This window comes from Gymnoscopelus braueri (genome assembly GCF_963280865.1).
Source record: "Gymnoscopelus braueri genome assembly, chromosome: 14".
In the NCBI taxonomy this organism is placed as follows: Eukaryota; Metazoa; Chordata; class Actinopteri; order Myctophiformes; family Myctophidae; genus Gymnoscopelus; species Gymnoscopelus braueri.
In genome coordinates, this window is record NC_137619.1 from 38,213,599 (window position 1) to 38,357,777 (window position 144,179).

The 144,179-nt window shown below is 40.6% G+C and overlaps 2 protein-coding genes across 2 annotated transcripts; both read right to left on the reverse strand.

The window, feature by feature from the left end:
• Positions 1-21,020: 21,020 nt before the first annotated feature.
• Positions 21,021-80,183, reverse strand: LOC308100635 (uncharacterized protein; the record flags this gene model as incomplete). The annotated part of the gene is made up of 7 exons (XM_080449700.1): positions 79,900-80,183; positions 48,715-48,819; positions 48,243-48,413; positions 46,078-46,220; positions 45,751-45,848; positions 45,533-45,654; positions 21,021-21,058 (listed from the first exon to the last, which is right to left on the reverse strand). The coding sequence occupies exons 1-7, from the start codon at positions 80,129-80,131 to the stop codon at positions 21,021-21,023; spliced, it is 909 nt and encodes a 302-aa protein (XP_080305826.1). The 5' UTR covers positions 80,132-80,183.
• LOC308099767 (uncharacterized protein) lies at positions 60,449-70,449 on the reverse strand. Its single transcript, XM_080448523.1, has 7 exons — positions 70,323-70,449; positions 69,992-70,199; positions 66,829-66,933; positions 66,357-66,527; positions 61,192-61,334; positions 60,876-60,976; positions 60,449-60,776 (listed from the first exon to the last, which is right to left on the reverse strand). The coding sequence occupies exons 2-7, from the start codon at positions 70,197-70,199 to the stop codon at positions 60,626-60,628; spliced, it is 879 nt and encodes a 292-aa protein (XP_080304649.1). The 5' UTR covers positions 70,323-70,449; the 3' UTR covers positions 60,449-60,625.
• Positions 80,184-144,179: the final 63,996 nt, after the last annotated feature.

The following is a 144,179-nucleotide window of genomic DNA, read 5'->3' on the forward strand; positions in this document are numbered from 1 at the left end:
GATTCATATTATAAACCAGAATGTTTAATAAAAACAAACGATTATAAATCTAAACTCAAAATAAAATCTAGCTAGCAGTATTTTTTTATTTCATATTTGAAACAACCAATCAGTTTGATAACAGATTTATGATCCTGAAATAGAAGTAGGTAAAATATTGTTGCCGGCAGGTGGAAACCTCTTATTTTCAGAATTCTAATTCAAATAGTAGCAAAAATAGCAGATCAAAAGCTTGTAAATCTGCTATTTTGTATAAATTAGGGCATTAATGTAAATAAAAAACAAAAAAAGTTAAAATATGGAGATACAAGGTTTCTGCCCGACACCAACGATGTGTAAAGAAAAAAAATAAACAGTGAGAATCACGTAGATCTCAGGATTCACATGGGAACCAATGATGATCTCTGACTCCATGTGATCACATGGATTAAACTCCATCGTGGCGACGGATTTCAATCAATTGGATTCCATAACTGTGTGTGTGTGTGTGTGTGTGTGTGTGTGGGGGTGTGTGTGTGTGTGTGTGTGTGGGGGTGTGTGTGTGTGTGTGTGACAGAAATGATCACAGCAATATGGGATGAGGACTTAAACCCAGTCATCAAAACAGAGCATACTGGTTGGTCTATTGACCTGCAAGCAATGATCAAACACTGTGTCATACCTGCAGTGTGTAGCTTGATGTTGTGTTTGTAACACACATACCTGCAGTGTGTAGTTTGATGTTATGTGTGTAACAGATATACTTGCAGTGTGTAGTTTTATGTTGTGTGTGTAATAGACATACCTGCAGTGTGTACAGTAGTTTGATGTTGTGTGTGTAACAGACATACCTGCAGTGTGTAGATCGATGTCCATATCAAAATCAATGTCCAGCAGTTTGTTTTGTTTCTCCAGCAGAGTTTCTAGTGTCTCTATCTCTCTCTGTAAGAGGTTGCACATGAACTCTGCAGCCGCACTGAGGCGCTCCAACACAAACACTCTGACAAGCTTCACACAACAAACATCAGCACCACGCTGCTGTTTGTCCAAAACACACAATATCTCCTCTCCCACCGACGTCATGTGTTCATTTATCTTCAGCCGTACAGACTCCATTTGACACGTTTTTACCTCCTTTATGACAAGTTTTTCACATAAAGTTATCACCAAGATCACAACACGCACTTACTTCCTGGTCAACGTGTTTCACACATGCATTGAAGTATCCAGCCACTGTTGCCCGCTTAAAGTCTTTCGCGCCCTGGTGGAAGAGGTGTGTAAGTGACGATAGAGCCTCCTGTAGCTGTGGGAAGACAGTCTGTCCTCCCTCACTGTGAGTTGTGTGTTTGATCTGAACTGAGGTAAGGGGGCGGAGCTTGACACACACACACACACACACACACACACACACACACACACACACACACACACACACACACACACACACACACACACACACACACACTATACCTTATTGTGGTCTTATTTGCATTTTAAGTGTGCCTGGCCGGCCCACTTGGCACAGCACAGACTGTAGGTGTGTCATTGTCTCCAAGTATCGCCCAATTTACACATTCTAGTATCTAGGTTGTCGTTGATCTACACACTGTGATTCTCAAACTCAAAAACCGCAAATTAGATTTGCATTAGACCACATAACTCCATTTGACAAGATGTTTATCTCTGGAACCCAAATCTCAGGATATTTTTGTTATTAGGAATGATTCAGTCCAATATTGTCGGTCCATAATACCGTTACTGTCTATGTAGGCTACTGTAGGTATGGAGATCACAGTGACATTCTTTATAAGCCACGTAATACTCCTGTATAAAACTGAACCAAACTAAATTGATTCACATTATGAACCAGAATGTTTTTGTTTTGTTTTTCATCAAAATAGTTCTCTTGTTGTATTTACTTGAATATATTGGAATGATGAATATTAACTATCAATCACTCTGCTGGGCACCACCTGGAACCCTGTCAAGGACCCCTGGAGGTCCCCAAAATCCTACATTGAGATCCAATGATTGATATATTGATATCTGTTTGGTGCATCCCATGTGTTTGGTAGTAGAAACTCAACATTTAAAAGTACTGAAACAATGTCATTCATTAGTAAACACTCCCCCACTCTGTGTGCAGTGCAAAGTGCCTTGATCAGCCAAATCCTGAAAATAGACAGGATTGGAGATTATATTATATTAATGCTTTAAAAAAATTATTAAGCATTATCGCCTCAATACCCTAAAGAGTCTCCAAATCCCTGTCTGCATATTTTCACTCTAATTTATATTTTAAAAATAATATAAAAAAAAAACAGGGGTCCTTTGGTTTAGGCCAGGGATTGTCATAACTCTCTCCTGCAATATAGTAAGGCGGGAATATGCCGTTTTCAATACACGATAGTGCACTTGGTGATACAAGCGTGAAATTTGGCACAGATGTCCTTCATATGACCCTAATTGATAATCAACCTCTGGCCACGCAAAAATCCTAAGATTTCAAGATGGCCACCACCAGTTTTCAAAATGGCTGCAACTGGGCCAATGTTTTGGACTATATCACTTTGCTGGGGATTATTTTAATATATGAGAATATGTTCTGGAGGTATTTCTACCAAGTACGATAAAAAATAACATTAGGTTCCAATATGGCGGCATATTTTCCAATATGGCTGCCGATAAATTGCAGAAATGTGCATCTGCTTATGGTTTATCCACATGAGCTTTGTAGTACATGTATTTGTATTAATTACCATACACAGAATCCATTTATGGAACATTTGAAAGTGATTTATTAGCTTGGTAAAGCTTAGTGCTTACTTTTTGTTTTGTTATAAGTCATTATAAACACATTCTCATTTACAATGGTGGCTGGGCAAGTGACAGGCCAGTGTACTAGCAACTGCAACCACAGAGGGGTGTGCAGATAAGTCCAAACTTAAAGCATTTGCATAGTCCAGAACATGCTTTTTTACATCCACATTGTGTCAGCTTCTGGCATAATTTGGCAAACAGGACTGCACAAGAGTGACTGGCCCCATATATGTCCTGCTTGGAATGCACTTCACTTGCATTCACTTCCTTGTAGGAACTACTTCTATGAAGTTCTATCGTACATGAGTACTATGAACTCCTCAATGACTTGCATATGTTTATCATTTATTGCAACAGGTGTTGAACCTAATTTGGAGAAGTTGTCTGCCATGCTGACCTTTTTCCCTTTCCATGGAAGGACGAAACTGTGTGGCATCCCCTGAATGCATGAAAGAAGCAAAGACCTGATGACTTTGATTCAATAGCTGATGCAATTTCATGAACGGGGATCCATCTGAGATCCTTCCCTCCTTCCAAAGGCAATCCACAACTAATTCAAGCCTTTGAACAAGTGAAACTGTTATGTCAACAATGTCAGTATCTGAGGCAGAGCTGCAGAGGATAGCATCTGACACATCATGATTTGCAGCTCAGATACTGACGTTGTTGTCATAGCAGTTGCACTTGTTCATATTAAGTAAGTCTGAGACTTATTGTCAGTATCAGCTGAGAACGCAGGGGTCTAATAGACCCCCTGGTATTGTTGAGGTGGAGCGCCACACTCACCGTACCTACTCATACACTGATCCTGACGAACCCATGACCATGTGATCCGAAGGTGAAAGCTCTACCGACTGAGCTACCCAGACACAAAGACTTGGCTTGAAAAAGCTGTCGAAGAACCTCAGATGGATCCCCCTTCATGAAAATGCATCAGCTATTGGATCAAAGTCATCAGGTCTTTGCTTCTTTCATGCGTTCAGCAGATGCCATACAGTTTTGTCCTTCCACGGAAAGAGAAAAAGGTCAGCACCTGTTTATTGGTGAACATATTGAAACGTCTGTTGCCCTAGGTCATTAAAAAGCTACCAAATCACTTTAAAATGTGCTATAAATTGATTCTGTGCATGGTAATTCATACAAATACATGTGCTACAAGCTCATGTGAATGTACATTTATGCAATTTATCGGCAGCCATATTGGAAAATATGCCGCCATATTGGAACCTAATTTTTTTTTTACTTGGTAGAAATACCTTCAGAACATATTCTCCGATATTAAAATAAGGGGGAAATCAAAGATTTACAGCCCCAGCAAAGTGATATAGTCCAAAATGTTGGCCCAGTTGCAGCCATTTTTAAAACTGGTGGTGGCCATCTTGAAATCTTAGGATGTTTGCGTGGCCAGAGGTTGATTATCAATTAGGGTCATATGAAGGACATCTGTGCCAAATTTCGCGCTTGTATCACCAAGTGCACTATGGTATCAAATTCCCGCCTTACTAATAGCTCTGGGCAAAGCTACGTGGCTCATCTATCACTCAATGTCATAAACCCATAATGTTGTAATAAATGTGGGTTTTCTATGATAACTATAAAGTGTAGGTATAATGTGAGAACCTGAAAGCGCCACAGACAAAGGATATAAAAATATAATAGAGTGATTGGATGAGGATGAGGATGAGGCAAAACAGTGTACAGTGTCAACGTGTCATTTCATACAGTATATAAAGGCATTTAACTACAGATAAACATTCCCCATAATCAAAACCATTCCTATTAAAATACAGGCTTATGTGCACACAACAATATACAACAGTGTTTATATTACATGTACTTAACTTGCCCTGGCGGCGCAACCCACCGGGATCTGAGCTGGTGGCTGGCCGGCGTGCTGTGCTGACAACATTAATTGATCAGAGTCTGGTCAGCTATCAACGGAGGTCGGCGGAGCAGGCGGACAATACACTCTGCTACTCCCCAGCCCTACCTACAGGAGACCATAGGTGTAGGCTCCCCTCCTGCTAACATCTAGCTAGCTCCCCCTGACATGCGAACTGCCCCTCCCGTCCCCAGAGTGCCGTACCGCAAGACGTAGGCCCAGCTCTACAAATACTTTTGTTGGTTGGTAACCGAATTGCGAAGTGATTGACTGAGTGATCAAGTTACAGTATTGGTCTACTAGTTGGCCTAGCAATGGACTTGCCAATTGCAAAGCAGTCGTCCCTCCAAGCTGTGGGATTTAAGGCAATGGGAGTATGGTGATTCTCAAACAGTGTTGCCATGTTCGCTTATTATAAGCAGCATTGAGCTTGTTGCCGGACCCAGGGGGTCTGGCTTACATGAGGCTTTGTACCTGTTTTCTCCATACATGGGCATGGTCACTTTGTCCTTAGGCCCCAGCCATAAAAGTCTGTCCCCCTTTCGTCCATACATGGGCATGTTTTGTACCTGTTTTCTCCATACATGGGCAAAAAACAGGTTTTGGTCACTTTGTCCTTAGGCCCCAGCCATAAAAGTCTGTCCCCCTTTCGTCCATACATGGGCATGTTTCGTACCTGTTTTCTCCATACATGGGCAAAAAACAGGTTTTGGTCACTTTGTCCTTAGGCCCCAACCATAAAAGTCTGTCCCCCTTTCGTCCATACATGGGCATATTTTGTACCAGGTACCCCATACAAGATTTGTGTTAAATAATTCACACAACATAGCACAACATTATGCTGAGCTGAGCTCCCTACCTCTACAACTCAGATAGACACAAACAGAGACAGGGCGATCCGAGTAATTTAAAACGGTTTCAAAAGAGTATATAAAAACATTTGAAATATAACAGAGTGAGAGCGTCTCTCTCTCATGCACCAGCTCCCTGATCTGTTACTGACATACAGCGAGTAAGAAAAGGTGATTAGGCATTTGTTTCAATCAGACCATCTTGACCTGCCGCGAGCGACAGCGAGCTGAGTGCAATGTCATTCACCTCTCTAATGTTAATTTGCTGTGTCTCTAGTTGAGTGAGTTTTATTAGCTGTGTCCTGACCCTAAACATTTTTTTATGGACGAGTAGCGGATTTCAGAAGTAGAGAGAGGAAGGAAATTGGATTTTTAAATGGCAGTGTGGACAACACATCAGTAGCTTCTCTACCTGTGCCCTCACTTTGCTCCCGACGTGCTTCATATTTATATTTAAGGGTTTTATATCAAGCGGAGACATTCCTTTCCTCTCATTAGTTATTCATTAGTTAATTTGGTTGGTTCTGGCAATGTCGCAATGCCATGGCCGACGCTCCATATCAGGACAGTTTCTCTCGCGATATTCCTCTCTTCTCCTCGCCTGAGGAGTTGTTTATGCCCCTAGTTAATTTTATGACAGGCAACGCTACATATTTATTGTTTGTAAAATGCCTTGATTTCATAATCAATGGTAAACGCAAGAATCACAAGAACTAGGATCAACTTTTTTGCCTAGGCATGTAACGATTTATCGTAAATCGAATAAAATCGATTCAAACTGGTGACAATTTAATAAATAATGTAATCGCAATGCAAACAGCAGAGTGCGCTTTAAAAAAAAAAAGAGAAGCAAATACAGGGTCTTTGTAAGAGGATTGATAAAAAAAGATTTTTCAGTCATTTGCTACTGTATTGAAAAGAGGATAAAAACATACTGGCTTTGTGTAAGAGAAATAATAAAAATAAACATATTTTTTGTCATTTGTCTGGAAAATTATTTTGTGAAAAATGGTATCGTGAACCTAGTAGCGTGATTCCAATCGCATTGTGAGTTGAGTGAGTCGTTACATGCCTATTATTGTCACAGGTTTACAGGTGTAAAGAAGTTTTTGCACCAGCTCCATCTTTTCAGAAAGGGAAGAAAAGGGAGTGGGAGCAGGGAGAGGGAGAGCAGGGAGAAAAATCACATTTGAAAGAGAACAAAATAAATCTAATACAAAAGAGAATCTATGAATTGTCAGGGCCACATAGACTGGAACAGATCCACATGAAGGGAGGAAAACAGTCAGTTTCAAGTGAAGTGTTCCAGTTAGTTGACATTTTGACAAGCCAGCCTGGTGACAGGTGGTGATCACAGACCTTGTTCAACAGTCTGATGGTAGCCCGGTGGAAGCTGTTCAGAAGTCTGGTGGTCTTGTCCTTGACACTACGGTAGGCCTCCTTGCCTGACCGCGGTCATTATAGGGTTGTGAACGGTTTGTGGCTGGGGTGGTGCATGTCCTTGATGATACGGTGAGCTTTGACTACACACTGCTTCTCGTACAGCTCCTGGAGGGAGGGACTGTATAAATAGCAATCAGCTACCCAAACATTTCTATACTGTATTATAACTAGCTATTATTTTTATTTGAGGAAGACATTTTTAATTTTGAAAAAAAATGTTGACTGTTGATTAGTCTTTAGTGATCACATGGCGATCTTGCTACCAGGCCAGGGTTCATGACCAGGGTGTCAGTTCCAAGAACAGGACCACAATGGAAACGAGTCCCCTGGCCTTTTTTGTGTCATCCTTTTCAGCCCAAATGTCTGACTGTACCGCGTGCTGTTGACATTTATGTCTAATAAAGTATTCAATCAATCAATCAATCAATCAATCAATCAGTCAAAACAGAAGTTCAAGTTATCAATACAAATGCCTCAAATGTAGCTCCACCATGTCATGTGATATGCCACTTCAGTACACTAACACACAAATATTACTGGGAACAAAATTGCAGATAAACATTTCATATCCAGGGATTCCCATGGCCCTGCATGTCTCTAACATATTGCCCACAATTCCACACATAAAGGCCAGCATTATACTGGGGTTTTGACCCAGTCTTGTCAGGAGGAGTAACTAGTATCTTAGCTAGTTACATTTTAGAAATAGCTTGACCAACACGGCTAATATGATCTGTACCTTCAAGGGCCTGCGTTTGGCCTAATGACTTTTTTTGCACTTTTTATTAACCCATTCAAACCGGGAACGCATCTGTCATTTTTAGATTTCGTACTCTGTGCCGCGCTATGAGCTGTACTGTATATCTGCTATTTTTGAATACCCAAAGGAAATCTTAAAATGACTCAAATGATGCTTTCCCGGTCTTAAAGGGTTAAAGGATTTAATTAAGGTTTCATTCATTATATAAGTGCATGACTTAGGCTATGCCCCTTTGATCTGAATTTTTTTTTCACAACATTAAAGATGCTTTGTGAACATCTAAAGTCTCACTTTCTAGTTTTAATGAGCTGTGTACTCAAAAGTGTTTTAAATTAAAGCTTTAATTGGCTCTGGCTCATTAATAGCTCAGTCTAATCACTAATCAGCACTGTTGTGTTGGATAGCGCCTTCCAGGGCGGGGTACCACAAAAGAAGTGATAAGACAGGAAACACAACCAGTCAAGTAGTCTATGTCCCATGACCCCCCCCCCCCCCCCCAATATACAGCACCCCCTCCCAGAAAATACCAACAAATGTTCCTGCAAAGCATTACCGTAATTATCTCCTCTAAATCAGTGGTTCTTGAACTTTTTTATGTCAAGGACACCCAGATAAATATGCATGGCCGCGGACCCTCATCTGAAAATATTTTGTGCCAGGGACCCCGATTAAGGATTTGTGTTGTTAAAATATTCACATTTTCACATATTTCACATATTTAGAATTCACATTTTCTCTCTTTAAATTTTTTTTCTCGATCTAACAAGCCCACACAACGTGCCGCAAGCTTGTACAGTAGATCGGCTATTTCAAATAGCCAATATATTTAGGGTTAAAGTGGTTATACTGATTTTGATGCAATATTAACACATTTTTGCTGGGGACCCTCTGGAAACCCCTCAGCACTACTCCAAATGACCGGAATGGGGGTGCTCCTTCCATTCCGACATCTCACCACTCCGACTAGTGGCTTCCGCGTGCGGTTATGGTTAGGGTTAGGGTTAGGTATAGGGTTCGTCAACGTCGGAAAGGCGACATGTCGGAAAGGAGAAATGCACCCACCGGAATGTGATGTTTTTGACTACGGTCGGATCTTTGTCTGAATCTTTATCTGAGTTAACTTGTTAATGAGCAATCTGTTAAACAAAAATCAATTGTTAAGCAAATTCCTGCTCTTTTCTGTTTCTAATTTTTACTCTAACGAATTTGTCAAAAATAGTAAACGAAGAGATAATGACAGCCTTTTTGCTTCGTGTCGACGCACATCTCACCCCGTGGATCAATGGAGAGATGGTTTGTAATTTCCCACTTAGCCCGAGAACAGAATTGTGAAACAGAGTGAGAGAGCATTCTAAATTGCCCAAGCTAAGCCCCTCTGGCATCGCCCCCAGCTGCTGATGTGCCTCTAATTAATTTCCATGGTATTCCTGGGTGAGTGTGTGCATGAGAGGAGAAGAGCAAGGCTCTATATGCACTCTGTGTTCTGTGTACAGACAGGTTCAGGCTACAGCCAATGTAGAGTATTAGGGAATTAGAGGAGAGCTGTATTTAAAATGCCCTCCATCCTCGTGTGATCTCATCGCTGTCCAGTGGAAACCTTGCATGTCCAAAATGCAGCAGTGGAAAAAGTACTTTTTTTTTTTACTCAAGTAAAAGTATCAATACTGCAATGCTCTGTTACAAGTAATACAAAATTTACTTGAGTAAAATACAAAAGTATTGGCATCAAAATGTATTTGTACCAAAAGTAAAAGTACTCATTGTGCAGAATGTCCCATTTCACATGTTTTCAAATGTATAAAAATCTTAGCAGATCTACAAGCTCACAATGCGTCACATCGCGACGCATTGTGAGCTTGCAGATCTGCTTTTTTCAAATGGCCGAAATGTATTAGGGTTGAACTGGTTAGTGTGTGTTTTGTGATAATGATCAAACTCTACAAAGTAACTAGTAATTAAAGTTTTCAAATAATTGTGGTGGAGTAAAAGTACAATATTTCCCTCTGAGATGTAGTGGAGTAGAAGTAAAAGTACTGAAATTTGGAAATACTCCAGTAAAGTAAAAGTACCTCAAAATTGTACTTAAGTACAGTACTTGAGTAAATGTACTTAGTTACTTTACACCACTGCAAAATGGTTATTTTCAGGAAATTGATCCAATAGATCCAATGTAGTTTTTATTTAGTCACAAGCTCTCGTTAATACTTTTTTCATTGTAAAAAAAATGCAGATCTACAAGCTCACAAGCGTGACACGCTGTGAGGAAAGAATCGGCTATTTTTGCGTCTTTTTTTGTGACGCTGTAATATGAAGAAGTATGCTCCATTTTTCAACCAAAAGTTGAAAGGAGATAGATACGAGGTTTCTGCGTGACAGCAGCGACATTATCTCTGCCGCAGCATACCAATGAAGTCAAGTAATATCCACCTCAATCGATTAACCCATTAAGACCGGGATTTTTAGATTTGAGCTAAAAAGCATTATTTCACACTTTTGGCTATTTTTGTAAAATTGTGAAAATGTGTGCAAATCTTTGATCCGCGGCCAAATATCATTTTGGGTGGTCCTTGACATGAAACACGTATGAGAGTCACTGATATTATATAGCAACATACAGTAAGTGTTTCAGAAAACTGTTAGGAACTATTTAGAAGACATTTGTAGAGCAAAGATTTGAGTTACAAATGTTTGCTCTACAAAAAAAAATATATATATATTCAAAGACACATATTTTCAAGATTTTTCGAAAATAGCAGATCTACAAGCTCATAGCACGGCACTATGAGCTTGTATATCTGCTATTTTTGAATAGCCAAAGAAATCTAAAAATGACACATTCTTTCCCGGTCTGAATGGGTTAATGATAGTGTGATAGCTACATCTATAGAGTGTCTTCCCATCGACAAGCATGAAGAGGGGCAAATTGAGCTTCAATGGATTTTCAGATGAATAATAATAGGAAGTGTTATGCGTGTAATTTGCATGTCTTTCAGGTTTTAAAAATATGCAAAGGTGTTTGATGAGGGGGTTTGATCTCTGCTACATGTGACATTTCGTCGGGTGAGTCATATAATGGTCTCATCGCCGCCAATAATATGAGTTGAAGCAACTCAAAACTGAAATCAAAGGACAGTTTATTTAAGGATAGTGTCCCAGAAAGGAGGCAAAAGAGCTCTCACAATTTAATCTCTTGACAAAACTTTGTGGCATTTTTCAGCCTAATTTGACAGGGCGCTTAGCCACCGAGGTCTATTCTGTGGCTGGGGGGATATGAAACCAGAAACTCTGGGTTGGATCTTACTCGCATTTTCCTCCTTAACTCTCAACAGTGCGTTGCACGCACACACACACACACACACACACACACTTGTTGTTTTCACAATACGATTGTCGTCATAATACCGATATCGAGATATTTGGTCAAAATATAACACACATACACACGTGTTATTTTCACAATACGATTGTCGTCATAATACCGATATCGAGGTATTTGGTCAAAATATAACGCGCACGCACACACACACACACACACACACACACACACACACACACTCAAAATATAACACACACACACATACACACGTGTTATTTTCACAATACGATTGTCGTCATAATACCGATATCGAGGTATTTGGTCAAAATATAACGCACGCACACACACAGACACACACACACAGACACACACACACACACACACACACACACACACACACACACACACACACACACACACACACACACACACACATACACACGTGTTATTTTCACAATACGATTGTCGTCATAATACCGATATCGAGGTATTTGGTCAAAATATAACGCACACACACACACACACACACACACACACACACACACACACACACACACACACACACACACACACACACACACACACACACACACACACACACACACACACACACACACAGCATTTGTCTTCACAGAGTCAACTGGACTGCAGTGGATTTAGGGGGAAGAGTTACTTCCAGGCCTTCATGGTGCCAGAAGCTCTTTGTGAATATTAAAGAGACTCATCTCCCTGATGAAATAAGCTTGGGTTTTGAAGTATTGCCAACATGAAGACGTGGGAGATATAATGTCATATCACTGGTGTACCCATAAATACCAATGTCAAGTACGTACGGAATAACACAAAAATAAAAGCATGATTAACCACTTAAGCCCTACTGTATATTATACTGTACAGTGACAGTCTATATATATTTTTAATCTACAAGCTTACAATGCGTCGCTCTGCAATGCGTCATGATCGGCTATTTTTGAAACTTTTTAGAAAATGTTCGCCTACTGCATGACCAGTGGTGGAAAAAGTACTCAAATGTTTTACTTAAGTAAAAGTATGAATACTGCAATGTAGAAGTACTCTGTTACAAGCAAAAGTCTGGAATTCAAAATGTACTTCAGTAAAAGTACAAAAGTATTGGCATCAACATGTACTTAAAGTACCAAAAGTAAAAGTACTAAAATGTTTGAAAATAGCAGACGCGTTGTGAACTTGTAGATCGGCTATTTTCAAATAGCCTAGGTATAAAATAGGGCTTAAGTGGTTAATGTATGTTTTATAATTTTAGTAACTAAAAGTTACTAGTAACTAGTAACTAAAGTTTTCAAATAATTGTAGTGGAGTAAAAGTACAATATTTGCCTCTGAGATGTAGTGGAGTAGAAGTAAAAGTATAGACAATTGGAAATACTCCAGTAAAGTAAAAGTACCTAAACATTTTATTTAAGTACAGTACTTGAGTAAATATACTTAGTTACTTTACACCACTGGAGAAAGAGGTAGAGATACACATGCATGCATACTGTCCGTAATCTTCTCCCTGATCCGAGGGAAGCACAGATTGATCATTGACAGGTATTTTATCATCTGCTTATACCTAATCTTCATGCGTGCTTTAACACGTCAATAAACACATTAGGACGTCGTTTCCGATCGATGTGAGACAGACAAACCTGTCGGCCAAGGCCAGGGTATTAACAGCAGCCTGGGGGCGGGCGGGGGGAGGGTCGGCGGGGGGGGCGGGCAATGGGGGGTCACTGCAAATTAAACCCCTGAACTTTTCACCCCGAATGCTGCACCGAAGCGACATTAATACATTTATTACACACGTAGCTGCTAAATGATTTGCATTCCCACGAGGCCTAGAATCTATTCTGCTCTTCATTCATATAAGAATAGCCATACAATTATGTCCTGATTTCCCTTTTCCAAATCCCTGAGTGTGCCACATGTTTGTGACTCATCTTAATATAGTATTTCTATGGCCATACATTATGGTAAAGACGTCTCTGTCTTAACCACTTGAGCTCCATATATTCATCGTATGACAAATAGCGAAAATCTGCCAGTTTATGTATTTATTTTGCCCATTAATTACATGCCCAAAATAGGGACACCAGATTGAACGCGGCTATTTTAATATTTCAATTTGGTCCTCTTGGACTAAGTGGCATTGCAGTCAATGATGTATTCATTCCTGGAAATCAACTTAACTTATGAAACAATTGCCATATATTTCCTCCGTGCACCGTATTAAGCTGTCAAATGAGCAGTATAATTGTCATGAAGCCGCACGTGTTTATTATGTACCTGCGTTTAAACGCTGCAGGCTTTGAAGAGGATACGCATAATATGCATTCTTCTGTTTCTTTTACATGGTCTTTGAGACTAACTTTGTTCTCCGTGCTCTGCCAGACGCAGCTCAAGGTGTTCTCCTCCACCAACAACAACAACTAAACAACAAGCTGCACAGTGCTGATACACACATGCAACAGGACGGCTCATAATTCATGCTGCGTAGCTCCTCTGACTTCTATAACGAGGAGTGACTGTGTTGGTTTTATTGTGTATGGATGTTTCACGGACGTATGCTTCAACAACATTAACACACACACACACACACACACACACACGCACACACACACACACACATACGCATACGCACACAACAAACGACTCCACACCCTTTGCTCTCCCTGTCATCACGTTCATTATGATTAGAGAGAGACTGGCTGTTTCCATGACGCTGGCTGCTGCAGATGTTGTAACCAGGGAACTGGATGTTTTTCGTGAAAACACTCCATTCTCACAGCATAGATGTGCTCATTGCGTCTGCGCTTAGTCCTTTCATTAGTGGTTTAACCCGTTAAGACCGGGAACGCATCTGTGTGTCATTTTTTTTATTTCTTTGGGCTATTCAAAAATAGCAGATATACAAGCTCATAGCGTGGCACTCTGCTATTTTTGAAAAATCGTGGCATATTAGTGCAAATCTTTGAATATATACATTTTAACTCGAATCTTTACTTCTGGGGGTCCCTGGAATAAAATATTTTGAGATGGGGCGGGGGGGGGTCCGTGGACAATACATACCATTTTGGGGGGTTGACATGTATAGCAACATAAGTAAAAAAAAAAAAAAAAAGAGCTGTTAGGATTTAGAAGACATTTGTAGAATCCCCCAGAAGCAAAGATTTGAGTTAAAATGGTTGCTTTGAAAAATATATATATTCAAAGATTTCCACGCATTTTTCACGATTCTTCAAAAAATAGCAGATCTACAAGCTCATAGCGCGGCACTCGGTGCCGCGCTATGAGCTTGTATATCTGCTATTTTTTGAATAGCCCAAACAAATCTAAAAAGTGACACACGGATGCGTTTCCCGGTCTTAATGGGTTAATGAAGGGTGACCACAGGGGTAATCATTCAATAGAGCTGAAGAATAACCATGGTTCAGATGAGGCTGCCCCAGCCCAAAGTGGTTCTTCTCATAAGGATACACATTACTCTTTACACGGCACTTGGATTCACGGGACCCTCCTCCTCCTTCTCCCCTGAAGCCTCAATAAACAACTTCCAAAAGTTGGCCACTGGCTTTAAGCTGTAAAATTACTACTATAAATGAGAGTCATTGAAGAAAAAAATTGCAATTGATGTAATTTAGTTCTCCGGCTACACAGTCAAACGTGGAGCGTTAATGCGAGTGTGTGTACACGCTCGGATTGGCTAAACGTTTTGATAGCGTTCTGAAACATTTAGCCCGGCGAGTGAACAAGTGGAATCAATTGCGACGCAATGAGACGACATGCATGCGCCGACCTGCAACGGGGTGATTCAGACCACGCTGCGACTGTTCTCTGCAATGTTTTCTGCAACGATTGTCGTTGCATCGCTTTGCAAGGTCTGGACTGGACCTTAAGAATGGTTCCGTGTTGGTTAATTTAACCTATTGAGACCGGGAAAGGTATCTGTGCCATTTTTAGATTTCTTTGGCTATTCAAAAATAGCAGATACACAAGCTCAGATCTGAGTGCCGAGTTGTAGATCTGCTATTTTAGAAAAATCTTGAAACTGTGTGCACATCTTTGAATATATATATATTTAAAGCGAACATTTGTAAAATATGTTGTTCCAGGGACCCCCAGAAGCAAAGATTTGAGTTACAAATGTTTGCTTTAAAAAAATATATATTCAAAGATTTGCACACATTTTCACGATAAAAAGAAAAATTGCAGATCTACAAGCTCATAGGGCGGCACTCGGTGCCGCGCTATGAGCTTGTATATCTGCTATTTTTGAATAGCCAAAGAAATCATAAAAAATGACACAGATGCGTCCCCGGATTGAATGGGTTAACAAAATGAACCCTTGCATTCTCAGAGTTAGGTTAACCGGGTCCATTTTTTACACTTTCTCGTTAACTTAAGCCTCCGGATTTTTTTTTACGAGTCCCTGTTTTATATAGGCTCAGAGTTAAATTAATACTCTGGAGTTTGCTGTGTAAGTTTTACTGAGCAAATAAGGCTGAGCCACCACATTATTCTTCTGTGAGAAACCAGATCTAAGGCCTAGAGAAAATATTTACTGGAAAACAAGTGTGTGCCAAACCACTATTATACAGCGTGTGCTAATGAACTTCCCTCACTCCACTGGGTTAGTAGGGCAACAACTTTCATGCGGTACCAGTTCACACAGCCTATTTATACAGTCTCCTCCTTTATAAAAAATGGATCTGGGAGGATTGAACTGGATCCAGGGGACAGGTCGGTACGCTCGATTCAAAAAGCAAACGCGTCAGGTCAGCAATACAACGGAAGCAGCACAGAAACACAGGGGAGGTTAAACAAACAATTGGCTCACCCTCTTCGGTTTAGTTGGCTTTGAACACGGGCTGTAAAGACAGAACCTCCAATAAAATACTAATTGGGAGTCTTAGGAGCGGTAATGAAATTCTGATTTTGGAATAGGATTTATTGCGGTTGGATGGAGGTGAAATACTCCACACCGTGGCCCTGTGTCTTTGTTTTCTTTCCAAAGGGGTTCTTAGTCAAATGAAATTACATCTCTGCTCTGCGCTCCTTCCCCTCTCTCTCTACGGTGTGAAGAAAGCAAACATGCCTTTCATAAAGAAAAATCACTACAAAAACAACACAATATTCTTTTGAGACAAACTTTTAACCCATTAAGACCGGGAACGCATCTGTGTCACTATATATTTTTTTGGCTAATCAAAAATAGCAGATATACAAGCTCATAGCGCGGCACCGAGTGCCGCACTATGAACTTGTATATCTGCTATTTAAAAAAAAATCATGAACATTTGTGCAAATCATTGAATATAATATATATTTTTAAGCGAACATCTTTAACTCAAATCTTTGCTTCTGGGGGATTCTACAAATGTCTTCTAAAACCTAACAGTTTTTTGAAAAAACGTACGTTGCTATAATCAGTGGTTCTGAAACTTTTTCATGTCAAGGACCCCCAAAATGCTATGTATTTGGCCGCGGACCCCCATCCCCCCAGAAGCAAAGATTTGAGTGAAAAATGTAAAAATATATATATTCAATGATTTGCACAAAATAATCACGATTTAAAAAAAATAACAGATCTACTAGCTCATAGCGTGGCACCTATGAGCTTGTAGATCTGCTATTTTTTGAATAGCCAAAGAAATCTAAAAATTACACACAGATGCGTTCCCGGTCTTCATGGGTTAATTAGTTGAGAGGGACACTTCAGCCTGTAAGACTAAATCCACACTGCGAGTCCCTCAACCAAGGCTGCATCATTATCCTTTGAGAAGTTCATACTCTACCTTTTTCTGCTGACGTGCTGCCAGCAGAGACGGAGCCGATAATACACTTTTTTTTCCAAGCTACGTCGTACGTACTGTACCCCCACAGACTCCTACTATTTAGAGGCAATAAGTAACGAGCTCAGCGGGGGAGTCTCCGGAGATTTCGTGGCGTACGTGTGCCTACAATGCAAATTTGCAATTGTTGCATTTTCATGTTGTTTGAGCCGCAGTATGATTTTGAGGGAATTGTCTGTGTGTACAGTATGCATGTCTATGTACAAGTGTGTTAATGATGGGCTGTTGTGATGTGTGTGTGTGTGTGTGTGTGTGTGTGGGAAAAGAGAGGGATTTAAATGAAAGGAGGTGAAGGAGTACACAAATAGGGGAAGTGTTACAGAAAGATGCAGTGGTGTAAAGTAACAGGGGCGGCCTTAGTGATCTGGGGGCCCGTTTCAAGAGCTAATATGAGGCCCCCATATGCACCCCCCCCCATTAAACAAAATAGATTAAAAAAAATATATATATGTTTTAAATAAAAACTGCCCATGTGCGTTTCATTTTGCTTTCATCAGTAGTCTCACTGTTTGACACCAAAACCGTTTAAATACGGTTTTGGCACTCCACGTCACTTTTTGCACCTTTTGCAAAACCGTATACGGTTTTGGCAAAATTGGCACCCCATGTGTTAAGGACATTTTGATACCAATACTTTTGTACTTTTACTCAAGTCAATTTTGAATTCTGGACTTTAACTTGTAACAAAGCACTTCTACATTGCAGTATTGATACTTTTACTTAAGTACAACATTTGATATCTTTTCCCACCACTGGAAAGATGTGTGTGTGAGGGATGCAAGTGAACTGGAGGGAGCCAGGTGCGAAGTCGGCTAGCGGTGGAATTGGCCCAGCGTGAAGCGAGCCTCGGCCTAATTAACTAAGTAATTAAGTATCCTTTTCTCTGTCGATGTAACCAGGTGAGTCCCATCACATGTAATTCCAGAAGACACTTTCTTTGACACACGGCCCTGCCCAGCAGTTTTCACACACTGACCCAGTTGTTCTCCCAATCAAACAGTTCTCTCCAAGTTCTCTTGATACCTGTCTAAGTCCTCATCTTCACCTTTGCAGCACTAGTGCACACACTCCTGAGCCACGGTGCTGGATTATAATTTTACGCTATACCTGTATTTGAGAAGCCCTATAACCCATTCAAACCGGGAACGCCTCTGTGTAACCACTTTATCCATTATTTTATACTTTGGGCAATTCAAAAATAGCAGATCTACAAGCTCATAGCGCGGCACCGAGTGCCGCGCTATGAACTTGTAGATCTGCTATTTTTGAAACATCTTGAACATTTGTGCTAATATTTGAGTATATGTATTTTCTCAAAGGGAATATTTTTTTGACTCAAATCTTTGCTTCTGGGGAACAGAATATTTTGAGATGGGGGGGTCCTCGGCCAAATACATGTAATTTTTGGGGGGTCCTTGACATGTAAAAAGTTTTAAGCACCACCGATATATAGCAACAGTATGTTTTTTCAGAAAACAGTTAGAATTTAAAAGACATTAGTAGAATCTCCCAGAAGCGAAGATTTTTGAGTTACAAATGTTAGCTTTAAAAAATATCTATATATTAAAAGATTTGCACACATTTTCCCCAAAAAAAAAAATGCAGATAGCTTGTAGATCTGCTAATTTTGAAGAATAGCCCAAAGAAATCAAAAAAATAAATGACACAGATGCGTTCCCGGTCGTAATGGGATAAATATGCAGAGCAGCCCCGATGATAAAACTCCCATCAGGGAGGGAATTGCAAGGTAAGAGGAACTACTGGAATGACCCCAGATGAAGACAAATCCTGATGGCTTTCCCTAATTGACCATTGGCAGGCAGGCAGGAATCACCTCCAAGGATGTTTAGTCCCTGCCAGCAAGAAGACACTGCAGAGCTCTTAGCTTAACGGTGTTAGTGTTATAGTAGATGGCATGGTGTACCCCAAGACCGGCCCTAACACACCCATCCATCCCATTACTCGTTTGAAAATGTATGAGATGGGCAGGCTCTGCGTGTTCTGAAAAATGTTCTCCCTTCCCTTTTCATTTTTCAGCGCATGACAAGGCTTTGCAAAGCTATAGCGAGAGAATTCTGCATAATGTAGCTTGGATAAATGTATGTATGGCATTCTCTTGTAGGGAGATTCTCATTGCATACGCTGAGGAATGTACCAATTTGTGTGTGTGTGTGTGTGTGTGTGTGTGTGTGTGTGTGTGTGTGTGTGTGTGTGTGTGTGTGTGTGTGTGTGTGTGTGTGTGTGTGTGTGTGTGTGTGTGTGTGTGTGTGTGTGTGTGTGTGTGTGTGTGTGTGTGTGTGTGTGTGTGTGTGTGTGTGTGTGTGTGTGTGTGTGTGTGTGTCGAGCAAAGCAACTGCTGTTAAAATGCAGAAATGGGGGTTTCCCCCTCAAAAATTAATTGAGAATTGTGTTTTCTCAAAACATTGGAGTTTCGTGTTCTCGTCTGTGGAAATATTTGTGTGAAACCTTACTTTACTTACCCAATATTATTTAGACTTTGTTAGCAAAGAAACACCTTTGTTAGAAAAACAAAATGTGCACTCATTCCAAATGTGTACTCATTTGGAATATAGAGGCAGCCTGAGTTGTTATTGTTATAAGAAAATGTACATTTTGACATCGTATTCTTTGTATTTTTGTACTTGTTTATTTTGTATTTACGTCTGTTTGTTTTTGGGGGAAAAAGGAAGCAATCCACATACTTGAAGGAAAATGTATATTTGTATCCTGTGCTTCTCAATGAAAATATTTGAAACAGAAAAACAAACACCATTCCTGAGCTAGATGTGACCTCTTATATCGCAGACAGGATACCATTTATTGTTGGTGAATTTATTTAAAACTAAGAGCCACTAACAGCCTCTTCCCATGTGGCCACTTAAGATTATAGACCTGGTGGGTGGAATTGCGTTGTTAGGGAATAGCAGCTTATAGGTCCAAGTTTATTTCCTGTCATCTACCGGTATTCACACACACTGCACCAGAAGATAATAAACTTGGACCCATTTAACCCATTAAGACCGGGGACGCATCTGTGTCATATTTATGATTTATTTGGCTAATTTTAGAAAAATCGTGAACATTTGTGCAAATCTTTAAAAATATATATTTTTAAAGCGAATATTTGTAACTCAAATCTTTGCTTCTTGGGGTCCCTGGAACAACATGTTTTACACATGTTTGCTTTAAAAATACATACATTTAAATATTTGCACACATTTTCACGATTAAAAAAAAACCAAACAGATCTACAAGCTCATAGCGTGGCACTGAGCTTGTATATCTGCTATTTTTGAATTGCCAAATAAATCTTAAAATGACACATACATATGCGTTCCCGGTCTAAAAGGGTTAAAATGTTTTTTGTTGTCAAGTGTGAAGAGGTCTAATCTTCAGGCTGTGTTTTAGGTCTCTGTTGTAGCCTGTGTATAAATTAATTAATACTGACACTAATTCTAGCACCGAAGCAGAGAATATTCCTAAGGCACTGTTTCTTTCCGTCTAGTCAGCGGAACGTGCCTCAGTTGCTTCCCACAGTGAACTTCACATAGGACATCATACACCCACACATTCAGCACAGCACTTATACCTTAGTGGACCGGATTCCCAAGGGCTCTCTATACTAGTCTCCAGTGGTGTAAAGTACATTTAATCAACTACTGTACTTAAGTACTATTTTGAGGTACTTTCACTTTACCGGAGTACTTCCAATTGTCTATACTTTTTCTTCTACTCCACTACATCTCAGAGGCAAATATTGTACTTTACTCCACTACAATTATTTGAAAACTTTAGTTACTAGTTACAATGCAGATATAAATTATTACATTATAAAACATACATTAACCACTTCAGCCCTATTTTATACCTAGGCTATTTGAAAATAGCCGATCTACAAGCTCACAACGCGTCACATCACGACGCGTTGTGAGCTTGTAGATCTGCTATTTTCAATCATTTTAGTACTTTTACTTTGATACCAATACTGTTGTACTTTTACTCAAGTAAATTCTGAATTCCGGACTTTTACTTGTAGCACTTCTACATTGCAGTTTTGATACTTACTTAAGTAAAACATTTGAGTACTTTTCCCACCACTGCTAGTCTCCCTCCTGTACACTACTGTAAATGTCTTTGCCTAAAGTACACAAACACAGTACACAATACGTTGCATTAGGACGAACGTTAGCCCCAAAATAGGGACGCTCTAGAGTTCCAAGTGGTTAAGCCTGCCTAGGCTCTCTGAGAGAAGCGATTGTTGCAGGAAAATAATTATGACAAAAGGCTGATCTATATAAAAGTCCCTAACAGACTGTTCAGGTTTATTTTAGTCTCCAGTCTCCTGTATGCCTGTGTGAGTCATCGCGGTTATTGTTGTGGATTACTCTTCAGTTGGTTGTGTAACACATCTGCAGTCGCTATACTTGAAAACGCACACAAAACTGTTTACAGTAGCACAGGGGACCCCCTAGCTGAGAGAGAGATGAAGCAGGGACCGCCTCTTGTATAAAATTGTGTTTCCGATTAAACTTTTTTTTTTTTTTACTTAGTCTGCTCTTTTAGCCAAAAAATAGCCGATCTACAAGCTCACAACGCGAGGCGTTGTGAGCTTGCAGATCTGCTATTTTCGGCTAATGTTCCCCTCAGAAAAGGAATTCTAGGGTTCAAGTGGTTTATGTAAAAAAAAAAAAAAATCCAATCACACAAAGATTTGGCGGACCCCCTATAGTAGCTCTGAGGACCCCTTGGGGGTCCCGGACCCCCTGTTGAAGACCCCCGCATTAGCATGTTTGTCTTCTACTTTCTCTTTTATTATGTACATTTAGGTGTTGATTTCCCTAGGTTTGGGACGTCCTTTTATCTGAAACGTGCTTTGTTTGACGATCTGCTTTGATGAATCGTCGAATCGATCAATTTCAATTTGATGCAATACTACGAATTCACTGATGGATATATATATACAGTAATAGCCTTCTTCGGCGTGATCAATTATATGGATTTAGATCTCAGTGATTCTTCCAGTCTTCCCCCTCAATGCTCCAGTTACACGATTCAGAACAATACAGTAGAACATGGTGAAACTTTTCACTGAATGCAAAGCAAGGTTTTCTCTCTTTTTTTGCTGAAATCACAGAGACGAGAATGTAACCCGGGAAGGAAAAAAAAAAGCTGCCTTCTCCTGCCTGTTAGGAATTTGCTGTGCTTTTGTTTTTAAATTGTACCATCTCATGCACAGTGCATAAATGTGAGCATCCATTAAATATTGAAATCATGGAACATTTAATGCACTGTGTTCCCAATAATGCAAATCAAATACATTTCTTTAGTAGCGCAAGGTACAGTATTGTTGCTGTGGGGCAGAAAACTTGCATCTCCATATTTCATATTTTGTATGTTTTTTTCATAAGTGAATGCCCTATTTTATGCCGCACAGAAGTAGCGAAAATAGCCGATCTGCAAGCTCACAACGGAACACAAGCTTGTACTGTACTGTAGTTGTGCTATTTTGTTTTGTTGCTGTTTTTAAATATTTTGACATTGCGAAACTTTGCAACTCTTTGCCTGTAACATGGCAAAAATAGGGACTGCAGGTTGAAAGTGGTTAAGTCTGTCTGTGGGTTTTATAAAGATTTAAAGGTAGGGTAAGTGATATGTTTAGGTTAAAAGCACTATATTCTGATAGTACTCATTGCTATAGAGTGTTTGTTCAGTAACATGGGTCTCTCTGTCTCTCCAGCTCTTTGATAGACAGAAAATAAATTTCCAGGTAGGTGACACCATTTCAGTCAATCAGGAGAGAGTACCCATTTATCAGCTTCATTTTTATTGCGTTCCACTTCCTGAAAATTCATTTTCTGTTTAATAAAGCGCTGGAGAGACATGGAGACTCTGTTACTGAACAAACACTCTAGAGCAATGATTGATATCAGAATAGAAAGCTATTTAACACTCATTTTAACAAAAGACAATCACTTAAGGCAGGTACACACATACATTTGTGTTTATTTACACACACACACACACACACACACACACACACACACACACACACACACACACACACACACACACACACACACACACACACAGATCGCTCGCTCGCTCTCTGTGTGTCTCTCTCTCTCTCTCTCTCTCTCTATCTCTGTGCCATAGTCTCAAATAAACAGCCCCCCTTCGAGCACGCTCGCTCACTCTCATTCTGTTTTATAATAATGTTTAACTTAATACAGGACTGGACGGTAACTATGCAGGGGATCTGTTTGTTGTGGTCAGGTCCACCGACCTTCCATAGCCGCGGTGGCTGTAATACGTGCTCTCATTGGCTGTAGCGTTCATCTCCTCGCAAGGTGGTCGCAGCTCCTTTCGTACTGTATGATATTGTCTGCTGTCCTGTCTGGGACAGAGCTGAATATCTAACAGGGTAGTTATCTGAAAACGGTCGGAAAGCCATCGCAGAGCGGATGATCGTGGCCAGATCGTCTCGCGGAGCCTTTCACACACAGCGAGCATTAGCTCGCCGATCAAAGGCCGATCTGCGTCAGATCGGGAGGTTTTGTCGGCGAGCGCCAAAAAAAGTCGGCGACAGCAAAATCGGACCTAATGTCCTGTAGTGTGTACCTGCCCTTACCCTACCTTTAACTAATGTAAAGACTGTATTAAGAGCTTGTGCCTAAATGATAACTACATTGGATCCACTATAACACTGGTTATTTTTTCTATTTCCTGGTAAGTAACGGTTTTGGACGTGCAGTACAGTTTCTGTCCAGCAGGGACGATGTGACACCATAGTGGATTCATAGCACAGATGAAGCTTAGCTACCTGTAACAGAGAGTACCAAAAATTGAGCCAAGTTAGTATTGCAATTGCATTTTGCACTAGGAGAGGTATTACTGATAATGAAATGTACTTACAGCAGGAACTCTTTGTTCCATCTTGAGGTGAGTTGATATGCAAAGGAGGATGTGTGTTCAATGCCCCTGTGCTTTCAAATGGATGCCATCACATTGAATTAGATTGAGGTCAAAAACCCAAACAAGGAATTATCCTCTAAAGACAAGTGCACTTTATCTTTACGTGATGTCAATGGGATGCAGGGAAAATTTCATTCTGAGCTTCCAATGTTTTTTTTTTCTCCTTCATGAATAAAGTTGAATTGTAGTTGCACTTATCCAAATTTTGCTCGATTCGGCTTCTCAACTTTTGACCTTCGTTTGATCGCTCGTCACTTCATACTGCTGGCAATTTGGCAAAGTCATCGGTCAGAAATGAGAGGCTGTCTGGGTAATTCAACAGCTATCTTCAAAAGACCCCAATGGAAACAAGCCAATGGCTTTCTTGGGTTTTTTAATTCCTATTAGCTGACCTTATATTGAACTGTACTTTCATGTGCAAACTTCTAATAAAGTATTCAATCAATCAATCAATCAATCTTCACCTCCTCCTGGAGAAGGAGAAGTCTATCTCCAGGCAGAAGTAGAAGTGACAGCTTCATGGATTTTAATTGTAAACAACTAGAGGTTCGGGGCGCTTACGCGGCCCTCCCGTCTAGTATCCTGGCGCGCACATCGGAGACAGAGACAGTAGAGCGTGTAGACGCTCATTGCAACGCCGGTGCTTGTTTCTCGCACATGATTTGGCAACACCAGAGCCCATGATGGTCCGCTTGTTTTTCATGGATGTGGCAACACCCGGAGGTGAAACCTAAACTTAACTTTTTGAAGACCCAGACAAACAGACAAACACACAACCGCACTTGCCACTTGCCAATTGTATATATAGATGACTACTCCAGTATATTAAGCCAAACCCATGTACATCGAGATTACATCTTGGTTGAATTATTGAGGGTGATCCTATCCGCTGTCATGTTACATTCACCATGTAGTGTACTTAAATAAAGGTTGATTTATACTTGTGAGGTTGAGTTACACCTTTAAACGCGTCGTACTCACTGAGACACATTGTGAGCTCTGTAGATTGGCTATTTTTGGTGCGCGACACAGCGCACACAACCAAGTATAAATCAGGCTTAATGTGTGAGAGGAGATAGAGTTCTGGAGTGGCTTATTAGTGTAAAGGTGGACACAACCAATTACCAATGTTTGAGTTGTTAATTTTTTTTAATTATTCCTGGTCATTTTGTCTCACTGTCGGCCGGGGACGAGGGATGTTGAAATGTACTTGCAGCAGCTGCATGGAATTAATTTGCTGTGCAGTAGATGAACCCGTCTGATTTTGGTGACCCCACGACCTTTCCTCCAAGGACACCTTTTCTCATTCAGTGCCATTAAAAAACATTGTCTTGTTGCCACAGTGCCAGCTAGAGTGTTTTCACTCACCTTTGAAAAATCATAGAATATTTTTTCGACGCAGCGGGGTCTGCCGAAGTAAGCTACCAAAATGCTCAGTGCATTGCAAAGCTTTGAACCACATGAACCCCAGCGTTCCTATTACAGGGGCGATCATTCAGCAAAAATAGCAGATCTACAAGCTCACAACGTGACACCTTGTGAGCTTGTATTTTGGCTATTTTGGAGGGGGCCTAGTGTAGATAGTAGTCCCTATTGTATAGGGACCCCCGTGAACTAAGTACTGCATATAGGGTGGTTAACTCAGGGTGATGATTACTGTGTAAAGGAGGCCTTCCTCTGTACACAGTGGTATTGTTTGATGACCTACCAAACAGAAATACAATCAAATCAAGAATAAAGATATCCCATTGTCAGCCATGCATGTTGGATGACACATTAAGGAAATGGCCGAAAATGTCACCAAGCAGCAAACAGCTGGACCGTCTGTATGTGCTCTTTCTTGAACAAGACAGAAAGCTGTGATGACCAAAAATGTGATTAATCTGACAGACGGTCTGAAAACACAGGACTCAGTAATGCAGCTGATTAACCTCTTAAAGGAGAATTTTGGACTAAGTTTTTCTTACCTTTTCTATGATGTTATGATATCTTAGGATGAATGGGTACAGTAGAAAAATGTCATAACTCCATCCCGGGTCTGCCACAGCTTAAAACGTGCGCGGTTAGGCCTTGCGTTAGATCGCATATTTTAATAGCTTTTTTTTTAGATCTCGCTAGACGAGATTTCAATCTCGAGATTTCAATCTCGTCTAGCACGACTTCTGTTTTTTTTTTGACAGTGTTCTGATATCATAACATCATAGAAAAGGTAAGAAAACCAAAATTCTCCTTTAAGCCCTTAATCGTACGTGATCAATAATGAAAATCACAATGCGGCACGATGCTTTATGACCTTGTAGATCTGCTATTTTTGCTACCTTTTTAAGTTAGTTTGAAACATTTTCCTTTTCTTTACTTTCATTTGCCCAAAATAGGGATGCCAGGGTTAATGTACAGTAGTTAAGAGTTCAACATTGTGGCTGACCTAGTTTGCAGAGCTGCAAAAAAGTGGAAGCTGAAAACTACTGCACTGAAAGATCACAGAACTTGAATTTTCACCTGCTGGACATCATTACCAGAGATATTCAGCTGTCTCAGTGCATTGGCTTTGCTGACGGATCAACTTATATCTCTGTGAGCAGATATTCTCACACATGAAGAATGTGCTCTGAGTTTGCCCCTCCCGGAGTGATTTGACAACCTTGTGCTTATGATGAAAGAACAATGGCAGCTTGTCTGGAATCAATCACTATTTCACCTTCAGTATACAGTCAAACAACAAAAAAAACAATTTATGATTTAATTTAAGGCAAGAAACAGACCATGCAGGAAATTAATACTCTCAAATGACCATTTTACGTTGTCTTTAACAGTGCTGAAGTTGTTCTTACAGCCTTTTATTGATGACATTCTCTCCAATTCTCCGAGTCTTTGCACACGGCACAACACCTGCCCTTATTTTTAGGGGACATGTCCTATGCTAATAACAATTGGCCATGCACCTCAGATTTCCGATCAGGTGTCGGCACACCACCTGGGTAAGAGTAGATTTGGATGCTTTAAGAATGCTTTGGTGCTTCTGGAGTTGACTTCTTTTTTTCTTTCTTAACATGAAATTAAGATGAAAATATGAGAGAAGAGAGTGTTGCTTTGAGCATAGCAAAAATAAATAACAGTGCATTCCAAATACTAGACTGGCGCACCAGTCTACTCGGGAACGATGCAAGTTGGAAATGCATGCCCCACTTGGTTATGCAATAAAACATGTTTTTTTTCTTAAAACTATATACATTGGATTGTTACAAGCTGATAATACAATTGGGGGCATGAGCTCGGTCCTGGGCTCCCTTGGCTGGTGGGGGGAGTGTAGCGCCCAGGATCACTTAGAAAATTGGCACCGGGTGAAAAAAAAATCGTGGGATAAAAAAATTAAATAAAGAAAAATATATACATGATTGATAACTCACAGACATCTTATGATTTCAGGGTAGAAAGTGAAGCCTGATTTGCTATTTGTTGGCTTAACTGTGTCACTAGTAGTCTATCACCACAACTTTGCTATACATTCGAAAGAAAAATTGTACTGCTGTGGTGTATTTGGTATTACTGCAGGCCCAAGTGTACAGGATGTCACTGTTGAAGTACAACTGTCACCCGCTTGCTAGAACAGCATGTTTTTCTATCTATTCCTATTCCTGTCCTGTGTTGTCCTACTTCTATATCAGTCCTGACTCGCGTCTTCCGGTCACGTACTCAAATGTATATCTCTGTGTGTGCTTAATAAACTGCAGAACATGTCGTGTGACACTCACTGCCTTCGTGTCGTCTTGTTCTTCGAGCTTGTGCCTGTTTGCTGAAAGGTAATTCAATTGAATGACCAGTCAGTCACCACCTCTGAGGAGAGCGAGAGAACACAATCAGTCAACAGTCGAAGTTTCCACTTTCTCACATTTTACTTCCAAACTGTCTCAAACTACTGACTGGATTGCCATAGACTTTGCTGACTTTACTTTATGCTCCTCAGACGATTGTCCTCACTGATTTTGGCGACCCCACGAAGCTACCCTTTTGCAAACATTCCACTTTCACACAATTTATCGCAAATTATAACGGGTATATTGCCATGAAACTTCCTGAGTGCGTTCCTGCATCTCTGGAAGATAAATTCCAACTAGTTGAGTGACCCCGTGACCTGTCTCTAGCGCCAACCTCAGGCCAAAATATCAACCTTTTATGCAAGGTATCGCATTATACCTAATATTGTAATATCATGTAGATTCCAGCCTGAATCCTGCTAGACTTTCCCTTTAGCCTTTTGCTAATTTCTACTTTACCTAAAGACCACCATTTGTCACTGTATGATTTAACATATTGAAACGAATAGAACATTATATCACTTTTAGCTACTGTGCTAAGTATAAAATACATTGCTGTATTGCTTTACTGTACTTTTTTCCAAGATTATGCAAACGGTGTCTTTAGGAAAACAAAATAAGTCCAAGGCACGTGGATGTTCCCTTTATAATCTTCCAGTGAGCACTGAAACACACTCACTACTGCAGACACATTATTCACCTCTTGTATGAAATGCGTTTACCATTGTGACCAGGTTATTTCCGAAACACTTGGATTCCATAATGAAATGGAGTCACAGACTGCTCTGCCAAAAATACAATTTATTTTTAAATACAATAAATAGGCAAGTGGAGCCCAATGTACTTCTAACACTAAAGAACAAGGGAAAAAAAGGAAAACAAAGAAAACTTAATTAACAGAGATGTGGAGGGGGTCTTGATTTGTTATTATTTGTCGTAAAACAATTTATCCAGCAAACCAATGATTTTCCTGTAACACGGACAAGGAGTCACTAATGTCACTGCACATAATTTGCTTTTGATTTACATAATTGTGTTACACCATTCAAAACGTTGTATGAGCAGCACAATATAATTGGGTGAATTAAACAACATTAGGGAATAACACCATGCAGTCAAAGGTCGTCTACAGAATGGCTCCGTCATACGAAATCCCAAAGTAACCAGCAGGAAAAAAATATATAACCTGGTGCATATAGTGAGAAATAACTCCAGTGTGTGAACAAACTATACTAATTGTTGGATTCTACAACACAGCATACTTGTCATCATCACTGCAAATATAGAGGAGAGGAATTTATGCATTCCTAAAGTAAAACTGACAGTGTTTTAAAGTACTTTGTGACATTTATACTGTTCGAGACTCAGGAATCTGATATCACCGTCACAATTCACTAAATACAATACAGGCGTATTAAAGTTGCAATCCATAACTTTTCTGTCCTACCCGAGATTCAAACCCCGGTCTCCCGCATGAGAGCAAACTTCTCAAAGTTCAAGGTTGTACTTTATATTGTTACATCTTGTGTACAGGTACATAAGAGTGAAACTTATTTTGGTTTGGCTTCCTTCAGACAACGCAGCAGCATAGGTAATAAGAACAATAGAATAATTGTACTACTTCTACTGCTCATCCGAGAGGCAATCCCCGCTTTGCCAGGAAAGATACAGGCGCTATACTATACTCTACCATACAGATTGGTTCAAATGTTTTATTCATTCAAATAAGAAAATAAGTATTTCCTTTACTTTCCTTAAACATCCTTACGAATCCAATCCAGTATGTTTACAGAAGGTTATCTTTCATCAGTGTGGATATTCACATCTTTATTGTTAGTGTGGTTGCCCGAATGGGCAACCAGACTATTGTTATAGATAAACTTTATTCTTTCTAGATAAACAATATTTCTAATCGCATCTCCTCCCACAGTTTATTTTTCCCAATTTAGTGCCATATGTCGAAATGACCGGCCTCACCGGGAATCGTGTGCTTGTATTTTGCTAAGAGATTGGTTGCATAGTTTTATTGATATTGTGGAAAAGTGAAAAAACTCAAATTCAAGTATTTTTTTCTCAGAAACCGTAAGAGCTAGAGTTACCAGATTTGGAGGGGAGGTTTATAATTTAGTCCGAAATTATTTAAATAAATAATCACACCATTCGGCCTCATGGTGGCGCTATAACAGCCCACTTTACGTTTTTGGCCTATAACTTTTGAACCGTAGGTCGTAGAATACAAATCTTTTTTCCCCTAGATTCCTTGGGTCATGACGCAACTCCCCATATAGGCCACGCCCATTTGCGTCAGGATAGATTTTCCGCCATTTAGAATTTTCTTCAAAACACACTTTTAGCTCCTCCTCCCATATATTTTCTCCAAATTTCACAAAAATCAGTACACATTATCTCTGGACCCATGCGATAATCTGGAGCGAAACAGAATTTTGATAGTCCATACCGTTCGTCCGTAAATGGCTTCCAAAGTTAGCGGTATGGGCCCGTTTTACAAAAAAGGCCACAAATCACTAACGAAACGTCCAGTCAATCCCAAATTTGAGTTACATGTCGAGGGTGGTTTACTCAACGAATCCCCAAAAGTATTTCCACTTTGATCCATAGGGGGCGCCACAAATGCACAAAACGTAACCGTTTGATGCAAAAATATGATTTTTGGGGGGATCAATCCTCTCAAAATGAAATAAAAGTGATATCAGGAGTGACGTGACAATATGATTGGCCCGTTACATTTGTGGGAGGGGCCTATTTCCTAAAATCAAAACGGCATGTATCACGAAGGCAGGATCCGATCGACACCCGATTCGAATGGCACGTCACGCGGCCTCCGACGGTATTCCTCCCAGCGTATTCCCCGAGTCCCGGCGGCAGCGACCCGCGACTCGCGTCGGCGCAACCACACTTTGCAATTGCCCTGAATTGCGACGCGTCTAGTTATAGTTATCTTTACGATGATCATTTTTGGTGTGGATGGCCCTATGCCATCGATATATATGATGCGGTGTTACTCCAAGGCCTATATCACCAAACACACTCGGTAACCTAAAGTTTCAAACAGGCTACACTTTCGCAGTTAAAGGGATAGTGCACCCAACAAATTACGTATTTTCTATCAATTACTCACCCCATGAAGCCTTGAATGCATGGAGATTCTTTGAGTCTCCTATACCGGAGAGTCCACCGGTTATGAAATTTAAAAAAAAGAATCTCCATGAACTCAAGGCTTCATGGGGTGAGTAATCGATAGAAAAAATTATAATTTTGGGGGTGAACTATCCCTTTAAGTTTAGTGCATTTAAAAGACAAATCAACACAGGAGCAAACACTAAACAATGCCTGCCATTCAGTTACTGTACTAAGTGGTGAGTAGAAGAATGTACAGCAGCTAGTGTTGGCCCTATGGTACAGTATAGGCTACATGATGTGCTGTAATGGTGCAGTAATTTAACCCATTAAGACCCGGGAAAGAATCTGTGTCATTTTTAGATTTCTTTGGCTATTCAAAAATAGCAGATCTACAAGCTCATAGCGCGGCACCAAGTGCCACGCTATGAGCTTGTAGATCTGCTATTTTTGAAATATCATGAAAATTGGAATATTTATTGAATATATATATATATATATATATATATATATATATATATATATATATATATATATATTTTATGCGAACATTTGTAACTCAAATCTTCGCTTCTGGGGGTCCCTGGAACAAAATATTTTGAGATGGGGGTCCGCGGCCAAATACATATCATTTTGGGGGTCCTTGACATGAAAAAAGTTTGAGAACCACTGATATTATAGCAACCTAAAGTGTTTCAGAAAACTGTTAGGATTTAGAAGATCATTTGTAGAAAAAATGTATATATTCAAAGATTTGCACAAATGTTCACGATTTTTCAAAATTAGCAGATCTACAGGCTCGTAGCGCGGCACTCGGTGCCGCGCTACGAGCATGTAAATCTGCTATTTTTGAATAGCCAAAGACATCTAAAATGACAGAGATGCGTTCCCGGTCTTAATAGATTAAAATATGAGTACAATCAAAGGCAAAGTTGCAAAGCTTCGGTAAAGTTGAAGCCCAAGTACTTGTGAGTTGGATTGTAGCTCTGCAACATTTCTCACCTGTCAAGAGGCTGTCTGGGATTATTGGAAGCTGTTTGAATATGATAGGTCTTGTCACTCATAGCAGCTTGCCTGGTTCCTAAATAACTCAATCTGACTGACAAAATAACAATCATTTCAAACCCTGTCTGTCTATCCAGCTGAGTTGTGAATCAATTTGCTTTTTATTGGCATGTTTTTCTCCAGATAAATGTTGAAATTATGGCTAATTTATATACGTCGTACGATGGTGTTGTAGCTCTTCGAATATAGCCGATCTACAAGCTCTCAACGCGTCGCATCGCGATGCTTTGTGAGCTTGTAGACCGGCTATTTTCAGAGTGTCATACGAAGGTTACGACAAAGTATAAGCCAGGGATTTGGTCTGTTGACTGTAACCTGACTGCAGACTTTTTTTTATTTTTATGCAAAAACAGTCTGGCTCGACAGCCTGTCTGGCTCATTAAGAAGAACACACTAACTGAGGGGGTTTGGCCTGAGCAGAAATCCCTCTCTTGGCTCCCTGGTTTGTTTGCTTGTATGAATTCATTGATTTAATCCTTGGTTTAGATGGCAAAACCACCCCAATGAATGCAGTTTCATGGCCTGGATTGTCTTCCTGACTTGAACGAATCTAATGCTACATTATTTGTTGTGTTGTGTAGTGTTGTGTAGTTGAGTTTGTGATGTAATGTGCTCCTTCCTGTCTGTGACAATTTCTGGCTCCTGTCTTGGCTTGTTCACACTTGAAAAATAAATTGTTTACCTGGTTAAATTAGCGTTAAAGAAAAATAAAATCAGACCAACACTGATAAAAACATTTTGATAGTTATAATCTTATATAAAGTTATCATTTCTGAGGGCGCGGTCCCACGGCACTTTTATTTTACCTCTGGGGCGGAATCTGCCATTGCTTTGTCAATGCAAATGTGTGGATTCTCCAGAAAAATGCGTAAGACCATGACTCCATCAGCATTTACATTGACAAAGCATTGGCCATGCCAGGCTACCCTACAGGCTCACCTGCCAATTAACCCATTCAATCCGGGAACACATCTGTGTCATTTTAGATGTCTTTGGCTATTCAAAATTAGCAGATACACAAGCTCATAGATTGTAGATCTGCTATTGTTGAAAAGAAATCGTGAAAATGTGTGCAAATCTTTGAATATTTATATACATTTTTAACTAAAATCTTTGCTTTTGGGGGTCCCTGGAACAAAATATTTTGAGATGGGGGGGGAAGGGGGGGGGGGGGGTCCGCGGACAAATACATATAATTTTTGGGGTCCTTGACGTGAAAAAGGTTTGAGAACCACTGATATTATAGCAACATACGTTCGAATTTGGAAGACATTTGTAGAATCCCCCAGAAGCAAAAATTTGAGTTAAAAATGTTTGCTTTTAAAAAGCATTATATATTGAAAGATTTGCACGAATTTTCAAAAAATCGACAAGCTCGTGTACATGCTATTTTTTAACAGCCCAAAGTATAAAATAATGGTTGGGCCTGGACTGGACTGGGCAGGTATATTTTACCCATCTGTGCCACCCAAGCGCCTCAGGCATTATGTTTTGATCTTTTCTGATTGCATTATTCAATAACAAAATGTTTATAGAATACCTGTGGTGAAAAACGGCTAACCACTGACACCTGCAGTTTGCAATGCAGGCATCATTTGTCAGTGTTTTCAGATAGGATCACATGCTGTCTGTTTTTAACAGCATCCCTGGCTAATAAGACAAATATGCCTTAATACATTATAATTATATTTATTTTAGAAACGGTTCATCTTTCACTCAATGGGGCAATGCCCGTCGCAAGTTTATGATGTCGTTTGTCCATGTGTGTCCATATGAGCATCAAATCAATATTTTAAATGTTTATTTTGCACATGCATTCCATAAATTCCTTAGGGCTAGACCACACATGGACAAATGACATCATCAACTTGCGACGGGCATTGCCCCTATTGAGTAAAAGATTTTGAGAAGTTTCTAAAATAAATAAAATATTTAAGGTGTTTCAAAAACAATATTTTAGTTATAGAGGGCAATTATAATGTATTAAGCCTTTTAACAGCACTGTAAGTAGTAAAGCATCAACAAAGCATTTTTGAAAAAGGAACGCCTTTGTTTCTATTTGCTAGTTTTGAATCTTAGACCTATAAGACCTCTTTGAATCATTGCCCAATAGTCTCCCATGGCCCTTTTCATTCAGCCTTAATGCACTGCAGCGCTAAGTTGATTTTGGTGCATTGGTGGATATAATTGATACTCTATTGAGACAACATGATACAAAATGTGTCAGTAGTGGATCACTTAAACTAATTCATGTTTTCTAATTGAATGCCGCAACCTTTTTTTTTCCTGGCACTAAGCCATCGCACTCACAAAGCAAAGCAAAGAAAGCTGTGCATGTAAAGGAATTAGATATTTGATTAAATGCCATCCTTTGGAGATTCCAATCAGTAATTGTGGAAGTCAGAGTTTATATAGAAGACCCGTGCGGGAATCTTGAGTGGACCACACTGCTATGGCTATTACAGGGAAAGAGTAGGACATGAAACGGACATGAAAAAAAACACAGTAAGTACATTGGGAGAAATGTCATGTTGGTAATTTTAGTACCAATTTTAATAGGATCCTCTGTCACAGTTCAAATGATAAATGACACGGAGCCAGGCTTTTTTATCGACTAGTTGACATTTAAACCACGGGATGATTCGCCTGCTTATCAAGTCATCCCCTCTACAAACAAATGTCGCAATGCGATTCTCTAAACAGACTGTTGTGTAACGCCCCCCCCCCCCCCCCCACCCATCTCCTCATGCCCCACCTTAAGTCACCCACTGAAACAATCAGCCCAGTAGAGCATAAAGACTTATTGACACACACTTTCTCAATAGGCAGGGGGGTGAAAATCGGATTAACCCTGTTAAGACTGGGAACGCATCCAACGTGTCCATTTTTAGATTTCTTTGGCTGTTTCAAAAATAGCAGATATACAAGCTCATAGCGAGTGCCGTGCGCTATGAGCTTGTAGATCTGCAATTTATTGAAAAATCATGAACATTTTTGCAAATCTTTGAATATATATATTCATTTGTAACTCAAATCTTTGCTTCTGGGGGATTCTGCAAATGTCTTCTAACAGTTTTTGGAAAAAACTTATGTTGCTATAATCAATGGCTCTCAAACCTTTTTCATGTCAAGGACCCCCAAAATGATTATGTATTTGGCCGCAGAGCCCCATCCCGAAATTCACTTTCACAGTTATTTTCGTTTCAGACAGTGACGGCTCTGACCAAGCTGACAAATCTGTCAGCTTCCATGTTTTGAAGCCGTTCCTTTTGACAGTGAAGCTAAGCCTGCCTTTGAGGAGCTGATGACAGTGACATTCAAAGTTGTTTTTCCAGAACCATTCAATATCAACCATCAACCATATGTTTAGACGTGGTCGTTTATAGCACCGCTCTAAGGATGCTGATGTTGATCCGTCCGTCCGTCCGTCCGTCCGTCCACCCATCCATCCATCCATCCATCCATCCATCCATCCATCCATTCATCCATCCATCCATCCATCCATTCATCCATTCATCCATTCATCCATCCATCCATCCATCCATCCATCCATCCATCCAACCGCCACTTTGGTCTCAGACAACATATGATAAACTACTGTCTGGATTTCCATGACATTTGCTTTGCACCTTCATGCTCCCCAGAAGATGACCCTATACTGATTTGAGTGACCCCATGGCTTTTCCTCTAGCGCCACCCTGTAATTTTCAACTTTCAAACAAGATGCCTCAGAATGTAATTGGCGGATGAACCCTACTGGATGGCAGGATGGCAATGTCGGTCGGTTCAAACCACATTTGTCTAGTTCAGGGGTCTTCAACGTTTTTCAGGCCAAGGACCCCCTAGCTGAGAGAGAAATGTGGCAGGGACCCCCTCTATATTGGATAAAAATTGTGTTTCAGATAAAAACTATTTTTTAAAAACTTGGTCTGCTCTTTTTTCCCTCTACACCAAACCTCTTTTCCGAAAATAGCCGATCTACAAGCTCACGACGCCTTGCAGCGCGTTGTGAGCTTGTAGATCACAAATAGGGATGCTAGGGCTAAGTGGTTAATGTAAAAAAAATGATCCTCCTATTACACAAAGATTTGGCGGACCACCTGTAGTAACTCGAAGGACCCCCTAGAGGTCCCGGACCCCATGTTGAAGACCCATGGTCTAGTTGGTTCTAAGGAGCAGCACAGCCTCAGCTAGCGGGGCTAGCGGGGCCTTTTGACTCTTCAGTCTTGTTCTTAAGTCGTGCCCACATGCTTTATATGGGGATTCCTTATGTCTTACGTTGCTACATATTTTTCATTTCATCTGATTAATCTTTAAAACCTTCCTATAATTAGGAAATGATATACAACTTCATTCCATTTATATTGTCAGTATGATACAGTGTTATAAATTGTTTTTAATCAGTGATTGCGTTGGAAAAATATAATGGTACTGCATACTGCATAGAATAACTCGACGCTATTTGCCTTCTTTCATGTGATAATTCAGTTTTCCCCGTTTAGTTCATGCTTAAAGGTCAAGTCCTTAATATTAACATTTAACGTGACATAATTCAAGGCTGTGAAGACCTTTGGATATGAGAACCGACTACATGACATGAACTTTAGCTCTCTTTGGAATCAGTAAAGCATTTCCATATCATTTATTTGTAAACGTGTTCCTTCTGGCAAACATTTCAATTGACATTATTTCAATTGAATGTAATCACACTGAAAATGTTAGCAGACAATAGAGCCGTGTTTTCAATAATCACCGAATCCATTTTTATTCACATGCATAAAAATGACATCTTTTGTGTGTATCAGCACACACAAGATTTTAAGGTCACATTGTTTTTATGAAACGTGACATTTTTGAGCAAATAATGTCAGAGTGGATAATAAGGCCAACATTGCAGGTGACTTTTTCTTTCGAGTTTTATTTTTAGAGCAACCTTTAAAGACACCATTACAGTAATTAACCCATTAAGACCTAAGGCCGAAATTCTAAATTCTAACATAAAAAATAAAAATAAATGATAAAGATATTTAGTTCCAGGGACCCCCCCAGAAGCAAAGATTTGAGTTACAAATGTTCGCTTCGAAAATATATATATTCAAAGATTTGCACACATTTTCACGATTTTTCAAAAATAGCAGATCTACAAGCTCATAGCGCGGCACTCGGTGCCGCGCTATGAGCTTGTATATCTGCTATTTTTGAATAGCCCAAAGAAATCTTAAAATGACACAGATGCGACCTCGGTCTTAATGGGTTAAAGTGAATTAAACTCAAAATCTAAGTTTTTCGAAATCCTGCTTAGTGGGTAGAGAGGCCATCAGAAAGTCACCGGTTCGCCTCCCTCCCAGTCGAAGTTTCCCTGAGCAAGGGACACTTAACCCCTATCAGCTCCCCCCAAGCGCTCATCATCAAGCTGAAAGGGAATTTCCCCCACAGGATTAATAAAGGTCTACCTTTTAGGCTGTCTTTGTCTTAATGTGGCTGTTTGAAATGCAGGTCTGAGACCACGACCAGATGTCTGGCTTGGTTTGTGCTTTCTACTGTAACATTACCGACTGAAGCCGAGCGCTGAATTTTAATCATTCTTGGCTCCAAAAACAATTACTTCAGTTTTTATTTGTTTAATTTAATACAATTCTGGCACATCAACCTCCTCAGCAATCCGTCTCCCCGGGGCCCAGCGTCTAGCGCATTGTAAAGGGGATAGACGCCCCCTCTTTGCATGGCCGATACCGACAATAAGACAGTCCAACCTACTATACTACTAATCGTTGATTTGTTCAGTGCATTTGCTCAGTGCTTGTATTGGACCATTGTCCCCTGGTGATATGGTAATGTAATGGTTGTTTGTCTGTATAATTATGGTAACGTGCTTTGTTGTTTTCCATTATCTGAGGCAGTGGGAGCTTGTAGATGTTGAACAGAAGAGGCAGTATATGGAAACTTGGGTAACCCTGTCGTCTTTTTGTCCATTTCAAATTGACAAAGTAGTTACCGTCCTTAAGTAGGATTCAAACCAATTTAGTACTATGCAGTGGTGGAAAAAGTACTCACGTTTCTTACTTAAGTAAAAGTATCAATACTGCAATTTAGAAATACTCTGTTACAAGTAAAAGTCTGGAATTCAAAATTTACTTGAGTAAAAAAGTACAAAAGTATTGGCATCAAAATGTACTTAAAGTACCAAAAGTAGAAAGTAGTCATTACGCAGAATGTTCCATTTCACAAGTTTTCAAATCTTTTGAAAATAGCAGATCGCATTGCGACGCATTGTGAGCTTGTAGATCGGCTATTTTCAAATGGCCAAAATGTATATAGGGCTGAAGTGGTTAATATATGTTTTGTAATAATAATCAAAATCTACAAAGTAACTAGTAACTAAAGTTTTCAAATAATTGTAGTGGAGTAAAAGCACAATATTTACCTCTGAAATGTAGTGGAGTAGAAGTAAAAGTACTGAAAATTGGAAATACTCCAGTAATGTAAAAATACCTCAAAACTGTACTTAACTACAGTACTTGAGTAAATGTACTTAGTTACTTTACACCACTGGTACTATGTAATTCATTATTTGTCACTGTATATTTGAGCATACATTTTACCCATCCTATAATCATTAGGAGATGTGAGCAGCCATTGTGCGTTTAGACGCTCGGGGAGCAATTAGGGGTTAAGAGTCTTGCTCAGGGACACACATCGACACATGCCAGAACGTCCCACCCAGTTTTCCAGTTGGTCTTGTATTGCTGTATGTTGTGGTTGACTGTCTAATGCAGCACTGAGACCCAGTAATACTAAGACTGTTTGTGTTTATGTGGATGTCAATACCTTAAGAGGATCCCTGGCTACTAAGCCAAATATGCCTTAATACATTATAATTGCCCTCTATAACTAAAATATATAGTTTTAAAACACCTTGAATATTTTATTTATTTTAGAAACGGTTCATCTTTCACTCAATAGGGGCAATGCCCGTCGCAAGTTGATGATGTCATTTGCCCATGTGTGGTCTAAGCCCTATGGAATTATTTTGGAATCGTGTGCAAAAAAACATATTTAAAATATCGATTTGATGCTCATATTAACCTCAGGAAGTATTAAGTTGGTTTTTATTTTCACATCCATTTAATAAATTCCTTAGGGAATGAACCACACATGGGTGGGCAAATGACATCATCAACCTGCGACAGGCATTGTCCCTATTGACTGAAAGATGAACTATTTCTAAAATAAATAAAACATTCAAGGTGTTTCTTTACATTAATTTTTGTTATAGAGGACAACTATAATGTATTAAGGCATGTTTGGCTTATTAGCCAGGGATCCTTTTAACAAACAAATAACACTTGTACAAGATCTGTAATACTGTAGCTAAACAAACTGCCGTGTAGTAGATCTATGGCCTGCTTCCATATAAACTCTGATGATTGCCATATAATGCAGGCTTGGTGCATTTGAGATGGCATTGTAAACACTTGTTCTGGTGCCAGGTGTTGGGTGCTGTCCCTTCCTCATACTCTGTGTCTTAACCCTTTCTATCCCGGAACGCATAGCTGTGTCATTTTAGATTGTTCAGCTATAACCATTATTTTATACTTTCGGCTATTCAAAAATAGCAGATCTACAAGCTCATAGGTGCCGCACTACGAACTTGTAGGTGTGCTATTTGTTTTGAAAAATCTTGAAAATGTGTGCATATCTTTGAATATATATATTTTTTAAAGCGAACATTTGTATTCACAAATCTTTGCTTCTGGGGATTCTACACATGTCTTCTAAATAAAAACGCATGTTTTTTTTGTTTTTTTTTTATACAATTTTTATTTATTTTTCAAGTAAAACAAACAGGTGAGATCACCAAAGCACACAAGAGGCCATATACAGGGAAGACCAAGACAAAAAAGGGAAAGGAAAAATAAACTGATAATAATACACATACACACATGTAGACATACAAAATAAAATAAATAAATAAATACAAAACCCGGTCAGACAAACAAACTCACAAAAAGCTAAATAAATGAGAGCAGTCAAACAATAAACATGCATACATGCATTAGATGGAGACATGCATACATGCATTAAACAAAAACAAAAACATATGTTGTTATAATATCAGTGGTTCTCAAACTTTTTATGTCAAGGACCACCCAAAATTATATGTATTTGTCCGCGGACCCCCCCATCTCAAAATATTTTGTTCCAGGGACCCCCAGAAGCAAAGATTTGAGTTAAAAATATATATACTGTATATATTCAAAGATTTGCAAAAACATCACGATTTTTCAAAAATTGCAGATCTACAAGCTCATAGCTATGAGCTTGTAGATCTGCTATTTTTGATTATCCCATGGAAATCTTAAAATGACACAGATGCGTTCCCGGTCTTAATGGCTTAAGAAAGCCTATTACCGTACAGTACTTGGCATCTTTACTGCAGTGAATTAAGTGCTAACATTTGTTACCAAACTGAAACGAGGGACGTAGAGTGGCCGTCTTTGAATGGAAAGGTTCCCCGTTCGATCCCTGGCTCCTCCTGGGTCTGGCTGCATGTCTAAGTGACCTTGAGCTAGGCAGTGAACCCCTAAGTCAGGGGTGTCGAACTCATTTTGGGGTCGGGCCAAATTGGTCAAATGGTGACTTGATGTGGGCCGAAACCAGTTGCGGACGCGCATGCGCGCCCACACGCATTCAGTCAGCATCTGTTGTCTCAGACACTGCCACTAACTACGTAGATCACTTTTTTTAATTTAGAATAATTCAATTTGAAGTTAAACAATACCTGGTAATGTGTGTGGGTGGTTAGGTAATGATTACCATGTTTTAAGCCACGTTTTCACTACAGTGCCAGAATTTTCCCAGCAAAATAATTAGATCTAAGAACAACAGTGGTGTAAAGTAACTAATTATATTTACTCAAGTACTGTACTTCAGTAAAGAATTGAGGTATTTTTACTTTACGAAAGTATTTCCAGTACTTTAACTTCTACTCCACTACATCTCAGTCACTGCTATAACTACAGTATATCAAATTCTTTGCCGAAACCGAATACCGAATATAGGAAACACTTGGCCGAATGGCTGAAAATTATTATTAAAAAAATATATATATACCTTGTTTTAAATATTATTTTGTACCATGCTGTCATGGCTATGCCTCTGTTGTAGAGCTACATGATTATGGCAAAACGTATAACTATTATCCATATTTAGATCAGTTATTTAAAACATATTTATTTATTGTGTAGAATTATGTATTTACTATTGTGTAGTACTAGTAATATAATACAATATGTCTCAAAACATTAGCATGCCATACAGTTGAATTATTGCAAATTAGATAAATATGATTTCAAGAAATTAAAGCTAAAATTGAATAGCCTAACAAAAGAAAATATAATCTCTGCAGTTGCATTATTGCACACAGCCAAAATGCATCAATAATAGGCCTGCCATTCCTTCCTTTTGGAGAAGTTACTTTCAGTTTAATTTCAGAAAGACACACACACACACACACACACACGCACACGCACACACAATCAAAGTCAAGCGTTCACAGCTGGTGTTAATTATTTTGCCCTGCGCAGGCTCTTAACTATCGCTGGTTATCCTACTAATGTGTCACCCTCTGACAAGTGGATTCTACTTTTCAAGATGAGAACAGCAACACTGGTTACAAAGTGGGGGGAGGTGGGGGGGCGGGGTGCGGGGAGGAATGCAGCCACTCTCTACTCCTTCAGATGAGAGACGCAACTGATATACTTCTCCATACAACGGTGTTTTACCGGATTTGTGACGCTGTTGAAAAAGCGCTCTCTCCAGTACAGGTAGAGTTGAATGGTGATGGTCCTCTGTATGTTAAAGGTAGGGTAAGTGATTTGCTTTGGTTAAAATAAGTGTTAAAATAGCTCTATATTCTGATAGCACTCATTGCTATAGAGTGTTTGTTCAGTAACAGAAGTCTCCTTGTTTCTCCACCTCTTTATTAAACAGAAAATGCATTTTCGTTTCAGTTTCAGTTTCATTTCCAATTTTATCCAACCAGGACAGAGAACTCAATCAGGATATAGATTAAACAAGTGCAATTGGAAGTGATGACGCTAAGAAATGAGCAGGCAACATTGGAACTGGAACACTTCAAATTAAGCACAAATTAAGCTTAAAAATGGGTACTTTCTCCTGATTGGCTGAGATTTTGACACCTACCGGAAAATGTATTTTCTGTTTATTAAAGAGCTGGAGAGACATGGAGACTCCTGTTACTGAAAAAACATTCTATAGCAATGATTACTATCAGAATATAGTTTTTTAACCTTTTAGCAAAATACTTTTTGTTTTAACCAAAAATATCACTTACCCTACCTTTAAGTACAATACTTTAGTACATGTACTTAGTTACTTTAAACCAGTGCAAAGCAGCCTGGGTACTGTAGGTCAGTGTTTCTCATAGAGGTCTTTTTTGATTGATCAAACACTTTATTAACAGTTTGCATTAAGTACAGAGGTACAGTTATACAATGATGCTAAAAGGATAACACAAAACATCCTGAGAGCTTGTTTCCATTGTGGTCTTATGTATTCAATTCAAAAAGACATATAAAGACATACAATACAACCGTATACAATAAATCATCAATACTAGGAGCACAAATTGTAATATTTACAGAAAAACAGTGGGGGGTCATTTATTTTGTCAAGCTAGAAGACTTTTCTAGATCCAGTTGTAAATTGCAGACAGGTTCTCTTTTATGGTGGTTTTGAAGGCCCAGAGACCCCCAGGGTCCTAGTAAGTAAGTAAGTAAGTAAGTAATTTTTATTTGTATAGCACATTTCACAGAGAGGACTCACAAAGTGCTTTACATAAACAGAAATAAATACAGCAAAAAACAATCAAATGAAAAGGAAACAGAACAAAAACACAATGCATCTCAGAAAAAACAAAGACAAAAAGCAGACATATTTCAGCATTGGAGGAGAACCTCAGTGACATTACCCAAAAGCTTGTTGAAACAACAGAGTTTTTAGCTGATTCTTAAAAATAGTCACAGAAGCTGCAGCTCTCAGGCCACGCGGGAGGGCATTCCAGAGTCTAGGCGCTACAGACTGAAAAGCTCTGTCACCTTTGGTGATTAACCTGGTACGAGGAATGACCAATAGACCCTGGTCTGCTGACCTCAGGGACTTGCTGGGCACATATGGTTCCAGCAAGTCAGTTACATATGCAGGTGCCTGGCCATGCAGAGCCCTAAAAGTGAGTACCAGGACCTTGAACTGAACTCTGAAAATTACCGGAAGCCAGTGCAGAGATGCCAAAACTGGAGTAATGTGACACCTTCTGCTTGATCTAGTTAACAGTCTTGCAGCAGTGTTTTGAATAAATTGGAGGCGGTCTATGGATGTCTTATTGAGGCAGGTGAGAATTGAATTGCAATAATCAAGGCGAGAGGAAACGATGGCATGTATAATCATTTCAAGATCAGAATGGGAAACAATCGACCTTAACTTTGCAATGTTCCTGAGATGGAAAAAACAAGTGCGGGTCACCGATTTAATGTGCGTGTCCAGGTGCATGGCCTGATCAAAAATTACCCCAAGATTCCTGAGATTGGGGCTCACATTATTTTTGAGGGACCCAAAGCCACCTTGCATGCAACACCATCAGAGGCCACAATGAGCACCTCGGTTTTGGCCTCATTCAACTGGAGGACGTTACTTGCTAACCAGCAAGGTTAGCCATAAAAAAACTTTAAACAGCAAGGTTAGAATTAAAATCGTCAGGGCAGTCAGGGTTAAAAGAGCAATACAGCTGGATGTCACCCGCGTAAAGGTGGTAGGAGATGCCTTTAAAATAATTTAAAATGTGTCCTAGCGGGAGCAAATACAGTGCGAATAAAATTGGACCAAGTACCGAGCCTTGGGGGACCCCACAGGAAAGGGGGACAGACTTAGACACATGAGGGCCTATTGCAACTGAGAAATATCTACCTGAGAGATAGGATTCAAACCATTTAAGGGCACTCCCTGTGACACCCACCCAATTTCTGAGCCTGTCTGTAATGATGTTGTAACAATCGGCCTTTACCTAGAAAGGACAGTTATTAACTAAAAGGAAAAACAACGGGATCGGCAGGTTTTGAACTTAAATTACTTTATATAATTAGCCACAAATGAAACAATTGTCAAAACAAATGGTAAATAAATAATACAATTCTGGCTTTAAATCAACCTCTATCCCTATACTCTTTCCCTAATAAACGAAATAAATAAACAAACAGATCAACAAAACAATATTTCTTTCACAAGCCCCTTCCCACCCAAATCACAACTTCCCCCATAAACAATAAACAAAGTCCCCACGTCAGTTACAACATTCAGAGAGCGATGCTCGGACGAACGCCCACTCGCTTGACAAACATCAACAAACAATCCCTCTGTGAAGTCCGAACGGCCTCTTGTAACCGCGGTCTCGCGAAAGTCTATTGTGTCCTTATTATATCCAAACGTAAAGTGAGCGGTCGTCCGCACTGACGACTCAAAAGATAACTAACGTTCGGGGTACCCCTGTTACTTGTAATCCACAGAACAGAAAGCTTGGGTTTATCTCACCCGCGGCGGCTCCGTCAGAATTCCTCCGCTCCACGGCGTTTCATCCATACACCCAGCACTCGATTCCCCACGGCGACGCAACGAGTCTGTCCGTTGTCCGCAGGGCTCGTCCGTTCTTAACTCTTGGCTGCAGCTAACGAGTTTAAACTTTATAACTTAAACAGTAATGCTGGCGCCTAGGAGATCTCCTCTCTCTTCCCCTGTCGCTTCTGCTACACCGGTTGTTTGTTCGATTTCCTCCCCCCTGAACCGCACCCTCTATTAGTAACGTCGGGTGGCACAAATCATTCAATCACCCCCCAATCAGACCCATTACCCCTCACGTGAATAGGAAATGTTCATATTGCTCATTGTGTCCAACATGTTACATATCACTCGTATATAATAACATGCATAAGTCGGGCAGATGTTACATATCACACGTATAAAATAACACCCATAGATCAAGCAGATAAATATAATAAATATAATGTGCATTTTGTCACAATGTTGTGATCCACAGTGTCGAACGTAACACTGAGGTCCAATAAAACTAAAATGGAGCATTTACCAGAGTCGGCAGACATCAGTAAATCATTTGACACTTTTAAGAGTGCAGTCTCCGTGGAGTGTTTTTGGCAAAAGCCGGACTGGAATTGATCAAAAATGTGGTGTTCATTTAAAAAAGCTGATTGGCACCAATTTTTTCAAAAATTTGGGACATAAAAGTTAACTTGGAGATGGGCCGATAGTTACTTGGTAACGAGGCGTCTAGGCTTGGCTTTTTTAAGAGCGGCTGAACGATTGCCTGTTGAAAATAGGCGGTCCTAGAGGGGTTCTCTTCAGAGCGCATATCTCCACCAGGTTGATATGCCAACTTCCTCCAGAGGACACGCACGCACGCACGCACGCACGCACGCACGCACGCACGCACGCACGCACACACACACACACACACACACACACACACTAAGCTGCACTTTCATCAAAGACGTTAAGTCAAAGTCAAACGAAAAAAGTCAAAGACATTTTCTCACAGATCCAGTTGAATTTTGTATTGGAACATAACATATTTCTCCATCCTTCTCCATACAAGTTTGAATAAAATACACAGTTCCGTTCTATTTTATAGTTAGCAGGATATCCACTGGCCCAGTACCTGTAGAGTAAACAACATGTTAACCTCATCCACTCAATCATTCACATACAGAGACTTTGATAGAATTATAATAGAACAACTAATAAAATGTCTCACTGTGTTGTCAGAGGTGTTCCATCCACCCAAGTCCATTTCTCCTCAGTCTTTTTCAGACCAATCCAATAATCTGCACCGCCCAATCCTCTGATGAATTCCTGATCATATGACAATGATTGAACATAATTTATTTTCTCTAATAGATATAATCATGGAATCACAAAATAAGCATTTTTGTGGATGATGGACACCTGGGCACCACATGCATGTACGCAGTTTACGCACGCGCACACACACACACACACACACACACACACACACACACACACACACACACACACACACACACACACACACACACACACACACACACACAGATCCACTAACCTGTTCTTCTTCACTGTCAATGACCACCAGATCTGCTCCTGCATTCAGACATTGATCTCTACTTTCATTCCAGGTTTTCGCTTCAGCAGATCTGTAATAACAGCTGCATCCAAACTTCTTCCATCCAATGGGACACCACTTGTCTAAATATTAAACACAAGTTTTATTGATTCAATGCACTTATAATCATTCTAATACGTACTGCAATTGTGAAATACTGAAATACTAAACCAGAGTCATAAATTATCTGATTAATGTTAGCATAATGATGAGGTTTTACTACTAACCAAAATATGGTGATGGTGATAAACCAACAATGATAATGTTTTAAAGGCCACATCCACACGGAGACGATTTTAGGTGAAACCGCATACGTTTTTAATCGTTTACACGTTTGGTCCACACGGAGCCGGCGTTTTGGGTGCCCGAAAACGCACATTTTAGAAACCGGATCCCAGAGTGAATAAATCTGAAAACTCCACCCTTGCGTCTCCGTGTGTACAACCAAATACGCATCTTTCCTGAACCGATGACACTAGCTCCACCTCTCGCTTAACCCGCATGGGCCGAGCACCCCCCCCCCTGCATGCACCGCTCCCCCCACCGCGCCCCCCCCCCCCCCCACAACAAACACCCCGACCCCGTCAGCGTTGCGTTCGTACTACTTAACGCGATGGGGCTTTTACAGCGCTGCTCCTACACTACCACCGTCAGCAACAAGTGGACATGGAGTAAATGTACTTAGTTACTTTCCGCTTAGTTACTTTTTAATGTATTTTCACGTGCATACAAATGAGCCATGCGGTCTTATAAGAATGAAAACAAACGCCTTGCTGTTGGCCATGGATCACATGACGGTCGTCTGTTACGACGGTCATGGATGAACTTCACCCTGGTGTTTGTACTTTCTCCATTTATAACCCGTACATCTACATAAACATTCATATTTCTAATATAAAGTGCTGACCCCATGGCCACGGATGTTACAATTATGTATGGGCCCGCATAAGTACACCTATCTTCCGTATTGTTCAATAAAAATCATTTTAATCGGATTGGTGGCTATTGTCTTCGAATTGTCTCCATTGGCTTTCATTTACGCGACCCTATCGGTTGGGAGGAGTATTGCACGCTGATACATTATAACTCTATGAGAAATTGGCCGCCGATCGGATTAAAATGCTTTTTATTGAACAATACGGAAGATACGGGTACTTACACCCACTCGAAGTGAATTGTAACATCCATGGCCATGAGTTAAGCACTTTATATATGAAATCTGAACGTTTATGTAGTTGTATGGGTTGTAAATAGAGAAAGTACAAACACCCGGTTGAATTCAGCCACGGTAGTGACGACGTTCGCAACCTAGCTGATGCGCAGCATCTCGACTATAGTTGACCAGTGGGTCAAATTCATTTGGGTGGAAGAAGTACTCGGATATTTTACTTAAGTAAAAGTAGCAATACCACAATATAAAAATACTCTGTTACAAGTAAAAGGCCTGTGCTCAAAATGTTACTTGAGTTCAATCAAAGTAAAAGTACAAAAGTATTGGCATCAAAATATACTTAAAGTACTGAAATGTTTGAAAATAGCTGATCTACAAGCTCACAATGCGTTGCGATGCGCGTTGTGAGCTTGTAGATCGGCTATTTTCAAATAGACTATTTAAAATAGGGCAAATAATGTATGTTTTATAATGTAATGATTTATATCTGCAAAGTAACTAGTAACTAAAGTGTTCAAATAATTGTAGTGGAGTAAAAGTACAATATTTTCCTCTGAGATGTAGTGGAGTAGAAGTAAAAGTATTGAAAATTGGAAATACCCGAGGAAAGTAAAAAAATACCTAAAAATTGTACTTAAACTTAGTTACTTTCCACCACAGCACCACCCACATGCCGACCATATGTACTTAAGCGTTTTCAGTTTGTGGTGTTTTTAGTGGTTTCGTGTGGACACACACATTTCTTGAGACGATTCCGTGTGTACGGTAAACTTTTTGAAAACGACTCTGTGAAATTTTTTAAAACGTCTCCGTGTGGATGTGGCCTTAATCTATGTTTACCACTACATCTCTGGCTGACAATAATTAAAATGTCAATAATAATCATACTCTAATTAAATTCCTTCCAAAATGTTTGATGATCTCTCTGTCTCACCTGCACATTTAAGCTGCTTTACTTCTCTTTGTAGTTGCTTTCTCTCAATGGTCAGGTTGTGGTTGTTGATCTCCAACAGGTTTTTCTCCACAGTCAAGTTGATATATTTGGTCAGAAGCAGGTTTTTCTCCATTGTCAGGTTGTTCAGTAACTGGTCATTGGCTGGGTTACCTGTAAAGGAGAAAACAGTGATGATAAACTACTGCTATACTGTTTATGATGAGGGGAAGCATCTGTGTGTAAAATTAACTTTGTGAAGAACAAAACTCAACGTTACTATTCTCTTTTACATGCATATGTTACGGTCTAATCTGTGATTAGATCCATAACCATATTAATGAAAAATGTGGGTAAAAAGACTAATCACATCAAGGTTTAGGGTAATGCTGCAGTGGTCTTCAGTTGCCAGAGCAAGAAAATATCAGTGACAAACTCCCTGAGTGAGTGATGTGGTAGTTTTAGATCTACTCACGTTGTACAGCCTGGCCGATGATGACAGCCATCAGGATCAGACACAACATCCCCAGACATACAGAAACCACTCTGAGAGGGTTTCTCCACGTGTTAGAGCTCTGTCCTGTAATGGAATGAACAACTATAGGTGTGCAGAGACTAAAGATCAAGACATGAGTTTAAAAGCCCTGCTAGCTACTTCCAACCTGATAGTGATTTAAACCGTCTAAAATACACGCTAAAGGTACAAAGAGGGATACACTTTTAATTATTTTTTTTGTCACTTAGTTTTTTATTAGATTTTTCACACACACACACACACACACACACACATACAACATATACAAAATAAAATAAAAACAGTGGGAGACAGACTACGCATACGTAAAACAAAAGATCAACAGGGAAACATATCATTTCAATTCAGTCATGACTGTAATATCACAAGGGCTTGAATTATTTGTTATTATTTTTGTTTATATTATTTTTCCTCACTCTCTGGGGGAGCCTAGGTATATCGTCTGGTTCTTTATCTAGTCATCCTCTCATTATACTTTACATCCCCTCTTTATCATTAATTTGCTTCTCAAAATCCCCCTCTTTATCTGAATTATACTGTGACTTCAAAGAAATGTTCAGTTCTTTTGTACTGTCTCCACATATAAAAAAAACAAGACAAAAATGTGACTTCCAAACACGGGGTAAAAAACTCCGTGACCCCTAAACCCTCCTAACAGGGTGTGGGGGCAAACCCCATCCTAAATGGGGGCCCCACCCTAGGCAACTAGTTCTAATCCCATCCTTGGGTTTCCCCAGCACCTAGCCATCCTCCTCTTAACATAAAAACCTCTCTGTTGGTACATTTCCCCCCCAAACAGGAAAACAAATATTATATCTATGTGTTTATGATATCTATAATATATATATATAACAGTTGTGCAACGAGGCAACAGTGGGCCCGGGGTGGTCACCGTGGGCCCTCAACACCATACATACACCTACAAATCAGTCAGTCTCTCCACGTTCAACCTCTCTTCATTCTCATTCGCTACAAGTTAGCTCACTCACGCCCTCATACGCATCCCAGGCGGTTCATTTAAAGGAGAATTTTGGACTACGTTTTTCTTACCTTTTCTATGATGTTATGATATCTTAGGATGAATGGTACAGTAGAACAATTTCATAACTCCATCCCGGGTCCGCCACAGCTTAAAACGTGCGCGGATAGGCCTTGCGCTAGATCGCATATTTTAATAGCTTTTTTTAAATTTATTTTTTTGTGAGATCTGATGTTCATAGTGACAGAACACTATGCAACCAAAAAAAAATAAAAAAATAATCTAAGTCTCGCTAGACGAGATTGAAATCTCCAGATTTCAATCTCGTCTAGCGAGACTTCTGTCAGTGTTCTATCACTATGAACGTCAGATCTCAAAAAAAAAAAAAAAAAAAAAAAAAGCTATTAAAATATGTGATCTAACGCAAGGCCTATCCACCCACGTTTTAAGCTGTGGCGGACCCAGGATGGAGTTATGAAAATTTTCTACTGTACCATTCATCCTAAGATATCATAACATCATAGAAAATGTAAGAAAAACGTAGTCCAAAATTCTCCTTTAAGACAGTCTTTGTTCATTCTACGTGCTTCGCTGTCTCAGCCGGTCGTACAGATGTCGGGTTTCAAATTCCCACTGTGTCACGCTCCACTCCTCAGCCCTTGGACCTTGACTGCCCTAATAAGGTTTTGGACTTAGGACTGTTCTGTAGTTCATTGTCTCCGCCAGGCCGAAAGGCATGGCGAGAGAGTATGTTTTGCCCCCTGTTCGTCCGTCCGTGTGTCCGTCCGTGTGTCCGTCATTCTGTCATTTTGTGTACAGCTAATCTCCGGCACCGTTGGCTTGATCGCAGCGAAACTGTGCACACACACTCCCTGGATGCCAGAGCAGAACCTCTGCCCCAAATTTTTGACAGTACTCCGACAGTACTCCTACAGATTTTATCCAAATCACGCAAATCAGTACACAGTATCTCTATAGTCATGTGATCAACACAGATCTGTCCAATTTTCCATATTTCATCCTGATTGGCTAAGGTTGGCTTCCAAAGTTTGCAGGATTGCTCCGTTTGCCACTTGAAAATGTTCAAATCAGCCTCATGGTGGTGCTATAAATGGACGATTTGTGTTTTTAACTATAACTGCACCGATCTGCATGAAACTTTGCACGCACACTCCCTAGAGGCCAAGGAAAAACAACTGCCCTGCATTTTTCACATTTGCCTTTCATAGCGCCACCAGGAGGCCGACTTATGTAAAACACATTTTTTGATATTAAGCCTTCAGAATTTATCCAAATTTCACGGCACACTTTTCTTTTTTATATTACTCCTACAAATTCAAACATCATGCAAATCGGTACACATATAGTCAAGTGATCAAGATGGTTCCGTCCAATTTTTCACATTCCATCCTGATTGGCTAATTCCGAACATTGCTGCCCCACAATAACCTACCTGACCTGGCGGAGACCTGTGCTCCGAGGAGCACTTTTTCTAGTTTGTTCTGTATTTGTCTTGTATTCCTGTTCTGTTTGGTTTTCTGTTACTCTGTTGTTGCCTTGGTATTGTGTATCTTATTTTGTAGTATTGTTTCCTGTCTGCCTAGTTACTGTTACCTGCCTGGTCTTACCAGTCCTTGTGATTTGTGTTTCCACCTGTGTCCTCTTAGTCCTCCAGCCTATCAGTGTCCTCTTGGTCTCCCAGCCTATCCCAGTGTTGATTGTCAGTTGAGTTCACCTGTGTCTTGTTACCCCTGTGTCTATATATATGCCCCTGTTAATTCAGTTCCTTGTCAGGTCGTCGTTTGATGTTAGTGAATGTGAGTGTTCTTTTTTTTTCTTCCTTTTTTTAATGCATTTGATATATTATGATGTATTATCTTGTGTCCTTGCTTACTGTAAGTCGCTCTGGATTAAGAGCGTCTGCTAAATGCCTAAACTGTAAACTGAATGTATGTGCTGCACTCAGTTTGGTTAATAAACCATTGAACCTTTGAACCTTGATCCTTGCCTTTTGGTCGTACTGCTTTTGGGTCATTCCTGACCCTCTGCCTCCCCGGCCTCCTCCCTGTGGCATTTAGTTCATATTCATTTGACTAGACATTTACAGCAGACAGAGAACTGAGAAAAATCAATAAACTAAGGAACTGAAATTTCAACCATTACCATATAAAAATATCAAGTCAAGTGCAATCATCAGTATGTTAATCATAAATAATGTTTTTATTATCGTTTGATGTGCATTAAAAAAAAATGTAAAATTATACATATTAAACTATTGGCGTATTCTCTTTGCATTATTTGAATTAGGGATCTGTAATAAGATGAAAAGGCAGTGGCTAAATAGATCTCATGCCCACAATGAAACTGTTGGGGCCCAGAGGGGGCCCTTCTGTTCTAACCTTCTTCAATTCGCACTATATATATATATATATATATATATATAGTGGCTCAGTATTTCATTGTTTGGGGGGGGGGGGGGTGCTCCGTGGCCCAAAATATTTTCAGATGGGGGGTTTGTGGACAAATACATATTCATCTGGGGGTTAAACCTTGCCATGAAAATGTTTGAGAACCACTAGTTAAAACAAAATTAGGAAACAAGCCCAGATAAGCAACTGCACTCACCCAAGCAACTTTACAGAAAAAGAAGCCCAAAGTGGCTTATAATCAGCGGACATGGCAACACGTTATATGCTCAGTACAGTCGGGGGAGCCCACGGTATCCTCGCCTCTTCTGACTTCCTCCTCGTTATTAGCCTAGGGTAGGTGGAGGGTACACTGCCTACCCTGCCTACCCTCTCCACTGGAGCTGTAGCGGGAGGGGGGGGGGCAGCAGCCACCGGGCTCCGCCAAACTTCGGTCAACTCAACTGTCATTGCATCTCTGTATTGTATGTGTTTATTATTTTATTTTACAGACGGCACGGGGTGGGCGGCCATGGGCCCCAAATGACTCTGGGCCCCAAATGACTCTGGGCCCGGACGCAACTGTGTCGTCTGCATCACGGTAGTTACGCCCCCAATATATGATGTCTGTGTACCTGTGTAACATCCACTGTCCTTATTATATATATGTGTTTATAATATATAATATATGTATATAATATCTGTGTACCTGTGTAACATCCACTGCAACAGTATGAGTAAATATACTGTAGTTTTTTTTTACTTTGCTGCATGCCACTCCCTGTCTCTCTCTCCCTGTTTCCTGTTCTCTACTATATGCTATCATGCAGAAAAGCCCAAACATGGACTTTAAAGCCCTGAAATAAAATAAAATAAATATATAATTACCTTGGTCTGTCTCTATGTTGACGTACACACTTTCCTCCTCCTGTATCTCCTCCTCTTCTCTCTCCTCCTGTATCTCCTCCTCTTCTGTCTCCTCCTGCATCTCAACCCTGCTCCTGACTCCTCTGTTGTACCGAACACGCTGTGATGGACCTGGTTGACCAGAAACATCTGGATGACCAGAAACATCTGCAGACATCTTAAGGAACAGCACAAAAACATCAATTAAGTATTAATAATGTACATATCAATATTAGCCTTTTAGTTTATTACAATACAATGCCCTACATTTCTAAATATATTTAAATGTAATGTTACTCACTTTGTCCAATATCTGTGTTTGTCCTACATTGGGCTTCACTGATGTAGAACGGACTGATCTGCTGTCTGACTTTAACACCGTCCAACCAAAGCACGTACTTTTAGAGACACATGAACGTGCATTCACATGCATGTGGACGTGCATGTGGACGTGCACACCAACACACAACGGTGCAGAATAACCAATAGACTCTTTACCACAGAAAGTATTCCTAGACGTGGTCACGTGGTGCTGACGTGACAAACAGAGTTGTGGTTTCAGATGTATGAACTGTGCTGTAGATGAGCTGGCCAATAAAGTCATTATCACACATATTATATAATATAGATATATTTTTAAAGTTGTACATTTAGTTGTGTTCATGATAGTGGTGACACTGTATTGTATAAAGAATAATCGCCTCACTGATTTCCCCATCAGTTATCCAGCAAGTTAAACACGTCCACAAATAATTCTCAGGACCACGACATGCTGTTTAGATCCTTTACTCATGGAGCAGTGTGAAACTGTAAAATACACAGTACAATAACAGTGGTAAATATAAATGCACAAACATAACGCATTACAATGATGATAAAAGCTTGTATCCTTGCAGTACATGGCAACATAGGCAGGAGCCATCACACATGTTAGCTAACTGGCTGCTCATCTATCAAACATCATGAACATAAATCTGGTCAAAAATAATGTGCTCATATGAAAGATACATCCCTCCACAATGTATAAACTTACAAGCAATGCCTTCTGAAGGGCTATGAATGTAGGATGGCAAGGATTGAAAACATCTGCTTCTCTGGAACACACATCATATTCTGAGCTTCAAAAGAATCACTTCCTGTGACACAGGAACTAGAAAGTCAATGTAGAAAGAATATAGTGTCCAGCAGGGGGCTCCAAAACACTTCACATTAACTGGCAGGCCAGAACACTCCCCGCCATGGTATCTCTAAGATACCACTACTAAATACAACTACGTGGTTTGATCTGACGATAGGAGGTACTGTCCCACTCGCGCTCTCGGCTGTCCCTTTGGCGGTCAGTTCCTTCTGCCCCTGCCAGAGAGGGCGGCATGCCAGGAGGAAGCTCTCTGTGTCCTCCTTTTAAGTTATTGAGCCTGTATCTTCCACAACAAGGCTCTGAGTCCTCTTGAGTGGAGCTGCTCCTTCCCATGTGAGGAGATTGCTGGCAGCAGTGCTCCTCCCTGTGTAGGTCTGGACTGTGGCCTGTCGTGCGACAAGGCGGAATCCGTATGGGGTTGTCCGGAGGAGTTGCCGGTAGAGACCTCCTGCGACGGACAGGTCTGCCGTCATAATTCCTTTTGAGGCGGTACCTGTCTGGCTCACTGAAGTGTCGAGGTGGGTGCCTTCTCCCTAGACCGTGGTTGAGGGTTTGATGCGGTTTGACTTTGTGGCTCTCACACAGGCTGAAGTGGCTTGGCCTGCCACTCTCTGAGATGGAGGTTTTCATACTGGTCACCTCCTTTGGCCTGTGTGTGCTGCCCAGGCACACATCACCAATTATTACCCAGCCCAGGTCCAGCTTCTGGGCATATGGGGCATTGTGGGGGCCATTGGATTGCCTGCGGACTTTGTGCACTCTCAATATGTCTCTCCCCAATAACAACAGGATTTCAGCACCAGAGTTTAGTGGTGGAATTTCGTGAGCTATGGCATTGAGATGGCGGTGGTTGCGGGCAGCTGCAGGGGTAGGTATCTCTTCTCTATTGTTTGGAAGCATGTTGCACTCTATTAAAGTAGGCAGTGGAATGCTTGTCTTACCATCTAAAGGTTCTATAATGAAGCCAGTTGCTCTCCTGCCTGTTGTTTCTGCAACTCCAGAGCATGTTTTTAATGTGTATGGAGTTGTGGTACCTTTTATGCCAAATGTGTCAAAAAACTCAGACCTCGCCAATGACCTGTTACTTTGGTCATCTACTATGGCGTACATCATTCTGCTCTTGCTTCGGCTGCCGGTCGGGTACACGTTCACAAGGCATATTTTGGAGCATGATTTCCCACTGAAACCCTTTCCACATACCTCAGTGCATTTTGATGTAACGCGTGTGTCATACATGTCTTCGTCCTCCCCGCCGTGCTGTGATGGGGGAGGAGATGAATTGGAGAGCCATGGAGCTGGGCCTGGATGGAGAGCAGCGGGATGTCTGTCGCTATCACACTCAGTGCATTTAATGTCCGCCTCGCAGTTCCTTGCTATATGCTTGGTGGATGCACAGCACTTATAGCAGATATAATACTGTTTCAGGATCTCCTTCCTGTTTTCCAGGGGCATTTCTCTGAAACCTCTACATTTCTTTAGCGGATGGGGTTTGTGATGTATTGGGCATTGTCTGTCTGGGTCTTCTGTATGGTTGACAGGAGGAGGACTGGAAGAGGAGGATATGTCTGTTTTATGAACAGACACTGGTCTATGGGCATAACTGTGACCCTCAAACCTGTCTTTCCTATTTGGGGCTGTGGAGGGTGAAGTGAGAATGAAGCTGGGGTCGTTACGTGCCTGGGCTTCTGTGCGCACAAACTCTGCAAAAAAGGAGAAAGGGGGAAAAGGGACCCTATATTCTCTTTTAAAGGTAGACCCTCGCATCGTCCACTTTTCCTGGAGTCCATACGGCAACTTATCTACAATTGGGTTAACACCTCTTGATGTATCAAGATATGAGAGGCCCTGAAGGTAGCCATCTTGTTTTGCAGCCTCTAACTCGGTCAGTAGGTCCCCTAATTCACGAAGCTTTTGGTGGTCTCTAGCTGTTATTTTGGGAAAGTTTTCGATCTTTGTGAAAAGAGCACTTTCTATAGCTTCCGGTGACCCATACGTGTCATCTAACCTCTCCCATATGAGGTTCAGTCCAGCAGGCAGAACACAGTCAAACTTTATTATTCACTCTAGACTCTGACAAGTGACTTTTCTTCTGTGAATGACATTCTCTAGCTCCCAAAGCCCCATAGTCCACAGCGCCCCCATGAGGCACATATTTACCATCACTCTTGAATGAAATGGTCTCGAGTGCGGAAGAATCTTGGCCAATGTGAATACTGGCCAGCTGCGAGAGGCCAATCGTACTCGGGAACGGTTTGAATCAATCGGACCCAGTCTGAATCCGCCCTTAATGTGCAGTACTAGCACTAGCAGTACTTGCAAAATTTAAAACAGGAACATTTTACATCTGAATATTGTCTAAAGTTACATTGTTTGCATCATTTAATGTACTTCTTTTGGATAGAAATCAGACACAGAATATCCATTCAAAACCAAACCCATATACATATATCTACAAAAATACTATTTTCACAAAAGAATGATCACATCTCACTATTTAGAAGCAGCTTGTAGTTCTGCTGAAGCAGCTCTTTAAGGAGCAGGCAGGCAGGCTCTATTAGCTCAATGTCACTTTTAACCCATTTTGGGTGGGAACCCCTATTTGTAAATATACCTTTCAGGATGGGAACCCCTTTTGGGGTGCTTTGTTTATAGCAACATACAATACATTTGTTGACATTTTTTAATACATTTTTGAAGTTTTTCAGAAAACCTAGGTCAGGATTTAGAAGGCGTTTTTTAGAATCGACCTCAGGTCTAAATGGGTTAAGGAGGACTTAAACGTGACATATGGCCTCAGCATTACTGATCTGTGACACTGAGGGTAGTTTTTTTCACCCCCACAAGCAGCAGTGATAATGTTATATTGGTCGGTCCACTAGTTTGGTCCTAAATAAGACTCATAAACTAGCTGGCTTGCTGTGGAATTTAAAGGTTCTATGACATTCATTTTCACTTTTTTTTTTAAAATGTTTTTTTGGGGGGTTTTATGACCTCAATTACACCCAAAAAATCTGAACTTTGAACATTCAGTGGATTTTCTGTGGTCTGGGGTTTTCTGAATAATTAGGCTGAAAAGTAATCTGAGCTTGGCCCTTAGGCAGTGAGGTCACAGCCGATTAATCCCGCCCACTCTCCTCCTCGCCCCTCCCCTCCCCTATCCTTTCCTTTGGGGGGGCGGAGCAGAGGCGATGATTGACAGGCAAAATCCCTCACCAGCGACACCCGCAGGCAAAGATTTATTTTTTCATTGCAGTTGAAAAGGCTTTAGAAATGTGAGAGAAAAACACCTGCCATGGATCAATGGAGTGGAATTTTTTGTTAAAACTTTCTATACACGTTTGAAGGACCATGACATTAAAAGACTTTTAATGTGTGGTAAAACTGAACGTCATGAAACCTTTAATGTGTACCTTCATGCTCTCTGGAGGATGAACTATAGTGAATATGGAGATCCCATGACCTTTCCTCTGGTGTCACCATTAGGCCACATTTTCCAGTTGCACATCAGATCTAAAGGTTGGGCTGTCTGAGAGCATTCATGATCCTCAGAGGATGAACCATACTGAATACGACCTTTAGGCCCAGGAGTCATAATGTTCACTTGCACACAATGCTGTACTTATACTCTAAAAGCAGGACTGGGTTTTACCAGCTGCTCATAAATACATTGCTATAAGCTTGAGTGTAAAAAGTCCTTGCTAATTTCTTAACTACTTTAAAACTAGTGATTTAACAACATTGGGTCAAACCACTCAAACTTAAGGAAAGTCTTAAATGTATTAAACTGTTAGTGATGTTTAGACGTTACTAAGACATTAATAGTCAGACACTGGTCTGGTGGTGGTGTGGTGAATCACTCACAGCAGCTTTAAAAGGATCAGATCTTAATACATTATAATTGCCCTCTATAACTAAAATAGCTATAATAACTTTAAATGAAAAACACCTTAAATATTTTAATTCTTTTATAATTAGTTAATCTTTTACTCAAGGGGGACAACGCCCGTCGCAAGTTGATGATGTCATGTGTCCATGTGTGGTCCAGCCCTATGGAATGTTATTAGCATGTCTTAATAAAAAACAACTTAAGACTTTCTAAGGTTAATATGAACATCAAAACAATATTTTAAACACATTTTATCAGCACATGCATTCCATACAGTCCACAGGGCTGGACCACACACGGACAAATGACATCGTCAATTTGCGACGGGCATTGAGTAAAAGATTAACTATTTATGAAATACATTTTATATTTTAGTTATAGAGGGCAATTATAATGTATTAAGTTATGAAGTTATTTAGTTATGAATTATTTTGCTTATTAGCCAGGGATCCTTTTAAGAGAGGGACAGGAAACAAGAAAGCATACTACACTACAGCCATAACCACAAAGAACAGGGGATCACTTGATATATAGCCTCGATCTCCAGGCTTTTATTGTTTAGTTTTGCTAAAAAATAAAAGCCTGGCCCAGCGAGTCGGTGTACTCGGTATGAGGAAGTGTTTCATTTCCCAACCAACCAGAGTGCAGTGGGCGTCCCTCGTAAAGTTGTGTTAACGGGGCGGGGGTTGACGGACAGATCGGTGAACCAATGGGATCGGGCGCAATCTCTCACCGGCTCTATACACCCGCCCCTCTATACACGAAATCAGGAGCGTTGGGGCAGTCTACTTGATATATGAATCAAACATGCACTATAGTGATGCTCATAAATCAACATCAGATGTCTACATTCTTACTGAAACAACACTCACAAAAGACAGGCTTGCGCCCTAACCACTCTGCTATGAGGTCGCCTTATGTTTGGGCATCATGCTTTCACCAGATCAGAACCCAAGTAGTTTGGTGCTGATTGGTCCAAGCAGTTTGTGAGATTAACTCCAGACACACAGATACACACACAGGACCCTCTTCTAGACAGCTAGACTACTGTTCCCTGTACACACAATCTCTTTAGTGAAAATATCCTATCTACAAGCTTGTAGATGGGATATGTTCGACTATTTTCACAGAATGTTCACCTGTTATGAAATGTCCAGAATAGGGACGTTAGGGTTGAAGTGGTTAAATGTGTCTCTCCATGAACCGCTCAGGGTTCTACTGAATGTATCGTGTAGCCTTAAGTTTAATCTATAGATGGGTTTCCTGTTTGTAAACATGAGAGGATGATGCGCGCGCAGTGGAGGGTTGAGCAGTAGAGGGCGCTATTACCCGCAGCAGCTCTAGTCAAATGTACATTCATAAAATAAATGGTCTTCACCGGGTTTAATGAAAGTAGATTAAATGATGCAGTTTGTAATATCTTCTTTACTCAATAAAAATGATTTGTCGGAAGTTGGATCTGTTTGTATATAATAGCAGCATTATGCCTATTATGCCTAAAATAGCAGCATTATGCCTATCTAAATCCCGAAAATAACAACAGAGTGAATGGCACTTCCGGTTCGTTCTACCACCCGCATGCGCAGATTGCGCACTCTGCATTGCGCACTCTGCTCTGTGATGACGTCGCGCGGAAACCCATCTATACTCTGTAGTACAACAGTGCTGCTTGTGGAGAAGGACTGATCTGGTTGACAACAACAGATGGAGTATCATTATTTTTTTAAATACAAAAAAGAAAAATGGATGGATGAGTTGATCTCTACTTCACTCATTCACTTTTTTGAGCTACAAACATGTTGTGATGTAATGCAACAATGGAGGAATTAAAGACAGATTGAAAATTAAACGAGTTTTGTTCGTTCAGATCTGTGTTCTGTTTGTGTAAAACCGTTCTTATTTATATTACTGGTGAGTAATTGTATCTCCACATCTGCTATTTTGGATTATTTTGACAAATGTTTTCTTATGGGGGTCTATAATGGGGGTCCATGACAGTGTTTGAGAACCACTGGCATAGACCAGAACAAAGCAGCCTGGGTACTGTAGGTCAGTGTGTCTCCATGTAGAGGTCTTTTTTTGATTGATTAAATACTTTATTAACAGTTTTCATTAAGTACAGAGGTACAGTTACAATGATGCTAAAATAATACCACAAAAAGCCCTGAGGGCTTGTTTCCATTGTGGTCCTGCATCAATGCGTCAAGACATATAAAGACATACAATACAAGAAATCATCAATACTAGGAGCAATACAAGTATATTTACAGAAAAACTGAGGGGGGTCATTTATTTTGTCAGCTAGAAGACATGTCTAGATCCAGTTGTAAATTGCAGACAGGTTCTCTTTTATGGTGGTTTTGAAGGCCCAGAGACCCCCAGGGTCCTAGAGGGGTTCCCCTCAGAGCGCATATCTCCACCAGGTTGATATGCCAACACACACACACACACACACACACACACACACACACACACACACACACACACACACACACACACACACACACACACACACAGCTGCACTTTCATCAATGACGTTAAGTCAAAGTCAAACATATTTTCTCACAGATCCAGTTGAATTTTGTATTGGAACATATCATATTTCTCCATCCTTCTCCATACAAGTGTCCATAGAATACACAGTTCCGTTCTATTGTATAGTTACCAGGATATCCGCTGGCCCAGTACCTGTAGAGTAAACAACAACATGTTAACCTCATCCACTCAATCATTCACATACAGAGACTTTGATAGAATTATAATAGAACAACTAATAAAATGTCTCACTGTGTTGTCAGTGGTGTTCCATCCACCCAAGTCCATTTCTCCTCAGTCTTTTTCAGACCAATCCAAGAATCTGCATGACCACTCAATCCTCTGATGAATTCCTGATAATTTGACAATGATTGAACATAATTTATTTTCTCTAATACATATAATCATGGAATCACAAAATAAGCATTTTTGTGGATGATGGACACCTGGGCACCACATGCATGTACGCAGTTTACGCACGCACACACACACACACACACACACACACACACACACACACACACACACACACACACACACACACACACACACACACAGATACACTAACCTGTTCTTCTTCACTGTTAATGACCACCAGATCTGCTCCTGCATTCAGACATTGATCTCTACTTTCATTCCAGGTTTTCGCTTCAGCAGATCTGTAATAACAGCTGCATCCAAACTTCTTCCATCCACTGGGACACCACTTGTCTAAATATTAAACACAAATTTTATTGATTCAATGCACTTATAATCATTCTAATACGTACTGCAATTGTGAAATACTGAAATACTAAACCAGAGTCATAAATTATCTGATTAATGTTAGCATAATGATGAGGTTTTACTACTAACCAAAATATGGTGATGGTGATAAACCAATAATGATAATGTTTTAGGCCACATCCACACGGAGACGATTTTAGGTGAAACCGCATAAGTTTTTAATCGTTTACACGTTTCGTCCACACGGAGCCGGCGTTTTGGGTGCCCGAAAACGCACATTTTTGAAACCGGGTCCCAGAGTGAATAAATCTGAAAACGCCACCCTTGCGTCTCCGTGTGTACAACCAAATACGCATCTTTCCTGAACCGATGACGCTATAGCTCCACCTCTCGCTTAACCCGCATGCGCCGAGCACCCCCCCCCCCTGCATGCGCCACCCCCCCCCCCCCTCCGCATGCGCCCCCCCCCCAACAACAAACACCGACCCCGTCAGCGTTGTACTACTTAACGCGATGGGGCTTTTACAGCGCTGCTCCTACACTACCACCGTCAGCAACAAGTGGACATGGAGTAAATGTACTTAGTTACTTTCCGCTTAGTTACTTTTTAATGTATTTTCACGTGCATACAAATGAGCCATGCGGTCTTATAAGAATGAAAACAAACGCCTTGCTGTTGGCCATGGATCACATGACGGTCGTCTGTTACGACGGTCATGGATGAACTTCACCCTGGTGTTTGCACTTTCTCCATTTATAACCCGTACATCTACATAAACGTTCATATTTCTAATATAAAGTGCTGACCCCATGGCCACGGATGTTACAATTATGTATGGGCCCGCATAAGTACACCTATCTTCCGTATTGTTCAATAAAAACCCTTTTACTCGGATTGGTGGCTATTGTCTTCGAATTGTCTCCATTGGCTTTCATTTCAGAGTTTAGAAACAAGGTAAATGGCATGCTCCTGTTAGCAGAAAAAAGCTACCTCGATGACAAAATTGAGGAAAATCAAAACAAACCACGAGAGCTTTGGAAGCTATTCAACAACCTACTAGGCTGCAGCAAAAAAAATAAAACCAGGTTTACAAACCTAAACCTCAAGGTGAAGGAGACTCACTACAACAAATTGGGAAGTGAGTAAAATCCTCAACATATTCTTTACGACCGTAGCCTCAGAACTGGTTTAAAAACTACCCCCTCACTCTGGGTGCTATCGTAAAGAGTATGTTGACTCATTTTACGAAAAACAAGCTGTACGCAAAGATGATTTTAAACTCTCCCCTGTGTCAGATGGGGTGTTTAAAAAATGTAGTGCACTTCAACAACACAGAGCCACAGGACTCGACAATATCCCCGCCAAATTTCTAAAAGACTAAGCCGCCTCCATTGCTCCAATCATTACTCACATAATAAACCTCTCCATCATACAGGGTGATGGACCTAACGACTTCAAAAAAGCAAGGGTGACCCCTCTGTACAAAAAAGGAAACCAATTAGACCCTGGCAACTACCGCCCTATTTCTATTCTTAGCTCCATCTCGAAAGTCATGGGAAAAATTGTCTATGAACAGGTCGATAAGTATCTTGCAGAGAATAAATCATTTACAAATTCCAATCTGGTTTCAGAACAAACCACTCCACTGACACATGCCTTCTCTATTTAAACGACTCTATCAAACAAGATGTCAACAATGGCAAATATTGCGGCATGGTCATGCTGGACCTCCAGAAGGCCTTTGACACCGTTAATTACCCAATTATGATCGATAAGCTCAAAGCAATTTTTTGATGATACGTCGGTGAGCTGGATGAGATCCTACCTGGAAGGGAGGGAGCAAGTGGTGGAAGTAAACGGCACCCAGTCCCCTCCCCTCCCAGTGACATGTGGTGTTCCGCAAGGAAGTATACTAGGACCTTTACTGTTCCTGATTATGTGAACGATATGTCTTCAGCTTGCATCTGCAAACTGTTCCTGTTCGCAGATGACTCAGCTCTGCTGGTCTCAGACAGGAACAGGCTGCAGGTTGAGAAAATTCAGCTCTGAACTCAACAAGATCTGCATCTTGCTCTCGGACAACAAACTATCATTACACCTTGGTAAAACTGAATCCATCCTCTTTGGGTCCAGTCCTAACCTTAGCAAGGCTGAGAGCTTCACGATCAAAGTGGGTGATGATGTTATCACAAGAAAGGAGGAAATTACCTACCTGGGTTCCATCTTGGAGGCAAACCTCTCCGGTAACAAAAACGCCGAAAGAGTGATCAAAAAGGTTAACCAAAGAACACGCTTTTTGTATAGGATTGGACGTCTAGTCAGTAAGAATACTCTGAAGATTCTTGCAGGGGCCCTCATACAAGGTTATTATGATTATTCATGCACTTCATGGTATCACAACACCTCCAAGGCCTTAAAAACAAAGCTCCAAACATCCCAAAACAAACTAGTAAGGCTACTTCTTGGCCTCAATCACAAAACCCATCTAATCCCTGCTCATTTTGCTAGGATTGGATGGCTTAGGGTTGAGGACAGAGTACAGCAACTTGCTATGGGCCTGGTCTTCAAGATACACCACAACATTGGGATCCCCCTGTATTTGTCTAAATACTTCCTAAATGTTAATGAAGTCCACGATCATAACACCAGAGGCAGCTCCACAAATCATGTTCAACCCAGATTTGGCTCAACAAAGGGAATGAACTCGTTCTCATGCTATTCATCAAAAATGTGGAATGCCCTACCAAAAGGAGTAAAGGAGTGTAAAACCCTACTCACTTTCAAAACTGCCCTAAAGATACACCTGCAGGAGGCTGTAATTTGAAAATGGCCCCTGTCTAAGTCTTAACCTACCCCCCCTACCCCCCCCCTATTTCTTTTTCTTCTCTTCTACATTTTTTTTTTCACTCTTCATACCAGTAACCTGTAAGCTGATTGTATGACATTCTGTATAGTAGTGTGTATATCTGTCTCTCTATGTCTGTCTCTTATATGTCATCATGATTTGTGTGCATGGGGATCTCATCTTAAACAAGCTCAGTGCTTAACACATTGGGTGCCAGAGGTTTATTAAAATATTATACGTTGAGTGCCAGCATTTCTTCCATCCACTTGCGTTATACATTTCGTGCTGTGAGAAGCCCCGACGCGGAAATGCATGTAAACAAAGCGTGCGTGCGAGACGGCGGAGGGTCCCGACTAACGCCTGGAACAATAATATTTCCAACGCGACCCTCCATTGCAGCGTGATCGCCGATCGAAAACGGCTCGTTTCCACCACATTAAAAAGAAATGGAGATATTAAGCTTTTAATCAAGGAGATAACATTGAAAACGCCGACCGGAAGGATTTTTGACATGGAGCCTCATCCAGCCTCTTCTTCTCAGAAACTGCTTGGGTGATGTCAAAGTTTCGTTTTAGCGCCCCACGTGGCCCACATGTATAAAAATAGAATTGGGTCAAAAACGGTCCGGACCGTTTTCGGCACTTCTCGTTTGGACCCTCAAAAACGGTCCGGACCGTTTTTGGCATTCAATGTGTTAATGAGTGTCCCAGTTTAGTAGACCTTGTATTGTGAATTTGTCCATGTACTGATGTTCTCATGTCTTACTAAATAAAGTACATCAATCAATCAATCAATCAATCAATCATTTACGCGACCCTATCGGTTGGGAGGAGTATTGCACGCTTGTACATTATAACTATGAGAAATTGGCCGCCGATCGGATTAAAATGCTCTTTATTGAACAATACGGAAGATACGGGTACTTACACCCACTCGAAGTGAATTGTAACATCCATGGCCATGAGTTAACTTTATATTTGAAATCTGAACGTTAATGTAGATGTACGGGTTGTAAATAGAGAAAGTACAAACACCCGGTTGAATTCAGCCAGGACGGTAGTGACGACGTTCGCAACCTATCTGATGCGCAGCATCTCGACTATAGTTGACCAGTGGGCAGGCATGCAATGCTCATTTGGTATGTTCTTGCACTCTATTTCAATGACGTGACGCGCACGTCGCTTAACACCTACACTGCAAGTCACACAATGGACAATTGATATGCATCTAGGCTTATTCCTATGTTAATTCGCTATGTGTGAGTCGGGAGCCTTTGAAAACTTTGTTGAGGTGCGAATTTAAAGTAGTTTTAAATCTATGCGTGTGCCTGCGTGTGCTCCTGGTCAAATAGGTTCCGGCACGGCGTGCAAGGCCGTCCAGTGAGCATTGCACCCCTGCCAGTGGGTCAAATTCATTTGGGTGGAAGAAGTACTCGGATATTTTACTTAAGTAAAAGTAGCAATACCACAATATAAAAATACTCTGTTACAAGTAAAAGGCCTGTGCTCAAAATGTTACTTGAGTTCAATCAAAGTAAAAGTACAAAAGTATTGGCATCAAAATATACTTAAAGTACTGAAATGTTTGAAAATAGCTGATCTATAAGCTCACAATGCGTTGCGATGCGCGTTGTGAGCTTGTAGATCGGCTATTTTCAAATAGACTATGTAAAATAGGGCAAATAATGTATGTTTTATAATGTAATGATTTATATCTGCAAAGTAACTAGTAACTAAAGCGTTCAAATAATTGTAGTGCAGTAAAAGTACAATATTTTCCTCTGAGATGTAGTGGAGTAGAAGTAAAAGTATTGAAAATTGGAAATACTCGAGGAAAGTAAAAAAAATACCTCAAAATTGTACTTAAGTACAGTACTTGAGTAAATGTACTGTACTTAGTTACTTTCCACCACAGCACCACCCACAGGCCGACCCTATATACTACAGCGTTTTCAGTTTGTGGTGTTTTCAGTGGTTTCGTGTGGACATTTCTTGAGACGATTCCGTGTGTATGGTAAACTTTTTGAAAACGTCTCTGTGTGGATGTGGCCTTAATCTATGTTTACCACTACATCTCTGGCTGACAATAATTAAAATGTTAATAATAATCATACTCTTAATTAAATTCCTTCCAAAATGTTTATGATCTCTCTCAGTCTCACCTGCACATTCAAGCTGCTTTACTTCTCTTTGTAGCTGCTTTCTCTCAATGGTCAGGTTGTGGTTGTTGATCTCCAACAGGTTTTTCTCCACATTCAAGTTGATATATTTGGTCAGAAGCAGGTTTTTCTCCATTGTCAGGTTGTTCAGTAACTGGTCATTGGCTGGGTTACCTGTAAAGGACAAAACAGTGATGATAAACTACTGCTATACTGTTTATGATGAGGGGAAGCATCTGTGTGTAAAATTAACTTTGTGAAGAACAAAATTCAACGTTACTATTCTCTTTTACATGCATATGTTACGGTCTAATCTGTGATTAGATCCATAACCATATTAATGAAAAATGTGGGTAAAAAGACTAATCACATCAAGGTTTAGGGTAATGCTGCAGTGGTCTTCAGTTGCCAGAGCAAGAAAATATCAGTGACAAACTCCCTGAGTGAGTGATGTGGTAGTTTTAGATCTACTCACGTTGTACAGCCTGGCCGATGATGACAGCCATCAGGATCAGACACAACATCCCCAGACATACAGAAACCACTCTGAGAGGGTTTCTCCACATGTTAGAGCTCTGTCCTGTAATGGAATGAACAACTATAGGTGTGCAGAGACTAAAGACCAAGACATGAGTTTAAAAGCCCTGCTAGCTACTTCCAACCTGATAGTGATTTAAACCGTCTAAAATACACGCTAAAGGTACAAAGAGGGATACACTTTTAATTATTTTTTTTGTCACTTAGTTTTTTATTAGATTTTTCACACACACACACACACACACACACACACACACACACACACATACAACATATACAAAATAAAATAAAAACAGTGGGAGACAGACTACGCATACGTAAAACAAAAGATCAACAGGGAAACATATAATTTCAATTCAGTCCAGTCATGACTGTAATATCACAAGGCAAGGGCTTGAATTATTTGTTATTATTTTTGTTTATATTATTTTTCCTCACTCTCTGGGGGAGCCTAGGTATATCGTCTGGTTCTTTATCTAGTCATCCTCTCATTATACTTTACATCCCCTCTTTATCATTAATTTGCTTCTCAAAATCCCCCTCTTTATCTGACTTCAAAGAAATGTTCAGTTCTTTTGTACTGTCTCCACATATTAAAAAAACAAGACAAAAATGTGACTTCCAAACACGGGGTAAAAAACTCTGTGACCCCTAAACCCTCCTAACAGGGTGTGGGGGCAAACCCCATCCTAAATGGGGGCCCCACCCTAGGCAACTAGTTCTAATCCCATCCTTGGGTTTCCCCAGCACCTAGCCATCCTCCTCTTAACATAAAAACCTCTCTGTTGGTACATTTCCCCCCCCAAACAGGAAAAAAATATTATATCTATGTGTTTATGATATCTATAATATATATATATAACAGTTGTGCAACGAGGCAACAGTGGGCCCGGGGTGGTCACCGTGGGCCCTCAACACCCCCCCCCCCCCCCCCCCCCCCGCCACTGATGGAGACAAATTCAGTGTCGCGATAGTTCATGTAGCCACGGAAGCAGGATGTTTTCATGCTGGCTCACTCTCCCCGGACCCCCCCCCCCCCATTCGTTGACAATTTCATGAATACATACACCTACAAATCAGTCAGTCTCTCCACGTTCAACCTCTCTTCATTCTCATTCGCTACAAGTTAGCTCACTCACGCCCTCACACGCATCTCAGGCGGTTCATTTAAAGGAGAATTTTGGACTCAGTTTTTCTTACCTTTTCTATGATGTTATGATATCTTAGGATGAATGGTACAGTAGAACAATTTCATAACTCCATCCCGGGTCCGCCACAGCTTAAAACGTGCGCGGATAGGTCTTGCGCTAGATTATATTTTAATTGCTTTTTATTTATAAATTTTTTTGTGAGATCTGATGTTCATAGTGACAGAACACTATGCAACCAAAAAAAAAGTCTCACTAGACGAGATTGAAATCTCGAGAATTCAATCTCGTCTAGCGAGACTTCTGTTTATTTGTATTTTTTTTGACAGTGTTCTGTCACTATGAAAGTCAGATCAAAAAAAAAAAGCTATTAAAACATGTGATCTAACGCAAGGCCTATCCGCGCACGTTTTAAGCTGTGGCGGACCCAGGATGGAGTTATGAAAACTTTCTACTGTACCATTCATCCTAAGATATCATAACATCATAGAAAAGGTAAGAAAAACTTAGTCCAAAAATCTCCTTTAAGACAGTCTCTGTTCATTCTACGTGCTTCGCTGTCTCAGCCGGTCGTACAGATGTCGGGTTTCAAATTCCCACTGTGTCACACTCCGCTCCTCAGCCCTTGGACCTTGACTGCCCTAATAAGGTTTTGGACTTATTAGGACTGTTCTGTAGTTCATTTGTTCTGTATTTGTCTTGTATTCCTGTTCTGTTTGGTTTTGGTTTTCTGTTACTCTGTTGTTGCCTTGGTATTGTGTATCTTATTTTGTAGTATTGTTTCCTGTCTGCCTAGTTACTGTTACCTGCCTGGTCTGGAACTGAAATTTCAACCATTACCATACAAAAATATCAAGTCAAGTGCAATCATCAGTATGTTAATCATAAATAATGTTTTTATTATCGTGCATAAAATAAAATAAAAAGTATAATTATACATATTAAACTATTGACGTATTCTCTTTGCATTATTTGAATTAGGGGTCTGTAATAAGATGAAAAGGCAGTGGCTAAATAGATCTCATGCCCACAATGAAACTGTTGGGGCCCAGAGGGGTTCCTTCTGTTCTAACCTTCTTCAATTAGCACTCACGTCACAAATGTGTTTCGTATATATATATATATATATATATATATTATATATATATATATATATATATGGCACATATATATATATGGCACAAAATATTTTGAGATGGGGGGTTTGTGGACAAATACATATTCATCTGTGGGTTAAACCTTGCCATGACAATGTTTGAGAACCACTAATTAAAACAAAATTAGGAAACAAGCCCAGATAAGCAACTGCACTCACCCAAGCAACTTTATGGAAAAAGAAGCCCAAAGTGGCTTATAATAAGCGGACATGGCAACACTGCAGCTCAGTACAGTCGGGGGAGCCCACGGTATCCTCGCCTCTTCTGACTTCCTCCTCGTTATTAGCCTAGGGTAGGTGGAGGGTACACTGCCTACCCTGCCTACCCTCTCCACTGGAGAGGGTAGGCTCAGAGATGCAACTGTCATTGCATCTCTGTATTGTATGTGTTTATTATTTTATTTTACGGACGGCAGGGGGTGGGCGGCCATGGGCCCCAAAGGACTCTGGGCCCGAACGCAACTGTGTCGTCTGCATCACGGTAGTTACGCCCCCAATATATGATGTCTGTGTACCTGTGTAACATCCACTGTCCTTATTATATATATGTGTTTATAATATATAATATATGTAAATAATATCTGTGTACCTGTGTAACATCCACTGCAACAGTATGAGTAAATATACTGTAGTTTTTTTTTTACTTTGCTGCATGCCACTCCACGTCTCTCTCTCCCTGTTTCCTGTTCTCTACTATATGCTATCATGCAGAAAAGCCCAAATAATATCTTGGGAGAAAAAAAACTCTAACATGGACTTTAAAGCCCTGAAATAAAATAAAATAAATATATAATTACCTTGATCTCCAGGGCCTTGGTCTGTCTCTATGTTGACGTACACACTGTCCTCCTGTATCTCCTCCTCTTCTCTCTCCTCCTGTATCTCCTCCTCTTCTGTCTCCTCCTGCATCTCAAACCTGCTCCTGACTCCTCTGTTGTACCGAACACGCTGTGATGGACCTGGTTGACCAGAAACATCTGGATGACCAGAAACATCTGCAGACATCTTAAGGAACAGCACAAAAACATCAATTAAGTATTAATAATGTACATATCAATATTAGCCTTTTAGTTTATTACAATACAATGCCCTACATTTCTAAATATATTTAAATGTAATGTTACTCACTTTGTCCAATATCTGTGTTTGTCCTACATTGGGCTTCACTGCTGTAGAACGGACTGATCTGCTGTCTGACTTTAACACCGTCCAACCAAAGCACGTACTTTTAGAGACACATGAACGTGCATTCACATGCCTGTGGACGTGCACACCAACACACAACGGTGCAGAATAACCAATAGACTCTTTACCACAGAAAGTATTCCTAGACGTGGTCACATGGTGCTGACGTGACAAACAGAGTTGTGGTTTCAGATGTATGAACTGTGCTGTAGATGAGCTGGCCAATAAAGTCATTATCACACATATTATATAATATATATATTTTTTTAAAGTTGTACATTTAGTTGTGTTCATGATAGTGGTGACACTGTATTGTATAAAGAATAATCATAACTAGTAATGTGTGATAGATTGATGAAACAATAAAATGAACATCATAGTAGTCTGTGGTCAATAAGACCTCGTCTGCTTTTTCAGACTCAGGAAATGGTTTTAGAGACAAAGCTTCCTCTTCCTGTCTGCTTTATTTCCTGAAGCAAAAACAGCAGTGCTCTCTGCATGGTTAAAGAGGTGGTGCCATGGTTTAGCACTTTTTCTGTTTTTCATGTGTCTATGAGGTTGATAGAACTTCATTAAGCCCCCTGGTGGTGTTTTTATGGTGTTTTATGTCTTCTCTGACTATTTTGAGTTTCTACCTGGAGGCTGAAACCTTGATTGATTGATGTAGTTTATTTAGTAAGACATGAGAATAGTACATGACAGTACATAACAGTACATGGAAGTACAAATTCACAATACAAGGTCTACTAAACTGGAACTCTCATTAAGCACGCAGCTTGTTTAAGATGAGAACCCCATGCACACAAATCATGATGACATATAAGAGGCAGACAGATATACACACTACTATACAGAATGTCATACAATCAGCTTTCAGGTTACTGGTATGAAGAGAGAAAAAAATATATATATATACAAAAGAGGAAAATGAAGGAGGGGGGGGGTAGGTTAAGACTTAGACAGGGGCCATTTTCGAATTGCAGCCTCCTGAAGGTGTATCTTTGGGGCAGTTTTGAAAGTGAGTAGGGTTTTACACTCCTTTACTCCTTTTGGTAGGGCATTCCACATTTTTGATGAATAGCATGAGAACGAGTTCATTCCCTTAGTTGAGCCAAATCTGGGTTGAACATGATTTGTGGAGCTGCCTCTGGTGTTATGATCATGGACTTCATTAACATTTTGGAAGTATTTTGACAAATACAGGGGGGATCCCAATGTTGTGGTGTATCTTGAAGACCAGGCCCATAGCAAGTTGCTGTACTCTGTCCTCAACCCTAAGCCATCCAATCCTAGCTAAATGAGCAGGGGTTAGATGGGTTTTGCGATTGAGGCCAAGAAGTACAGTGGTCACCTGCTGACCTTTGCGCCTCAGTCTCTGAAAGGCACCTACCACTACCTACCTTACCCTAGGTTGTGAAAGGTTGGGGGTGTGGCTATGCCTTGGGGGTGTGTTTTCTGCTGTAATACAGTAGGTGGACAGTGGGTGGCAGAAGAGAGCTAAAATGTTTGCAGAGGAAAGAAATTACTCTAGATTACATTACATTAAGGTATATGTCTATTTATGAATTGATTAATTTAAGTAAATACATTGATTCATTAATGTAATTCATAATCCTTAAATCTTATCATTTAAATGCCTGCTCATCTGCCATCTCTGTCCCAAAAATAATCTGTGGGCTAATAATAATAATAATAATAATAATAATAATACAAAATCTAGATTATTTAATTGTTCAATTATTTAATTTTTTAAGTAACTAAAAAGTAATATGTAATATTAATATATTGCCGAATGTCCCGTTTTTTACCACAATATAAAAATACTCTGTTACAAGTAAAAGGCCTGTGTTAAAGATATTACTGAGTAAAACTAGGCTACAAAGCCAATACAAAGTATTGGCATCAAACTTGCTTAGTTTGTTTTCAAATAATTGTAGTGGAGTAAAATAACTTACTTTACACCACATCTAATTAGTATTATTAAAGATAGATTGTAACATCTACAAAGTACATCTTGTGCGCGCTGACAGACAGACAGACAGACAAACAGACAGACAAACGTTGTATATATAGTAGGCCTATTGTTATTATTCATCCCGAATCAACTGCTGTGTTGTAATTACTTCTTTCCTCTGTGACTCAGACAGGCAAGTTAGTCTAGTGGTTACAGCTGATGTCCAGTCATTTTACGGCCCGGGTTTGAATCCCAGGCAATGAGCTTGCAAATCTGCTTTTTGTTTTTGAAAGCTAGAAACTCGAACTTTGATCAGTGATTTTATTATTAAACGTGTACTATATAGCCTACTGTTGTTTGATTATTAATTATTTAGTCACATGGGAAGCCTAAAAATACACATGAGGACTCATACAGGGGGAAAAACATTTACTTGTTCCGTTTGTACCAAAGGTTTTGGTGAAACAAGTAATCTGAAAAGACACATGAGGACTCATACAGGGGAAAAGACAGTTACTTGTTCTAGACTAAAATGTTAGATAATAGCGTTGCATCGCGACTCGTTGTGAGCTTGTAGATCTTTTTTTTTCTTTTGCCTATTTAATAGCCGCGCTGAAATTGCATCTGAACAAATAGCCTGGCTTGATAGAACTCCCCCTCCCCCGCTCAAAGAAAGAGACACACGCCACACGGTGATGATTTTGATTATTATTACAAAACATACATTAACCACTTCAGCCTTATATAAACGTTGTCTATTTTAAAAATAGCAGAACTAAGCTACATGTTGTAAGCTTGTAGATCTGCTATTTTCAATTTTAACATAACATGTGAAACTGGACTTTCTTTATAACGAGTACTTTAACTTTTTTTAATTTTGATACCAAGCGCCACCTCGTGGCTGAACGGCCACACTAAACTTTCTAATCCTTGCAATGGGAGGCGCTAAGATTCTGTGGGCGTCAACTTTTAAAGGTACCTAAACATACCTCTGTGGACCTGTGAGGTCCAATAGGCGGCCGTTTGAAGATCGGGCATGAACGAACAGATAACCACTGTAGCCTCAAGTTTGTTTTGGGATGTTTGGAGCCTTGTTTTTAAGGCCTTGGAGGTGTTGTGATACCATGAAGTGCATGCATCATCATAATGACCTTGAATGAGGGCCCCTGCAAGAATCTTCAGAGTATTCTTACTGACTAGACGATCAATCCTCCACAAATAGCGTGTTGTTTGGTTGACATTTTTGATCACTTTTTCGGCGTTTTTGTTACCAGAGAGGTTTGACTCCAAGATGGAGCCCAGGTAGGTAATTTCATCCTTTCTTTTGATGACATCATCACCCACTTTGATCGTGAAACTCTCTGCCTTGCTAAGGTTAGGACTGGACCCAAAGAGGATGGATTCAGTTTTACCCAGGTGTAATGAAAGTTTGTTGTCAGAGAGCCAGATGCAGATCTTGTTGAGTTCGGAGCTGAGAGTTTTCTCAACCTGCAGCCTGTCCCTGTCCGAGACTAGCAGGGCTGAGTCATCTGCGAACAGGAACAGTTTGCAGTCGCAGGCTGATGACATATCATTCACATATATCAGGAACAGTAAGGGTCCTAGTATACTTCCTTGTGGGACACCACAAGTCACAGGGAGGGGGGGGACTGGGTGCCGTTTACTTCCACCACTTGCTCTTGAGGGTCAAACGTGCCAATAGAAAAACAGCGCTTTAGTGACATAGTAAAAACATACCCTCCCCCTCATTATCATAACACAGCAGGTGTGGGCATGAGGAGGAGGAGGGACTAGGACAGGTTGGTGGTGCTAAGGTGAGAACCAGGTATACTTAATGAACTGGAGGCGTGTCCACATAAAAACATAATGTTAACAATTTCTGTATACTTTCTTGAAAAAAATCTTCCTCCTAGTATAACCATAATACCTGATGATTATGTTTTAGGGGGGGAAAAAATCACTGAAAATAACGGCACCCCGTCTTTAAATATATATATATATATATATATATATATATATTTGGATATGTTCGGGGGAAAAAAAAGATCTACAAGCTCACAACGAAACATAGCAGATGCTTTGCTTGTTTTTTTTTTCTTCCAATTTCAGGCGTGTGTGTATAGACGAATCCACAGACGCGCTGCCTGTAGCTGCCTGTAGGCGGCCATTGCTGCGGTGTCGCGTCCGCGGAGCGTTGACACCGCAGCCCAGGGCAGCGCTCCGTGGATTCGTGTATAGCCAGCATCAATCTCTCACAGCCAGTTAGCTGGCTTTCCAAGGCAAATGTATAGAAAAATATATATCAAAATAACACGTTACTTGTTCAATATGAATATACTGTAGTGGGTTATGACCATGTCGGTCTGTGTCGCAACAAGGAAGAACAAGACATAAACCCACAAACTCACACACACACACACACACACACACAGACACACACACACACACACACACACACACACACACACACACACACACACACACACACACACACACACACACACACACACTGTGTGGTCATACATTTAATGTGCAGGGCACTAGCAGTACCTGCTAAATTTAAAACGGGAACATTTTACATCTGAATATTGTCTAAAGTTACATTGTTTGCATCATTGTATGTGTACATTTTACTTCTTTTGGATAGAAATCAGACACAGAATATCCGTTCAATATAATATAGAAAAAACAAAATTTTCACAAAAGAATGATCACATCTCACTATTTAGAAGCAGCTTGTAGTTCTGCTGAAGCAGCTCTTTAAGGAGCAAGCAGGCAGGCTCTATTAGCTCAATGTCACTTTTAACCCATTTTGGGTGGGAACCCCTATTTGTAACTATACCTTTCAGGATGGGAACCCCTTTTGGGGTGCTATGTTTATAGGAACATACAATACATTTGTTGACATTTTTAATACATTTTTGAAGTTTTTCAGAAAACCTAGGTCAGGATTTAGAAGGCGTTTTTAGAATCGACCTCAGGTCTAAATGGGTTAAGGAGTAAACGTGTGTACAAACATACAATACAAGAAATCATCAATACTAATCAATACTAGGAGCAATACAAGTATATTTACAGAAAAACTGAGGGGGGTCATTTATTTTGTCAGCTAGAAGATTTGTCTAGATCCAGTTGTAAATTGCAGACAGGTTCTCTTTTATGGTGGTTTTGAAGGCCCAGAGACCCCCAGGGTCCTAGAGGGGTTCCCCTCAGAGTGCATATCTCCACCAAGTTGATATGCCAACTTCCTCCAGAGGACACGCACACACGCACGCACGCACGCACACACGCACGCACGCACGCACGCACGCACGCACGCACACGCACACACTAAGCTGCACTTTCATCAATGACGTTAAGGCAAACATATTTTCTCACAGATCCAGTTGAATTTTGTATTGGAACATATCATATTTCTCCATCCTTCTCCATACAAGATTGAATAGAATACACAGTTCCGTTCTATTGTATAGTTAGCAGGAAATCCACTGGCCCAGTACCTGTAGAGTAAACAACAACATGTTAACCTCATCCACTCAATCATTCACATACAGAGACTTTGATAGAATTATAATAGAACAACTAATAAAATGTCTCACTGTGTTGTCAGAGGTGTTCCATCCACCCAAGTCCATTTCTCCTCAGTCTTTTTCAGACCAATCCAAGAATCTGCATGACCACTCAATCCTCTGATGAATTCCTGATCATTTGACAATGATTGAACATAATTTATTTTCTCTAATACATATAATCATGGAATCACAAAATAAGCATTTTTGTGGATGATGGACACCTGGGCACCACATGCATGTATGCAGTTTACGCACGCACGCACGCACACACACACACACACACACACACACACACACACACACACACACACACACACACACACACACACACACACACACACACACACACACACACACACAGATACACTAACCTGTTCTTCTTCACTGTTAATGACCACCAGATCAGCTCCTGCATTCAGACATTGATCTCTACTTTCATTCCAGGTCTTCGCTTCAGCAGATCTGTAATAACAGCTGCATCCAAACTTCTTCCATTCACTGGGACACGACTTGACTAAACATTAAACACAAGTTTTATTGATTCAATGCACTTATAATCATTCTAATACGTACTGCAATTGTAATAGTGATAGTAGTACTAGTGAAATACTAAACCTGAGTCATAAATTATCTGATTAATGTTAGCATAATGATGAGGTTTTACTACTAACCAAAATATGGTGATGGTGATACACCAACAATGATAATGTTTTAGGCCACATCCACACGGAGACGATTTTAGGTGAAACCGCATACGTTTTTAATCGTTTACACGTTTCGTCCACACAGAGCCGGCGTTTTGAGTGCCCGTAAACGCACATTTTTGAAACCGGGTCCCAGAGTGAATAAATCTGAAAACGCCACCCTTGCGTCTCCGTGTGTACAACCAAATACGCATCTTTCCTGAACCGATGACGCTATAGCTCCACCTCTCGCTTAACCCGCATGCGCCGAGCACCCCCCCCCCCCTGCATGCGCCGGGAGGAGGAAATTACCTACCTGGGTTCCATCTTGGAGGCAAACCTCTCCGGTAACAAAAACGCAGAAAGAGTGATCAAAAAGGTTAACCAAAGAACACGCTTTTTCTACTTCTTGGCCTCAATCACAAAACCCATCTAACCCCTGCTCATTTTGCTAGGATTGGATGGCTTAGGGTTGAGGACAGAGTACAGCAACTTGCTATGGGCCTGGTCTTCAAGATACACCACAACATTGGGATCCCCCTGTATTTGTCTAAATACTTCCAAAATGTTAATGAAGTCCATGATCATAACACCAGAGGCAGCTCCACAAAACATGTTCAACCCAGATTTGGCTCAACAAAGGGAATGAACTCGTTCTCATGCTATTCATCAAAAATGTGGAATGCCCTACCAAAAGGAGTAAAGGAGTGTAAAACCCTACACCTGCAGGAGGCTGCAATTCGAAAATGGCCCCTGTCTAAGTCTTAACCTACCCCCCTACCCCCCCCCCCCCCCCCGATTTATTTTTCTTCTCTTTTTCACTCTTCATACCAGTAACCTGTAAGCTGATTGTATGACATTCTGTATAGTAGTGTGTATATCTGTCTGTCTCTTATATGTCATCATGATTTGTGTGCATGGGGATCTCATCTTAAACAAGCTCAGTGCTTAATGAGTCTCCCAGTTTAGTAGACCTTGTATTGTGAATTTGTACTTCCATGTACTGATGTTCTCATGTCTTACTAAATAAAGTACATCAATCAATCAATCAATCAATCAATCAATAATCATTTACGCGACCCTATCGGTTGGGAGTAGTATTGCACGCTGATACATTATAACTATGAGAAATTGGCCGCCGATCGGATTAAAATGCTCTTTATTTATTTATTTATTTTTATTTATTTTTTATTGAACAATACGGAAGATACGGGTACTTACACCCACTCGAAGTGAATTGTAACATCCATGGCCATGAGTTAAGCACTTTATATTTGAAATCTGAACGTTTATATGTACTGTAGATGTATGGGTTGTAAATAGAGAAAGTACAAATACCCGGTTGAATTCAGCCAGGGCGGTAGTGACGACGTTCGCAACCTAGCTGATGCGCAGCATCTCGACTATAGTTGACCAGTGGGCAGGCATGCAATGCTCATTTGGTATGTTCTTGCACTCTATTTCAATGACGTGACACGCACGTCGCTTAACACCTACACTGCAAGTCACACAATGGACAATTGATATGCATCTAGGCTTATTCCTATGTTAATTCGCTAGGTGTGAGTCGGGAGCCTTTGAAAACTTTGTTGAGGTGTGAATTTAAAGTAGTTTTAAATCTATGCGTGTGCCTGCGTGTGCTCCTGGTCAAATAGGTTCCGGCACGGCGTGCAAGGCCGTCCAGTGAGCATTATTCATTTGGGTGGAAGAAGTACTCGGATATTTTACTTAAGTAAAAGTAGCAATACCACAATATAAAAATACTCTGTTACAAGTAAAAGGCCTGTGCTCAAAATGTTACTTGAGTTCAATCAAAGTAAAAGTACAAAAGTATTGGCATCAAAATATACTTAAAGTACTGAAATGTTTGAAAATAGCTGATCTACAGGCTCACAATGCGTTGCGATAAGCGTTGTGAGCTTGTAGATCGGCTATTTTCAAATAGACTATGTAAAATAGGGCAAATAATGTATGTTTTATAATGTAATGATTTATATCTGCAAAGTAACTAGTAACTAAAGCGTTCAAATAATTGTAGTGGAGTAAAAGTACAATATTTTCCTCTGAGATGTAGTGGAGTAGAAGTAAAAGTATTGAAAATTGGAAATACTCCTGGAAAGTAAAAAAATACCTCAAAATTGTACTTAAGTACAGTACTTGAGCAAATGTACTTAGTTACTTTCCACCACAGCACCACCCACAGGCCGACCATATATACTACAGCGTTTTCAGTTTGTGGTGTTTTCAGCGGTTTCGTGTGGACACACACATTTCTTGAGACGATTCTGTGTGTACGGTAAACTTTTTGAAAATGACTCCATGTGGATGTGGCCTTAATCTATGTTTACCACTACATCTCTGGCTGACAATAATTAAAATATCAATAATAATCAAACTCTAATTAAATTCCTTCCAAAATGTTTATGATCTCTCTCAGTCTCACCTGCACATTTAATAAGCTGCTTTACTTCTCTTTGTAGCTGCTCTCTCTCAATGGTCAGGTTGTGGTTGTTGTTCTCCAACCAAAGGTTTTTCTCCAGAGTCAAGTTGATATATTTGGTCAGAAGCAGATTTTTCTCCAGAGTCAGGTTGTTCAGTAACCAGTCATTGGCTGGGTTACCTGTAAAGGACAAAACAGTGATGATAAACTACTGCTATACTGTTTATGATGAGGGGAAGCATCTGTGTGTAAAATTAACTTTGTGAAGAACAAAACTCAATGTTACTATTCTCTTTTACATGCATATGTTACGGTCTAATCTGTGTATTAGATCCATAACCATATTAATGAAAAATGTGTGTAAAAAGACTAATCACATCAAGGTTTAGGGTAATGCTGCAGTGGTCTTTAGTTGCCAGAGCAAGAAAATATCAGTGACAAACTCCCTGAGTGAGTGATGTGGTAGTTTTAGATCTACTCACGTTGTACAGCCTGGCCGATGATGACAGCCATCAGGCTAAGACACAACATCCCCAGACATACAGAAACCACTCTGAGAGGGTTTCTCCACTTGTTAGAGCTCTGTCCTGTAATGGAATGAACAACTATAGGTGTGCAGAGACTAAGACCAAGACATGAGTTTAAAAGCCCTGCTACACCCAACCTGATAGTGATTTAAACCGTCTAAAATACACGCTAAAGGTACAAAGAGGGATACGCTTGTTTGTTTTATGCTGCAAGAAAATCTGAATGAAATCATCTTTTCCTGCTGCAGGGAAGACAATGTCTTTTTCTTGTACAATAAACTCATTTTTCCACTTTGAAACAGAGAAATCACTCTGACAGTGATTCACACTGTTGGCCAACTCACCCTGAGTGTGTCTTCCTGCTGTGTTGTCTCTCATGTCCTCCTGTTGTCCAGAGACCATGTCGTCCACTCTCTCATAGACGACGTTGGCCACACTGTCATAGATGATGTTGTCCACTACGATCTGATCCATCTGTCCACTGATGTCCTCAGTGTCCCCTCTCTGTCCTCCGTCTCTGTCTCTCTGTCTCTCCTTCTTTATCAAGTCTGACATGACGTATCTATCTGTAGACATCTTACAAGGATTAGAGGCTTGGAAAGTAACTGTTGACAACAAATAGTATACGTGTCTGTTATATTCCTCTGCTGCCTTGATTAGCTGATCTACTGATCAAAATATCACTTTACGTTACGTGACAGACAGACAGACAGACAGACATGATCACATGTTCTGTGTCTGTCTGTCTGGTAGCTGGTTAGCCCAGTAGCAGCCAGGAAGAACGAGACAGAAACCCACAAACACCCACATCCGTCTGTACACAAACACACACACACACACACACACACACACACACACACACACACACACACACACACACACACACACACACACACACACACACACACACACACACACACACACACCCGCTTGTGGTTAAGCATTTGATGTGCAGAGCACCCTGACTTAGCACTAACTGCAGAATACAAAACCGGAAGTTTAACCTTTTTTTTTTCTCTTAATGAGGAACGCTTCACGAATTTGCAGTGTCATCCTTGCTCAGGGGCCATGCTAATGAATGTCACCCAAATGTCATGAAAATTACAACATATTATGTTATCTTCACACATCATTTTAATTTGGATGAAATGTGAGTCCTGTGTGTCACTGTGGTTCCAGTTGCACATCAGGTTTCTCTAAATCTAAAGATATTATCAAAGTATGTTACGGCACCCCTGGACTTGCGTCACGACACCCTAGGGTGCTGCTGCACCCACTTTGAGAACCTCTGCTATAACAGGCAGGACTGGGTTGTACCAGCTGCTCATACATACATCGCTAAGTTTTCTTGTATAAAGTCCTTGCTAACTTCTTAACTACTGGTTAGTTTAAATTAGTGCTTCCCGATGAGCAGGTTCATGGTGCCTTGCACGCTTTCCTCCGCCATCTGTGTGCGAAAGGGTGAATGTGTAAAGCTCTTTGGAGAAGGGCACTATGGAAATGCAGATGTACCATTAGAACAGTCATATATGTGTGCATAATGATGTGTAATGGGAAATAATGGCAAGCTTCATAAAGAGAGTGCATTACCATTTTCTTGGCCTTGATGATGGCGTTTTAGAAATTATTATTTACTGCCATTATATGTTCATATAATTTTACATCATTTTTGCTATTTGTTGTTCAAATAATACTTTAGTTTCTGTATAACGTGTAACTACACGTATAATTAGACCCTCCAGAAAACCGCTGGCAAAAATCCTTGATTATGTGGGCTAAAATCCTTGTTTTTGCGGGCAATTTTCCTTGATTTTGCAATGAAATATATGATTTTATGCAGTGAAATTTGTGGAAAGTTGTGAAAAGTTGCGGAATATCTGAAAAGTTGGGAATCATACGGAAAATTGCGAAATATGCGAAAAGTGGGAAATATGTGAAGTTGCGAAATATGCAGGGTTATGTAATTTCATGTGGTGTAATATGCGGGAAGTTGCGAAATATGCGGAGATATGCGAAATATCTGGGAAGTTTGCATGGAAATATGCCATTATGCAACACAGTCTCACTGCCTAGAAGTCACAAACATGTACAGCCAATGATGTATGAAGTGTTGTACAGTATGCGTGTGTGGAATAATGTGTGTGTTTTGTGTCTGCGTTTTGTACACGGACAGTCTTTCAGTGCTGAATCGGATCCTAAGCAAGGTTTCAAACCAAACTTTTATACAAGACCATCGCTTTTCCTAGCTCTGGGTTTGTCTCTCAAGTAAAGACCATCTCTTGATTTTTAACTCTCATTTTAGACCCCCCAGCCAACCATATGAAAAAACAAAATCAAAAACAAAACAGGTGTGACATAATATTTGACTGCCATATTGCTTTTTCTTTCATTACAATGATTGATCGCCCGTTTTGAATGCTCTGCTAAATCAGCGAGGCGCAGAGTGAGCTCCCAAACATCGTCCCTCACGGTCAAATCATCAGTGTTCATTTAATCATTCATACTCTGTCGTACGATGGTGTCACTCGTGTGCAGTCGTGGAAAGTAACTAAGTACATTCACTTAAAGGGGAATTTTGGACTAAAGTTTTCTTACCTTTTCTATGACGTTATGATATCTTAGGATGAATGGTACAGTAGAAAAATTTCATAACTCCACCCCTGAGCCGCCACAGCTTAAAAGGTGCGCGGATAGGCCTTAGGTTAGATCACATATTTTAATAGCTTTTTTTTTCTTTTTTTCTTGTGAGATCTGACGTTCATAGTGACAGAACACTGTCCCAAAAAAAAAAAAAAAAAAAAAAAAAACAGAAGTCTCGCTAGACGAGATTGAGATCGAGATAGCGAGACTTCTGTTTTTTTTTTTTTTTTGGTTGCATAGTGTTCTGTCACTATGAACGTCAGATCTCACCAAAAAAATAATTAAAAAAAGCTATTAAAATATGTGATCTAACCTAAGGCCTATCCGCGCACCTTTTAAGCTGTGGCGGCTCAGGGGTGGAGTTATGAAATTTTTCTACTGTACCATTCATCCTAAGATATCATAACGTCATAGAAAAGGTAAGAAAACTTTAGTCCAAAATTCTCCTTTAAGTACTGTACTTAAGTACAATTTTGAGGTATTTGTACTTTACTTGAGTATTTCCAATTTCCAATACTTTTACTTCTACTCCACTACATCTCAGAGGCAAATATTGTACTTTTACTCCACTACAATTATTTGAAAACTTTAGTTACTAGTTACCTTGGAGATATAAATGATTACATTATAAAACATACATTAACCATTTTAGCTATTTTATACATAGGCTATTTGAAAATAGCAGATCTACAAGCTCACAACGCGTCGCATTCGCGACGCGTTGTGAGCTTGTAGATCTGCTATTTTCAAATATTTTTGTACTTTTACTTTTGGTACTTTAAGTACATTTTGAAACCAATACTTTTGTACTTTTATTCAAGTAAATTCTGAATTCCGAACTTTTACTTGTAACGGAGTACTTCTACATAGCAGTATTGATACTTTAACTTTTTTTTACATTTGAGTACTTTTTCCACCACTGCTCGTGTGAACATCTGCAAGCTCACAACACGTCGCAAGTGAGCTTGTAGATCGCCTATTTGTGGCACGCGACACCGGCGTACAACAAAATATTAATCAGTCTTCTTTTGACACTGTAAAAAATATTACTCTCTCTTGGAGTTTAATTAATGTAATTTCTACTTGCTCTTGTATGTGATCTTTTTTAAAAGCAAAGCATTCATGCTATCTGTGGAAGCAACAGTAACATTGAGAGCAATTTAACTGCATTTTTTTTGGGTACTTTCCCAATTCCAAGAATATTATTCCCAGCACTAGTATATATTTTTCTTCACCAGACACTTGACACATTACATGTGAAAAAAAAAGAAGATAGGAAAAAAAAAAGAAGAAGAAGTTTCCGGCTGACTGTGCAACTACTTTCAACAAAGCATATGAACCATTTTAGGGAAAGTTTGAAACTCTTCCACATTGTGACAGCTAGGTGCCTACTGGAGGAAAGTTACCACTTACCAGTTAAATGTATACTGTAGGTATATTTGAACCCTTTAACCCATGAAGACCCGAGGCCGATTCTACAAATGGCTTCTAAATCAGCAGTTTTCAGTCTCACACTTTCAAGAGTTTTTGCTTTGGCTGTTCAAAAATAGCAGATGCACACACTCACAGCGCGGCACAAATGTGAGCTTGTATATCTGCTATTTTTGAACAGCCAACGATAGCCAAAAATTACACTGATGCTTTCCCTGTTTTTGAATGGGAATGTGTATTCATCCCAACTTAACTGTTAAGTCTTACATCTACACCTATAATTATTATATTTAGTCAGTACTCGTGTTCTAGCAGCTTGGTTACAAAAGAATATGATCTAGCACTTGTTGGTAAACTCTACTGTATATACAGTACAGTATCTTAAAGTGCTAAACAGCCCAAGCAATAAGACATAACCAGTATAATTTACATTACAAACATGTGAAATTTCAGATGCAGTGACTCCTGAAATTGTGTTAAAACATATGGCTAAATCTGCTACTGGTATGATGGATCTCTTTCATCGGTTCACAGCTTTGTGACTGATGATCCTTTTCTCAGACAACTTTAGATGGTGATATTACGCCCGATGTATACATAGTTGCGCACGAGCAGATCTACAATCTCACAAATAGCTTGTAGATCTGCTATTTTCAGTGTTCGACAGGATGTGCGACCAAGTATAAATCAGGCTTTAAACAATTGGATATGAAAGGTGGTCCGAGATAGCTCGCATCAGGGTCATATGTTGGCTGCTGACTGTTCCGTCTTGTAGCTTCAGATATTTATTACAATCCAATCTCTCTGACGGTGTTCTTCATCAGTAACCCCACACGCAAGCATGGCCGATTCTGCCTTTTGAAGCTAACCCACCCAACACTGACATGCCCTGTGAAATATCACACCAACTGGACATATAAAATATGATATGGCCAGTGGTGGAAAGTAACTAAGTATATTTACTCAAGTACTGTACTTAAGTACAATGTTGAGGTACTTTTACTTTACTGGAGTATTTCCAATTGTCTATACTTTTACTTCTACTCCACTACATCTCAGAGGCAAATATTGTACTTTTACTCCACTACAATTGTTTGAAGACTTTAGTTAATAGTTACTTTTCATATATAAATGATGATGTTATAAAACACACATTAACCACTTTAGTCCTATTTTATACCTAGGCTATTTGAAAATAGCCGATGTACAAGCTCACAACGCGTCGCGATGCGACGCGTTGTGAGCTTGTAGATCTGCTATTTTCAAACATTTTAGTACTTTTACTTTTGGTACTTTAAGTACATTTTAATGCCAATACTTCTGTACTTTTATTCAAGTAAATTTTGAATTTTGGACTTTTACTTGTAACAGAGTATTTCTATATTGCAGTATTGATACTTTTACTTAAGTAAAGAATTTGAGTACTCCACCACTGGATATGGCCCTCCATGGGAAACGTTGTCCCCAGTGTGAAACACACTCTCCGTGTAGTGGTCCATGCACACAAAAGTTATGCAAGTTTAACAAGCTGCATAGGGGGAGCGACTGAGGACAGTACTGCCTACAGTAGCCTGGCATGGCCATGCAGACTATAATATCACTGCGTAGATATTAGTCTGAAACCTGCATTTCCGAGGGGCAAATAAAAAAAAATGCCTCTGGTTATAAACCCGCCCCCATATTTGCATACTGGGCCCTGATTGGTCCCTCACAAGTTCGTAGGGAGAGAAATACAATCTCTATTGAGAGGGGCCAGACCTAATCTGCCGAGGGCAATATTTTTGTTTTGTTGCAATGGCAGATTCGTCTGGAACCAGGCTAAGTACTGCCCATTGTGATGGCTTGGCACTTGTTTCATGTTGATCCCCGCTATAGTTCCTTTGTTGAGGTGGCTTGTTCTGCAGTAGCTTAGTGAGTCTACTGAGCAGCTTAGAGTAACCAATTTGGTATTAAAAAGGTCTTAAAAGTCATTAAAATGTCACTTTAGAAATGCGCAGATACCATGTATGCTCTTATTCTGTATGTTGGTTTGTTTACTGTTGAGTGAGAAAACAATGTTGCACATTAAGCTAATCATCTGGGAACCTCCCACAATTATTTGGGGATTTTGGGAACCACTGAAGCATACAGTAGATGAACTGTAGATGTTTTACAACGTATGTACAGTACCTGTATTGTGGCGAACGGCAAGGTTAAAGGAAACAAAGACAACCTCTCTCCAGCAGTATTAAGGGCTTTATTCTTCCTTTTAACAGAACAGAACAAGACTTTCTCCACTCTAAAGTACAAAGGGTTGAAGGAATACAAGATCCTCTCAGCGCTCACTAGCAGGCTGATGAACAGCTTTTTTTCCCACAGGCCATCAGACTGTTAAATAACAGTGAAAAGTGCAATAACTCTCTGAACTCTGCACCATGCACTTTCTTTGACTGATATTCTTGCCCTGTGTTTATTGTTTATTGAGCGTTTTAGGCCGTTTTATCACGTTTTTATTATCATTTTTTTTATTGTATTGGAGCTTCCGAGCGTAAGTCTTTCACATACTGTACGGTATGTATCTAAACAGTGCATCTAAGTGACAATAAAGTGAATCTGGCTTACTTAGGATATTACTCGCAAAAGAAAAATCTACTCGCTGGCTCTTTTTATAACATGCAGCACCCGCACTGGTGGCTGACAAAATAACACACACTTGTAAACGGCCTGTCTTTTTCCAGGACAATCTTTCAACACGCGATGCATGCTGGGTTCTATACTCTTAAAGGGACCCCTACAATAACATTGGAGTGCAGCGAGCTTCGTCGCTACAATCAACTTGACTACTGTAACGGTGTCTTTGCAGGTCTCCCTAAAACAAAATCGATCAGAAGACTGCAGTTGATTCAGAACGCTGCTGCCTGAGAGAAAGTGGAGCATTATCGCAACAACAGTGCTTAAATCTTTACACTGGCTCCCTTGTATGTCAAAGAATCGATTTCAAAATACTACTGTACTACTTAGCAGTGGTGGAAAAAGTCAATACTGCAATGTAGAAATAGTTAAAAGTAAAAGTTCGGAATTCTAAATTTACTTGAGTAAAAGTACAAAAGTATTGGTATCAAAATGCACTTAAAGTACCAAAAGTAGAAAGTACTCATTATGCAGAATGTCCCATTTCACAAGTTTTCAAATGTATGAAATGTATTACAATCTTTTGAAAATAGCAGATCTACAAGCGCGGCTATTTTCAAAATGTATATAGGCCTAAAGTGGTTTTGTAATAATAATCCAAATCTACAAAGTAACTAGTAACTAAAGTTTTCAAATAAATGTAGAGGAGTAAAAGTAAAATATTTGGATCCGAGATGTAGTCGGGTAGAAGTAAAAGTATTGGAAATTGGAAATACAAATACCTCAAAATTGTACATAAGTACAGTACTTAAGTAAATGTATTTGGTGTGTAAGGACCTTTTAGTGTGTAAACATGAACCCAAATGTAGAAAAGTGTCTCAAACAGCACTTAAAACTATCATGTGTCACAACGAGTCATTTGAAACGAGTACAAACTAAATTTGAAACGAGTGCAAAATGTGCTCCTTTTGACAAGGTAGCCTTCTGGCAGTAAGCAAAAAATAATAATCTGCACGTCTTTATAAACACCTAAAATCCATGTATCAGGAAGACTCACATTTTTCTAAATGACCTCTGATGACCAAAATGTGCGAAATGTCCACTTTTTCTTATCATTTCCGTTCCATGGGTGTTATGTTCTGTCAGCTGCAAACGAGCCTCATATGGTCCAAATCCCTGCTGCATTATTACTCTTTTGTCATAGGGGTCACACTGATCTTTAGGGAGGAAAGTGAGTCAACTCACATCATATGGTAGGTAGAGATAAGGTTTAACGTATTTAAAAAGCACACAGTGATATGCTTTTATATAGAGCTGTTCAGACCATTACCATAGCCCTGGGGGAATTCACCATATCGGCTAATGTAACACGTCACTTTGCATACCTTGTCATACGATGGTGTGGAGCGCCGAAAATCGCAGATCTACAAGCTCATAATGTGTTGACACCGTCGCACGATAAAGTACACTTACAGTACACAGCGCATGTGTTGTGGGCGCATGTGTTACTTGCAGTGGTGTAAAGTAACTAAGTACATTTACTCAAGTACTGTACTTAAGTACAATTTTGAGGTACTTTTACTTTACTGGAGTATTTCCAATTTCCAATACTTTTACTTCTACTCCACTACATTTCAGAGGCAAATATTATACTTTTACTCCACTACAATTATTTGAAAACTTTAGTTACTAGTTACTTTTCAGATATAAATTATATGATATTATGAAACATGCATTTACCACTTCAGCCCTATTTTATACCGAGGCTATTTGAAAATAGCCTATCTCGGTGTGAGCTTGTAGATCTGCTATTTTCAAATATTTTTGTACTTTAACTTTTGGTACTTTGAGTACATTTTGATGCCAAAACTTTTGTACTTTTACTCAAGTAATTTTTTTATTCCATACTATTACTTGTAACGGAGTACTTCTACATTGCAGTATTGATACTTTTACTTAAGTAAAACATTTGAGTACTTTTTCCACCACTGGTTACTTGGAACTCGGATCCAAGGCTAAAATGACGGCGTATACATGCTGAGAGAACGCTTGACAGAATCCTCATTGGAAAAACACAGTGCAGTGCTTAAAACTAATAGAGCAGAAAGGCTGCATCGACTTCAACCCCAATCTGCTATTAGCACAGTCGAAAGAGAGTCTGTGTAAGGAGCCTATTGTGACTCTGTCTCTATTGTTCACGTTCGACAGCGTTATTTTAATATGCAGAAGCACTGTCATGGATGGCAATCTCAGAACCGAACGAGGCAGGGGGAAGCTGCTACTGTAGATGCACCGATTAACTATCAATTGCGCGTGCATGATGCGGCCATGTGCACGCCCTTTTCTGGCCCACATCACCCCAGGATGTTACATTATAGCCGATACGGTATGTTGGATGTCGGGATCCACATAGCGTAGAATCGTGGCTCTGATTTGGATCCAATGTGATCTCGGATCTATGACATATGACTCCAAATTTGGGCAAGGATTCAGCGCCATCACATCCCCATTGACTTCTATTATGATAAAAAATGGAAGTGATGTTTCGCATTATAACGCATTATGTGAAAAGTTTTAGTGAAGGTACTTCTGCAGCCTACTGCTACCTTGCATACAAAGTTTGGCACTGATCAGTCCAGCACTTTGCGAGATTTGCTCTGGACAGACAGACAGACAGACAGACAGACGCACGCACGCACGCACGCACGCACAGACATTGTCGAAGACGCCTAGACTCTTGCATATAGCCACGCTGTAACATTAGGAAAGTGTTAATGATTCATATTCATATCAGCCAATGAAGAATCTAAGATGGGTTTATATATATGGTGTTCATGTGGCTTAAGGCCAATCCTTTCCCCAGACTGGCAGAGAGACGAGGGGAATGTCCAATTAGGGACATGGGTGAAACCCTATACGGTCCATAAACTGGAGAAGTGCAACTAAGGGGTGGTACTTAAGTTTGTACAGAGGAGGCCTTAACCTACAGTAAAATACCACTTGTTGATGTAGCATACTTTAAAAACACTTTAATTTAAAAATGTTTCGTAAAGTGCTGGAAGTCCCTAGAGTAGGGAGAGCCAGAGCAACTTCTACAACAACACATAAATGAGAGATATTTAAGGACCACTATAAAAACTCATAAACTGAGAAGTCCTCATATTATGCCCCCTAAGATATAAACTTTTGAAATAGAGAATCCATAACTGTTGCAGAACTTTCGCTCACAAGGTGAAAACGTCTTGCTGACAGGTGCGTACAGTAGGTGAAGCAGACAATGAAAAACGAAAATCAATGAAAGCACCCGCACACTGCCCAACTTGCACAGCACAAGAAGAACTTTATTAGATGCAACGTTTTGGTCAATAAGACCTTCTTCAAGCTTGAAGAATGCCCCACCAGAGTTTAAAGGTCTTGGTGACCGAAAAGTTGCGTCTAAAGGCGGTTACACACCGGCGAATGTGCGAATATACGCAAAATTCGGACTCGTTCCGAATAATTAAAAGACGCTTTTTCGCTTCGCTTTTCCGCTTTTTCGCGCCATGTACGCTTGCATTGACTTTATAAGGTTTTTTTAAAAAGCGTATTATTCGCACGAAAAAATTGCCCCGGTGTGTAAGGACCTTAACACAGTTCTTTTCATGTACTGTTCAAGTCAGACAGTGTGTGGGTGCTTTCAGTGATTTTTATTCGAAATAGAGGAAAAAGTTTACGTACAGTAACATTATCTCCAAGGACTGGTTTTTGTTTCCTGCTTCAAACCTACCCTATCAAACATGCTAGTCTTTTTTTTTTTATCCCACACATTTTTGTAGCCCATTTTTTCACCCAGTGCCAATTGCTTAAGCATGTAATCCTGGGCGCTACTCTCCCTCTGCCAGCCTGGGGAGAGCTCCGAACTGAGCTCATGCTTCCTTCAATGCATGAGGAGTGAGCAGGATGCTTCTTATCACCTGACAGGGGGGAGTTTCCCCGGTAGGACGTACCAAGGTGCCCTTCTCGGGCACCTTGGACGTACTGTAGGTGAAGTGGTGCCAGAAACCTCTACTCTTGCTTCTAATGATTCATATACCCTCCCTGTAACTGAGAGAGAGAGAGGGCAGAGGCGGAGAGAGGGATGGAGTCATTTCTCAAGTGTATACTCATTTACAAATGTCGCACCCAGCGTAAGAACATCTCAGCCATCTGTTGTTCTTCATCTGGTAAAATGGCAGTGTCCCACCTTTGCTCTAGCCAACAACAACTTTATTTTGTCCCTGTCACTGGTTGGCACCGGCAGCCTGTACCGAGAGGCACTGACAGCCCCTGTTGCATTAGTTGTCTAGTAACAACTATGGAGCTGAAAACCGTCTCTGCAGACACTTGTAATGGGCACCTCCAGGAAAGGGCCAAAACGAGGCCCTATGTTAGATAGGACGCTGGGGGAAGATAGGAATAGAGCACAAACAGCATAATTGTGTGTTCTGTTACTGTATGTATTTTTAGCTAAACAATACTGACATTATAATGAAAATACTTTATACAATATCAGAGGTTCTCAAAAATGTTCAACCCAAGGACCACCAAATGACCACAAACCCCTATTTGACAAGAAAATAGCCTACAAGCTCCCAATGCGCTGCATTACAATGCACTGAGAGCTTGTACTGTAGATCATCTATTTTAAAAGTACTTTCATCAAGGCACCCCACCAGATTTTTAAGCGATGTGAGCTGCTTCTATTGTACGTCTGTATGTACTGTGTAGCTCCATGAACACCTGAAACTGATGCAAACACAGAGCTACAACTAATTACACTCATTTAACACAAACGGGATGGCCCAGTGCGCCACTGACACACGCGGCACTTAAAAAGACAGACATGCACACACTGGCCGGCAGCCCGGCACCGCACTCGTGTGCACTTACACGTGCCACTTATAAACACGCATGCACACACACCACACACAAACGCACACAAACACACACACACACACACACACACACCGGGAGAGACAGCATGCATAATATACATGCACTGAAGACGCACACAAGCGCACAAGACAAACAGCCTGCCGTTTTGATCTTTAATTAGCAGTATTTGCAACACCTGGGTGTGGTTTGCTTCAAGTGTCCTTGGTTAGGAAGCCTATTTAAATGGATTTAACATTGTTCCTCTAGTTCATACGGTATACATATGGCTCAATGAAATAAACTCATCCAAGTCACCGCTTACTTCACACTTGGTGTGTTTTTTTTCTGTTTTTTATATCTGGATGGTGTTTTGTGATAGCAGAATGTAATGCTCTTCCTTCTCTGAAGGAAGAGCCTTGACAACTCATCAAACACGGTGCACTGAAGGGAGAGGGGTGTTTCCTGTATTATCGCTAATGGTGTAACCTGGACCACATAATCATGATGGACATAACATTAAGCACAGAAACACATTCCCGCAGTAATAAACACAAATAACGAAATAAAAAGAACAGCATTTGGTGTACGCCCCGAGGCATGCTTGGGGAATCCCCCTCAGCCGTTAATAGCCTGGGATGCCACTGTACCGTCCTATTTATTATTGGTAAATTGGTCAAAGCTGTGTGAATTGTATGGGTTTAGCTCTTTTTCAAGAAACGTGGCACCAGTGTAGAGTGTCATTTTCAATCACCATAACAGCACAAATAATTGACTTGAAAACTCATGTAAAACAGACATAGGCTTACAGCAGGCCTACAATATTTACCCTAATATGAAGTGTGAAATGACTGAGCTACGCCGCATAGGGACTGCAAATAACAGACCTCACCTGCTGTGAGTGTGACTGAATGGGCTGGTGGAGCTATACTGTAGGTAAAGCAGTATTTCTGTGTGATTTATCCTAAGATGTAATTCCCTGTTGACCGAAATCACAGCTCTTGCACAGCCTTTAAACGTTCCTAGTGTCTCTGAGAGTGTTGCTAGAGACTCCACGCTGTTGTGGATGAGAGCAATTTGTTCAGGATTGTTAGGGATTAATTCTCAATAGCTGCAGCTACAGTACTGCTGTCCAACAGAATCGTGACTATAGTATAACATAATAGCTCAGCAGTGAGGAATACAAGGGAAAGCAATGCCCAATTTGATTGTTTTGAACAAAACAGAACGTGGTGGTCATGCATGTGTGTGTGATCTCACAAAGTGAACGCAGCAGTATCACAGATTGAAGAAACGGAATAGCATGAAATAAATGTATTAAAGATCTACACCATGAATTAAAAAATAAATAATAATATTTAAAGGGGCCACACCATGAATTTAAAAAATATATATTATATATAAATATTGCCCCCTAATACGTTTTAAACAGGTTGTAAGCCTAAAAAACATCCAGATATTTTTTCTCACAATCTGACTGTCTGTCATTCCAAGCTTTTTCAGCTGCAATACCAAAACGTCCTTTTGGGCAGGGGGGCGCTACTGAGCAATTCTGTCTGGCCATCATCAATGCAATGGCAAGGCAAGTGATGTCACTTGCCTTGCCATTCTGAAATGGCCTGTTCAGACACGCCCATTCTGAAAATCTCTGAAATGAGAATGAATGACTGTGAAATGTTGGAACTGAAAAACGGGAGGGATTATACAAAGTAGGTATCGCTTGTGTCACAGGCGGGGGCAAATCAGTTGGCCTTTTTGAGGCATAAAACCCCAGATATGCTGTGTAAGCCTTAGTGCTCAAACTGGGGTATTTTGGGGATAGAAGAGAGGTAGGGCAGACCAAAAACACACAAAAAAGAAGGAAAAGTTAAAATTTATGGTGTAGTCCCTTTAATATCAGGTGGTAATGTACATTCAGAATAGCGTAGCTGCTGTACAATAAGATGCATATTTTACCATTATTGTAATCATTTAATAGATGCACTGTCACATCAAATAGGTGCTCCTGTATCAGGGGAAGAACTGTAGCATAGACTTATTTTAAACCTATTTCAGGATCGTCTGATGGCCTGCACTATTCTTAACCTAATATTTCAACTTGCAGTTACAGTATAGTTGATGTGATCATTTCTGTCTAAAGTATTCATGATAATGGGCCACCATTATGATAATGTCAGCTCTAAGCCTAAAAGCAATCATAGACAATTTAAATTTATAAGCCCTATAAAGAGACTGAAGGATATGGATTATGGGCAGATAATAATGTCTCTTGCTGTGTGTAATCAACTGTCTGGAGTTCAAAATGGTTTCCATTCGTGGGTGTTACTGCATCGCATAACTTCACCAGAATGGTTATATTATATGCAAAGTTCAACCTGTAATCGACCACACTGCAAAAATAACCGGAAAACAAATCTTAATCTACTCAAAAACTTAGGCCATACCCTTTAAACCACTGGTTCTCAAAGTTGGGTCCGGGGACCCCCTGGGTCCGGGGTCATACAGTACACCAGGCTCCTCCCACTGAGAGTGAGAGATAACAATTAGCAATCAATTAACTCACAGACCTCACCTGTGTCACAATAATTTTACAATAATTTCACTTATCACAATACACAATATTTTACAGGACAGTATTCCAACCGATCTGTTTATTAAAGAGCTGGAGAGGCAGGTTGTTACTGTGTTTGTTACTGAACAAGCACTCTATAGTAGACAATGAATATTGACAGAAAACAGAGCTTTAACTTTTTAAGAATACACTTTTAATCAAAAAATATGACCTGCACATAAACAGCATTGGCATTGGCATCGGCAACGCAGCAGTGTGCATGACTTTCCTTGCATTTTTCACTATCCTCCCCAAATAGAGCTTATGGAAAACCATTTTGGAGAGTTTTAAACTGTCCACTGTGTTGAGATATGTTGTCCAGGCCTATGCTGACTTCATGATGTTTAATTGTATTCCAAAAACGTATGGCAGAATCCTAAGAGTGAAACTAATTGCCATACAGTACATACATCCATAGTCTTTATGTATCAACAAATTGGAAAGCTGCATAGACAAGCGGCAGGCAACAAACTTTAAAAGTATCTGTAGCTGTGGAGCTGCATCAGTGACATAATGTCCTCTTGCATCTCCTTGCAGAGTTGGTCCTTTCAGGGGAAAATCCACATTAAAACAGAATGCACATTCAGCAAGTTATTTGTGATTGCTTGGACCGTTCAATTATGCATAGAAACAAGCCGTCCCCTCAACAAGCAAGAATCAGGAGGGCCTAGCCTCTAATCTGTTATGTCATTTGCTGACATTCTTTTGAAGTGCTCTACTGACAGTTAACAGAAAAGCAATTTTGTGGCCAGTGTGTCCGACTCCTTTGTCATCTCAGGGTGACTTTAAGACAGTGGTTGTTTGGCTTTGATCATAAAGTCCACTCCAAGCACAATACTAGACTATTAAAGTTGTTTGTCGTCCGTGACCCTGTTAGATCATCTAAATAATTTTGAATACATCACATTTTGGTGCAAAGGTTCTTAGAAACATTCCACCAGGTAAGTCTCTACTCCAGGTGTGATTTTAGACTTATTCGTGAGCCAGCAAAGAGATGGTCGTTCTGCACTATACACAGGAGAGCTAAGAAATCTGTAATCTGTAATTGGATTTTGTTCAAAATTGAGTTTTAAACAGAAAATACTTGTCTATCATTCGTCTACAGAAAATGGCAGAACTAAAACGAGAGAGGGGTAGAGAGAGGGAGAGAGAGAGAGAGAGAGAGAAACCAGGCAAGAAAGCAATCAAGTAATCAACACGAGGGGCAGCTTGCAAATAGGACTGCCGGTTTCACAGACAGCGCTTAAATTAAGTCGGGAATAGTCCTTATCACAGACAGCACATGTATTGGCCGCATTGATTGTACTTTAGTATGGCATTTGGAGAGTCACTATGTATTTGTTTGTTTGCCAGGTTGAGAGCAGCCACCAGTGGGGTATGTTTGGTATAAGGAATGTAACAGTAAATTCATTTAATAAATAATAGGATTACTTTGCATGTGTACAGACGGTACATCTCACATTCTCATGGTGGGATGATGAGCCCCCACCAAGTGTTTTTTTTTGTCCACAGCTGAAAGCACAACATGCTCTGCCTAAAATGCCCACAGTTGAAAATATTCAAACTCTGGGCGCACACATAAAAGCAGCACACGTGAATGCGCGGAACAAATTAGAACGTTCCGCGCCTTGTCACCCTGCTGGCGTTTCCAGCACCACTTCAACACTGTACTGTAAAACAATTCAAAACATACTCATGGAAAAGAAATTACACAGCCCCTGAAAGTCGAATTATATAATTGCCCTGGCTCTACTCTACTGTTAATGAAGCATTACAAGTCTCTGAATTAGTTTATATACTCTATATTGCTTTGGCACACACAGCATTTTGCAACATGTTTGTAAAATAAATCCTCTCTGTGATCACAGGAGCAACAAATGTGTGAAGTTTGGTACTGTGTAGCTACATCCTGTTTTTTGGCTGCAGAACAGGGCAGACTTCATTCACTTTAAGAGATGAAGGCTCTCAGCTTTTAACACCCTCTGATTTAGCACACATGAGCCAGAGCTCCATGTCTCAGCCACACCGTCGATAAATAAAACACGTTGGGAAATAAAAACTGCTGGTAACAAAAAGGCCACAGGGAAACAAGGTATAAAAGAAGTCATAAATAAAAGCTTGTTTTACTGCCCCAATGGCTACAGAGATGCCGGGAACCCCTGCTCCCATGTCCCACAGATAAAAGCTGCTGGCGTGTACACAGGCCCGCATGTACCTTCCATGTGTTCCTGCAGTGTCACGGGCCAATTATATTCCAATCAATCTGTGTTCAGAAATAAGAAGAACAGCTTGTCTTGGTTGTTTCACACCTGGGCATTTTTATGCACTGTCAATGCCATTAGCACTGTCTATCAGAACATCAACCATGAAGCCAAGTAGTGCCATGGCAGGCTAGTTAAAACATAGACCTTCTTCCAGTTACTAAACAGGCCCATATCAAGGTTTACCGAGTAGATCATAAATGGGCAACTGGCGGCCCGGGGGCCACATGCGGCCCCCACCTTCACTTAATGCGGCCCGCAGGTTAATATCGGAATACTGATGTATTATTGATTTCAGCTGTTACAATTCCAAACATGACCCACTTTAATTACTTCAGTCTATATTAGTAGCTTATTTGTATTGTCTTTTTTATGTCCAATGTATTTGTATTTAAGTTCATAAAGTTAACATAAGTACAACTAAATGCATTTGAAATTGAATAAAATTGTTACTTTTCAGGATTCCAATTAAAAAATTGTAAAAAAACAAACAGGATTCCAATTTTAAAAATCGCAAAAATCGCAGATCTACAAGCTCCTTTTGAGCTTGTAGATCAGCTATTTTTGCTACTTTCGTGTGACGTAGAATGGCGAATATGCAATGTGGCCCTCTGGAGTGAGTGTGAAAATATAGTGGCCCTCTCCATCATCAAAGTTGCCCGCCCCTGGAGTAGATGGAGTCTAATGGATGCTGGATCTTAGAGAAGAGAAAAAGGTTGAAGGTGAATGTGATTTGTATTCAATTCAATTCAGTCCAATTTATTATAGTGGCGAATCCCAACAGGTTAACTCAGGACACTTTACATATAGAGCAGAGACCTGACATTGCCCCTCCCCCTTTCGCTGAGCGAGCGTTTTTTTGCGACCGTTGCAAGGAAAAACTCGCCCTTAACTGGAAGAAGCCTCAGGCAGTACCAAGCTCTATAGGGCGGGCAGCCATCTGCCTTGACCGTGTCTTGGGCTCATTATCTCTACAGGAGATCATGCGTTCGGCTCTGTGTGTCTTTCTGCCTTTAATCTCTCATACTTCTAGGTGATCAGTGTCATATTTCTGGCGCAGCACACTGATAGCAGGCCAAGGGCCTCAATTCTCAAATATATTTCAAATCGACAACTGTCTAAAAAAAGAAAAAGAAAAAAAAAGGATTGCAGAGCAATCCACCCTCCAGGCTATGGGATATGCGTCCCACTGGGCTATGGAACGGAATTAGCCAATTGCAGACATGCAAGTTCGCCAGCGCAAGCCGAACACCAAAATGTTAACACCAAATTACGAGAATCTGTCCGTACCTACCTCTCTGTTCTAGTTGTGTATTTTTATGATATTGCAATTATAGTTATGAAAACAAAATCATGTCATTGTAATGTATTAAATCAAACTAAGACATTGTTTTGAGGACGAGGTTGTATGATCTTTTGCTTATATGTTGTTAAAATAATTGACGTGTTTTGTTGAGGAGCGTGTCTTTAACACACTATATACCGGGTGCACTTTTCTGTTCAGATTGTTTGAAGATGTTTGAAGGGTCAAATCAAGCTTAAGGCGTTTTGATAAAACATTGGTGAGAGGCCGTAGCTGCATGTCAGGCTGGGATCACGCTGCAATGTGGAGCTCAATCTGTAACCTTGGTGTTTATGTGATTTAATTCTCGTCCCCCTGTCACACTGCTGGTCCTTGTCACTCACTAGAGACTAAAATGGTCCACCAATGTGCAGCCATTGATTACTCTGCCTGTCAAGCCCTGTGAGAGGGAGATAACCCAATCTCGAGGCCCGCAAACATAAAAAGTATATAAAGTCTATGTCAGATCTACAAGCTCATAGCGCGGCACTGAGTGCCGCGCTATGAGCTTGTAGATATGCATTTTTTTTAAATCGTGAACATTTGTGCAAATCTTTGAATATATTAATTTTTTAAGCAAACATTTGTAACTCAAATCTTTGCTTCTGGGGGGTCCCTGGAACAACATATTTTGAGATGGGGGTCCGCGGCCAAATACATATCATTTTGGAGGCTCTTGACATGAAAGAGTTTGATATCCACTGATTATAGCAACAAGTTTTTTCACAAAACTGTTAGGATTTAGAAGACATTTGTAGAATCCCCCAGAAGCAAAGATTTGAGTTACAAATGTTCGCTTTGTTTTAAAAAATGTTTCTAAAATAGCAGATCTACAAGCTCATAGCGCGGCACTCGGTGCCGCGCTATGAGCTTGTAGATCCGCTATTTTTGAATAGCCCAAAGCAATCTTAAAATGACACCGATGATGCGTTCCCGGTCTTAAAGGGTCAATAGCCCTCAGGTGACGAAGACGCTTTGTCTCGCTTTAACTTCTTCAAATGATGTTCCTATATGCATGTTTGAGAGAGACCACGTCATGAGATGGAGAGAGAGAGAGAGAGAGAAAGAGAGGAAGGGCTTTTGAAATGGAAAGTGATGGCTCATTTCTGAGCCCTCGGAAGAGACGCCATCATTCATATTTACGGAGAAATGGAGGAACCTCAAGATTTAATTGATAAATCAGTCAAATTCAACAGTGTGATTTCCTTACTGTGCAGGAGAACATTAAAATGGCAGACATATAGCTCCCGCTGAAAGACATCCATCATGTTTATGTGAAAATGAATTTTCAGAGATTTAAGACTTCAGCAGCCAGACAGCTGGATTTCTCTCTGTTAGTGGGGAAAATACCCTTGAGATTGTTCTTCTATATCCACTTTGCTCATCTGCCAGTATAGACTTTCAGCAAAAATGACTGTGTCTCACTGTCAAGAGCACTGGTTATACCCTGTAATTATGGATTAGACATGTCCTGGTAAGCAGTTATTTGGTTGGCATGTCCATTTCTTATTTAAACACGACATCGGTTTATGTTTTTTCCAAGTTCACTGAATGTATTTCATTTTAATCTCTTTTAATACCCTCTTACAGCGCCTTTAGTCACTTGTTTGTTTTTGTTCAGCATCTCCTTACTTTTTATGCCTCTGCCACCAACAGCCGTGGCCGGAGACATTCTGTTTACTGTCTGTCTGTCTGTCTGTCTGTCTGTCTGTCTGTCTGTCTGTCTGTCTGTCTGTCTGTCTGTCTGTCTGTCTGTCTGTCTGTCTGTCTGTCTGTCTGTCTGTCTGTCTGGTCTGTGTGTGTGTCCATCCGTCCGTCCGTTGCACAAATGTTCCGTTGGACTCTAGGATGAACTGATTAGAAGTAGGGGGTCAAAAGGTCATGGTTATAGTGACCGCATGTCCGTCCCAACCTCGTCTCAGGAATGGGGCAATTTCATGCCTTTTTCCATAAAAGTCCACTTGGACTCAAGGATCAACTGATTAGACGTAGGTGGTCAAAGCTCAAGGTCACCGTGACCTCACAAAACACGTTCGTTAAATTCCTTCACCGTCTTCATTCACTACATGTACTACAGTATATGAGTCTGTATAGATGGATATAAACGGGAACTGGTTGGAGGAGGTGTTATGCCTCCTCCCACCAGTTCCCGTTTATATCCACCTATCCATATACTGTAGTATATGTATTATGTAGTGAAACACGATGCAGTATTTCTAGTTAATCTTGCTATGTTTTTTATAATTCTATTGTGATTTATGTGTTTTACATTTTAGTCTTGCTTTTTTGAGATGCGACGAGCTTGTAGATCTGCAATTTTGGGCTGAGAGATTTGGTGTAGAGGGAAATGAGGAGGGGACCAAGTATAGACCTTGATGGGACTCCAGTCAATGAAATACAGTATGTAGTGTTTAAGTGGTTATGTGTGAGTGTACAATTTACAATTTAGGCATTTAGCAGATGCTCTTATCCAGAGTGACTTACATTGAGCAAGGTAAACACATAGGACTTTATAGAATGCAGAGAGACAGCGTAGTGTAGTGCCTCAGTAAACTAGGATCACAGGTAAATTAAGAACCTAGCATCAGTCCAGGGGTCTGCAACCTTTTTGACAAAGTGCCATGTTTTTATTTTCTTGACAGTCAGTGTGCCATATCCACATCCTCCTATCATTTGACAAACCTCTGTAGTCGACCGTGGTGAGAGCAAAAAACGTGAGAGCAAATATGTGTGCCCGGTTCTCCTCAGTGGCTGGAGCTATTGATCTGCATTTGCACACAGCCATTGACCATTACCATGTGAACGCAACTGCAAAGCCCGTTTTTCAATTTCGCCAAATCTCAGCTGTTTATTAGCGTTTTAAAAAACAACGGGAGATCAAACTGCGCATGCGTCGAATCCACACACCCACTCTGTTACAGTGTTGTTGCCGCCTGCCTCGCCTGCCTCACGCGCACACACACACACAGACAACGCACTTAAACTTAAAGGACGTTCATTTACGCGCGTGTACACAGAAAACACTCTTACGGACAGGACGCGACAGGACGCGCAATAACCCCACGCTTGCAACTACTTTCGCTTGCGCACTTCACCGGGTATGGTCTAGTTAAGTTTAATTATGACAACACATTAAAGATGGGGTGCCATGATATTTTTCAATCCTAAAACCTGATCATAAGGTATTATTATTTTGTAAGGATTTTTTTCAAAAAAAAATAAGTGTACAGTAAGTGTTAAAATGTTATTTTTATGTGGACACGCCTCCAGTTCATTAAGTATACCTGGTTCTCACCTTAGCACCTCCTCCACCACCTTAGCACCACCCACCTGTCCTAGTCCCTCCTCCTCCTCATGCCCACACCTGTTGTGTTATGATAATGAGGGGGAGGGTATGGCTTTGTGATGTCACTAAAGCGCTGTTTCTCTATTGGCACGTTTGACCCTCAAGGTTTCAGCCTCCAGGAAGAAACTCCAAATAGTCAGAGAAGACATAAAACACCATAAGAACACCACCGGGGGGCTTAATGAAGTTCTATCAACCTCATAGACACATGAAAAACAGAAAAAGTGCAAAAACATGGCACCAGCTCTTTAAAAAAATCCAACAGATTTTGGCTGTCCGTATACTGAACATACAAACATTTTCTTTACACTCAGAGGAATAAGCCCCAGCTATCTCCCCTAATAGCGAACCCCATCTTATTCATCAGTCAGAGTTTGCATACTTGGACACATCGCCTTATCGGTGATTACCCTCCCCCCTGCCAATGATGGCACCCGTGCCTAAAGTTGCCAACCCACGGTCTAAACGATATACTATCAAAATAATAAACTGTAGATAAGGTTATAGAGAGAGTATAGGGCAGTGTACAGGTAGGGGAGATCGGGAGGTAATTTCCAGACAGCTCACTCAAGATCTCTTGGACTTGAACCTGAAGTGTGACTTGATTGAGCAAGATGTAGTCTCGGCTCCACAAGAGTTGATTTAATTTTGTGGAGCGCTATCGATCAAACTGGGATGGGTTAACTCATTCACTGCCAGAGTAAATAAATAAATAAATCATCCGCTGCCAGCGATTTCTCGTTTATCTTACCTCTTCAACTAGTCACAGAATATTTACCTCCAGTATGATCGATCCCCCGATCGTTGCTAACCACGGAGGGTTTCTCTGAGCTTCTGCGGCAAAAAAAAAGAAAATGTCATCGCGACCCGTTCGCTTGTTATAGGCCGTTGAATATAGCATGTCTCGTCAAAAATGTAAAAGCCAAGTAGTGCCATGGCAGGATAGTTAAAACATAGACCTTCCAGTTACCAACAGGCCCACATCAAGGTTTACAGAGTGGTCCATAAACTATGGCCATGAGTGCATATCTTAGAGAAGAGAAAAAGGTTGAAGGTGAATGTGATTCACATTCACTTTGTATTCAATTCAATTCAGTCCAATTTATTATAGTGGCGAATCACAACAGGTTATCTCAGGACACTTTACCTATAGAGCAGAGACCTGACATTGCCCCTCCCCCTCTACCCTGAACGAGTGTTTTTGCGACCGTTGCAAGGAAAAACTCTTAACTGGAAGAAGCCTCAGGCAGTACCAAGCTCTAGGGCGGGCAGCCATCTGCCTTGACCGTGTCTTGGGCTCATTATCTCTACAGGAGATCATGTGTTCGGCTCTGTGTGTCTTTTTGCTTTTAATCTCTCATACTTCTAGGTGATCAGTGTCATATTTCTGGCGCAGCACACTGATAGCAGGCCATGGGCCTCAATTCTCAAATACCTTTCAAATCAACAACTGTCTTTAAAAAAAAAGAAAAAAAGGATTGCAGGGCAATCCACCCTCCAGGCTATGGGATATGCGTCCCACTGGGCTATGGAACGGAATTAGCCAATTGCAGACATGCAAGTTCGCCAGCGCAAGCCTCGTCAAAATTGTAAAACCAGGGAGGTGAAGCACTAATATAAGGAAGTGAATGGAGGAGGAAATCTTGTGATCACGTGATCTCCTGGATCTGTGTGTCTGAGGATGAAATAGTCACTCATGTGTTACCGAAGAGCGCCATCTGTTGGAAAAACACTGAAAAAAACACGTCAAACCCATCAACGGCAGAGAATGGGTTAAGCGCAAACCATGCACGTTCACACTGAACTTTTTAAAACCATCTTCAATTGAACACTCGTTTTAAATTCGGAGGTAGCCAACCGGTGTGCCTGATTTTTCACACCCACTGAATGAGAAACTGTCAAGAAGGCAGACAATGACTTCTTCCGCAGATAAAACATGGGACTAAATGACATTCTTAAGAAAGAATCCATACTCTGATGAATGGCAAATAATGGTGAATAATGTGAGCTCGCAACACTGGGTTCTTCAAGAAAGAACCAGCCTTATTCAGATGACACAAAAACTGAGTGACTCGGTAGATAGTCCTTCATTATTGTTCTGTTCTGTTCTTTTCAGAACCGTTCACTGACCATGATGGAAGAGAGAGACCGCGTTCAGCATTGTGTTGCTACAAGGTGATACAGTAAGTGTCATTTATGACTTTAGATTTTTTGGTGTTACACCTTCAAAGGGCTGGATGGTGCTAAATCCCATCAGAAGCTGAATTGCTCCAGACATTTTCATGATTAAGAGGTTCAGACCCCTGCTTAGGTACCTAAGGTACCTAAGCAGGGGGCGGCAGTGGCTCAGGGGTAGAGTGGCCGGTAGAGCGGCCGGATGGAAGCTGTGAGGTTTCCAGTTCGATCCCGGGCTCCCCCAGAGTTAGTGTCGAAGTGTCCTTGAGCAAGACGCTGAAACCCTAGTTGCTCCCGATGAGCAGGTTGGTGCCTTGCATGGTTTCCTCCGCCATCGGTGTGTGAATCTGTGTGTGAATGGGTGAATGTAATGCACAATCTATGTCAAGCGCTTTGGATGAAAGCGCTATATAAATGCACCATTTTACCACAAACTGATGTAATACCTGAGTATTTAACACCTTTTACTGTACAGGAAAGGGCTTTATTTTTCACCAATTCCTGTTTAATAAAGCAAGTAAGTTGCAAGCCATGTAGCAGGAGCCTAGTATCTCTGTTTCTGTAGCTTGAGAAGGCTTGATGTACAACTTACAAGTACATCCCCCAGCCATGATGTAACAGTACAGCCCTGGACATAATGCAGGGACTTACACCGAAATCCAGCCCTTGATGCTGAGTGCCAAGCAGGGAGGCATTGGGTCCGTTTTTTATTGTTTGACCCTGGCCGGGAATTAAACCTCGACCTCCCAATCTCAGGGCGGACACTCTAACCACAAGGCCACTGAGCTGGTGTTAAATGAAGTATCGTAGAGATACACCGTTTCATTGTGAACAGAGCAGAAAAATGCATTGTGGCATATTGAATAACTTGGGTAAGGGTTTGGCCAGAATGCTGTGACTTTCCTAAATGTCACAATATAAGCGTGAATAGCAAATACAGTCTAAGGCAGGGGTCTTCAACGTTTTTCAGGCCAAGGACCCCCTAGCTGAGAGAGAGCTGAAGCAGGGACCCCCTCTATGTTGTATAAAATTGTGTTTCAGATTAAACTTTTTTTACTTTACTTTACTCTTTTCCCTCTACACCTATACCTCTTTGCCAAAAATAGCTGATCTACAAGCTCACAACGCCTCGCAGCGCGAGGGGTTGTGAGCTTGTAGATCTGCTATTTTTGGCTAAAGTTCTCCTCAGAAAAGGGATGCTAGGGTTCAAGTAGTTAATGTAAAAACAAAATCATATCACACAAAGATTTGGCGGCCCCCTGTAGTAACTCTGAGGACCCCCTAGGGGTCCCGGACCCCCTTTTGAAGACCCCTGGTCTAAGGCATAATATTTCGTCACAGAATCGTGTTGCTGGTCGACAAGATGTGTTAATTTCGGCAAGCAATGATGTCATGCGAAAATCTTTGCTAAACAGAGGCTTGTTTTCAAATGTTCCATTACTTTTACAGCTGCCATCTGGTTATTTGATAAGCATCTACAGTATGTAGGCTCAAATTATTGAGTTTATTATGGAATGGAAGTTTGTATTGAATTGATTTTCTGACTTTTAGAAAAAGACTACGGTATTATAGAATAGCTTTTTCAGTTTTCTTTGGCCCACCGTCCTTGGTGATATGGTGCCTGCAGAAAGAATACGTCTGGTCCAGATTACCCAGTATCATTGTTACCAATCAACTATTTATTTACTGATCACCTGCATAAAGAATGCGTCATACGTCCTCAGTATCATTGTCACCATCAACTATTTATTTTTTAGTTTACAATTGTTGGTAGACAGTTGACATGTAACTTAAATGCTTGCCTTGTCTGTGATGATATTTGTGATAGCTGCTATCTTCTGTGCCGTATCACAAATTCCCTCTCAGTGGGTAGTAAGTAAGTGGACTTAGTTTTCTAAGGGCGGGTTCACACCGGGACTGTTTCGTTCGTTTAAAAGGGAACACGGTCCGCTTACTCCTTTGGTCGTGTTCGTTTGGAGTGGTGTGAACGCGCATTCGAACCCTGGTGCGGATCAAACAAGCAAACCACGGTCCGCATGAAAAGTGAGAACTTGGTCCGCTTCCAAACGAACCACGGTCCGGTTCGCTACGGGTGTGAACACAATCGGACTTTATAGAGGACCAAATATAGGAATTTAACCAAAATACAGTGCATTCTGCACTGTGTGTTCATTGAAGAACAATTTGTAAAATATAATAAACCACTACTCGCGTAGATATATCAATGATTAATATTGTAACTCATACAAGACACTACACTCATCAATCTTTACGTTTTATTTTTTTCTAAGCAAGTGTTTTTGGCCCAATAAATTCTAAATGTTGCAGATTTTATTTACATTAAAGGGGTATTTCACTTTAAAACTCATTTTAACGTCTACATGGCTTTTGTGTGTCCAATCTGTATGGTAGAGTATGTTAATACAACACAACGTATACAGTTGGGGTGGTTGTATTTTGTCTCCCTGCTCTTCTATTGAGACATTTAGATCGTGTCAAAGGTCATGTCTCACCTAGACACAGGATCTGACACGAATTTTGACCTGATGGTCAAGATTCAATTTATCCCCTGAGAAAGCAAGCAGCCAGGTTCTATTAGCTCAATGGTAAAAAATGTCAGTACTTGCACCGGAAACCAGGTTCAAATCCGGGGTAGAAGAGGAAAGTTACATAGCTTTAAAAATTAAATAAATAAAACCATTTCAGTTAAATACAAAAATATAAAAGACAGGGGGGTTGTAATTATGGATTAGACATCTCCTGGTAAGCAGTTATTTGGTATGTCCATTTCTTATGTAAAATCAACATCGGTTTATGTTTTTTCAAGTTCACTGAATGTATTTAATTGTAATCTCTTTTAATACCCTCTTACATCGCTTTAATATACTTGTTTGTTTCTGTTCAGCATCTTATTACTTAATATCTAATTATTGAATCGATCAACTTAAAAACTGTCTGGGATGCACACATTAGCACACATTAGCACACATTAGCTCAATGACCACAGAAGTTTTTTAAAGTTAAATATCCCTTTAATTTCTTCACATTCGCTAGTTCCCAGTTCCCACCCATACATCCTGTAGGCACTAAATGTTATCAATGGCTCAAAATCATGGCAGAAAAGATTCAGAACAACCGTAACCTGTTTTATTCATTTATTTGTGTATACAGTATGTATAAACCATATATTTATTTGTTTATTTATTTATGCCACTTCATCGACTTTGACGATTTATATTTTCTCAAGTCTTATAACGTGTGCACACTGCGCTGTGCAACAACGTTTTTTTTTTCTCCCCGGTTACTAAAATTGAAATGAGCATGTGCAGATGGTTCTCCTGCTTTCACAAGATAGAAACATGGAAACATTTTTCAACATTTGCAGTTTAGAAGTAAAGTCAGGGTGCAGATGGTAATTTGAGACCTCACTGGTAATACGGTATCTGTGGAGAGTGGAGACAGTCCTATCCACCCAGTGCATCTGTTATGTTATGCCACTGGAACAGCTTTCATCCTGCAATGAGCTCGAGGGAAACGGTCTGATGTCTGAGAAGATCATAGCCTTTTCAAAGATATTTCTAAAATTATGATACACTATCAATTATGTATTGCCAGCTTTACTCGGATGAAAGTTAAAGGAGAATTTTGGACTAAAGTTTTCTTACCTTTTCTATGACGTTATGATATCTTAGGATGAATGGTACAGTAGAAATTTTTCATAACTCCACCCCTAAGCCGCCACAGCTTAAAAGGTGCGCGGATAGGCCTTAGGTTAGATCACATATTTGAATAGCTTTAAAAAAAAAAAAAAATGTGAGATCTGACGTTCATAGTGACAGAACACTATGCAACCAAAAAAAAAAAAAAAAAAAAAACAGAAGTCTCGCTAGACGAGATTGAAATCTTGAGATTTCAATCTCGTCTAGCGAGACTTCTGTTTTTTTTTTTTTTTGGTTGCATAGTGTTCTGTCACTATGAACGTCAGATCTCACAAAAAAAAAAAAAAAAAAAAGCTATTAAAATATGTGATCTAACCTAAGGCCTATCCGCGCACCTTTTAAGCTGTGGCGGCTTAGGGGTGGAGTTATGAAAATTTTCTACTGTACCATTCATCCTAAGATATCATAACGTCATAGAAAAGGTAAGAAAGCTTTAGTCCAAAATTCTCCTTTAAGGCACTCACATTTTGATTCACAGAGAAGCGAGAGATAACGGTCTCAAAGAGTCTTTCAAAGTTTCGATATCTTTATTAGGAGTTCCTCCACATTATCATACGTGGACGTACTCAAGAAAGATGCGTGAGCACAAAGTGCAAATGCTTGAAAATGTTCGAACATTTTTTTAAAGATTCACGTAGATAGCAATCTGGGAACCCATCGTCAAATAAAAAGGAAAAACGGCACCCCCAGCGTTTTTCACTTTTGCATTTGACTCTGGGGGGAGTGATTACATAGACTGATGATGACTGGAAACCGGCGTTTTGGTCTACCCTCAGCCCTCCACTTCCGGTGGTGCGCCTATGTTTTCATTCCCACTAACAATATTTCTCCACGGAACACTAACACCATTCCTCCCAAAGAACATGGATCGTTTTGGTTATAAGCCCACTTGTTTCTATGATGAAAGAACAAGTTAAAATGTTACTAACTTCCGTGGTTTTTTGTTTCCGTTTGGTTTTGTTTCCAGTGGGAAGCGAACGCACAGATGTAAATCCCACCCACTACATTTGATTGGGTAAAGCACGGCCTGCTTCCTGATCTGAAGGCACGCCCACTTGTAGGCCAACGCTCACACGTTCTGAACGGGGCTCCCGACAGATTCAGTAGCGCAGCTCTGAAGCTGTTCTTGAGAGATTACGTAGATAGTGACATGCCCAAAATAGTTACGGCAAGTTGAAAGTGGTTATTAGCCTACAGTATATGCCCTATGAACCACAGGACTTCCTAGGTATAAGTACTGTAGATTCATTAGCATAGAAACAGAACATCCCTGACTGACTTTATGGCAGAGCGTGCATAATGTAGCTGTGAACGTTGGTGTGAATTAAGAATGCAGACAACGACATACTACATTTTACTGTGAAAAGTCCCTTTGATTGGCTTTGCATGGATTTGAAACGATGTACTTTTTCAAATGGATTTTGTAGCCCCGGTGTGTGAACTGCCTTCCCTGCATACAGAATTACTGTGTCATTGGAGTGCTTATGTTAACACAATCTGGAAGCAAGGTCATTAAAGTTAATTAAAGATTAAGACAACATTTGTGAGTCTGTAGAAAAATCCAGACTCTTCGCTGCAAGTCCAGTTTCAACAGGAATAAATTACAATTCATCATGAGTTATTTTCAGTTTCTGACAATGCACTTTTGTCAGCTAAATGAAGATTGTGGCGAAATAATGAGCTACAATAAAACAAAAAATAAGTCTTATATGTATGAGTTTCAAATCACTTACCTGCAAGTCTAATTAATCAATTGAAACAAATGAAAATGAAAGTACAGTAAATAGGAGTATTTGATTCCTGTGAAGCTAATTATTTCTTAGAGGTTTTCTCTCCAGTATAGGAAACAGTTCTTTTGAGGTCTCCCACAGGATCTTCTAATAAACTATCAAAGTTTTCCATATCATAATAATATCACAAACTTCCTCCGAAAAACTAACATCAGGTCCATGTGGAGAATACTGTAGCTCATTATTCAGCTGCCATTGTTTCTTTCCCTGGCATAACAAAAGCACCATTGAGACTGGGGAAATTATCATCTGAAATCGTGAGAGTTCACAAAATTGTTCCCATTGTATTGAAGAAAATACGTTACAACCATTCTTTTCAAACAAAGCAACAAGAGCCTTTTTTACGAGATAAACAAAGAAATCTATGTTTAATTACAGACTAGGGAGATGCTGAGTGTGGTGGCAATGGTTCTGATTTATACACTAGTAAGCTTGCCTACGATAACCTAGGGCTTTTAGACGATGTGTCTGGAGTTCAAGCATGATAGGGGATTTAAAGGGATAGTTCACCCCCAAAATGACTTTTTGTCTCCGCCAGGCCAAAAGGCTTGGCGAGAGAGTATGTTTTACCCTCCGTCCGTCCGTGTGTGTGTGTGTGTGTCCGTCCGTCCTGTCCGTGTGTTAGCAGCTAATCTCTGGCACCGTTGGCCCGTTCGCTGCGAAACTGTGCACACACTCCCTGGATGCCAATTCAGAATTTTTTCACATGGGCCTGTTATAGCGCCACCTGGAGGCCGATTTGTGCAAAACCCATTTTTTTTACATTACTCCTACAGATTTTATCCAAACGTCATGCAAATCGGTACACAGTATCTCTATAGTCATGTGATCAACACGGATCTGTCCGATTTCCCATATTCCATCCTCATTGGCTAAGGTTTGCTTCCAAAATTTGCAGGATTAAGAAAATGCCTCAAATCATGAACGCAGCTTACGATTTCCGTGAAATTTCACAAACACATTCCCACTAGGCCAAGGAATAAATGCCACCCTTTTCACATTTGCCTGTTATAGCGCCACCAGCAGGTCTAATTTAGCAAAACCCATTTTTGGAACAAAATGCCTCAAATCATGAATGCAGTGTTCGATTGCCGTGAACGACCTAAGAATAAATGGCATCCTTTTCACATTGGCCTATTATAGCGCCACCAGGAGGCCACAATAACGTGCCTGACCTGGCGGAGACCTGTGCTCCGAGGAGCACTTTTTCTAGTTTTCTATCGATTACTCAGACTTGAATAGGCTCTATGCACAGCAGCCATCCCTGTGAATTGTACTTCCATGTACTTTTACCATGTCTTTCTAAATAAAGTATTCAATCAATCAATCAACCATATTGGAAAGAAATTGGGCCCCTTCCTTACTTCCTTAACAGGTGTTACCAATGATACTAATGAAGGCTCTGCTCCATTTAGTGGAGCACAGTGGTTCTCAAACTTTTTGATTTCAAGGACCCCCATAACTCTGAGATTGTACAAATGGAACCAAATGGACCCTTACGGGTCCATTTGGTTCCATGTGTACACTCTCAGAGTTACACACCCGGAAGGGGGCCATTTGGAACACCCCCAAGGAACCCTGAGGGTCCCTGGACCACACTTTGAGACCCACTGGTGTAGCAGAGTGTTTACAGTGAGCCAACATGCACAACATCAGCACCCTGACTCTGTTTGACCAGAATGGAACAGAGCCTATCATTAGTATCATTGGTAACACCTGTGAAGGAAGTACGGATGGGGCCCAATTTCTTTACAATATGGCTGCTGTGCATAGAGCCTATTGGGAAAAAAAAGTTATTTTGTGGGTGAACTATCCCTTTAAGTCAAAACGAGGCTGAACTGCAGACTGATGGTGGATAACAGGTGATAAGCTCCCATCAGCCATAACCTTCATTATTGTTTTGGTCGTAGATTAAATTTTAATTAGGTGTTGTTGTTTGCATCTCCCACCAGTGGGATTAACCATATGGAATACTGTAGGTTCTGGCATATTGATCAAGATTGCACGAACGACGAGAGTTATTCAGGAATATACTGTAGTTGAATTAAAAATGTAAACTCAGAAAAGGCTGCAAAAAAAATCTGTTCGACTGCAATAACAATATAAGAATTTCTAATACACACCACGTTGCAAAAATGCATTTTTAATGAAGCCTGACTCATTTTAGAGCAGCAGCTAGTCTTCTTCAGTATCATTAAGGCTGGTGTCTCTCATTAGAGATCATGGACTAACAGTACTCTTTCCTTTTTTCCCCCTCTTTCTTTCACAGTTTCTTCACATTCCTCCATCTTATATTCCTCTCTCTTGGTCATTATTCGTCTCTGTTCAAGCCCCTGTACCAGGTAGAAATGGCTTCATATTCTCGACCTTCGAGAATCGATCGTGTGACTCAGAGCGTCGTTCAGCCACGACTCTCATACAGCTTATAGGGTCCTGATTACGTTAACGCTGTGAAACACTGAGGTTTATCTGCTCTGAGTTATTCATGGGGTTATAGTGTGGGCTGCAGCCAGCTATTGTGCTGAGAGCAGGGGGTCATTTCTTTTGCGTCTGTATTCCTGAAATGTTACTATTTAGTCCCAGGCAACCCATGCAATTTCAGCTATGACCTTTAAAGCCACATTGTACCTATCCCATTTTCAGGTCATTTCAGATAGATTTCATGCACTTTGAGGGCAAAACGCATTACAAAATAAATAATGGTGTGAATTACTTGATCCCCACAGCATTTTCTTTTCCATTTTTTGGGGGAAAAAAGGGAATGCTTAACAATTCATCAAGTACAAACGGCTGAACTTGAAGTCTTCTGTGATATGCACTTCATTTAGCTATTAATTGGATTAACATCAGGGCTGCAAATAATATGCTGTTTATGCATTTATATTGCATTGAATTATTATTCAATTAGTATTCAATTGAAAGGTCCATATATGGTAGTATATAGTAGCCTATGACTTTAATTTTTTTCATGGAATGTCAATTTCATGTCAGACTAGAGCTACAGTATCGGCATCCCCTTTCTTTAATTGGTTAATGGCGTACACAGAGCCTGCTGAGTGAGTATAGAGAAAGGAAATCAATAGGGTAAGTTACTTTTATGGGGAGTTGTCATTGATTTACCCAACAAAGGGGTATGTTCTTGAAAATAGAATGAGTACAAAAAATAAAAATACCAAAAGTAGACTAAATTTGTAAGACACAGCTTTACAAAATCATCCTTAAACTATTTTCGGAAGGACCAGAGCCATTTTTTAGAGAGTTACGCCAACCCGGGGGCAGAAAACGGCGCCGGTCACTAGGTTCATGTAATCTCAAAATAGTGACAAACGCTCATAGACTCCAGTGCATTCCGTAAACTTCCGGTTCAGGGCTTTGTCACTATTCGCCATAGAAGGCTCTGTAGAAGAACTGGCCTGATGAAGTGAACGGAGGTGGCGTAACTCTCTAATAAAGGGCTCTGGTGCATACAGTTTGTAATGTGCACCACACCCACCCCCCCCCCCCCCTTCAATTCTTTCTCAATTCTGTTGTAATAAAAAAAAGACAATTTATTATTTCATCGTGTCAGAATAGCCACTGGCTTTTCATGTTATGAACCAAGATCCACCACTTTATGTCTAAAAGGATTTGGGGCTATTAGTAGTTGTTAAAGATAGGGTTTCCAAAAGGCATTTCAATATCAGTACTGCTTACATTAGTAATGGTTCCTCACCCAGAAACTATTAGATTCCTAAATTACACTAGAGACACAGTACGACTGTCTCACTACAGCAATTCATTTCAATTTGTTTATTCAGATTTCACTGACTGTGCCTCGAGTTTCTTCCAGAAACAGCTCCTCTTCATGTTTTTTATTCTTGTTGTTCATTATTACCAGTGTTGTATTGGTGATTTTGCAAGTGTTGGGACGCTATTTTAAAGACGTCACACGCACGTCCCTGAACACCTACACTACAGATCACATAATGGACAATTGATATGCATCTAGGCTCATTCCTACTTTAATTAACCTGGTGTGACACCCGGCAGTTGGCAGCGTTTGTAAACTTTGTTGAGGTGTGAATTAAGAGTTGTTTTAAATCGATGCGTGCACGTGCTCCTGCTCAAAAAAGGGTCTGTTACCGCGTCCCAAGACCAATGCATCCCTGATTATTACTGTCATTGTCACATTATTTACCATATATTTTATCGACTTTTTGCAGCAACAGTGCATTACCTTTTCTTAATGCTACAACTTACCAGTTAGAAAACAAAAAACGGTACACAAAGACTGTCGCATGCAGCGCTGAATAATGTTGGTATCTTCATAATCTTGGAATGCCCTTGCCTCTTCATTTGGTAATTTCCTGCCCTGCTCACCTGGCATGGCACAAGGGTGCTTGAGTTGGCACAACAAAATTGAGTCGCATATAAATGAGCTTGTGCAAGATGGATGTGTTAATGTACTGACAACCAGGGACAATCCAATAACATTGAAGCATTGCAGTCTGCTGCTGTATACACCTACAGTACCTATTGTACACCTTTTGGCTGCTCATGAAAGTGTGCCAGGCCACTGCATTTCCAGGAAATTTGAAAGTGATACAAATGTTATATTGTGTGCTCAGTGGTGGAAAGTAACTAAGTACATTTACTTAAGTACTGTACTTGAGTACAATTTTGAGGTATTTGTACTTTACTTGAGTATTTCCAATTTCCAATACTTTTACTTCTACTCCACTACATCTCGGAGGCAAATATTGTACTTTTACTCCACTACAATTATTTGAAAACTTTAGTTACTAGTTACTTTTCAGATATAAATTATTACATTATAAAACATACATTAACCACTTTTGTCCTATTTTATACCTAGGCTATTTGAAATTAGCCGATCTACAAGCTACAACGCGTCGCATCGCGACGCGTTGTGAGCTTGTAGATCTGCTATTTTCAAATATTTAGTACTTTACTTTAAGTACATTTTGATGCCAATACTTTTGTACTTTTACTCAAGTACATTTTGAATTCTGGACTTTTACTTGTAACAGAGTATCTTTATGGTGCAGTATTGGTACTGCACCATAGACCGCAGTCTAGCGGTTCGAATCCACAGCGGTGCATCCGGCATCTTGGCCAAGCATTTTATACGAACACAATTGGCCATGTTCTGATGGAGGGAAGCCAGGCGGGGAGGGTGATCTGTGTCACTGCACATTCTCCTACGGGCTGGGTTGGTGCCTGTCAGCGGGGAATATTGAACATTAGGGTGGAGGTGCTACGTCCGCCTGGTCGGGGCTCGTCACTGGCAGGTGAGCCAGCCAGTGTAGGGCAGGGGTTCCCAAAGTTGGGGTCGCGGGACACTGACGGTGGGGTCGCGAAATTATTATTATTATTATATTTTTTTATTTTTTTTACAGAATGTATGAAATATACTCTACAAATACAAATAGTACATTTTACCATTTTAATGCATTACAAATGTATTAAAGGTTGCGAGTCAATGGCTGCATTATTTTGGGGTCGCTGGCTGAAACGTTTGGGAACCCATGCAGTAGGGTACAACAGCAAGGGCAACACAGAAATGTGTGGGTAGGAATTAATTGGCGTAACGATAATTATTTTGGGGGGAAAGGGTTCAAAACTATTGGCTAGTCGAAAAATTGTATCGTAGTCGATAATCGAAAGCTTATTACGAGAGTCTTAAACATTCGGATTTGTCATGAATTTTTCAGTTTAATCAGGGTGCTTCCTTTAAAAGGTGACTTAACACGAAATGACATGAATCAAAAGTCATATAAAACATTGTTAGGCCCTGTAGCAACGGGGCTCTAAGGATGTCGAGGCCGGCCACATAAAGCCATGCCGTTCTTATGTGGAGCTCGAGATCCAAATGATTAGATTTTTTTTTTTTTGCCACATCATCCAAGGGCTCTCTTGTGTGTAAAGCAGCATCTACCCAGTGGTTCTCAAACTTTTTCATGTCAAGGACCCCCAAAATGACATGTATTTGGTCGCGGACCCCATCTCAAACTATTTTGTTCCAGGGACCCCCCAGAAGAAAATATTTGATTTACAAATGTTTCGCTTTTAAAAATATATATTTTAAAAGATTTGCACAAATTTTCACGATTTTTCAAAAATAGCAGATCTACATGGCGCGGCACCGAGTGCCGCGCCATGAGCTTGTATTGTCTGCTATTTTTGAGTAGCCACAAGTATAAAATATGATTGTGACGCTTTATTAACTAATTTTGCTGGGGGACCCCCTGGTACCCCCCCCAAGGACCCCTGGGGGTCCCCGGACCCCACTTTGTGAACCAATGATCTACACACTATGCTACAGTGTGTCTGTGTTATATTAAGGAGGGCATCTTGAAGCGTGTGGCTTTGTACAAAGTGTGGAGAGAAGCCAGCAGGCCTGATGTCCTGATAGCCTAGTTTCTATGAGGCATAAACTGTTCTCTTTGGCACTCTACTTACTATGTTACTATTTACCCTGTTGTCTGTTGACTAGGGTTCATGCTCTCTCTGCTTTACTCTGATTTCACACTTGTAAGTCGCTCTGGATAAGAGTGTCTGCTAAATGCCTCTTAACCCATTTAGACCGGGAAAGAATCAGTGTCATTTTTAGATTTCTTTGGGCTATTAAAAAAAAAATTGCAGATGCCGCGCTATGAACTTGTAGATCTGCTATTTTTTGAAAAATAGTGAAAATGTGTGCAAATCTTTGAATATATATATATTTTTTTAAAGCAATTTTTTTTACTCTGGGGGTCCCTGGAACAAAATATTTTGAGATGGGGGTCCACGGCCAAATACATAAAAGATTTAGAAGACATTTGCAGAATCCCCAAAACCAAAGATTTGAGTTACAAACGTTCGCTTTAAAAAAATATTCAAAGATGTGCACACATTTTCACGATTCTTTTGTATATCTGCTATTTTTGAATAGCCAAAGAAATCTAAAAATGACACACAGAATGCCGTTCCCGGTCTTAATGGGCTAAATTGTGCATTTTAAATTGTAGTGTCTCCTAGAGGCTCCTTTACACCCAACAGACCGACACAGATTGCCATCCTCAGAGAGGCCTGCGCTCTTCTCTAGCAGGGCTATAAATGGCACATAACACTGGCCTTAAATGAAATGGGTACAGTGGCAGCAAATAAATGCAAACCAGAGATAAACCAGAGGAAAAAAGTAACAGCAGCTCTTATTTGAACCTCCATCAAAGCCCCTTGCTGCTCCCGCACCCTGGAATGAAAAGAATTGCCATGTGTATTTGCCAGTCAAAATTCTTGATTGATTATTAATTGCAGCTGGCGTATATTCAACATGGCTTCTAGAGAGAATGTCTGATGGCCTGAGTGGACTGAATCACATTATGTAGCTACAGTACACATACATTCTTTATTAACATGGTCTTGGTCTTGTGCATATTAATTCATTAAGACCGGGAACGCATCTGTGTCATTTTCAAGATTTCTTTGGGCTATTCAAAAATAGCAGATCTACAAGCTCATAGCTTGTAGATCTGCTATTTTTGAAAAAATATGAGATGCCCCCCCATCTCATATTTTGAGATGGGGGGGCGGGGTCCGCATCTGCATCACAAGGTCCCCCAAAATTATATGTTTTTGGCCGCCGACCCCAAAGAGAAAAATGTTGGTTAAAAAATATGTATGTATTGTATTGTATATGTATTCAAAGATTTGCACTGTTCAAGATTTTTCAAAAAATATCAGATCTACAAGCTCAGATCTACAAGCTCTACTGTATAGCTGCTGTAATAGCCAAAGTATAAGATTATGGGTGAAGTGGTTAAAATAAAAAATAGACAGATCTATGCTTTCCCGGTCTCGATGGGTTAAGGCTTATGGCCACTACATCACTTAGAGACAACTTAAATAGAGATTCACATCGTATATATACAGGAGGAGAATTGCAGGAGCAGACCAGCTAATTCAAACACTCGTTCAACACACACTGCCCTGTGGCAAATTTACATCCTCAGGGATAGGCGAGGGGGGGGGGAATGGCCCTCTCTGCTCTCAGTGGAAACCACAGAATATGCAAAAAGCACAATACATGGGGCGGGGGGGAGACAGATTGGGGAATAGAAACAAAGTGAAATTGACGTTGACCGATTGGAAACGGCTGTAACTCAGCTGGTCCATCCAAATGGACCTCATAATGCCGTACATCCCGCTAGGACACAAATCACCTGGCAACGCGTTGATTGATAGCAGCAGGTCGCGTCCCCCTGCGCGCCATCGGTCTGGGGGCGGATTTATCCATCATTGGAATCTGGATTTGATAAGCTGGTTTAGATGAGAAAATGCCATTAGAGATGCTAGGAATACGGATGGGTGGGCTGCCCTCTGTGGGGAGGAGGCACACAAACAAGAGAAAATGAGAAATCCACAACGAGACAAGGGTTTATTAAGAATGGCTGATCTTGATGAATATATGGGGGGGAGGGAGGGGGGTGTCCACAACGCCCAGCATAATGGCAATGACATGCTGATGGCTTATATGAACCTACGTCTGTCCACAAAGAAAGTCAGTATTTTGAATTTGGCCATATTCGTACAGTATATACTTTAATGATTCAATCGTATTTGCTGGCGTTATTACGTAAGAAGAGTGCCGGGTAGGAAATGTGCTGATGTTTGTCTGCCTTCTCCGAAGCTGTTTGCTGTAGAGGCCGGGTGACAACTTAAATGTCTGATATAAAACCTGACACACCTAATCTATCACACACATTCCTGCTTGTCTGCTCGAAACTCCTCTCTTTAAAAGGGCGGTTTATCTCGCAACCGTATCTGGTTGTAGCACACCTCATTGCTGGCTGTGGGCCGTGCATTATGTCTCTAGATTTGGATTGGAATATTGTAAACATGGGGGGAGAATCTGAGGCAATTTTGTTATATTCCTTCCTGTGCTTTTTGGTCATAATGAGATACAGAAAGGCGAGTGCATTTCCTTCTCTGCGGGACGTGGAAGTGCATTCTAAAGCTTGTGAACCATGTCATTAATTTGAATTCTTAGCACCAGAGAATTTTGCCTTGTAACTTGCTATTAACAACCAACCACCATTTAAACTGAACTGCAAAGACCACACAGCAAGCCTTGAATTTCATTATTTTAGAGTCGAGGTCAATGCCAGGGCAGCCCAAGGCCATAATTAATTTAATTTACGGGTTGAGGATGATTTTACTTTTAATACATACAGTAGTATAACTATCAGTGAAATAAATAAAAGAAAACATATATATTCCACCAAATAATTTACATTGGTGGAAAGTAACTAAGTACATTTACTTAAGTAAGATTTTGAGGTATTTGTACTTTACTTGAGTATTTCCAATTTCCAATACTTTTACTTCTACTCCACTACATCTCAGAGGCAAATATTGTACTTTTACTCCACTACAATTATTTGAAAACTTTAGTTACTTTGCAGATAGTCCTATTTTATACCTAGGCTATTTGAAAATAGCAGATCTACAAGCTCACAACGTGTCACATCGCAACGTGTTGTGAGCTTGTAGATCTGCTATTTTCAAATATTTTAGTATTTTTACTTTTGTACTTTTACTCAAGTAAATTTTGAATTCTGGAGTTTTACTTGTAAGGGCGCGCTCCCACCAAGAGTTGGCTGGCCGCTGTTAAACGCAGGTTGTGCGCGGCCACATTTTTTTGCAGCCAGCGGATTCTAAAAAAACGCTGTGACGCACCTGTCACTCACTTTCAGGACCGTCCCCGTAGCCCGCACCGCTTGCTGCCTTGTGCTTCCTGAGTCTTGGGACGGTCCGCCTTCGACTCACCCGATTGGACAGAGGAGGAAAATCAGCTCCCGCCTCCAGTAGTTTTCTGCTTCAAATGGACAAGTCGTGTAGAGCAGATAAACGCAAGGTCTGCGCGACAAGCGGAAAAATCCGCTCTTGCGTGAATCCACGCATTTACATTGACAATGCATTGGCAGATTCTGCCCCAGAGGTAAAATAAAAGTGCGGTGGGAGCGCGCCCTAACAGAGTATTTCTATATTGCAGTATTGGTACTTTTATTTAAGTAAAACATTTGAGTACTTTTTCCACCACTGATAATGTATTGGTATTGTCTTTGTACAAACCCCTGAGTGGAAGGTTTTTACACGCTCGGCTCTAATCAGAGTCACTGGACTGGTTAGAAGATGGGGAGTCAGTGGGAGTTACAGTGTGAAGTTTTGTGTTCTTTTGGACCATGTGGAAGATTGTTTGGCCTCTTCTTGTGTGATGCCAGCTGCCCACCATTTTGACACTGCTTCTTGGCTTTGATCATCTTCAGGAGCACAACAACAGTGTGACAATATGAGGAGGAGGAGGTCTTCAATGTTGGACAGAAGAAGTTCACTCGGTCACAGCTTTGCGACATTGGAACATCGGGATGATTTTGATTCATCCTTTTAGATCTGGAACGCGTCTGTGTCACTTTTTTTTATTTGAGCTAAAAAGCATTATTTTACACTTGGGCTATTCAAAAATAGCAGATATGCAAGCTCATAGCGCGGCACCGAGTGCCGCACTATGAGCTTGTAGATCTGCTATTTTTGGAAAAAATCGTGAAAATGTGTGGAAATACATTTTTTTCAAAGCGAATTTTTTTCACTCAAATCTTTGCTTTTCGGGGTACCTGGATAAAAAAAAAATAGATAGGGGTCCGCACCAATACATATAATTTTGGGGGTACCTCACATGAAAAGGTTTTGAACACACCACTGTACCAACATACGTTTTTTCAGAAAACTGTTAGGATCAGCCTCAGGTCCTAATGGGTTAAGTCTGGTTGGCCACTGGCCAGTGCAATATTTGTGTAAAATACCACACTTGAAAACAAACACACCACTGGTTATGCACATGTAGCATTTCACTTGATGTTGTCCAATAACAATTCAGAATCTCAACAAAACACACTGTTCTTTGAAATAAATTATTGACATGACGGAGCCAGAGGTGAAAATGGTTATAACAGCTGGGGCAGTGTGTGAGCGGGGCATCAGGGCCACTGTGCCCACAGGGCATATCTTTTTTTTTGTGGGGCATAAGGCCATGAGTGGGCATGGCAGCCCTGGGCCCTCATGGCCCCCATGAAATTCCTGCCATCGTTTATACTGCTGCAGTTTGGAGCGTATGCCCGTTTGGAATGGGCTGATTGCTTGGCTCATGTTATTGCTACGTGCAGCATTGTTGTGGGGGTGTGGCCCCCAACAATTCAGAACATGTGCCCATTCGGAGCAAGCTGTCACTGGCCCCCGGAAGTGCTGATTGCATCATTCTTGAGAACTGATCATCCGGTCAACTTCACACTAGACACAGTAATAACTAGAAAAGGTGCTCCTCGGAGCACAGGTCTCCGCCAGGTCAGGTAGGTTATTGTGGCTCCTGGTGGCGCTATAATAGGCCAATTTGAAAATGGTGCCATTTCTTCTTAGGCCTTTCATGGCAATCGGACACTGCATTCATGATTTGAGGCATTTTGTTCCAAAAATGTGCTTTGCTAAATTAGACCTGCTGGTGGTGCTATAACAGGCCAATGTGAAAAGGGTGGCATTTCTTCCTCGGCCTAGTGGGAATATGCGTGTGGAATTTCAAGGAAATCGCAAGCTGCGTTCATGATTTGAGCCATTTTGTTGAAAACAGACCAATCCTGCAAACTTTGGAAGCCAACCTTAGCCAATGAGGATGGAATATGGAAAATCGGACGAATCCGTGTTGATCACATGACTATAGAGATACTATGTACCGATTTGCATGACGTTTGGATAACATTTGGTAAATGGGTTTTGCACAAATCGGCCTCCTGGTGGCGCTTTAACAGGCCCATGTGAAAAATTTGGGGCAGAGGTTGGTCTGAATTGGCATCCAGGGAGTGTGTGTGCACAGTTTCGCAGCGACCGGGCCAACGGTGCCGGAGATTAGCTGCTCGCAGACAGACGGACACACGGACACACGGACGGACGGACACACACAGGGACAGACGGACGGACAGACAGGGGGTAAAACATACTCTCGCCATGCCTTTCGGCCTGGCGGAGACAATAATAATAATGGATTTTATTTATTATGCACTTTACATTTGTGAAAGTCTCAAAGTGCTACAATAGGCTGTTGCAGAATAAAGACTCATCACATCATTAAAAATATCTAAGAAATGAGAGCATAAAGCCTAGAGGTAAAACCAGTGTAGCTAAAAAAATATACTTTGTTAAAACGGTAGGTCTTTAGTCCTCTCTTAAAGAGGTGGTGCCATGGTTTTGCACTTTTTCTGTTTTTCATGTGTCTATGAGGTTGATAGAACTTCATTAAGTTAACTTCATTAATTTGTTTTTATGGTGTTTTATGTCTTCTCTGACTATTTTGAGTTTCCACCTGGAGGCTGAAACCTTGAGGGTCAAACGTGAAGCGGGAAGCCAGTGGAGTGAACGGAGGAGGATGGGTGTGATATGTGTGTGGGGAGACCTAAATCATACAACATGCATTTTTAATAAGTTTCATAAGCATGCATTCATCGCCTGTATCTAAGATAGAAAGCAGAAACTGGGTAACAATAGCCTCGAGACCTTATTGACAGGCTCAGTGAGGCGGGTGAGGGTTGCTGAGCACAGAAAGAAGAAAGACACAGACATTCACTTGAAGTTTTACATTGAACAGCTTCCATTCTTCTTGGTGATATTAATTTTTGTTTTACTCTGAGAGAGAATTATAATTTCTCCCTACAATTTTTTGTCTTTGGCAAGTGACACACACACTCCTGGCACACAGTTCATTTAATGCTGCTTCGGTTTGGGCGTTTGTTTTTTTATTTATTTTAATTTGGCACTGTACCACCTGTTAACAGACACCTCATCTTAACCCATTAAGACCGGGAACGCATCTCTGTCATTTTAAGCTTTCTTTGGCAATACAAAGAAAGCTTAAAATGAGCTTGTAGATCTGCTATTTTTTTTTAAATCGTGAATATATATATTTTTAAGCGAACATTTTTAATCAAATCTTTGCTTCTGGGGGGTCCCTGGAACAACATATTTTGACATGGGGGTCCGCGGCCAAATACATATCAACATTTTTGCTTGGATTTAGAAGACATTTGTAGAATCCCCAGAAGCAAAGATTTGAGTTAACAAATGTTCTCTTTAAAAAACACATTATATTCAAAGATTCATAAGATTCAAAATAGTAGATCTATAAGCTCATAGCGCGGCACTCTGTGCCGCGCTATGAGCTTGTAGATCTGCTATTTTTGAATAGCCAAAAGAAATCTTAAAATGACTCACAGATGCGTTCCCGGTCTTTAAGGGTTAATTGATCTTGCATCGAGCCCATTTCAAAAGCAATCAATGTTACGAAGGCTTGAGCTAACGTCCACTCTGATCGAACAAAACATCACTTAATCATGGCCATCCATCCACTCAACAGAAGATGTGGGGTATAGCCCGCTGACAGTAAAGGGAGTCCTGTATTCTCAGGGGATTACTGGGTGAATGTAGTATAAGTGCATACTTTGACAGTACAATGATGATGCAACTGAGACTATAGTGGTGGAAGAAATACGGTGTAACATCTTTTACTGAAATAAAAGTAGCAATACCACAATGTAGTGTAGAAATACTAGTAAACGTCCTGCATTCAAAAATGTATTTGAGTGAAAGTGCTAAAGTATTGGCATCAAAATGTACTATAAAAGTAAAAGTACTCATTTTTCTGAATGCCCATTTCAGGATCCTATCATGTTATTGGAGTTTAATCATTGATCACTAACCACTTACACCCTATTTTATACTTAGGCTATTTGAAAATAACCGATCTAGAAGCTCGCGTTGTAAGCTTGTAGATCTGCTATTTGAATGGTTTTTTTTAAGATTCTTGATTAATAATTTTATTTCATTATTAATAATCTAAATCTGTAAATGAGCTAGTAACTAAAGCTGTCAAATAAACTAAGTGGAGTAAAATGTACAACATTTGCCTCTGAGATGTAGTGGAGTTGAAGTTGGAGTTGGATGCAAACCTCTCCGTAAACGCGCATTTTTGAAACCGGGTCCCAGAGTGAATAAATCTGAAAACGCCACCCTTGCGTCTCCGTGTGTACAACCAAATACGCATCTTTCCTGAACCGATGACGCTATAGCTCCACCTCTCGCTTAACCCGCATGCGCCGAGCACCCCCCCCCCCCCTGCATGCGCCGGGAGGAGGAAATTACCTACCTGGGTTCCATCTTGGAGGCAAACCTCTCCGGTAACAAAAACGCCGAAAGAGTGATCAAAAAGGTTAACCAAAGAACCACGCTTTTTGTATAGGATTGGACGTCTAGTCAGTAAGAATACTCTGAAGATTCTTTTAGGGGCCCTCATACAAGGTTATTATGATTATGCATGCACTTCATGGTATCACAACACCTCCAATGCCTTAAAAACAAGGCTCCAAACATCCCAAAACAAACTAGTAAGGCTACTTCTTGGCCTCAACTACAAAACCCATCTAACCCCTGCTCATTTTGCTAGGATTGGATGGCTTAGGGTTGAGGACAGAGTACAGCAACTTGCTATGGGCCTGGTCTTCAAGATACACCACAACATTGGGATCCCCCTGTATTTGTCTAAATACTTCCTAAATTTTAATGAAGTCCATGATCATAACACCAGAGGCAGTTCCACAAATCATGTTAAACCCAGATTTGGCTCAACAAACGGAATGAACTCTTTCTCATGCTATTCATCAAAAATGTGGAATGCCCTACCAAAAGGAGTAAAGGAGTGTAAAACCCTACTCACTTTCAAAACTGCCCTAGAGATACACCTTCAGGAGGCTGCAATTCGGAAATGGCCCCTGTCTAAGTCTTAACCTACCCCCCCTACCCCCCCCCCCCTTTTTCTTTTCCTCTTTTGTACATTTTTTTCACTCTTCATACCAGTAACCTGTAAGCTGATTGTATGACTTTCTGTATAGTAGTGTGTATATCTGTCTGTCTCTTATATGTCATCATGATTTGTGTGCATGGGGATCTCATCTTAAACAAGCTTAGTGCTTAATGAGACTCCCAGTTTAGTAGACCTTGTATTGTGAATTTGTACTTCCATGTACTGATGTTCTCATGTCTTACTATATAAAGTACATCAATCAATCAAGTATAAATAAAGAAATACTCAAGAAAATACTCAAGTCAAGTAAAAGTATGTTGAAATTGTACTCAGTCAAGTAACAGTACTTGACTAAAGGTACTTTCCACTACAGGTCCTGTTTCCCAATGGTTATTGTCAAAAGGTATGACTGCATTGCATGATGGTTCGAATGATATTGAGGTGCCTGTGTCTGTGATGCCTCTATATGCAGCGCTTATGCAGTGTAAGTTCACTCTGAATGACTGATGAATATGGTAATAATAAAAGTAAAGTAAAAAATAAATATCAAGGCCATCTACACGTCAAACTCCTTCAGTCCATGTCATTTTGGGGGTCCTTGACATGAAAAAAGTTTGAGAACCACTGATGGCAACATTAAGAAGCCATTGAGTTAAAAAAAAAAACATATAGGCCTATTTTCAAAGATTTGCAAAACTTTCACCATTTTCAACAAACAAAGTATAAAATAATGGTTATACCAAGCTCTTCCAACATTGAATAAGGGTCTCTCAATATTAGCTTGTCAACCTGTTATTTGTCAACACATAGAGTACAGAAGTCCTGACGTCACGCGTTCATCCCCTGGGTCGTAAAGTAATTTCTCTATGTAGAATACTGTAACATTGGGTCATCATAGAATCGTCTCATGTAAGAATTGTGGTCCAAAAATAAACAAACTGTCTCAGCGATATTGTCAGGGAGGTGGCTCTGTATCGTTTATGATAGTCAGTCACTCATATTTGATACAGTCTGTTTCTGGCGAAAACTTTACTAATTCGGCGGAAGTATCAGCGTTTTCTCACCGTCAGTTGATGCTTCATATCCATAAGAGTCAAACCGCCGTGATTATTTGTTTATTTTTGGAACACAGTTCTTATTTGACGCGATATTAAAGACGTCTATGGGAATTCAGAACGAGGGGGGAAAAAACGCGACCCAGGTAGGATGCGTAAATTGCGCCAGACTTCGGCGCTCTATAGTGGCAGTCTTGTTTCGCAGTGAACCGCTCTCCCGGTGTGAAACTGACGTCTAGTTAGCCACTGTACAGCTCAAGATAACTTACACACTTAATATTCTAAGGCTGGCAGAGGACCGTGCTGCAGCAGTGGAATAGAGCTATGTTAAGGCAGGCAGCACAAGGCTAACAACTGCTGTACCTGCTTTAGAGAGGTCAATATACACTATTCACATTCCCGTGGAGGAGGTTGTCAGGCCCCGATACAGCCACAGCTGTCAGCAGAAATGTGGAACCCCCTCTTGTCTGCATAATGCAGCAGCCCCGCCACCTTGTCAAACATGACTAGCTAACCTTGTCAGGTACCGGGCATCGCCATGGTTACCGCGCTTTAATGCCCTCCTCCCCCGTGGCAGACTCTCGGCATGCACCGTCGGTCCGTCGCCACCACCACCCGTTTCTCCAGCCTGGGCACGTGGCAGTGTAGGTGAGGCCCGGTGTTGTGACACCGATTAACATCTCACATGCTCTGATATTCACTTTCCTAATGAGTTCACCCACCCGTCTGCTATGAAATAGTACTGGAGAGGGACGTTTTTTTTCCCCCTTACGCCGCGGTGACAGCGTGTGTGGTTTTCTGATTACTTTTCGTCCCCTCGTCTGCCCTCGGTGACACATCTGATCATCTGCCCGAGGCTCAATGGTCGAGGCAGGCCGATATAGACGTCTCGGAGAGAGCTGCATGCACTCGTCCTCTATTATTATATGCGTCCCTCTCTTATTCAACTCTGAGCACAATTACAGAGAGAGCTTGTTGTGGGATGGGCTCTCACTTTCATCAAAACAGAAATAAAGACCGGTGTTTGAATTGAATGCGTTGTTGGGAGGACTGTGCTAATATTTGATGCGGTTGCAGGGGTGAAGGGAGAACTTGATTAATCTCTAGAGCTCACAACAGATCAGGAGTTCAGTTGCCAAGTTGGAGAGGAAGGGGCACTTTGTACCGCCTGGCTGTGATCTTATTCAATCACTCACCGTTCAGGTCGAACTATAACTCTGTACTCTTGTGCTTCAGTTGTCCACCCTTTGTCACCGACTTTCTTATTATAGTCTCCCGTCTTCCACCGCTTCAAGTTCAAATGGTTATAAAGTTTTGGGACACATTTCCACGGGGCCACATGAATTGAAGTTCCTTCATAATGAGGATGTTTTCCCCCTGTGTTTTGCAACAGAGTTAATTACAGAATGTTTCATTAATTCTCACATCATGCTCCGTCACCCTTCATAAGCAGAGTGTATTAAATCAGCATTTTGTATAATCAAAGAATAACAGACAGGCCTTTAAAGGGATAGTTCACCCAAAAACATAATCTATTTTCTATCGATTTCTCACCCCATTTTTGTCGCATTCCTAATGAAAAAAGTTTGAGAACCACTGATATTACAGCAACATTTAGAAGACATTTGTAGAATCGCCAGAAGCAAAGATTTTTGTAAAAAAAACAAAAAACATATAGGCCAAACTCACAACGCGTCGCGATGCGACGCGTTGTGAGTTTGTAGATCGGCTATTTTCAAATAGCCTATACGTACAAAGCGGGGCTAAAGTGATTAATGTATGTTTTATTATAATAATTTACATCTGAAAAGTAACTAGTAACTAAAGTTTTCAAATAATTGTAGTGGAGTAAAAGTACAATATTTGCCTCTTGAGATGTAGTGGAGTAGAAGTAAAAAGTATTGGAAATTGGAAATACTCAAGTAAAGTACAAATACCTCAACATTTTACTTAAGTACAGTACTTAAGTAAATGTACTTAGTTACTTTCCACCAGTGCCCTTAGAGCATTGAGCTAACCGGGTACTCTCCGAGTGGTAAAATCCTCGCTGAAACGCTGTAAGTAGGAAAGATTGAGTGACTGCCTATAGAGACCTCCCTGTGAGTCACAGCTTTGATTTTCGCCTGCAGTACTTTGGCACAGAACCAGCGCGTCGACTTTACAGTATCAACGTGTGGCTATTGATTGCCAGCTCACAACTTTCTCTCTCCCATAGTTACTGTAAGTTTGGATATCAATAATTCAGAGGCATCCCGTGGTTCCCTTAAATCTCAGCCCGATAGAAGTGGAGCAGCATGGCTCATCAAGTGAGGTTAGCGCTATAGCAGTGGTGGAAAGTATCTAAGTACATTTACTTAAGTACTGTACTTAAGTACAATTTTGAGGTATTTGTACTTTACTTGAGTATTTCCAATTTCCAATACTTTTACTTCTACTACACTACATCTCAGAGGCAAATATTGTACTTTTACTCCACTACAATTATTTGAAAACTTTAGATACTAGTTACTTTGCAGATATAAATTATTATATTATTAAACATACATTAAACACTTTAACCCTATTTTATACCTAGGCTATTTGAAAATAGCCGATCCGACGCGTTGTGAGCTTGTAGATCTGCTATTTTCAAATATTTAGTACTTTAACTTTTGGTACTTTAAGTACACTTTGATGCCAATACTTTTGTACTTTTACTCAAGTACATTTTTAATTCTGGACTTTTACTTGTAACAGAGTATTTCTATATTGCAGTATTGGTACTTTTACTTTAGTAAAGAATTGGAGTACTTTTTCCACCACTGCGCTATAGCATCTCTTCCTCCCCTCCTGTCTCAGCATCATCAGAGATCCTGCTTTCTCACCATGAGCAGGAAACAATATCCAAACGTACTCCAAACTTTACGGATGGAAAGGAGTAGCGTTTTTCACCTAACGTCTCGCAGGTTAACCCCGTTAAGACCGGGAACGCGTCTGGGTAATTTTCAGATTTCTTTGGCTATTCAAAAACAATAGCAGATATACAAGCTCATAGCGTGGCACGAGTGCCGCGCTATGAGCTTGTAGATCTGCATTTTTTTCGTGAAAATGTGTGCAAATCTTTGAATATAATATATTTGTAATATATATATATATATATTTGTAACTGAAATCTTTGCTTCTGGGGATTCTACAAATGTCTTCTAAATCCTAAACAGTTTTTTTGAAAAGACTTATGTTGCTCTTATTATCAGTGGTTCTCAAACTTTTTTCATGTCAAAAGACCCTCAAAATTATATGACTCCACCCCCATCTCAAAATGTGTTGTTCCAGGGACCTCCCCAAGAAGCAAAGATTTGAGTTACAACATGTTCGCTTTAAAAAATATGTGCGCAAATCTTTGAATATATATATATTCAAAGATATTTATTTTTTTCACGATAAAAAAAAGAAAAATAAATCTATAAAATGACACAAAATGCATTCCCGGTCTTAATGGGTTAACACAAACGACAGTGGCAACATGAAGTGATTCCTGAAGTTATCTTCATTTTTAAAAACATTTTTTTACTGTCTTTCATTCTGCATCCTACCGCCGCGGTGGCTCGCAAGGGACACCGAGACTCAATGGGGACGGAGGGGGGCAGGGTGGGTGCAAACCTCCGAGGACGTGCCCTTTCATGTCAGGGAGTGGGAGTAAGGGGTGGAGGGTGTGTGTGTGTGTGTGTGTGTGCAGGGTGTGATGGGGAACGAGGGAGTCACTCCATGGCAAGCCAAGCTAAAGCTTCCCTCTACTTGGTATGCATGCCTGCACTCCTTGGCGAGGCATAGTGCAGAGGGAAGACAGAATTTGTCACCCAGCTGAGGAAAATTATTCGGAATTAGCCTGACATGTTTGATAGCATGGGTTGCATCTGTCTGTCATTCATTCATGCATTTACTTTTGGCATAGAAAAAGAAGGGAAACCATTACGAATAGAAAATAGGCATTTTGCTTTATTCCAAAATTTGAATGTCATTAAGATCAAATCAATAAATACATTTTGTGGGGTTGTTTTGGGTACAGACAGAGACCCATGTTGTCTATCTCAGCCTTAAGACATTACTTTTTGTGGTTTGATTTTTAAGACAATGTTTTGGCAAGTTCAGCTGGCAGTTTTTTTTAGATAGAGTGTAGAGCATTGGTTCTCAAAGTGGGGTCCGGGGACCCCCAGGGGTCCTTTGGGGGCGGGTTCCAGGGGGTCTCCAGCAAAATGTGTTAACTCATTGAGTGCCCAAATTATTTCTGGCTATTTCTGGCCAGTGCGATTTAAAAAAAAAAAATGTCAAAGCAAAAAAAAGTGCTTTGGAAGCGAGATACAGCCTTTTTCAGTTATAAGTTAAACAAGGAGTGGATGGAGCTGCAAATCTTTAGATAATGATATCTTGGGTTCTGAACAAAAAAAAACTATTTTTACAATTTTTTTCAAAAACACGTGAAACACGAGATTGGCACTTTGCACCATAGCGGTAAAACACGTGAATGGCACTCAATGAGTTAATATAGCATCACAACATTTTTACCACTTTCACCTTTCTTCCTTTACTATTCAAAAATAGAAGATCTACAAGCTCAGCGTGGCGAGTGCCGCGCTGAGCTTGTAGATCTGCTATTTTTTTTAAATCATGAACACTTGTGCAAACCTTTGAATATATATATATATATTTTTAAGCGAACATTTGAAACTCAAATGCTTCTGGGGGTCCCTGGAACAAAAATATTGAGATGGGGGTCCGCGGCCAAATACATATCCTTTTGGGGGTCCTTGACATGAAAAAAGTTTTAGAACCACTGTTGTAGAGAGACAGGAAAACGAGGTCGGAGAGAAGGGAGATATGATGCGAGTCATGATGACGGGAGTCCGAATCGAACTGGTGGTCTGTTTCGCCAACTGGTGTGTGGGAACAGGCGGGTGTGTGTCAATTATGCAAGGACTGAGAATTCATTTATGGAAATGAGATTCACATTGAGCAACCGGTGGCCAAATAAAGCATAACACTCAGTCAATAAAGATGAGGTGCTTCACAAAGAAACCTGACAGCAAACCTTATAGGAACATCTGTTTTCCAGCCTGTAGCTCAGAATGTGAGCACGCCCTTCTCTTTTATGTCAAATCACTAATGAACATCCATAAACGAACCACGTTTTTTTGATAGATGATGCATGATATGTGAGCCATTCGCTGAATTGCTATGTCAACAGTTAGGTCCGTCCTCTGGTCGTGAATATTCATGACCATCGCTGCAGAATAAGGAGTCCCATGATGTCAAGGAGAACTGGCAGGCGGCGTTCGCTGGCGTATCCACCTTGCACTTATGAATACAAGACCTGGCTTCTTATTTGAAGGTCAGTTCAAAAGTAATCTCCCAAGAGAAAGTAGCTGCCAATGTTTGATGGAAGTTGACATACATACATGAAGTGTAATTCAGAACAGAATATTGAGAGATAGATCTGAAGCTGACAATTGAACTTTTTCAAATCAGCCTCATGGTGGCGCTATAACAGTCCGATTCGTGTTTTTGCCTATAACTGCACCGAGTAAGACTTTGTATATACACTCCCTAGAGGCCAAGAAAAAACTGCATTTTTCCACATTTGCCTTTTATAGCGCCACCAGGAGGCCGACTTATGTAAAACACATTTTTGGATATTACTCCTTCAGATTTTATCCAAATGTTACACAAATAGATAAATATAGAGCCACCAGGAGGCCATTTTTTTGTAAAACAATTTGTTTAATATTACTCCTACAAATGTTGTCCAAACATCACGCAAATCGGTACATATTATCTCTTTAGTCAAGTGATCAAGACGGATCCATCCAATCTGTCCGCCTCTCTCTCTCTCTCTCTCTCTCTCTCTCTCTCTCTCTCTCTCTCTTCTCCCCCCCCCCGACACGGTCGAGGCAGATGGCCTCCCACCCTAGAGACTGGGTCTGCCTGACGTTTCTTCCAGTTAAGGGGGAGTTTTTTGTTGCCATTGTCGCAAAATTGCTTGCTCAGGGTGGGACAATGTCGGGTCTGTGCTCTACATGTTAAGCGTCTTGAGACAACTTGTTGTGATTCGACACTTAAATAAAATTGGATTGAATTGAAAATTGAATTGACTGCGAATTGACCAGTCAACATCAATCCAAGGAGTCACTATTCCTTTTTAATATGTACCACACACTAAACAGATTGGCATATAGCTTTGTTTTTGCTTACGCAAAGCAGAGGTATTCTCACATACTCATGCATTTTCTTAACCCATTTAAACCGGGAACGCATCTGTGTGTCATCTTAAGATTTCTTTGGCTATTAAAAAATAGCAGATATACAAGCTCATAGCGAGGCACCGAGTGCTGTGCTATGAGCTTGTCGATCTGCTATTTTGAAAGATTGTGCAAATCTTTGAATATATATTTTTTAAAGCGAACATTTGTAACTCAAATCTTTGCTTCTGGGGGTCCCTGGAACCAAATATTTTACAAATGTTCGCTTTAAAAAATTAAAATAAAAGATTTGCACAAATCTTCACGATTTTTCAAAAAAAATAGCAGATCTACAAACTCGTAGTTGTATATCTGCTGTTTTTGAATAGCCAATAAGAAATCTTAAAATGACACGGATGCGTTCCCGGTCTTAACGAGTTAATACTGCCAACTTGGCTGCAAACCCTTAGCTGTAATTACTCCGAAGCGCTGACAAATTTGTGACTATGCCTTGTTGTATTGACCACAGTGTTTACTTTGGTTATGTTCCTGCAAACACTTGGCCAGCCAATGAATATCAAATGAAGGATTCACGACGCAAAGTAACTGATTGCAATGTCCGTTCCGTCCCCCTGTGTTCTGCCTATACACCCTAACAGCACAACCTTTAACGAATGGCCATGTTATCAACGGCAGAAAACAAATGGCAACGCTGCAGTCAAATGTAAAGTGGTGCAGAGAGCCTAATGTTGCGACATTAGTCTCTGTCGGTGCTCGGTATAGAGAGGGAGAGCTGTGGGTAAGGCGTCTGTGGGAAAGGGCTATGTTCTCTGGAGAGGATCCAGCCGTGTCAGCAGAGGCGAGAACAGCCTCATTTAACTCAGTAAGCCTCTACCTTACATCACTGGACCTCGCTTAAAGCTCCGCAGGGCAAAGAGGCCGTTGGACTTTTCCTACAGTCTAACAATCTGGCTATTTTTAGCTTTAGAGCGTTGACATTAAGTGACTGAGTCTGATAGAATGTGCTAAAAGTTGGCAAACGATGAAATCGTGCAAATCACGGAAATGGGCTTTTTCTTTTTATTACTTGTTGTTTATTTCCTATTACACAAGTTTTAATGGCGAATAATCCAGGTTCTTGATTTAAAGGGATAGTTCACCCACAAAATGAAAAATTTTCCTATGGATTAGTCACCCCATGGAGTCTTGAATTCATGGATATTTTTTTGTTTTTGTCCAATAATTTGATGACCAGCGAACTGGTAGGAGACACAAAGAGCCGGTCATCAAATTATTGTCTTAGGAATGGGACAAAAACTAAATAAATCAATGAATTCAAGTCTCCATGGGGTGACTAATCGATAGGAAGGTTTAACAGTATTCAAGTATCTCTTCTTCAGCTACTTTCAGATTTCAATGACCGCGTCATTTGAAAGCTTACGTTCTGCACTTTCATAATCTGTCAAAAGAGAAAAGAAAGAAAAGAAAAAGGGGAAAAATGTGTGCCCTGGCCCCTGAACAAGTTAAGAAAAATGCAAGTGCGTTCAAGCTGGCCAAGGCCACCATAAGAGCTACTACAGTTATGTGAATGACACTTCTTATTCTATTAACAATTTGGAAAGGCTGAATACAGTAGACTGGGGGGACCCACTCCCCTTAGCCCCCCCCCCCCTCCTCACCCACACACAAACACATAGAAGTCTGTTACACCTGTTGCATCATGCACCTTAAAATAATATAACGAATTTGCTAACATATTCTTTTCGGGGGATATGTTTTATTCATAAGATATGCCTGTCACTTGTCAGCTTGGGTTCACCTTCTTCAGACAGATTTCTACACTGCTGGCCTGCAATATTCTAACCAGGGGGGAAAAAATAATATTTTACCCAATGTAATGGAACTGCAACTACAATGCAACTTTACATTTACATACAGTAATGCAACTATGGGCCTCTAAACCACTACAAATACTATCTATACCATATCGTTTTTATTAGTGTTAGGCAGGCATGCTGCTGTCGTCCATCATTACAGGGTTATGTGCTAACAGCTGTCAGTCGTTTCTCAAATCTGTGACGGCGCCCTGTACAGTTCCAGGAATGTCAATCCATTGTTCTCAGGATTTATTGCTTTTGCTCTGTATGTGGGCGTAAATCATTTTCAATATCTGTGAACGCCACATGTCAAAATCAATTTCAAAGTAACTAATTCTTGTCAACGTTAGCGAGGAAGAAATTGCTTATATCTAACCTTTATATTTTACCATCACTTATAATACTTCTACAATACATTATGATATTTGACAGTTTGTAAGAGCCTAGATGTCCCCACAAGGCCTTATAGGCATTGTTTTGGTACAGCCTATCTTGTTGTGGTTCAGTTTGTCCTTGAAGCAGCTATACGGTTTGTTTCTCTTTTTATAGGGCTATGTTATGTTTTCAGTCATTGTTGGTAGTCATAGCTGCCAGTTCCCACCTGATGTCATGTGTGAGTTCAGACTGCTCCACACCGTACTGAATAACTGCTAGCTTGCATAACATCTTCAGATTAGGACTCAAATCCAAGATATCCACGTCATTAGGTGTGCTGTATCCTCCAAAGAGTACGATACAATCTCCCACCATGCAACAACCCATCCAAGAAGACATCATACATGGGGCTTTCCCTTTGGGCTCAACCTTCTTCCATGAGATGGTCTGTGGATTGAATTTCCAGAGATCATTGAAGTCCCGGTTGCAGTCGTGGCCACCAAATATGTACAGCTCTCCATTGTAGGCAAAGGCTGAATGACAATAGCGTCGTTCTGGAGGACGCTGTGCAGAAGGTGTGCTCAGCCAGCAGTTGGTCTCTGTGTCAAACACACTGATGGTGTTGTAGTAGACCTCCTGGCCCCCATAGCCCCCAAATACAAACATCTTTGTCCCGATAATGGTGGCAGAGTGACTTGATGATCCAGGTGGTGGAGTGCCTCTGGTTTTAATGAAGGACCAGACCATTGTGGTGGTGTCCAACTTGTAGATGTCATTAGTGCGTCCTCCAGTCAGTTGGGTCCTTCCTCCATGAATATACATGACGTTCCTCAAGACACAGGCTGAGTGGTACTTTCTCTCCTCTGGAACAGTACCAGAAATATTGGGTTTGGACCATCTGTGATTGTCAACATCAAATGCATAAAGCACGTTACAGTAAGGATATCCCCCCCCAGATGTAGACAATTTCTTCTACCAGAACAGCTGTGTGGCCCGTGTGCACGCAGGGAACCTCAAGGTGATGTTCTTGTCTTCCAATTGTCTCTGGGGTCAACTTCCTCCAGCGTAGAGACACTGTGTTGAAGATGTGGACTTCAATCTGATCACTGTTGTTCTTTTTACTGTAACGGCATCCTTCAAATGAGTACACCTTGTGTCCGACTACCACAGCAGCTTGTTGGTAACTCTTACGTCCTCCTTTCAGATGTATCGTCCAGTGAAACATTTCACACATCAGCACCACTGTGAATCAGTTCAACTAATTTACGGAAGAGGTTGTAAGAAGGAAGGGTAATTTGTTCCCACAAATTCCTGAATGGTGTTGTGTTGGAAAATGCAATAACAACATTTATAAAAGGACAATTACATCTGATGTAATAATGATGTTGTGATATCATTGTGTGATGACATCATTATATGGAATAGCTAATGACATTACTCAACCTGAATGGCTATTTTAGAAAAATCTATGATCTGAATTGTGTCAGTACTATGACATCAGTAATCCATATTTGGGCATAGTGTGATAAAAACACAATGTCCATTTGATGCCCAGCGGTAACGGTAGGACACACAAAGGAGACTCTTTGTGTCTCCTACTGGAACCGCTGCCGGTCATCAAATTATTGGCTTAAAAAAAATATCCATGAATTCAAGTCTCTATTGGGTGACTAATCAATAGGAAACTTTTTTTGGGGGGGGGTGAACTATCCCTTTAAACCGTTCATTCTTGCAGGCAGGGTTGCCAGATCTGCTTATTATAATTTCCCCGCAAGATGTTATTTGAAAATAGCCGATCTACAAGCTCACAACGCGTCGCATCGCGACGCGTTGTGAGCTTGTAGATCTGCTATTTTCAAATAGCTGATGTATATGTTAAAGTGCTCATGTGGCCCATAGTTGCTTCTTTTGGGCTGTTTTTTTTTGGGGCAAACCATATTTGCCTCAATTACGATGAATGAATGTTTTTCCTTTTGAGTGAAAATAGTCGAAAATTCTCCTACTGGAGTCTGCTGTGGAGAGATGCACACACAATAAGATACGGGCCATAATGGTCAATGTGAGACATCCTCTCCACCACATCCTGGCAGACCGGAAAAGCGGCCGCAAGGATCTGTTCCGTTCGATGCCCCGCAAGCAGGGCCGGCCCTAGGGTTTTCGTGGCGCTATATAAGTAAGATTTTATTTGGTGCCCCCCCCCCAAACACCCCCATTATAAAATCATTATGTCATGAGATAAAAAAATGTTATATTGAATATTAAAATAATAACGCTAGTTGTTTGATCGGAGATACATGACATAATTACAATATAAAAATCAAAAAAGTTTGCTTGAGACGGCGCGCCTCCGTCACAGTCCAAAACTATGCGGCAGGGGTACTCAACTACAAATCTTGAGGGCCCACAAATCATTTTTTGAATAAGGCAAAGGTCAGTTTATTTAAGTCGGTCAATCGAGCCAAGCTTATCAAATCGGATCCCCTCCCAACCAACCAACTTAATAAAACTGGGGTGCAGAGCAGCGGCGCAAATCTGGGTTGAGGCTAGAGGGGTCCCCCGCACGCCAAAATTTTGAGTTTTTAATTTTTTTTATTTTCCTCTAATATTGCTAATTTGACACTGTGTTATGTTAATTCTTCATTATTAATAACTTACAATGCATAAGTGGGTTCGGGTTCTATTAAATAAGTATTTTTTTATTATTTTAACATTTATTTTTTATTATTCTAAATGACTCCAAGGTCCAATCTGAAGCTAGGGGGAGACAAATCTCCCCCGTAACCCCCGGGATTTCCGCGTCTGGTGCAGAGTATGAAAACACATGAAAATAAACATGAAAACAACAGAACAACAATTCAAATACTTTTTCACACCCCCTCCAAGAATCCGCCAAAAATATATCTCTTAAAAAAATACATTTTTATTTATTTTTTCCCCAGGGTCCACAGGGAGGTGTCCCGCGGTCCGGTCCTGGACCGCGGTCCGCCTGTTGAGTACCCCTGAGCTACAGTATAACTATGGTCTCTGCCCTGTGCTCGAGGCAGAACTACCATACCACTGACATGAGTGTTAATGTACTTCTGACCATGATATCATGTACATGAAGCATAACCACCACCTAGAATATTGTCTCGACTCCTATGTGCCTCATCGATTGCTGATTGATCCAGAATTCCACAACATTTTGGAGAATCATAGCAATTCTGCGACATTGCTATGATTCTGTTCGTCTCCGCATACCGGTCTTTCATATCAGAGTCAAACTAATTATTGTATTTGTGTTCATTTCAAAGCTATTTGTGTCGGGTCAAACTCCCCCATTATCTAGTGTTTTGCGCAAGAAGCACCAGAGCAATCTTTGAATCTTAATTCGACTAATTGGCAGTCAGACAGCTTTTACTTCAGAGAGATAGAGGGCACGAGAACAGCAGAGTCATTTGAGTCATTACAGTATTCAGAAAATGGCATCTTTGTACTGAAATTGCATTCCAGTTTCTTTGTGGTGGAAAGGTTTAGTCTTGCCTCCTCCCTGTTTATTTAGAGGAATTACAGCATTTTTGTCTAAGTGCTCAAACCTTGTTTCAAATAGTTGTGTTGTACTGTGCTAATTAATTGTATTGTTATTTAGGCAATTAATGAATTTATTATTGAGCCCTTGGGACAGTCAGACACTGTGTCTGAACCAGAGCCATTTATATTTAAAACTGCATTCTTCTGCTCAGCAAATGTACTGTTACATTTTGTATCTTCCATCATCACTGCACTGGTGTTTTGTAAACAGCCCGTTAACGTCAGGGGAAAAAACACACCACATTGCATAGCTTGCACTCACGTGTATAGCATGTATAGCTTAATGCAAGCTCTTTGATCGCTTACACGATATATATTTCTAACCAGTGCATCATTTTGCAGTGGGAATATTATTAAAGTACTTCAGAAATGCAGAACTCAAAATGGCAGCGATAGAATTTTCCACTTCTTGCTCATGTACGCCATTAATTCTACTTTATACACTATAAATGACTTTTAGGAGATAATTTAAGAGGCAATTTTTTGGGATACGTTTTCAACTTGGTGTGCATGGAAGTAAATCCACTGTACTATATCTTTTGAAAAGCATACAGTATGCAGGCCCTTGTCTGTTTGGGGCTTTGTTCTGGAGATCATATTTGACAGCTAATTCAGAACTGACATGATACTGGGAAAATATGAATGGCCCTGTGGCATTGAAATGTGAGTTGACAGGCTTGCAATAACAGCCCTGCAATAACAGCTCATACTTACTGCCCTGTCAGTGTGTGTGCATATTGTAAAAAAATAGATCATAAAATGACGTGTGATATGTCTTCTTTTATCTACCTTGAAGCGATTGTTTGACAAAGGTTCAACCATCCAAATATAGTGTTTATTCATATGCTTGCTGTTTGTCTCCCAGTGTGCAGAACCAAGAAAGTGACGTTAATGTCCTCCTTCCCTTTGTATAAAGGTTTGCCTTAAATTGGGATACTGACTTGATGGGGCAGGTGATTGTTTGCAGGTGGTCACTCTGGCACGGAGCAGCTCCAGAAAGACACACCCACAATAAGAACTACAAATGCCTCCTGGCATCCAATCCAAAGCACCCGGGATTGTCATGGTGAAACTCCCTGATTAGGGAACGATCCAGGATGAACCTGGCCAGAATCCAACTCCTCTTCTCTGGTCCAAAACCCTCCTACTGCAAGGTACTGGAGACCTGGCCGTGAATGCCTCTCCACCATCGATGACTCTGGGAGGAGGGGGCTTGGAGGGTAGGGAGAGGGCGTGATCCCAAAACTTATACCACTTGTGCAAGGACGCGCTGTGATTGGCCAATACGCTTGTGCAAGGACGCGATGTGATTGGCCAGTAGCCACTTTGAGAGGCAGCTGGGGCAAACGCTCTTGCCAAAACATGATTTACTATTCTGTCCCTATCGGTACATAACTCGCAACGTTCACAAAAACGTTCGGCACGGCAACTCGCTCGCTTTCGCTTGGTGGTGCCTCGCCTGGCTAAAGTTTGCTTGAGACGGCGCGCCTCCGTCGCAGTCCAAAACTATAAAATAGCCCGCAGTTGTTGTAGGCAGAGGCACTTCCGCGTTGGCCACATAAGGGGGGCGTGGTTATAGCACAAGTTGTATAGGCTTTAATATGTCGCGTGTTAGCAGGGGGCAACAGATCGGTTGTCAGCCTGCTTCTTGAGTAGGCCACGGACTGCAACAGGCAGAGCCGAGCCTGCTTCTGGTTTTGCTGATACCGGCAAACAAAGGCCTGGAATGAAGGTACTGTCACTTCCTCCTCCTGAGCAGGAAACAGTGGGGGCTGGTAGCCTTTACATCACTGCAAAGGGGGGTATATATTCAATCCAAGGAAACATCTTTTTCCAGGATGTGGGTGGAGAACTGTGGACCCCTGACCGAAACAATGTCTTGGGGTAAACCATGAAACTTAAAGACATGAGTGATTACCAATTCTGCTGTCTCCTTGGCTGTGGGCAACTTCATTAACAGGGCAAAATGGTAATACCTTCAGAAACTGGCAAAAGGAAGGGCAATAAGAGACCACAGTCAACAGGGAACAGAAAGGGATATATGGATGGAACACTGCTTGATGAAGACTTGTGTCCGCTCTACACCAGCGTGGCATGCCAACTCCAGCACTTGAGATTCAGTGTTCAAGACAGCAATGTTCGATCTCACAATGTGTCGCAGCATGAGCTTGTAGATCAGCTATTTTCTTTGAGCGTCACCCACTCACAACGAAGTATAACTCATGCTTTTGGTGGCAGAATATTCTCTGGTAACGGTGGCAAAACAGGGACCCTCGAGCTTGATGATATTAAGGTGTCTATCCGACTTAATATGTTTAAGGTTTTTGGGATCCAAACAATGAAGGGACAGTTGTTCCTTCAAACCAGTGCCGCAACCCCTTCGAGAGCCAACTTGCCAGCAGTTCCCAATCTCTTATGCTGTAGGAGATCGGGGAGACGGGAGGTGTGAGAAGTAGGCGCATGGGTGAACCTGGTTCTGTCTCTGAGGCATCCACTTCAACTGGAACTTCAACTGCAGAAAGGGGTGAGGCACATTTAGGACATGTGCAGTGGTGAAGCATTGCTTGAGCTTAGAAAAGGCCTCCTCTGCCTGAGGATTCCATCAAAAAGGTACCTTAAGAAGAGGTCAAGGCTCTGAGTGGGGCGGCGACGGTATAGTTGCGAATAAACCTATGGTAAAAGATAAATCGAACTACAGTAGCATGAAACACAGAAATAACACTCTGGTGAATCCTTTACAAAGAGATGATTCTCCAGGAGCCACTGGAGAACCTGCTTGACATGGTTGCTGTGTTGTCTGTTGCTGTCTTCCACTCATCACCCCTCTCTGCTCCTCACAAGATGATAGGCATTACGGAGGTCAACTTTAGTGAAGACGAACACCCCTATACTGTAGCTGTTTAAATATTGAGACATGCGCGACAAGGGATAACGGTTCTTGACTGTAACATCATTCAAACCTTGATAATCAACATGTAGCCTTAAGGACCCGTCCTTCTTGGTGACAAAAAAAGAAGCCAGCATCAGTAGGGGAGGACGATGGGCAGATAATGCCTGCGGCCAGTGGCTTGTACTTTGTTCATTGCCTGCAGGTGAAAGAGAATAAAGGCATCCCTTGGGAGGCATGGCTCCAGGCAGGTGGTTGATGGCACATCATGCAACTTACTGGAGACTGCCTTTAAGTCCATGGCTACAATGCTTTGGAGGGACAGAGGTCAGATCAGGGACAGAGGTCAGATCAGGTTAGATCTCACTGTCTCAGCTAAGGCGAGGCAGTGAGAGTGGCAAAACTGTGCAAATAACACCATTTCGAGTTGGAGCCTATCAACAGCCAGGGACACCTGGGACAATGGAGACATGAGGATTCTCCATCAAGATATGTGTTTCGAATGATTACCAGAAATCTGCATCAAAACAGTCTCTGGAACATGGGTGACACGCAAGTTTATGGCTCTTGTCAGTGGAGAGGAAGCTATAGGGAATCTTCAGTTGATCGTTCTCTTGTCCGCTCTGGAATCTACAGTACGAGAGCAGCGATAGCATGTGCACCCACCTGACCTCAATATAAAAGGTAACGGAGAACGTTTAGCATCGACCTGCATTGGCTCATAGCCCAGAAAAGTGTGCTCCACTGAGTGCACATCTCATGTGTCGAGGTGTCCCTGAGCAAGACACTTAACCCTTAACTGCCCCCCCCCCCTGCGCTCAAGTCTGAGGAGCAATCAACTGGGTGAAGCTGAAAACTGAATTTCCCCTGCAGGATCAAATACATATTATTATTATCTTTGCCAGGCCGGGTTGGCTACCCAGGGCCCGCAAACTTTGGAAGTCAATATGAAAACTCTGTCTGCTACATCTTGATCACAAGATAGTGTGTACCAATGTGTGTGAGTTTTGAAAAAAATCTACAGGAGTAAAAAGCGTGTTTTGAACACAAAATGGTGGAGAATGGAGTCAGGCATGAATGGGCTAATTGGGGAGTTAAATATTTTCAGAGTTGCGGCATGATCAAGGCTATCCAAGGTAAAAGAACGATTTATTGTACAGTGTATGGTTCAAGAGTTATAGGCCAAAACGATAAGAAACCTGTTATAGTGCCACAATGAGGCCGATTAGAAAAATGTGATCTTCCTTGGCCTACTCGCGGGGGGTGAGCAAAGTTTCCCGGTGATCGGACGCTGTCAATCCTTATGGAATCTGAAAAATCGGACTTGAACACACTACTACAGAGATAAGGTTACCGATTTGTGTGAGGTTTGGACAAAATGTGTTTGAGTAGTACGCAGAAACTGTGGCAAACTGTAGCAAAATGGCGGAAAGTATTGTAAGGCGGAAATGGGTGTGGCCTGTACCGGGGAGGTGTTTGACTGTAAAACCTGCAGAACCTACAGTTCAAGAGTTATAGACCAAAAGGTGAAGTGGCGTGTTATAGTGCCACCATGAGGGCGATAAAACAATTGCCTGTGTTTGCGGTCGTGAAGCCGGTTGGGGAAGGTGATCACTCTCACTGCACAAGGACCCCTACAGGTTGGTCTGGGCACCTGCTCAGTTGGAACTGGGAAGAATTAGCGTGTTCCTCCGCATGCCCTACGTCCTCCCGGTGAAACTCCTCACTCTCAGGTTTTTAAATAAGTGGCTGGCGACGTCATGTGTATCAGAGGAGTCGCATGGATGTGTACACCCCCCCCAAGACCAACCAGTAGGGGACCGCAATGACAAGGAATAGGCCTACATGAAGGAATTGGTATTAGGCATAATGATAGGATAAAACAATGGAAAAATTATAATAATGAGGCTGTTTTACATTGATAATGTAATTACGCTATTTTACATAGGACAGTGTGATTTAGCATTTAGCGTGATTAGCGGACTTATACTGAAATGTTGGTGCTCTTGGTTTGTTCTCTACAGTACATCGATAATATTCCATTATTAATATTCCATGTTGACATTTTTAGCACTGCAGACTCCTGCTTGATGTATCATAATGGATATAGACAATATTCTAGATTAGCAGCCACAACATGATGTCAAAACATACTAAGGTAACAACTTTATGGTCTCACTATATTGTCTGGTTCATTGGCGCTAATGTGCTGATATATATATATATATATATATATATATATATATATATATATATATATATATATATATATATATATATATATATATTGCACTTACAGTAGGTGTGGCGATACTGTATATGGGCAAGTACTGTATGGGCTCGGCTGACTTTGATATTGAATAACGGTCCTGGATCCTTTCCAGGTGGCTGTGGTTTTACATTACCTCCTTGGCCTTAAAAGGATCCAGCAAAGCACTCTAGTATTTTCAAAAAGCTCACCTAGAGAGATGCATTGTGAATTCTATTTGTAATTAACACTTTAACACGGTGGCCTGCAGAGTGACTGCCTCTGCCTCTTCTGCCCTCTATCTAATTTATAGCACCGTGTAGTCATGGCTGAGTGGCATCGCAGGTACTTCCATTCAGATAAAAAGATCTCTCCTTCACGACGGAGACCTCTCATTTATAAACTAAAGAGTGTGTTTTACTCTATGAAAAGTTGATATTTAAAAAGTAAAATTTCCACATACCACGTGTCCCACACCAAGTACTTCTTTGTTGGTTGATGGGGTCAGAGTAATGTGTTATTCAGCATCTGATTTGAGCGAGTTAATATTTTTTTATTGAACTAAACACCTGCTTACCGTTATAGCATCAATCTACAGATGGATCAATAAAGCTAAAAGATAAAAACTGTAACTGGATCAAGACCTTCTTGAACCTGACAGAAAATATCCTGGGAGTCCAGTCTATGTATGGGAAACACTGAATAGACAAACAGTATGGTGGATTTATGCTCCGTCATGCAATGGCGTTGCATGGTGTTGATTTTGTTGGGAACCAACTAAATCGAATCACGCACGATGGACACGTCCACAGAAAAAGATTCAGAAGCAGAGCAGTCTTTACATACTCTATCTTGCTGATTTGCAATGCTGGGTAACTTCATTTCAACCCCATTTGAATAAATCCATAACAGACTATTCATGGACATAGGAAGACTTCTATTACAGCCCATTTGACAAAGGTGGATGGTTGCATGAATTCATTAATGCTTGAGGCTGTTCCTTAAGAATACTGATGAACGCCTGCCTAATGTTTGGAATTCATAACCAGCCATACAATGTGTACCAGTATTGTGCACCAGCCTCCCCTCAGGAAATACTTATATCTAGCTTGAGTCCCTGCTGTATGAAAAGCATTAGCACATTTTTTAAATAATCGTTCCAAATGAAATAATCTACACATGCAGTGCATTGTATTTAGTCCAAGGTTTTGGAATTATAGAACAGAAAGTAATACACATACTGTGTATGCCATATCCTTGAGTGCTTTTCTTTCATACTTAAAAAGTTAAATTGCATTGATAAAACTAACACCTACTGTAGGACTAAGCTTAATGTACTGTACGTACCACCGTCTGGTAAAGTTGATAACATTCAAACTTCCTTTATACCTCTGTGATAACGCTTGCGTGCGTGCGTGCGTGCGTGCGTGCGTGTGTGTGTGTGCGCGCGTGTGCAGGCGCATGTGCAGGCGCATGTGCGTGTGTGTGTGTGTGTGTGTGTGTGTGTGTTTGTATGCATGGCCTTCAGAGTCTGTTTTCTCCCGGGGATCCTCCATGAGTCCCTCAACAGAGCACTGAATTAATCTGTTTGTAGTGAATCATCACGTTGTCTGCACCTTGGCACCGGTTCACCCTCTAATATCTAGTTCAACATAGGTTTGGCTGACGGAAAGAGATATGCTAATTCAATAACCTCCTTTCACACATCATAAATAAAAGTCCTTTCCCCGGCCTGAGTTTTTTTGGAAACCTCCTGCTCTTTCATGGTTTAAAGAACAGCTAAAAGTCAGTCTCTTGGTGTTTTGTAAACAAACCACTGCAAATATTTCTCAGACAATGTTTCCCCCCCATGCTATGCTGGCCTTGCAAATTAAAACAATGTATGACAATCAGGCATGCACAAAATGACTGTCGTCTGGGCTGGACCAGAACCATATCGTCTGTGTCATTTTATGATGGACGTCAGATCCCTGCTCATCTGCTTAATAAATGAAGGCATAAGAAAGGGCGTCTGGGAGGATGATTATTTTGGGGACGCATTTATAGCTCTCCCCCTTCCCCTTATGCTGGCTGTGAGTTGTGATTTGTGGAGAGATTGAAATGAGGCTGGCTGGTGGACCAGAGGCTGGGTCCTGATTTACACGTGCTGTTAACCCTTTAAGACCGGGAAACGCGTCTGTGTCATTTTTAAGATTTATTTGGCTTTAAAAAAAATAGCAGATATACAAGTATGAGATTGTAGATCTGCTATTTATTGAAAAATAAAGATTTTTTTTGCAAATCTTTGAATATACCTATTGCTTCTGGGTTTTCTATATCAGTGGTTCTCAAAATTACCATGTCAAGGACCTCCCAAAATTATATGTATTTGACTACGGACCTCCATTTGAAAATATTTTTGTTCCAGGGACCCCCCCCCCCAGAAGTAAAGATTTGAGTTAAAAAAATGTGCTTAAAAAATATGTATATTCAAAGATTTGCACACCGTTCTAAATTTTTCAAAAATAGCAGATATACAAGCTCATAGCACGGCACTCGGTGCCGCGCTATGAGCTTGTATATCTGCTATTTTTAAATAGCCAAATCCATCATTTTATTTGGCTATTCAAAAATAGCAGATCTACAAGCTCGTAGCACGGCGCTATGAGCTTGTAGATCTGCTCTCTATTTTTGAATAGCCCAAAGTATAAAATAATGGTTTACG

Excerpts from the sequence above, each read along its gene's own strand:
- LOC308099767 (XM_080448523.1), bottom strand. The coding sequence starts at position 70,199 with ATGTCTGCAGATGTTTCTGGTCATCCAGATGTTTCTGGTCAACCAGGT. Across the intron at positions 61,335-66,356 it reads AAAGCAGCTTGAATGTGCAG|ACAAGTGGTGTCCCAGTGGA; the intron begins GTGAGACTGAGA and ends TTTAATATTTAG. Across the intron at positions 60,977-61,191 it reads TTAACAGTGAAGAAGAACAG|GAATTCATCAGAGGATTGAG; the intron begins GTTAGTGTATCT and ends TCAAATTATCAG.